General features: G+C 38.9%; 1 protein-coding gene across 2 annotated transcripts; it reads right to left on the reverse strand.

The window, feature by feature from the left end:
* Window positions 1–11,050: 11,050 nt before the first annotated feature.
* WLS (Wnt ligand secretion mediator) lies at window positions 11,051–103,140 on the reverse strand. 2 transcript variants are annotated; one of them, XM_016164532.2, is made up of 13 exons: window positions 102,758–103,113; window positions 66,710–66,982; window positions 42,474–42,598; window positions 37,002–37,163; window positions 35,870–36,006; window positions 32,893–33,061; window positions 31,232–31,329; window positions 30,804–30,867; window positions 28,676–28,819; window positions 27,336–27,419; window positions 21,043–21,196; window positions 17,213–17,276; window positions 11,053–11,991 (listed from the first exon to the last, which is right to left on the reverse strand). In XM_016164532.2, the coding sequence occupies exons 1-13, from the start codon at window positions 102,861–102,863 to the stop codon at window positions 11,988–11,990; spliced, it is 1,584 nt and encodes a 527-aa protein (XP_016020018.1). In that variant the 5' UTR covers window positions 102,864–103,113; the 3' UTR covers window positions 11,053–11,987. The 2 variants fall into 2 exon arrangements, with proteins under 2 accessions (XP_016020017.1, XP_016020018.1); XM_016164531.2 differs by lacking the exon at window positions 17,213–17,276 and having other exon boundaries at window positions 11,051–11,991; window positions 102,758–103,140.
* Between the last annotated feature and the right edge of the window lie 41,039 nt (window positions 103,141–144,179).

A 144,179-nucleotide genomic window follows, 5' to 3' on the forward strand; every position in this document is an offset into this window, starting at 1 on the left:
CCTTGGGGAAGACAGCCCACACCAGGGTGCATAGATCTATGGGAGGAGAGAGAGCTGGATTTCAGTGTTCACCTCCTCCCTTGGCCAGCCACTCGTGCAGGGCATGAGCTGTGCAACTGTGCCTAGTAGCCAGATCCTCTCACTCCCCATCCTTCTGGGGACCCACCCTTGGCTTCACTCTGGAGCCTGTCTCTCTGTGACCACCTCATGGCAACCTAAACCTAAAAGCATATACCTCCCACACTCCAGTTCCAAAGGGATGGATCCAGATGTCCAGCCCCCTTGGCCTGACATTCAAAGCTTTCTACGCTCTGCTTCCAATTTGCTTTACTACCCACTATACCCCCAGACTTCCTTCTAGGCAGACCACCTTAGTCGTTGCCTCTTAAATAATGCTCGTGAAATTTCATCTTTACCCTCTCTCACACTCTTCCCTTATCCTCCCCTGCTATCCAACTACTTGAAGTTTCTAATTATTTTCACTTTTCTGGGAAGTCTTGTGGGATTGCCCCAACTCAGGCATCACTGAAAAGCTCACGCTGCACTTCTCACCTCTCAGTGGCTACATAGCTCATGTTTTAGAGGACTCGCATCTTAAGATTGTAAGTTCCTGGAAGGTAGAAACCTAATTGAAGGAAACTTGGCTCCCAGGCTCCCTTACTTAAGAATTTCACTAAGCAGTTTCCATGGTAACAGATACCTTCTCTTCCTGTTCTCTCAGATCAAAAACAAACAGACAAACATAAACTATTGAAGAACAAGAAATCTGGCTCCCTGCCTGGACTGGCAAGGAGAGCATCAGGACAAGGATGAGGCTAAATCTGTGAACCTGGTTTAGTAAATTGCCCATGAACTTGGCCTGGGATGCTTTGGTGCCATCCGAAAGCCAGGGCTTCATTTTGGAGACACAGATAACCTGTGGCCCACACCCCTGAGTGCCAAGGCAGGAAACACTCTCTCTTCGTGGTTCGCCTGAAGACCACAAGGGCTGAAGCTTCTATAACAAGGAAAAACAAAACACAAACAAAAAAAAACAGCCATGTCTGCACAGGTGAAGCCTTACATATACTTGGCTGAATCCGATTTACAAGTTTAAGAAAGAGGTGCTTTGAATGTTTTTTATAATCTTTGGCGAGTTTGTGGCAGTCCTAGATTACTTAAGGACTCAAATCCGCCACAATTCAACACGGCAAATGTTCAGAAAATGCCTGGAAATGGGCATCTTTGCTGAATTTCCCTAGTAAAGCAGGAGTATATATTGAGCACCTTCATGATCCAGGCACAATTCTGGGTTCTGGATATACGGCTGGGAACAAAACAGGAAGAACTCCCTGCCTGCATGAGCTTCCACTCCAGCTCCATGCCCGTTCCGTTTTTCACTTGATCCGAGCTCTTCGGCAAGCTGTGGCAGGGCTGTCACAGAGCTCCTAGGAGAGGGAACACAGCAGACATACCTTTTAGAAATATCTTCTCAACCTGCAGTGTTCAAAGTGCAGTCTGTGGACTAGCAGCATCAAGACCACCTGGGAGTATGATAGAAATGCAGAATCTTAGGCTAATCCCAAGACCTTCTGACTCAAACTGTGCCTTAGTACGCCCCCTGGGGTGAATCTCGTGTAGGTGAAGGTTTGTAAAGCACTGCTTCAAAATACCAAGTCCCACAAACACAAAAGAGCAGAATGGTCAAATAAGTTTGAGAAAGAGCACATCCGGACTGTCCCTTGCAGACGCAGAGAGCCAGCAAGCGAAAGACAAAGATGTCCTCAGAAAAAAAAAATGTGCTCAAAATGCCAATGCTCCTCAAAGTCATTGGAGAGTCCGACAATGACTCAACAACTGTGAACATTCCATGGAACTAGTGTCTCGTGAAACACACCTTGGGAAAAGCCATGTTGGCACCCCGGCATTCACAGATTCAACTTCCTTGGCTTAAATTGTTCTGGATGGAATGAGCCCATAGTGCAATACCCGGCAGCTTTGCTGAGGCAAAAATTGGAATCATACGCACTGCCTGGCTGGGGCTCTGGGTAGAAGTCTCAGTTCTGGAGGAACAGGGGGATGTAGGGAACCAAAGGACTCCTTCTTCATGTAGCTGGGTTGGTCACGTCCTTTGGAGAAATTCAGAAGCCTTTATAAGCATGCCTTATTTGTCATATAGGGAATTCAAGAAAGTCCTGGGCCATACATACTCCACAGGTGTCAAGAATCCATGATGATTGCTAACATTTACTGAGAATTTCTTACCTGCCAAGTGCTGTCCTAATTCATGCTTTCCTTACGACAACATTTTGAGATAAGGAATGCAATCATTTACACACGAGGAATCTGAGGCACGGAACCTGTTCCTCACTTCAATCCCTTCTATGTTGAATGTGATTTTGTATGAACGAGGGCACACATGATGAAAAAAAAAATTAATAAAAGTCAAGGGCTTCTAAATATCTGAGGACTCCCACATTCCTCCAGTGTTCCAGTGTCCGCCTGTCTCTGTCCTGGCAGCAGTGCCGATGTTTTAGTGAGGTCCTCCCTGGAGACTGGCAGGTCTCCACCTCCGTCATAGGTAGATGCCAGTTCTCCCCGGAGCTGACCTGAAGCCCTCTTGCTGTATGTTGTCCCTTTGCCCCAGAGATCTAGGCCAAGCAGGGAAGAACTTGCAGTTTCATCATTAACTCCCAGGTTGCCTGCCCTGAATGCCGAAGCGGAGAAGCAGGATCACAAGGACCTCGAGACAGGGGCCTGGAGCAGCAGGCCAGATTCAGCCCCTCGGTGGCTTCTTTGACTCTCCCATCTGAGGACCAGTGTGGGGGATGGAGCAGGACAGGGACACACTTGGTAAGGCCCTGCTGTGTGCACGCATGTGCCATGTGTTAATCTTCCCCAGTCTACGTGACGCGAGGGACTGGCTCACTGCCACACAGGGCTGAGACGAATGAGTGGCTGAGCCAAACGAGCAGAGGTGGTGTCTGCCTTCCCACCCGATAATGCTGCTGTCTGTGCAAAATTTGGAGCAGGAAAGGAAGCATGTCTACTAGAGCATGTCAGTAAAGGCAGTACATAGGGTACTTAAGAGCAGGCTTGGAGCCAGACTGAGTTAAGCCAGGCTCAGTTACTTCCCAGCTGTGTGACCTCAAAGAAATGCTACCTCTCTGTGTGTCATTTTCCTCATCTGTGTAATGGGGAATAATCACACCTACCTCTTAGGACCGATATGAGAAATAAAATGAGTTGATAAATATCAAGCTATTAAAATAGTACTTGGCACATATACAGCAAGGAGTCTATAAATGTTTGATATTATAATCGTTGTTGTTATTGAATTAAATCTCATGAAGGTAGGAATCATTATCTGTTTTAGTTCCTGGTCTGTTTTAGAACAGTGCCTGGTACTTAATAGGAGCTCCATAAATACTTACTGTGTAAATATTACAATCAGAAAACTGTCTTAACATGCAGACATTACTTATTTTGGCCAGCAGAGAGCAGCAAATAGCTATGACTGACTAATTCTGGGCAAAGTTGGTTTTAAGTGTCAACTTTAAAGGCTAACAGGGCTATCCTGAGCCAGCCGGTGAGTTGAAAGTTTGCCATTGCACCTGTATGAGCGACTTCCACCCTTCCCATTCACCTTTGCACAGGTTAGAGTGATAAGCAGAAATCCCAGTTCATAGAAAATCTCGGTTCAAGTTTTTCTCACAGACCCAATTTATTGTCAATTTCCTTCCTCCTTTTTTTATTTACTTCTTCATCTCTTTAATTATTCTCTCTCACTGACACAAACTTACTCCTCTGCATTAAGGTAGTATACTATACACACTCCCAATTTTTATCTGTACAACCGCAGCTTGTATTCCAAACCATGAAGTACATATCCTTATGCAGTATTCTTCCCAACCAACTAATGATGCTAAATGTGGTATAATAAAAGAGAACATCTGATTTGATAAAACAAGACCCAGAGGGGTGCTGTAACTTGGCTCAAGACAAACAGCAATTAGTCGTAGAGCTAGAGAACTCTCCATCCCACCAGATCATCAGTTGCTTCCCCTTTTACCCACAAAGGAGGCTCAAGTGGTCCCTGAAAATTGATCCAATCAGCATAACCATCAGCTTCTGGTCCCAGATGTGGTTCCCCTGGGCTCTGACACAGAGGAGCAGACTTCCTTCCAGATCGGCTTCCTGCGAGGTCCGATGACAGTGGACAGAAGGCCGCTATTTGCTCCTCAGCTCGTTGGGCCCCTGCCCACAGCTCTAATGTTTCCTCCGTGACCGAGTGCCAGTTCATCTTCCCTAGCTGGTGTATGTCCTCAATAAGGACAGGCCCACACCAGCAAAATCAAAGGTGAGTTCCCTGGGAGCCCCTGGGCAGCCTCTGGTAACGGAGCCCAAAATGTTCTACTCACTGGCAGCTCCTGGAGTGGTTTCTCGCAGCTGGAGTGGTTCCCCACATCAGCCTCATTCATGGCTGCTCCAAAGTCTCAGCTCACGGGTGGCCCATTGCCATGGCTTCCTTAATTGGCTTAGGATCCTGTCTTTCCCAATTATTATCCAAAAAATCATGAAGGGGCAGCTATTTGGAAAAAAATATATTTAATTGAGAGTCCTACTGAAAAACAAATTCCACATGAATTGATGAGTTAAAGAAAACTAAAATAGGACAATTTTTAAAATGGAAAAAATATGGGTAACCTGTTCTATTATCTTAGGAAGATTTCCTTACACATTCCAGAAAATATAGAAACTCTAAAGGAATAGATTTACAGAGATGATTACATAAAAATTAAAAAGCTCTATGCCCCAGGAAACATCAGAAACAAATTTAAAGGCAAGTAAGAAATTGGGAAAAATTCAGCTGCACATATAATAAAGTATGAATCGCCTAAATCAGAATAACCGAGGAAGCCAGATAAAGATATTGAACTGACAACCTAAAAATATAAACTTATAGGAATATAGAACGTGTTCAATCTCACTGGTCATGAAATACATGCAAACTTCAACTTTTTTTCCCCACTCTCAAAATGGCAAATAGCACTGCATGGTGTCATTGAGGATGTGAAGACACAGATCCTCTTGTTCTGCTGGTGGCACATTTCTGGAGGGCACTTTAAGCTTACAGGTGTCCATGATAAATGCCTTTTTGTATAGTCTTTATTCTTATTGCTGTATTTATTTATTACCTATTTAACCCTCCCTACCTTTCACTACAAGATCAATACATACCTTGGTAACAGGGATGTTGTTTATCGATCCGTCCCAGGCACGAACCTGGCCCATAATAGGATGTTCGACATACACTTAGTGAATGACTGAACTTTGGCCCTAGAACTCTACTCTTAGGAATTGCTTTGAAGGCAACAGTCAGAGATCTACAAAAAGAATTACATCCAAGCGTGTTCATGTCAGCACATGTTGCAATAGTCAAATCATTTAAATGTCCAACAACAGATTAGCAAATTATGATACATCCTTAGAGATTACAATAGTAAAGTCCTTGAAATCATGTCGTGGGTGATATGACATTGATTTACTAGATACAGTGTATTGTGAAAAAGGCAGGATACATAACACTTTTCTAGAGAATTTTTTGAGATTCTCCAGAAATTTTTTTTGTATAGAATACTATCTATATCTATCTATCTATCTATCTATCTATCTATCTATCTATCTATCTATATATATATTTTTACACCAGCTCTGCTCAGACAGTGATGCCAGCACACCTGCCCACAGTGGATAGGATCACTCTACCGCTGTAGGGTGTTTCTGACACAGCTTCCTTCATGATTCTTAGAAACAGAGCTGGTGAGAACTGCAGAATTCACCTAGTTCACAGATGTAGAGGAGAAGTGCAGCTGTCCTGAGGGTCCCAGGGCAAAGATATATATAGAACCAGGAACAGAACTCACTAAAATGCAGTAATTATCATAAAGCAACTACCAATTTCCCAGATTCCAAGGGCTGACTTTTGTCCTGAGCATTTGCTCAGTGATAGCTGTCATTCTCCCTTTGGCCATAAGAGGGCAGACACTTGCCATCTATGGAAGTAGAGAGCAGGTAAGATATTTTTCAGGCTGGGATAACATCTCCCAAAAAGGTCATTCTGTTCTAATGAGAGTTGCAGCTCAAAACAAAATTCTCAACTCTTCTGCTGTAAATATGCCACTTGAAAGACAGAGAGTTTTGAAGACTGAAGTTCTCTTCTTGGTTCCAACTTTATCTCTTCTCTCTGAGCCTCACTTTTTATTATGTGAAGTGGGGACTATGTGACTATGAGGAGGGGATCCTAGGGGGTAAATATGTAAAATTATAAAGTTCCACATTACAAAACACATACTCATAAAAAAAAAGAATTTAACAAAAATCTATATGTGCATACGTGTGTGTGCGCTTGTGTGAGTGTGCATACACAACTGGACAAAGTAGAGAGGTCCAGGCAGAGGGAGGCTTTTCTGATCTCAGGTGAACATATATTTGTAAATTCTCCAGCAATTGGCACCAGTCCATTTTGTACTTGGAAAGGATTTAACAACTTTTACTTGTATTTCAAACTGTGCTTATTTTAAAAGGTAAAGATGGGCTTTACCTATTGAGTCTGTGTGTGAGAAAAGTGAGAGATCACAGGGATACACGTAAAGTCCTATGATTCAGTTGAAAACTATTCCTGAATACAAAGGAAGCTATGAATGATATTAATTTCTAAAACTCTAAGTGTTTGTGTGGTCACCTATGCGGTCCTAAGAAGCAAAAAAAGTGAGATGGAGATGTAAAAATCTAGGGCCGTTTTCTTAGGATGTGAGCCCTCGTAGAAGTGTTATTTTCACACTAATCCCTGACAGCCAGAGCAATACCGTAGTTTGAGTATCATATTTTGGAACATTGAGGAACTGGAACGCAGTTGATAGGCAAGCAGTCATTCATAAGGGGACAGTCCTGAAACCATGGCTGGAGACAAGGTCAAAGAACTGAGCCATGAGCCTGAAGAAGAGCAGCCCTGAGTGGGACAGGATCTGTAGGAAGGAGTTTGGTTAGAACAAGAAGGTCAAAGTCACAAAAGGTCTGGTCTCAGTACTGAATCAACAACCGAAGCTAAGCGTATCATCAGAGAGTCAGGAAGCCCTGGACACTTAGTTCAAGGAGTGCTGGGAAGATCCCTCTGATGTCAGGTGAAAGACACTGCTGAATTGGTCTCAGAAACATTGTTCCTCTACAACGAAATGAGTCATATATCAAAATGTGATGGGCAACGGCAAGCTTGCAGACGTCGGAATGGTTCCAGTAGCGCCATTGGATGAAAGGACCTTGAAATACAGGGGACAAAGGTATAGATTCACGGAAGTCAGACAACTCGCCCTGGTGAGTTAAGCATATCAGCAGCACTAACATATCCTGATGAATGTCAGCAAAAGGAGCAGTCTGCTTGAATAAAAAAAAAAAAAAGGGGATCCCAAAGAATTTATGTTTCCACAGAAGTCAGGCAAAGATTGGAATGAGCTGAGGTGTGTCCACGTGCTGACGCCCTGTTGAATTTCCACACCAGGCTCTGCACTCTTTAGGGAGCTGTATTTTCTTTGGAGGCGCAGGGATGATCCCTCAGGCTCCATCACAGCTGAGATGTTATCTCATTCTTCCAGGTTCTTCTTCTAGGTTCCTCTTTTAGCCTCTGTGGTTACCTTCTGTTCACCTAAAAATAGGAGGACCTTCTGGGATGATAGAACCACAAGATACATGTGTGCTGCTTTGTAAAAGACTGCATGGCAATTGTAGTTTATTGAGATTCCCCAATGAGACCAGTTGGCCTCTCAAAGCCTGATTGATTTCAAAGAGTTGATAAAACAGTTTCTAGAATTGCCAAGATGAGGATGAGACCCAAACCACTCTCCCCTCTGAATTTCCTTCAACTTTCTCAAAAGTACTTGCCAGGGCTCCACTAGTCTGAGAGTTGTGCTGGAGGACTCAGGCATCAGAATCGTTGGGGTGCTTTATTTCAGTTCTGAGAAATGGTTAAAACTACCTGGAGGTCATAGGGGAACCACTTATCATTATTATGGTCATTTTCTTCTCATACAGGGGAAAATGAAGAAATAACAACACCTAGTGCACATCCAACGGGTTGACCAACATAAACTGATTTTTTTTTTCTTTGAAATAGCAATTATATTTTATTTGTTGAATATGTTGCTGAATTTTCTTATTTGTTAAAAGCAGATAATTAGGAAATTTTACATATCTCTTCTACAATAGTCCTCAAAGCTACATGAAAAGATTTAGGATGATTTATAAAACTGGTATACATAGCCAATAATTAATACTTTTGTCTAGGTTAATGATCCTTAATAAATACTGTTTCTCACCTCTTGAAGAGTTTCTTGAACTTTCCAGTGATTAAAAATGGCTATTTTAAACTTGCACTCTTGAAACTGAGAACTTCTTTAGAACTCCAATACTCATTTCACATTTGTGGAGAAGACAGAATACAGAGAGACAGGCTACAATCTCTCTACTTTTGACCTCAAATTTCTCCTCCAATATCCATGTTATTTCTCTCTCATCTCAGGATGAAAGTGTCCCTTTACACTTTCAAAACTAACACAACTGGTCTTCTTGATCCTAAATCTCTGACCTGCCTTGGAGTATTTTCCTTGGGGCTTATGTTACTCATTATCTTGTTGACTTCTTGGCTGGCTGTCACTCTTCAGGTTTACAAATCTGGATTGTTCTCTCCACAAACAAAAATGCAAGACTTTTCCATCTATGCTGGTTCCTCCTGGAGCCAGCACTGTACCTCCTTCCTTCCCATCACTACCACCCACTGACTGCTCCATCTCTAACTTCTGCCCTTGCCACTTGAAAAGGTCTTAGCATTCAAACCACCAAATCTTACTGACTTTATATTCAATCCTTAAACGCTTCTGAATCTCTCAAGATAGCTAACATTTTTTCCTCCATGTATTTGATTCTTTCTTTGGCATATACCTCACATTTTTCTGAGTAATCTACCTCACTTTCTTCCTCTCAGCTGTTGAATGTGGTCACCCCTGGTTTCTGATGCTTTGATGCTCTGCCCAGCTGTACTCCTCATTCTCAATGATAACGGCTGCCAAACCTCCTGCTCTGAGTGGTCTGCTCAATCTGTCATTTCTAATTGTTAGCTTGTCAATTCCTCCAGAAGATGGCTTTTAAAACTCAGCCCAGGCAAATCCAAACCTATCATCTTGCCTATTGTGGTAGATTTTTTTCCAATTGTTTGTTCAAATCAAAATGGATCCTCCATTCTTTGGAAACTTAGCCCAATCCACAAGGGTAAGGTGCTAGCAGCCACTCAATTTGACTTCCTGATCACAGTTGATTGGCACAGGGACAGGCACCTGCCTGAGGCTGAACCACTCATGGACTCTCTCCTAGTCTTGAAGTGGGAGAGACAAGACTTGGACTGGTTGTAGAAAGATCCATGAGTTCCTGGAGCTGAGGTACCTTAAAACTGTCCCTGTTTCCAATCTTCCTGGTTAATTTGACTGCCCTATGGATTCATGGAGATACTCTAGAAAAATTCTAGTAAAGTCCCTCTTTTCGCTAAGCTTGCTAGCATTCGCTTTTACTACTTATAGACCTTTAAGTAATAGAACTACCCACACTTCTCCAGGAATCTCTAATTCTGCCAGGGGCCCTATCATTCCCTCACCATCAAGATCTCAAAATTTGACTCTGCTCTTACTTGAGACCCACATTCGGAATGGTGAAACCGCATCAGTTTTATCTCCAAAACAAGTCCCATCTTCTCCACATTGTCTGCTATTCCTCTGGTTCCGGCTTTTGTGATCTCTTTGTTGGGCTTATCCAGCCTCTCCACATTCCAGTGGTAATTCAGAGCTTAACACTTCTGTCTAAAAGCCTCAGCTGAGTCTTACAGCCTTTACCTTCTCATTCTGGCTCTCAGGGACATGGGGCTTATACTCTGCTACTTCTATTCCTTCTATGTGCCAGCCAAGCCTGATGAACAACCCTATGCAAACATCCTCTTTCTTCACTTCCTCTGATTTTTATACTTCTGTCCCCTTCACCTCTGGCCCTGGTGAAGTCTTACTTCCTCTTTTAGACCTATCTCAGGCCTTTTCCCCATCTTTGGGAGAACCTCTCCCTTTACCATCTGGGACATAAGATCATTTATCAGATTTTACATTCATCTTCCCTTGCACACTGTGAGGCATAAGCTACTTTTAATTCCTGGCACCACAGTGGTTGATTGGAACTCAGTGCTAAGTGAATTGGTTCATATACCATTAGAGGTTCACCGGGATAGGAAAAGGCCTGAGATAACAGCCAAAATCAAATTATTTCCTTCTGGCCTTGCTTACCATGATTTTACCCAAATTCCAAGAAAAGAAAGGATGGGGGGAGCTGAGTGGGTGAATTAAACAGACTGTGACCCAGGCCTTCAGTGTCTGAAAAACAGGATGTTCATAAAATTGTTTTTAGAGCACAGGAAGAACACATTTGTATGGCTTTAGAGTTTAAAATTCATTTCCACATACATTAACTGAATTATTTGGCACAGCAACCCTGTGGAGCAGTTAAAGTTTATGAATGCCAGTTTGCAGGTGAGAGACCAGCCAGGTCAGGTGGCTTCGACAAGTTCACACTAGTAAATGACAGACTTTTGACAGAAAATTACTTTCTAACCTCAGATCAGTGTTCTTTTTTCTCTGCTATACCATGGAAGTTAAAATACAATCAAACAGGCTATTTGTGGCAGTGGGAATAAACTGGGGGGTGGGGGGTGTAGTAATCTGCTTCTAAACCATTAACTCCCCCCACCCACCCACCCTTGTTGCCACAAATGCCAGCCTAAGGAGAGAAACCACCCAGTTCAGAAAATACTACCCTATTTCCAGAAATAGATACTGCCCCCAACACTTTAATCTGATGGCAAAATATTTTAATTTATCATTAAGCTATTTCCCCCACCCGCTCCCCCACTCCACATAACTCAACATGGAAAAGAATCTGTGTGCATGTCTACTGGATGAGCAGGAGGAGGATGTTTGCATATACATATATGCATATACATATGTTTATTTAAATGATCGAATCTACACTTTTTTAGAGGCCGTTTGAAGCATCTTATCAAAAGAAAACACAATTTAAGCAAGAGGTTAAAAAAGCTTTTCAGACCCAAAGGCCATTTAATACAATAAATCCTACTTGGGTAGTTTAGCAAACATTTTTAAAACCCACATCCAACAGACTGGTTAGTATTGAATATACAGATTTGGTTTCAAAGCTGAAATGCCCCTGGTGTAATAGACCCTCTCATGATATCTAGTTATTTTATATTATGCCATAAAAAACAGGGACACATATCTACCGAAACTTAAATATTAACGCAATAGGCTACTTGGTGATATAAATAGGGGGAAAAAAGTGGTCATGAACTAGGAATGAAAAGACTATGACACCAGCCTATCTTGAACTGCAAAGGATGTTAACATCTAACCTAGAATCTAAAACAGGAAAAAGAGTTAAATATTCCACTCCATATAGACCCCATCTGGCCCAAATGATCCCCCAAGGAGTATACCCCCAACACATGAGGTTTACTAACCACCTGCTACAGATGTTACTATGTCACTAATTAACAATGATCACAGAAGATGTGTCACGCCAGAGGTTTTGCTATTATACACAACGCATCGGTGGCTGCAGGAATCTGCCTCATAGAGCTGTGGTTGGAAGGCACACTGACAAAGTCCATGCCGCTGGTCCAAGGAACCACAGCTAAGGGACAGGAACACTCATTTACACCGTAGCTCTCTCTGGCATGCTCCCCACTCCAGTTAGAGGGGCTGAGATGTGGGGGACAGTCCCAGCCAGGTGCTGCAGCCACCTACTCCTGGGCCTCCTTGCGGGTCAACTTGTAGATCTCAGTGGGTGCATCCACATGAGTGATAGTGGTGGTGAGCTGGAGTTCTTCTCCACTGTGGACACCCAGATCACCTGAAACAGAGTTTTTGGTGTTAGACATATTCAAGGAGGAAGGAGAAGAAAGCTGGGGTTCATCTGAGTGACAACCATCGAATGCCAGCAGCCCCCTTTCACGTTCTGACCTTATAGAGAAAACCAGGGCACAAGCACCTAGGGCTCAGTCTCAACCCTTTCACTTGTGCTTTGCAATAATTTCATCCATTTTTGTCTCCCAGACAAGAGATAGTAATGAGAGATGAGTCAGCTTACTGTTTATATAATTTGTAGTAATTACTAACACTTAATGAGACCTTACTTGGTGCCTGACGCTATTCTCGATGCTTTATCTTTGATTATATTTAATCCTCACAAGAGCCTTCCAAGGCGGCACTCTGATCATGCCAACTTTACAGATGAGGAAACTGGGAGGGAAGTAAGGTGACTGCCTCAGATGGTGGAGAAGACACAAGACAGAGCCAGGACCTATGCTGAGGCAGGAAGGCTCCTGCTGTGGGCTAGGCCAGCACAACTCTCCCGCGATAGGAGGGCAGGCACGTACACACTTGCTGTGAACAATTTACAGGGTGGCTATGCCATCTGAAGGCAAACGAGACCTGCCTATTACCAACAGATTTGGCAGGATCTATATATAATGCATTTAGGAACAATTAGGCGTTTTCTCTCCAATGAAAAAGTACCAGAAATGTGTTCTGAAGTTTCTGCTGCCCCCAGGATTCTGTCCACAACACCACTGTTTTGATTATTCCCCACACTGGCCCTGCAGGGTGCTTGGTCAAAGCTAGTTCTGGATTTGCATATCTGGGGGAGCCATCAAAAGTTCAAAGCCAGTTTCGAGATGTGCATGTCTGAGAGTCACCAAAATTTCCCAGACTTGACCACCCTAGTAAACCCATTAGCACCTCTGAGTGCTTACCTAAGGAATCCCTTTCATTGAAGACTTCTTAAGATTTGACACTAGAATGTAATTTTATTCAGGTTTTGAACCAAAGATGCTAATTCTTTAAGCTTAAACTGTAATTGCAATTAGCAGGTCCTAGAAAATGTGTATGATCTTACAGATCATTTGAAGAAACAGCCAAAATTAATTTGGCTTCTTCGTTCTAACGGATATCTACACTATAGTGCTTATCATGTGCCTGACACTATTCTAAGCACTTTACAAATATTAATACATTCAATCCTCATACCAGCCCTTTGACAGAGGTGCTACTGTCATCGTTCCCATTCTGTTAATCGAGGATCTGCGGCACAGAGAGCCTAAACAATGTGCCCAAGACCCAAGCTTGTAAAGAATAATGTGGGATTCACATGAGAGCAATGAGGACCCAGCATCCAGGCTCTCGACTTAGGCTACGTTGGCTCTTTGTAAATGTTCAAATGAGACTGCCAGCAAAGTATAAATCCATATGCAATGCATTAGTCATAAATATATACATACAATAATTGGGATGAATTGTTTAGCATATTAATTTTCATTTTCTATCTGATGAAAGAGAATTTAACATAACATATCAGTGCACTGATAGTAAGGAGAGCTGTTATCTATGAGTATTTCCTCTATGCACTATTAGGATCTTAGCCTGCCTTGTATTTTGTGAAGAAGATGTGAAGACACTGAGGTTCAGAGAGGAAATGAATTTCTCTAATATGATCCAGCTTCCTCCCAGCTGAGCTGGGATGAGGACCTGGATCTGTGGGACTCTGGCTAGCAAAATCTGTGATTCACGTGTGGTTCTACCATAGCTGGAAGGCCAACTTTTTCCCTTCAGGGAATGAATGTGGGAAAATGGCAGTAATGTGGCAGGAATGGGGATCCCTCCGTTTGTCTCCAAATTCCATCGACTTCTGTTCCTGCCAAGGTCTTGCTCCATTTGTTATTCTCCCTCTCTCAGCTCCTGCTGCTCCGGGCACAAACATGCTCAAAGTCTTTCCCCATCCAAGACAAAAACAAAAAACAAACAAACAAACAAAACCCACCCTTCCAAACATGTGGTACATTCCTTACTTAGAGGGGGAGGGGAAGAATAAAAGGAAAACTAGTAGGTTAAGAAAGGAAAAGGGAAAAAAAAATCTTCAGCTTGCATTAAGCCTCTCCGGTTATAATGTCAATTTATCTCAGCTCATTAACAATAAGATGCAGGCTTGTGTCTTTCTAACCATTGCAGAATGAGGCCAATCTCTGGCATCGGATTTAATCTCAAAGGACTATCAATGGATCCATATTTATGGTATTATGGCCACAGGTCTGTAGCTGCTACTTGATTCTAACTGCCTGGAATGCATACTGGGCACCCAAAAAGCAACATACACTTCATAGAGCTGCGTAAGCACAGCTTCTAAAGACCGGCAGCATTTTCATGACCATCGTTTGTATATCTGAGGCAACTTTAGTGAAAAGAAAGAAAATTGTGAAGATAATTCTAAGATTGCTTCACAGAATTTGGGAGAGACCAGCACGTGGTCTTCTAATATTTATAAGGGCTACCTTATTATTTTGTCCTCAAAACCACTAAAGCAGATCAACACCCCGTTACCCAGATATGGAAGCCACACAGGTGCCACACCACGAGTTTATGTTTGTTTCTCAAAGTTATACAAAATATATATTGGAAGCAGCATTCCAAACCATCTGTGTCTACCTCCAAATCTTATGTTCTTTCCGTAACATTCTTGACTTTATCCTTTTCTGTGAATTTTTTTCTAGTCCCACACTGTCCTTCTTCCTGTTCACCTTCAAAGCTAAGCTCAAATATTAACTCCCTGTAACAAAGTCTCTGGTTCATGGCAGAATGAGAAAACCAACAAAGAGTGTGATATTTGTAAAGCGAAATTATTTCCAAGCAAATGACTGTTGTTTAAGATTATATCCTTCCTACATTTTGGGTGTTAATAAAATAGTGGATGGTAGGTTTTAAAATTCTTTTTTTTTTTCTAAAGCATATAAATACTTAGCACAGAATATAAATACTTTAGCGCTCATTAAAATACTTTAGCACTCAAAACTCGTCTGGTGCAGGCTAGTCTAGCTCCTCCTTGCTGTACTCCACACAGCTAGGTCCAGCCCATTGCACCAGTACTGGTTTTCCCCACTGGGGTTTAGGGCCAAACCCTCAGCTAGAAAACAGGTATGCCTTGGGATGACTGGGCTTTGGTGATCTCTTCCAGGGAATAGGGCAAAGTGGCCGTGGTGGGACAGGGTTCAGAAATCCTGAGTCCAGCCATCTCTCAAACCCTTTCAACTATTAAGGTGGTTTATACCAGGCTTGAGATGAGCCATTTCCCACCCCATCTCCATAGTACCTCCAGATACTCAATGCCAGGCAACTGCAAGGAGGAGGGACACAATAAATCTAGAAGTTTTGAGTAAAATCTTAGTGCTCTGGAGTGAATTGTATACCCTCCCACCACCAAAAAAAAAAAAAAATCATTTGTAGAAGTCTTAATTCCCAATACTGCAGAATGTGATTGTATTTGGAGATGGGTAATTAAGTTACATTGAGGTATTGGGAAGGGCCCTAATCCAATATGACCAGTGTCTATAAGAAAAGGAGATTAGGATAAAGACACACAGAGAAAAGACCATGTGAAGACACAGGGAGACAACAGTGGTCTACAAGCCAAAGAGAAAAGCCTTAGAAGAAACCAACCTTGCTGACACCTTGATCTTGAACTGGAACTCTAGCCTCCAAAATTGTGAAAAAAATAAACAAACTTCTGTTGCTTAAGCTACCCTTTCTGTGGTTATTTGTTATAGCAGCCCTACCGAACTAATACCTTTAAGAAGCAGGAAGGCCCTCTCAAGGTGACTGAGGCAAGAGTGGTATCATAGTAATTTTAAAACTCAGAAAATATGATTTTCATTGCCTGAGCAAGAAAAGATTGGGTCACTAGTAGGACAGCAGCCCTGGGAGAGGAAGGAGCAGAGAGTGCCTGACTACGAATAGTAGAGCAGGAGGTGCCAGGCTGGTGATGGCCTGCCGTCTGTTTCCCATCTTCATTAAGGAATAGGTAAAGGCTTTGAGATCCACTTCAGAGTCTGAGTCCAGCCCCGGTCATAAGACCAACTCCACCATTGCTCACAGACATCAAGGAGAAGCCAGTCTGGCCATGCGTGAGTCATCTGACATGAAACCAGGAAAAAGACCTCAATAAAAGGCAAACACTGTCAAAGCCTCCTGACTCAAACCAAACATGTATTGAGGCAACAAAAGCCAAAGACACCTTTCCTGTGAGACAAGCAGCAAGAGACCTTAGAAGCCTCCAGAATTAAAACTGACACAGTATGGAAGCTAAGCTACCAAGATATGAACCCAGGGTTGCTACTGTGTCTTCTGGCGGAATGAGTGTGTCAGACAGGAGACATATAATGTGAATAGAAATAGAAAAGAACCAGTTGGCAATTAGAGTGTCTCCTGTTCTCTGTGTCATAGACATTCAGTCAGGAATTCCGTTTCTTGCTTTTTTCCTAAAACTTTCTGACAAGAATTCTAGAGGAGAAAGAACAGAAAAATAAAAGCTATTATCGAGAATCATCTGACTTTATAAGCAACTCCAACCTTTTTTTCCCATGTCAATTAGTGACTGAGGAGGTTGGGACAGTCTGTCATGTGTACAGGGCATCGATGTCATACCCCTTCACTCCAGACGAAGAGGTAACATCTGCCTACTGCAGTTTGCTTCAGCCTGGGAAGACGTTCAGAATGATTCACAAATTGGTTATGGAAATAGGTAAAAAGAAGAACTTTAATGAAAAGGCAGCAAAAGCAGAGTAGAAAATGTGAATGGTCCTTGAGAGAAAGAGGTCTAAAATATCTTTGCTAAACTAAAACAAAATTATATGTATATTTGTATATGTGTGTATACATACATATACATAAAATGATTACATATAGACCTATACATATATATGTGTGTGTGTATGCATATGAATATATACATATAAATTTATGTGTATATATATCTATGTGTATATAAAATGATTGATGTGAACGTGCTTATACCACCACTGCAGCTATGGTAAATCAACCAACAAGAAGGAAGCCATAGCTCCACACCCCTGTTGCACGAATCAGCTACTGAAAACATGAAAACAGTCCAGGTTGGAGCTGTCTCGTCATATCCCGTTTCAGAAGGCAGCCAAATAAGTAGTATCTCCCAGACCAGGAAACTGGCATCCTGAGAGCAAGGACTATTTCTTTGTCACTCCTTTGGACTTCACATCATTCCATCTTACCAGCCTAGCACAGTGCTTGGTACTGAGCTACTCAGTGGTTCACTTCTAAGGGTCACTTTCCGACCTACACAATAAAAGAGAAACAGAAATACATGAGAAAAAATGCTCTTCAGAAGCCAACCCTCTCTTTGAATCTGCCATCTGCTTTGTTTCTCTTTGTTCATTCCTGGACCAAAATGGAGACACAAAAGTCCATGCTCTCTCTGCTTCCATTTCCTTCCTACCCACTTTCTCTCGACACTTCTTAGCATCTCTCTCCACTTCCCAAGTGAAACTACACTTCTCAATGGTTCTTTCTCTTTCCTTATCCTCTTTGGCCTCTGCTGTATCAGAAACTGTATGCCAAGTTCCTGGAAATGAGCTTTTCCTTTTTTCAGAATCTATCTCACGAAGGCAAGACGCACAACGCACCTGGAATTCATTCTCCATAGCAAGAGACCCAAATTTTTAGATCTGGACCTTACAAGCAAGGAGCAGGGGAAAAAGTCCAAACCATTTTAAAAATAAAAACTTTTCACAAAAAAGGAAAAGGTTTGAAAGGCTGGGAGAGAAGAAGAAATGTCATCAGAGACCCAGAGAATTTGAAAATGCAGTGTATCCCTTTGAGAGTTTATTTTTCTAGGTTTCCTCGTAATATTCTAAACTCTCTCTTTTTAAGGAGCTTCAAAATCTTGGCAAATGTGCCATAATTCCTAGGAAACGTTGTGTGGTCTGGTGGCTGATGAAGAGATGAAAGTGAAAGAGAGTTCAGAAGGAAAATGATCAGAGAACCCAACATGGAAGCGCCCCCTTCCAAATGCACAAGGTCACAGCACCACGCAAGAGCAAGGGCACGACCAGCCGACAAGGGCTCATGGGCTGCTGTGAAATCACAGCTGATCATGTCACCATCACAGAACTGCTAAATCGTGTGACTTTTGTGTTTATGATCAGAAGAGGGTCCCAAAAGGATCTGCCCACTCGACTGCTTGAAGAGTGTTTTTCAACAGGGGCTCTATTGGCATTTGGGGCAGGACAGTTCTTACTACAAAGAGCTGTTTTGCTCATTGTGGGACATTTAGCGTCCCCATAATCTGCCCACTAAATGCGAGTGGCACGTCCCAGTCACAGTGACATTCTAAAACAACCATGAACACTTCCAAACACTACTTAGCAAAATATTCAGGGGACATATGACATCCTGTTGAGAACTAGCTTCTGAACTTTCTGTGAATTGTAGCTCTAGTTGTCTTTGATGAAAAAATAATCTGATGGGGAACGGATTAAGTGCTATTCTCAGTTGCAAGGTTTCAAGCCTAGGAGGGTGGCTGTTGTGCAGGCAAAGTCCTAAATGAAGCTGCCTAACACTTGGCTGCAACTCAAACATCTAGCCCAATAGGGTGGCAGGCAGTCATCTTGCCTCTGCAGGATTGACCACAGCTCTGGAGCTGGACAAATTCTTACCAGTGTCTCGAAACTCCTTACCTGTGACAGAATTACCCCTTGGGCTGGCCACTGTACAACCAGAGGTGCTCTTCTACGCCTTCCTTGCTAACAGGAAGAAAGAATTCCATGCTTCCAAAGACTTTAAGAGATCACTTATAGATGGAAGAAGTGGTACCCAGAAAAATTAAGCAGTTTACCAGTAGTCACATAGCAAAAACAACCAAAATAGTTTATGTACATGAGGTGCCATAGCACAGGTCAGTACTCAATAACTATTACCCATTAAAATGGTCATTCCAACATCCATCCCAGGAAGTCCAGCCATTGCTTTATGTGGTATTTCCCTGAAAGGCAGAAGCTCCACCTTTTGGATTCTTGCTTAATACTCTCAAGTCAAAGACAGGTCCATGTGGTTTCTGTCAGAATCCAACAGGATGATCATGAAATGAATTTGAGATTCTTCTTCATAAGCCCAGATTCTCTTCCTGCTGGTGTTATGGAGGTCCACTGTCAGAGAGGCTACATGCTTCCATTTTCTATGTGCATAGTAAAACCCTGAGTACTAGCAGTGGCAAGTGAAGACTCCTTAGTTCACGAGCTTTCTAGATAGGAAGTCAGTCAAACCGAGCATTGGGCAGCTGGGCAGCTAACCCAAAAGTCTTCTCTCTTTCCCAGGACCCATGGCCAAAGATGGACAGGACAGTGAGTGTGACAAAAAGCAAAGAGTAAAAAGGAAGAGAGGCCTAATGCCAGGATGCTCTTGCACAGAAGTGGCATGTGTAGTACTGGAGACAGATGGTGACACTGAGAACACTCTTCTATTGGTGACCTTGGCACAGATGCCCTCCTCTCTGCTCTATATCTCATGTTATCACCTATCTCCTTTTACTTCTCTCTCAAGATCACTGTCTTATCTGTGAAATATAAAAGCTAATCTAGAACTCTTATTTCTAAAGTGTTAATTCACTCAACATTTTCAAAGCATCCTTAAAATACCAGTGCTTGCTCTTAAGGAGTTACTGTTCCAGCAGGAGAGAAAAGGGACAGGCAAGGTCATCCACATCCACATAGTGAGTACCATGTGAAAAGTGTCGTGTTCCTCTCAGGCACGATCCTTAGAACACTCGCTCCAAACGATACACTGCCTGGAAAAAGGGTTCCAGGGCCACATGATTTTATAATTTGGGGAAATGCTGTTACCCCCGGTCATTTTAAAAGACAATATACTGATGTCTTATAGAAAACACTTCACTAATGTGAGATAAAAACCGAATGATTCTCAAATTCACTTGACTACTAAAACCTATCAATATTCCATGGCAATAGTACTCTATTGAATGCAATTTGCCGAACTCCGACTCACGCGATCAGGAAAAGGTTTCAAGGAGGAAGCATTCTGAATGGGTCCAAAAGATGCATCAGGTTTTATCAGGCCCAGACGGAGGCAGGATATAGATCCATTCATTCGGCACAAGCTCTCAGAGCACTCCCTCTGAGCAAGGCCAACCCTCGGTGCCACGACGGACGGCTGGTCTTAAGGCCCTGGTTTCTGCTGAGGCAGAGTGAAGGGCACTGGCTCCGAAATGAGAAAGAGCATTTTCTATTTGGGGAAGAGTAAGATGTGAAAAAGAGAAGAACGAATAAGGGTGGAGCCAAATAGTGTAGAACTAAGTATGCAAAGAAAAAGGAGCTCTCAGATAAGATGTTTACCAGGCCACCTATCCCAAGTCGACAGCACTTGCCTAGGCAGTTATCTTCATTTCTTTCTGCCATGGCTGATAAGAGAAACCCCAGGCCAGCTCTTCCTTCTTTAGACCTCAGTCTCCTCATATATAAAATGACCAGACTGGCTAAGTTCTCTAAGGCTCCTTGCAGCATCAACATGTAAGACAGCACATACCAGCACTTGAGGAGAAGAAGGCTATGAGGACAGGAGAATAGCTATTGGTTTGGACACATGTCAACAACCTTGCAGAAAAAATGAACAGGAAAAAAATGAAGCCGGCTCTATCTTCAACTCATAGGGCTCATTCCCACTCCACCTGGTATCTTAGGATCACGCTTCTCAAACCAGAAGAATACATATGGTATACTTTCTGAACTGTCAATTTTGCACAGAAAAATTTAAGGAAAGCAAATTCCATTTCTATACTAAAACTGGGACATGCTTTAGACTAGAATGTAATATTCCCAATGTATTTTACAGATTTAGAAACAATAAAGACTTAAAGAATTATCCGTCTCATGCTGGTTTTTTGTCTTATGGCTCCAGAATCCCTAGAGTGATCATTCACACTTGGAGGAAAAGTTTGATTGGGAAACCCAGAGCCTTTGATATTTAAGTCTTGTAGAGACAGAAGCTTACTTATCCAAAATAAAGCTGTAGTAAAGAGAATGAAACTCACCATTGGACTGGTCATCCCCATAGTTCTTATGGGATGGAGCATACAAGAACATCAAAGCAAAGACATACAGGTTCCACATGCCATAGATGCCTGTGAAAAAGGCGCTGTTCACTTGGACTGTGACACCACCCCACTTCCAATGGCCTTCGGTCACCTATGGGGAAGAAAAAAAAAAAACAGTGACACTGAACTGAAGCCAAGAAGAAACACAACACCAACAGAGGAACCAACCGACACAAAAATCAAATCTCTTCTGCATATAGGAAAAGCGAGACTCCATTTTTTAATCTGAATCATACTAGTATGGACAAATTGATTCAGGGCTTACTATATGTGTCAGGCACAGAGTCTGCTGTTCCTCACCTTGGCTGCACATCAGAACCACCTGGGGAATGTCCCTTTCTGAAACAGCAGTATGTGGTTATCTCCGATTTAAAGAAATGGTGTTTGAGGCTTGACACTCATGCATAAGTATAATTCCTCCTCTGTTATTTGTCTTCCCAGCTAGTTGTAAACTCCCTGCAGGCAGAGACCAGCTCTGGTTTGTTTACAGCCCTATCTTCAGCACCTAATGCACTGTAGGGGCTCAGTGAATACAGGTTGATTAAATAAACAAATGAATCCTTAGAGTGAGGAGTCTTCCTTAGTGGGGCAGTTGGGGAAGCAGAAAGACACGGGTTTGAAGTCAGAGACCCGAATTCAAATTCAGGCTCCACACTTATTTCTGTTTAAAGTAAGAGAAGTAAGACTAAGACTCTGAACTTTAGTTTCTTTAAGTATGAAATAAACTTGCAGGTTACTGAGGAGAATTAAATAAAAATATGTCTAGAAATTTCCTGGCATTTATTGAGTAGTAAACACTCAATACATCTTATTTATACCATGTCACTATCTAAGTCACCCACAAAGCTAATTATGAAGCTTTTGTGTGCTTTACAGTTCTGCAAGAATGTTTTGGGGCTGTTTTTGTCTATGCTAATGACTTGGTAACTATTTTGAGGGCTGCCTGATGACATATGGATTACTCCAAGAACTGTCGATAGAACTGTTGAGCTGAGTGACTAATAACTTGTGCCAGGTCTGAGATCAATGAAATGATTCTGACCACTTCTGCCTGCTACCGGAAATCCTATATGGGAATAAAAGAAAGTATTGGACAGATGTTCTTGTGATAGCTTAATGAAGCTGGGTTATATAAACCATCCCTAGGAGCCCTTGCTTCTAGGAGCTAAAGCATAAGATAGCAAGCTATATCTAAATATTAATAACTAACAAACAAGTTGATTTCACCTTCTGTTTATGAGGCAGTGTGTCTAAATTCATTCGGTACCCTCTTTTATAACCCATGGTCCACTGGGGCCTCAGGCATAATATAGCTGCAAGTACAAGTATTTCCTTTGGAGAGACCTGGAGTGTCAATTAACCGGGTTAATTGATTATAAACTTGGCAGTTTTAGTGTAACATTGGTGATACATAATTTTTCATTTTTTTGACTCATAAACTACCACCATGAACTCATATTTATTTTGGAAAATAATTCACTTTATATGACATGCTCAGGAATGTTTTTTGGCAAAGGAAGATTTGTACCCATTACTGTTTTTAGAACGATGCACCAGCATTCAAGCTACTTAGGACTTACTTCTTAGAAATGTCTCCAAATGTCACTCTTCTTACTTTTAAGTATAGAATATCCTAACTTTATAAAAATCACAATACTTAGAATATACTTAAGATGACTTTTTAATGCATTTAATGGAAGGGGAGAGGAAGCTTTAAGATGGTTCCTGGAAACATATGTACCTGCTGTCATTACAAAGGGAACTCTTTTACATGTGATTGAAGAGGGAGGTCATGCTGGGTGAAGTATAAGTAAGACGGAGTAATGTAGTTCTTACTCCGCTCTGTTAAGATGGTAGGCCTGTAAAAGACCCTACCTTCCTGTGATATAAGCTAGGAATACCTCATATTGACAATTTTGCTGAAATTGATTGCTGCTGGGATTGGCATGACCAATCTAAGGAAATGCCCACCTGCATGGCTCTCAACAGACTGATGTCAGTTGAGTGAATATGAACAAAAGTATGTACAGGACAACCAGTGTAGATACATGGAGGTAGAAAGGGGAAATAGAAACAGTCACTCTTAGGAAATATCTGATTGAAAAGTAAAGAAAAATTATTGCAGTTCATAGCAAATCATTATAATTGCACTTAAAAGAGATCAGTGGGTAATAATTATTTCATTTAATTTTTCCTGTCTATTGTATTACTTTATCATCATTTAAAACAAGTAGTTAACACAGATATGGGCAAAGCTAAGATTTTAAAAATAATAACAAGGACAATAACAGTTAACATTTATTCAATGCTAATGGTTTGTCAGGTACTACACTAAGAATTTTACATGGAAGATATTATTTAGTCTACAACTAATCTAATAACTCTATGAGATAGGTAGGTAATATTTCCACTCAACACACGGGTAAACTGTGACACACAGAGGTACAGTATCTTGCCCAAGACTGCTCAGCCAGAAAGTCGTGGCTCTGATCACAAAAGAAGGTGTTCTTACCTATTATACAACACAAGAGTAGGAATGTTATCTCACACAGGGTAAGTGTCTTAAGTTAATATATGAGGGAACCATTCTGTATGGTCAAATGTCTTTTAAAAATTCACTTAACTGACCATAACACACATTATATAGTATATATACAAACAAGTTTTATTTAAATCTTATAGTAATATATATGCACTATGTATCTTAGACATAATAATGGGTGGTAAATAATAAACTGTACATATGCAAAATACAATTTTAGAGTAGAACCACTGAAATGAGATGCTTACACTTTGAGGGAGCCGAGACGGAAGAAATAGCATTTTCATGTCCCCTTCTCAGGTTTGCTCTGAGACACATGCTCGTTGCTTAGAATGGAGTTGGAGAATTACCCATACTACTTAATTGGTAATCTCTAAATGTGTTATTTTCTGCTGAGGGCAGAGTTGAATTTGCATAAATAAACTATATACAGTGTCGCTCTGCTGTTTGAAGACTCAATTGTGTTTTCCCCTCTCCTCTCACAATTATTCATGCCTGAGCCATCCTGAGCTCTGAGCACATTCCCACCAATACACACCACAATAAGCAGCCTCAACAGAGCAGGCCTTGTAAATCCAAAATCTCATTAATACCAAAGCAGAGAGGTGACAGTCACCCCGTTTTAACTTTCAGAGAGAAAAATCAGGTAGCCCCAACCAAAATAAGACAAAAAGAAAAAAGATCATCTCCCCGCTGTATAAGTCTTATTTCTAAAAGTTCCTGTTTTTCCTGATTTAACATTTGAACAATTTACTTTTGTATGAAACCACCCAATTACACCCCTGGAGCCAAGCGAAGGTCAAATCCCTTTACACCCAGTAGTCTTGACAACCAACATTCCACTTAACAACAAGATTTCCAAATCCCAGACACAGGCTCTCTTACTGGAAACATTTCCTCTGTAAGTAACAGAATGAAGTGATCACACGCACACAAAAAAGAGCTGGGGACAGGCTCTCTGGGAGTTTGCTGCTTGTGGCTTGACCTGAATGTCAGACACCTGGGGGTCTCCTTAGCGAAGGTTGGTGACCTTCTCCCCTGCATTGCACTTCTGTTCCCTACTGCTCGTCACCTCTAAATGGAACGCCTCTTTCTTTTCTAGAGGAAAGGGGCTAAAATACCAGACTGTGTGTGATGTGCCATCTCTTGGTTGCTAGGACTGAGGCCATTAAAATGGCAGGCATTAAAAGACTGCACCTCAGTACCCAGCTACAAAGCCTCAAGGTCACTGCATTCCACAGCTTCCCATCGGCCTTTCATTCCTGGCCTCAGAGCTTCAATATCCTGGCGAGATCCCCTCGCATTATATTTCATGGGGCTTAAATGCAAGCTCTCCCAGCAAGCCTGAGAGTATAATGGGAGTTTTAATACATTCCTTTTACCTAAGGCTGGGATCTATTTCAAAAAGTTACCCAATAGGTTTTCTTTCAGGTGAGCTCATTGCTGAGACATTCCAAAATGACATTAAAAAATAAATCCTCTGATGACTATATTAATACAGTACCTGGGACACTGAGAGTTATGCCTGAAAATGTCTTAGATATCTATAAATAAACCTTGAAAAAAAATAACCCAGCAGGAGGAATGTGAGGAGCTAATGGAATCCAAAAGACCTCATTGCTACCCCCTTAGAGTTGAAATCCACTCTAGGCCGACGATTGCAGCAGATATAAAAAGCCAGCCACAGGCTGGAGCTGTGTTAGAAAATACTGGGGCAATGGAATATTAATCTCTTTTCCTCAAAAAAAAAAAAAAAAAGGCCACAAACTCCAGTCCTTGAGAGACTGACCTCCTTTGCTTTAAAAAGGTGCCCTCATTAAACATGTATGAGGTTAAATTCGGACAACATATAACCACCTTAAAGATCGGCCAAATGTCCCTTCTTAACTTCAGGTGGAAGAGACTGCAGAGATAAGAGTGAGTGGGATGGACTGTAGAGAATGACTTCGGCTTTCTAAAGAGGCAGAACACGTGTTAGGACCACAGTACCCCTTTTTATGAACATATCTTGGTATCGCCTTTTCTGCCTCAGCCCAACTTACTTGAGGTTCTGCTTCTCCAAGCGGCGCACCCTGCTTTCTCGGCCTGTCAGAACTGGCTGTATTAAGTGTCACAGTATTACCAAGATACTGGAGGACTGGTAAGCATTTTGGTCATGCAAGGGAATCAGTCAAGGGATAAGTCAGGTCTCAGACACCCTTATTTAAGCCTCAGCTGGTGGAATAAAAAACTCATTCAGAATTTGAAATATTTTTACTGCATTTGGAGTGAAGAATGAAGTGTCCAAGTTTTCGTAAACAAACAGTCTGATACAAATACAGCACTGTTGTAGGTCAAAGCAGACGTGATGAACAGAACTTAGGAAGACATGTATGTATATTTGTTTTATATTTTTCTACATTTGCTTTAGTCTTTAGCAGCAACATTAACACTGATCCATGGGCAAAGCCAACAGGACTCTAGGGGCTCCTAACTTGGGTTAGAGGCACCTTTGGGTGTCTTTGGATAAAATTCAAGGAGTCTATGACCTTGAATAAGAAAAAAATTGTATCTTTATTTTCACCAGGTTGCCCAAAGCATCCATGGTACAAAAAAGCTTTGGGGCCTCTGTAGTACTAGAAGAAAACTTGCTAGCAGAATGGGGCAGGTCTTGTTCTAAGGCGCTATCTGTACTACTAATGTTCTCGGCTTGGGCCAAATACAGGGATGGCAGAGCAGTTGGCAAAAAAGTTAAAAGGACTGACTTCTGATCTCTAACTTATTGTACGTGCTTTGGCACAACACCTGGCCTTCTTGCTACTCATAAGGGCACAGCTATTCAAGCTCACAATGTGCCAGGCATGCTGCAAAGCATTTTGCAAGCATTACTCTGTGTGACTCTTACAGCTGCCTTCTGCGGGTGGTACTATTATTATATTCATTTTACAGATAAGAAAATTAAATCTTACAATTATTAAGAAACCTGTCCACAGTCCCATCCAGCTGGTAAACAGTATAAATGGGAGATGTCTCTAAGGCCATTAGAATTCATACTGCAGCGAACTGGGATAACAATTCCTACCCTATTTATCCATAGGATTTTTGTGAAGCTCAAATGAATGACAGATATGTAATACATTAGATTTAAACAGTACTTTCCACTTTCTAAAATAAGTTACCAATATTTTTAAATTATTAGCATTATTAAGATTTTCAAGTACAGCAAAGTGTTGAGTTTGGGAAATTATCAGCAGAAGGATGATTCTATCAAGAGGCCTTTTAAATTTCATTCCATGTTAAATGGCAATATAATTATTACAAAGAATGACTGATAGACTGTCAAAGGATTTATATTAATGCTAGATAAGGATCAAGTCAAATTAATACTTGCTTGTTGGTGTTCTGCTACAGGGCTTGAAAAGTTTATTCCCTAAGTTAATGAAACAAGCACCGTTCATTCTGGCTGTAGGCTTTTAATTTATTTAGTAATTTCTTCCCCCTGAGGCTGTAGTGAAAGGAAAAATTCAGTCCCTCTCCGGTCAGATAATACAAGTCCCAGAATGGAGCAGCCTAAGAAGACATGGCTTCATCAGCTGCCCAGCATTACAGCTTTCCTGCTCCTTTCTCAGTAGCTCTATAGAATTTTTTGTGTAGAGCGGAGAGACTTCTCCAGGGGCATTCTCACCCTGACCTCTCAGGGCCCACTTACCTGACTAACAATGAAGAAGATGACAGTCATGGCAGCACAGGCCAAGGTGATAAGCATGAGGAACTTGAACCTGAAAATTAGCCCCTGTTAGGTAAGAGAGAAAGACTCATTTAACATGCCAGCAGCTACCATCAATCCTTTTCTCAATATATAAATCTATAAAAAGCTAATTTAAAAAATCTATTACACCAAATCCCTAAGAGTGATGGTAAAATAATTTCACATAGTAGCATTTCTCCTGCAGAGGTGAATGTGGTTGAAAAATGTATCCAGCCAAATATTTCCTATATTCTTATCTCTCATGAAACAGCGATACCAGAGCCTGGGAAATTATATTCACAGCACGTCTTGGGGCTGCTAATTTCCCTGCTAAGCTGGTTATGCTTCTCTGCAAGGGTTCAAAGTTACCAAATCCAAGTTTTCTGCGGTTGTAATAAAATTCTGCTCCAGTGAACAAAAAGAAATATGCATATTAATCAACATGAAGTGGATTTGGTTGAATTTTTTCATGTGTCACTCCAGCTCTAGAGACAAGCAAAGCTGGAGAAAGTGCCCGGCGTTTCCTGAGGGCAGAACTGAAGGGAACCTGTGTTTTGGGGAGGGATGCCTCTTATTCCGGGGCTCTCATCTGCAGATCCACTGCACATAGAAACACTGTGGTTCTGCAGTTTCTGTTTTTCTTCTCACAGAGGAATTAGGCCCATGTCTCTAAGTACAGCCACTTTAGCATGAACCGAAGAGATCCTTCAGAAATTAAGAATGTGTTGCTTGTATTCGAGAGTTAAGGATGTTGAGGGCTTTTCTTGAATCAGGCACATAATGTATGAACAGAGATTACTGAACTCTATCTGAGCACCTGGCTGGATATTTCAAAGGGAGACGTGGGCTCCCGGAGTCTGGAAATCAGATCACCTGGGATGAAGCCCAGTCTTAACACTGCTTCTCTGCAAGGGAACCTTAACTAATGCCTCAACCCAAACCAAATCCCATTTCTACCACACTCAAATCTCCCATCTAGTATGCACCCACATTCCATCCCAAAGCTGAAGAACCTGCTGGGCAAGTTTATTCCTCACTGGGGACAGAAAGACATTTATCCCACAGAAAACTCCAAGATTTAGACAGGCTCGCTAGATGCTTCTCAGAATAGCTTTTTATTTTGACCAGGGACTAGCCTCTTATTTTGCCCAGGGACTCTATAGTGCATGTGAATCTCTCGATCTGTCTTTGAAGTAAAAACTTCCACTCTCCAGGTGCAGGGGTGTGTGTGCATGTGTGTTTACATATCAAGCAGGAGATGCTAAGTACCAGTTCCTGAATGACCCAAGAGATCTGCTTACCTCATAGTGCAGCCGCCGGACTTTGCTCATGGCTGGCAGGCTAGACTGCTTTCCGTTGATGTTTCGAAACACCTGAAATACCATGAAGCACAGAAACAGGAAGTAGAGACAGAGGCAGATCCCAGCCACAATGATGAAGGCCATCTGACGGTGTCCAGTAAAGGAAATGGTAGGCTAGCCAAGGACACAAGCATTGCCAGCTCAGTTGGCAATACTCTTTATCTCCAAATATTTAGGCAATTTTCAGAAGGATAAAAGATGAAAACCTAGCATTTTAATGCTAGTGATAGAGGTTTTCTTTTTTTAACCCCTAGCGATTGAGGTTTTCTGACACAAAAATATCACAGCAAGGAACGTTCAAATTGTTTCTAAGCCAAATAAGAAGAGAAATGAAGATGTGGTTGTTAAAAATGCAGATTCAAGGGCCCGCCCTAGACCTAAAACACAGAATCGGAATCTGCTTTTTAACAAGGTCCTCTGGAGATTCATATGCAGAACAAATTTGAAAAGCACTAAAATACTGGATGTTGTTTGTAAAATAGTGATCAGGGGGAAAGCTGCATTAAAATCACCAGGAGTAAAAATACAGGTGGTCCAGGTCTCTCACCACAGATATATGGAATCAGATTTTCCAAGGGCTAAGAATCCAGTTATAACCATGTTTGGAACCACTGGCTATACCCTGGATTTTTACATAAATATTGAGATAGCCTAGAATCAGAAGGGGTGGGGTGGGGGTGGGGATGGTAGTAGCAGGTGCTAAGGGACACTGGCCATGGGATTGAAGGCCTTGAAGCAAAACCAGGAATGGAGTTCTGTTTGCAATTTTCTGTTCACCACAACAAAAATCTTGTTAAATGGACCAGGGAGCAGAAAGACAGATGGCCAAGGTAGGAGTTGAGGATGGTGGCAATATACTTTGAGACCGATCGGGGTGACTTCGAGACCTATCTTTAAAGCTCAATCTGAGAATCACCAAGGATTTGGGTAGAGTGAGGTGGCTTGGGAGACAGCAGTCCTCATTCCAACTTCTTTCTGCTATAACTCCACCTCAAGCTGCATAGCTTAAAATATTTTAACAAGTGTGAACTCAGCATGCACATCTCATTAAATAACATATTTAATGAAGTTTTTCCTTCTTTCCTAAAATGGACAGTACCTTGGATTGAAGGAAATATAGTTATTTGCTGTAGGAGTTGAAATTTTATTTGCTTCCCTGGACCTCCATCATATCTGTAGAACAAAAGAGTTGGAGTAGACTTAACATAAATATTCCCCATGTGGTGCAGCTGATATTTTTTGGTTGGGGGGATGGGGGATCGGGAAGCTCAACTCTCTTGTCTTTAAGATATAATACTACTGATTTAGTTTGCTCACAACGTTCTTGTGATACTAAGAAGACAATATAAACATCGTGGCCAGACAAAGCGTATTTACCATCACATGACAAGATATTATCCATCAAGAAAGAATACAGCTCAAGCCTTTCTCCCTTCTACAGGGAGAGTCTTTTTCTCCCAAAGCATTTAACATATTATTCAGGAAGATAAAATATTTAAATCCAGCATCCTAAAAGGGATAAGCTAAGACTGTCACTTCTGCTTCATTAAGATGACTCAGACAGGGTTTACGCCAACCAACCAGAAGCCCTGATGACGCCTCTGGAACTAATCACTTTAGCCTTATCTCCACTTGGTCTCGGAAATGAACAGCAGCAGCATGGTATGCCAGCTCACCAGGGTCGCTGTAAGAAGTCTCACACACAGGCGACTTCAGAAACAGTCTCTCCCACAGGGACCCAGAGAGGAACCTCCAGGGCTCCAGGGAAAAGCTAGTCATGCTTCAGTCTGCAGTAAACAAGTGGAGAATAGATAGGGCACAATCAGAACAGCAATTCTGATCCCTCTGCCATGGGGATGTGGTGCAACCTTCTTATTTTTCCTGCTCTCACCCAGGCTTGAAAGCAAGTGTTAATTCCTCTCATTATTTGCTTTAATTGTGCTATTATCACTGGTCTAAGAATCAAAGCTCTGGCTGAGCACATATGGAGAACATCATTAGAAAATGATCTTGGGGACTGGGCAGCTGGGGGAAGAAATCAAACTCTGAGCCCATCCAGAAAGGATACAGCCAGCTCTGTTCCAACATCTGTAGTCCAGATACTGTAGAAGGGATTCGTGAGTTGTACCCCTCTACAAAGAGAAACAAGATGGAAAGGCAAGACACAATTAGTACAGAGGCAATGGGCAACTTTTCTTTTTACATATTGTTAGCTTTTCAGCCAGAGTGGTAGGGGCTGTATTTAGACCAAGAAAAGTCACAGAGGACTTAAAGACAAATGGAGTTTGAAGAATATGATCAGTCCAAATATTTTGTGTCTTTAGAGCTTTGCCTTTGACTTAATCTCAAGCCTTATCTGAGGATATGACCATGTCCAACACTTTTATTCCACAGACCTCTAACCACCCATCTCCCTTTTGAATACTCTTCCTAAAGAGCCAGGAGTGGACATGATGACAGGCATTTCAGCCCAGAGACCCACAGGCATCTGCTCACCTCTCACACATGTCAAATATGAAGAGGCAGAAAGAGCCAACAGCAATTGGTCCAACTTGCTTCCAATACCCTGCTATGTGATTCCGCTCATGCTGATCCTGATGAAAGCCAAATCGAGACATGAAATAAAGACAAGGAGAGCAAAGCAATTCTACAGGTGAGTCAGTAATTCAAACAATCTTTGATGACAACCTATGGTATATCGAGCATCACGTTAGACTCTAGGCATACGAAAATGGGTGAGACCAAAATCTCTGTTCCTAAGAAACTCATGTTTGTTAGCCCATCCTCGAGGGTTCTCATAGTAATAACAACAGGATGCCATGGGAACACAAAGAAAGGCCTTGTAATTTAGTGGGCCACAAAATCATTCATTCAGAATTAAATCCCTATGTGACTTATCACTTGTTTGTTAAGGTGGGGTGGTCCCCAGAAGATAAAGACCGTAAGGCATTAAAATATATCAAGGGTAGGAGGTCTTTTATGGTTAGGAAAACAGATACGTGTTTTCCCTGTTTTTATTAAAAATAAGAATGGTTCTTCTTGATGGATATACAAAGACTCTAAAAGGCAGAAAATGAAGGAACGTTAAGTGAGAAAATGGAGAAAGGCAAAAGACATATGTTAGCATCTGGGCTGGACCAGGTAGGACAGTCCACACCAGACTACTCTGGGCAACCCACCCTGATAGTCTGTCCTGATGCTGTATCTGAGTCCCCTCCACTCTCAGTCCCTGCTGCTGATGGTTCATCTCAGTGTGTCATTGAGGACCCCTCATGCCTACCCTACCCTGGTTGGTCATATGGAGGTTATCTTGGGAAGAAGTATATGGTTCTGTATAATGCCCATTATAATTCAGCTGGGGTGGGGACGAATAATGTAGGTGTGAGGTTTGGGCAAACCCTCCTCCTAACTGGGTTCACTGGGACTTTCTGAGTTTGCAGGCTATACTGATTTAGTTTGTAAAATTTGTGCCACGCAAAGGAGAGTCTCCATACATATTTTGCAGTCTTCAGTTTGAAACTAGATGGTCTCCTCTTTACTTGCCAGCTCTCACTGGTCTCCTGGAAGGGCTGCAGGGCTTCGGAAGCAATGATCAAATGCAAATGAAATTTAAAAACAGTCCACTTGACTATGAAACCCAGGTGCCTGACATGGGGCCCAAGTTCCAGCTGGCTTATCATTCTAGCTACAATGTGATGATGGCACCATTCTTATTTTTAACCATGGTCCCTCTTCAAATATGCTCTGGTGTCTGTGCAAATCAGGAGGTCAGTATTTCAGGGTAATAGGGGTTATTAGGCCACCTGGATAAATTGCCAGCTGGAAAGAACTGGGCCCACATTCTCTGGTGGTTGCCTTGGTCCTGGGGACAGGCAGAACAGAAGCCAAAGGACAAGAAATAATGATTACCATTAACATTTGTGTGTTTACTTTCTGCTATGTTATTCACATTTAAACCTCACAAAAACTCTATTTATAAAACCCATGTTATAGATGGGGAACCCGAGATTCAGAACGATTTAAGTCAGTTGACTATGGCCATACAGCTAGTAAGTGGTGAAGAAGGAACTTGAACTGAGGGTCTGACTCCAGAGCTCAAGCCTGTATCGCTAATTTATTCTGCCTCATCCACTGTCCCTTCCCCGGTGGACTCTTACCATCATGTGCTCGCCACAGAAAATAATCCAGAAGGAGAGAAGCATTGCATAGAAGATACCCTGTCGGATATCACCAAACAACAGCATCCAGGTCCAGTCAAACCCAATGGAAAACCATTCCACTGGGATATTGATAAAAGTCATGGAAATTCCAAGGGCAAAGATGACTCTGATGGTGAGAAAATATCAGGAAAACAACTTTACTCATTTGGGAGGCAGATCTTCAAAAATCAGAAGCCAGTTTTGGGAACTGAGATGTCATTTATTATGGCTGAAGTCATACGATTAGTTTCTTATCCCTCATAATGAGTTTCTACAAAGAAATGCAAAATGTCTTATTCTGTTGGCACCACTGCAGAATAAAGGAGTGTTTCATTAACTTTTCCACATAATCGAACCTAACCTACTTAATCCCTGGGACTTTATTTTGGTACCAACTCAGATTAAGAGCTTCCTACAATGTTTTAGCCTCCTTTGCCTTCTTAATCAGACCTCATTGAATGTAATTATCCTCTCTTACCCTTCCAGGTTATCATTAAGAACACTCACTATTACTATGATATCCTTAGAACTATGAATTACATAGGCACATGCATTTCAATGATAAATGTCTCCAAACAATAAGAAATACAAATTCTTTTAGCTGCTTTCTTAGTTTTTATTATGCTTTTCTGTCACACAATTAATCACCACTTCTCTATCAAACTATCATTCAGTCACTGATTTATTCCTACTTTCGTTCATACCAATGAAATACATGTTTATTAAGCCCAGATCATGTGACTGTCATTTGTCAGGGCTATAGATAAATAAATAGGACCAGTTCTTTTACTCATAGTGATATATTCAGTGGCTGAGCCAGATAAAGTATGATAAGCGATGTGATAAAAGTATACGCAGGCTGCTCCCAGGACATCTAATTTGGACAGAGACAGAAATTAACCTGAGTTGTGAGTCAGGGTTAGGGAGGTGGAAGAGCACTCCAAGCAGAGGGAAAGCATAGATGGAGGCAGAGAAGCTTAGGGCATTTGGGGATCTGCGTGTAACACATATCAGGAAACAATAAGACATGATACCAGAGAAGCGAGAAGGGCTGAGCTCATGAGGGAACCTCAGCAGAGAATTTGCAATTTATCCTGAAAGAACTGAGGATCTAATAAAAAAGATTAAACAATAGAGTGATGTGATTCCTTTATTCATTCAAAAAATTCATATTTAATGAGTTCCTACTACGTGCCAGTCACTATTCTAGATGCCAGGGATATAGTAACAAATAAAACAGACAAGTGAAACTTCATTCAGATGTGGTGAGAGAAAGGGTATGGGAGGGAAGATAATAAATAAAAAGAGTGAGTATTATGAAGAAAAATAAAGTAAGGTAAGAGAATGGAATGTGATGGGATGCTATTTTATATAAGTTGGACAGGGAAAAGCCTCTAAAATAAGAGACTTTTCCCTGAGGAACTGAGCCTCAGAGATAGCTTAGAAAGAACATTTTATAGAATGAACAGCAAGTTCAAAGACCCTGAAGTGAGAGCATGCCACAAAGGGGACTGGTGGGTTAGGTAGAGAGGATAAGGGATGAGATCAGCATTACGAGGGTCCAGAACATCTAGGGCTATAGGCCAGGGCAAAGGAGATGCAAAGCCAATAGACAGTTTTGAGCAGAGGAGTGACATGATCTGATTTACACTTAAAAAGGAACAATCCAGCTGCTCTGTGAATAGATTACAGGGAGGTAAATGGAAGAAGCAAGGAGAGCAGTTGAGAGGCTATCTCCAATAACCCCAGAGAGAAATGATGGTGAGTTAAATTAGGGCCAAAGCAATAAAAATGGTAAGGTTTCTTTGTGCATTGGATGAGAAGGATGAAAAAAAGAGAAGTAAAGGATGATTCCTGCATGTCTAGTCTGATCAGGGGACACATGGAGTTGACATTTCCTAAGATGGGAATGACTAGGAGAGGAGTAAGTTTGAAGTGGTAGGAAATCAAATGTTCTTTGCACATGTTACATTTTTGTGCAAGTGAAGATGTTGAATAAACAGCTGGAGCATTTGGGTTCAGAGTTGGGAAAGGGTGGGGTTGATGATTATAAATTAAGAGTTATCATTTAGATGATTATTCAAATCGTGAGACTAGATATCACCAGAGTAATAAGCATAGAGCAAAGTTCCAAAGATTTAGCCTTGGCTCTAAAGTTTAAGAGCTTAGAAAGTTGGTTGGAAACAGCAATGGAGACTGAGTAATGGTCAGCAAAGAAGGACAACCACAAGAAGGATGGAGGAGGCTCTGAAAAAAAAAGCAAGTTATCAATTATGTCAAATGCTGATGATGAGTCAAGAAAAGTGAGGACGGAGAAATGACCACTGGATTTGGAATGTGAAGGTCACCAGTGATCCTGTCAAGAGCAATTTAATGGAGGGTGAAATGGATTTCAGAAAGAATATATTTCTATATACAGAAAGATATACCGATAAGTTTTTTAAGGACTTGTAAAAAAAAGAAAAAGAAAAAGAAAAATGGTGTGGTAGCTTCAGGGGAAGATTTTATTTAAGAATGGAGGATGGTGTGGAGTGTTTGTACACCAATGGGAATAATCCAGAAGAAAAGGAAAAGTCCATAACATGGAAGAGAAAGGGGACATATCTATAGGAACATCATTTTTCTGGTGGTAATTGAAGTTGGACTTAGAAAAGAGGCAGTTCAAACACTGTGACAGAGATAAATAACTGATTCAGACCATGGGAACAAGGAGCAAGAACATAATAAAGAGCCCAAAGAGATAAAACTGTAGGATTTAATAATAATTTGCATGGGAAAGCTAGAAGAGAAAGAGGAATCCAAAATGACTCATGGTCAAATCAGTAGCCCAATTAACACACTGACCACTTGAACCTGACCCCAGCAAAACCAGGAGCATGGCAGGCAGATCATGCAATGCTGTGTTCCTTCAGAGTGCTCCAAAATCAGCTCTTACTTTTCCAGAAGCACTGGTGGTCGGGACATCATGGTAATCCTCCTCCAATACCACACCATAATGATGAAGATACTGGGTGTAAGGAAAGTCTTCATGGCAAACCACACTTTGGTGAAACCTCCATTTTGGTGGATTCCCTAGAGCAAAACCAACAAAATTTTGAAGGTGAATATATCTTCATATTATTTTCTACCAGCAAATGCATTTTGGAGAGAGGTGAGGGGAGATCTTGTCTGCTAAACTTTCAAGATCAAGAGCTTTCACATTCACAGCACGTATTTTCCCTCAACTGCCCCAGCTCCTTCTCAGGCATTGTAGAAATATAAAAGTCACAAAAATGGACCCACCGTATACTAAGGAAATGATTAAGAACATGACGAAAGATTTTTCTGTAAGGCTTTCATTGAAAAATTGGAGATATCTTAGTTGCCCAAAAGGTTGAGATGGGGAAATGCTAAGTGGTATTGCAAAGTATATATGCATTATATTCACAATAACGACTAAATTTAAAAAATAAAAACAAAAGCCAATAGAGCATGATCCCATTTTTGTAAGTGAAAGTCTATATGTAGAAAAATATCTGGAATCAAAACTTCAACCATGGTTATTTCTCTAAATGGTAGGATTTAAAGGTAATTTTTATGTTCTGTGTGTTTACTTGTGCTTTCTAATTTTCTAAAATAAATATGTATTTCTTGTGTGATTACCTTTAAATTAAAAAAAAATGGTCTTTCTCCATGTTCTAATTTTTTTCCCTGTTCAACAATTAAAATGGAAAGAAGCTAAGACACCACACTGTTCCCTTCAACATTTGTGCTTACAAGTTGAAATATGTAAAAAAAAATTACTTTTATCTTGGTGGTATTCATTATGCAATCGTGATCATTATAATAACATCTTACATGGGCACAATAATTGCATTATTTTCTATTTCTATAATCTCTCACACAAATTTATGCTCTCAGCTGTCATGGGTATGTATTATTATTCCTACTTCTCAGATGAGGCAACTGAGGCATGGAAATACCAAGAATGAGATGCAAGCTCCCTTCAAATATGCATGCTCAGGAACCAGTGTTCTTAGCCGGTGTTCTAGTGCCACAGGCTGCCAAGGTCAATTAGACTCACTTACCACCAACCGAATATCTTTTATCTCTCCGATCCCAACATTGATTTTCTTCTTCTCATTCACAGGCAGCCGGATATTAAGAAGATAGTACTTATGAGCCACAGACCCAATTTCCATGAAAGGAAGAACATCACATTCATAGTAACGGCCCTCATGCTCTGAGGTCTAGAAGAATAACAGAGAGTTTCAGGCAGGGCCACCAATTCCAAGGAAGTCTGAATTATCTTACCTTTGCCTTCTATCGCCAATGCTACATAGCTAATGCTTAAAGGTATACTTTAGAGGTACAGATAATAAGGCACGCTGGAAGCAATGATATCCATTGGGTGCCCCACCCCCTGGCAAAAAAAGAAACACCAGCCAAATTTGAGGTAGAACCAGAAGTGTTAGGTAAAAAGTAGAAATCTCTTCTATCTCTTTACACTTTATACTTCAATCTTCATTTAAGCCTCACATCAGATTAATCTGATTTACCAGGAGTGCAGGCTTGGTATTTGAGGCATATCACTGGAGACCTGTAGGGCTCTAAGGAACAGCCAACTTCTTAAATGTTCAGGAAGAAATCTTTGCTGACGTTCTTCATGGTCTTTGATGATGGCTAATTACTTGCATGCTTTTGGCCAGCAGGATATGTTGCAAGAAGCTACTTTTTATTTATTTGTCAGAAACTGAGCAAGTCCAGGAGCCCTTGGAATTTGGAGAAGACAGAAAGGAATCAAAGGTGATAATGGGATTAGTTTGTTACAGGACACCCTCTTAAAATTTTCTGTCTCCAAAGCTTCTTAACTGCTTAAGAGGCAAGAAGGCAGAGGGAGCAAAAATTTTAATTAAACAAAAATTAATCCCAGTTTCTGAGAAAGCTTCTTGGACTTCCTGGCAAACAATTAAAGAGGTATTGCCCAGAGTATGGCCATGGAGATTGGAGAGTACAGGTACAGGTTGCTTTTGAAAACTAAATTCTGCTCTCCAGTCACCAAGGCTCCTGGCTGTGTGTCCCTGTTAGGGGAGGGTTGGGAGATAAATATGGGCTTGTACAGGCATGAGCTTTAGCAGCCTTTGGCTTTTCCCCAATGAAAGGGTTTATATGCTAGTTTCAATGTTTACTGGGTTTCCACCTTCTAATCAAGTGATAGGGGAGACCTAATTTGTTGTTCCTAAACCTAAAGACTCAGAACTTCTATAATCTTTAACAATCTTCAGAGTAAAAACTCTAGTGTGTGACTGCAAATCTTTACTGCTTCAAAATCATTTCTCCTTCTCCTTGATTCAAACTGGCCTTGGGTTCACTTGCTTCTTTTCTTTCCTTATTCTTCTGTGTTCTGCATGACCACTCCCTTAATCATAAAGCCCTTAAGTCAGCATCAAACAGTTTTAGGAACAAAGCCCCAGGTCAGCTAACCACAGAAACTGAATTTTTCTGTCAAACTAAAGGTAACATATTGCATCTTGCAGCTACACATCCACGAAGGTGGAAAGACCCTACCAGAATCCCCTTAAAACCAGAAAAAACAATGCCGTGACTGACATTGGGACCTGATACAACGATCAACTGCTTTTTACCCTCGCTCTGACCAATCAATAGAGCCCAAGACCCCAATCCCTTCACCTACTAATGAGTTTCCCCCTATATAACCTATCCTTAGAGGCCATTTGGGAGCCAAGTCTTTGAGTGCTAGCTCACCTGTGTCTCTGGGCCTGGCGCCATTTCCCTTAATAAACCTCTCCTTTCTTTGATGCAAACTCCTGTCCATGCCTCTTTCAGCTTTGACATGTGCAGGTCAAATGAACCTCTTGCATTTAGTAACAAATGGAGCAATCAGAAGGAAGATAACAAGGAATCTATATAGTCTAACTACTGTATGAAGGTCTCTGCTTGTTCTATGATCTTGAAGAATTCTTTATTATAAAGTCAGAACTTAAGAGTACAATAAACAGACCTTTGTATAGAGATGAGAGACACGACAAAAGTAGAGGTAGAGCAAGTAAATGTCTGGCTTATGTGTTTCTTCTACTCTTCCATTCCCTACTCACCGCAGACATCACTAACCAATCATGATAGTTTTTTGTCCTCTAAAGTTTGAGGGGCTCTTATAAGGGATGCTGGTTGATTAGAATTGGCTTGTGAGATTGAAAAAAACTCTTCTGTAGAAAGAATCTTGCCTCTTTTCCAAACTTCAGCTGCAGGCGTGCTTGATTCCTCCTGTATGTATAGGTTGCCTTTCTCTCCTCTCTGCTCCTTTCTCTCTTATGCTTACAAATCAGGGCTGATATTAGGCCTCTGAAGAAACTACTGAAAATACATTACAAGCTCTAATTCAGCCTCAGATTAAGCTGTTAAGGAGGCTAATCATGCCTGTAGTAATGGCAAGAAGACAGTTTTCTGATGTTTCTAGTCAGTCTTATTTCTATAAATTGACAATTTAAGGGGGAAGGGAACAAAATCTATTTAGTCTAATGCCACTGACTTAATTACGCCTCTCATCCATGGTCTCAAAAGTACTTAGTAGTATTGGGTTCAGGGCATGAGTCTTCCAAGTCCAGCCTCCAGCTCTGATGGGGAAAAGGATACTTGAATGCAGCAGAAACTACTGTAGTCAGAAATGCATGAAGAGAGGCATTGTTCTGTGATAAGGAGAATACTGAACTTTAAGCCAGGAGACTTAGAGTTCTATCTTGACCTTGCTCCTTGCTGGGTACCTTGCGAAGGTTACCCACCTCATTTGGCCTCACTTTCCTCCTAAGTAAAACAAAAAAGTTAAATAAGATAATCTCCAGGGTTTCTTCTAGTTCCCTGTCACTGGTCTTTGGGTGTCCTCTACTTCCCTTTTCCTATAGAGAGAGTAACATTATCTTAATTTATCTTAAGTTCAACAAATCAGATGCACTGAATTCTGGGGGATCCTAGCCCAGCCTACCTGTCTCAAAGACAAATTCGCTGTATCCTGTTGGGGATTTTTCTTTATGCACTGAAGTTCTGCCTCCGCATATATTTAGAGCACTTAGGGAAAAAGACACTCCTCCACCTCTCTTTGCTTCCTTCCATCTCCCTCATCCCTCCCCCAACTCCAGCATGAGACTGACTAATTAGGACAAATTACAGCAGGTGGCAACTTGACTTTTTTTTTTTTTAACTTCACAATCCACCAGGGACTAAAAAGCTTTAAAGCAATTTCTCATTTAATCTTCAGACTCAAGACTAAATTTTCACTGCAATCAGAAACACAGATTAGATGATTCACTTCCTTCACACTTTTCAAGGTTTAATATCTTTCTTGAAAAGGATCAACACATCCTAAAGATAATTAAAGAACCATCATTAAGGAGCAGTTGCAGGCTTCTCAATGACCTTCCCCTCGCTCGCTTCTCAGTGCCCTCTAAGTGTGTAAGTAAGGTGAGAAACGATTTCTCCCTTTTCTGAGGATGAAATTCCATATCCCAAAGCTTTATATCCTTTAGCTTAGATATCCAAACAGTTTTGCCACAGAAAGATGCAATCAACTTGCAGCGACAGCTGGACAGTTTTAATTTAATTTTCTGTGTTGCATACAAAGATCTGAAAATGTTAGCTACTCCTCTCTCCTGCTACCTCCAGTTTCTCTCTACCATTCATTTTTACTTGCTGATTGCCCCCCTCCAAGAGCTTACCATAAACAATTCCAAATGGCTTTTTTTGTTGAAGAGGGGCTATATTTAACATCCAGCAAAGGGTCTGGGGCAGTGGCTCTCAAACTTTATCCAGCTTAAGAGAAGGAATTGAAATTCTGTTAAACACAGACTCCCTGGCCCTGCACCCTGAGATTTTGATTCAGTAGGTTGAGGTGTGACCTGAACATCTGCCTTTCCTATAAATTCTCAAGTAATGCTGAAGCTTTTGGTCCTTTGGGCACCATACTGTCTGTAGCTCTGGTCTAGGGAACCTGGGAAGGGAGACTTAACACCAGGTGCCCTAATAGGTACTTATGTGTGGGGTGTAAAGTTTGCCCATGAGAGTCCTGGTGGCCCAAAGGTGAACCTCTTCCTTCATTCTCAAACATGTCCCAGACTAGATGTTAAATGATAAGGTCACCCTTATCACTGTCCCAGACCCTTATACTTATGCCTATCATCCCATAAAGACTCCTATGATAGCGATTATTATCCCACTTTGCAGAAGAGAGTGTAGCTCAGCCAGATTAAGTAAGCTTGCCTAAGGTCACACAGAGAGTAGGTGATACAGCCTGGACTTGAAGCCAAGTATGTTTTGCTCCAAATCCACGCTTCGAACTAATGTCAATGCTGCGAATCTTCCCCACCTCATCTGACCTCTCTTCAGGGCAGGATGAAAAGGGCTGGGGCATGGTGCTCAGAGGCTGTTCTTACCATGTCACACGGAACCCCAACTGACAGTTATCGACAAAAGCAAAGTTAGGAAAGGCTAATGCTACGAGAGGAGAGGAAACTAAAGCAAACAATGGAGCGGGTACCACAAAGCTGTCGAGACCCTTCAGGAGCAACTGCTCCGAGGACGTCATGTGACAAACAACATACTTGAGAATGTACTGTGCAGTTTGGCCTCTCATGAGTTTCATACAAAGAAAACAAGACCGTTCCTGTGCCAGAAGGAACGTCAGAGGTCACCTGGCTCATAGCACTCCATGTCACCCCCTGAGAGATGCAAGTAACCACAAGCAGTGAGGATGGCTCCATTTCCCCTTCACAGAGACATCAAGAGTGGGTGGGTAAACAGAAGTTGGGGATAAGAATGTCAGGGAGGCATGTACGATGGCAGCACCTGGCTTTGGAAAAGGGCCCCCAGATAATTCTGACTTGATCCTTGAACCATCGAATCTCACTATGTTCTGAAGGTCACTGAGTCAATCCTTACATTCCCATTTATAAGGAATCTAAAGCTTTTGCCCCAAAGAAAAGGTCTCCCTATTTTCAGTGCAGGACGATAACCTCCCTCCCATGGGTGGCTGAATAAGTCCTCCTAGAAGAATAAGCGAGAGGAGACTCTTAAAGATGGCTTAGAAGACTGAGGCTCCAAAGAAAACTAGATTTTTTCAGGTCTTTTTTTTGTCTGTGGTATCAGCAGGACTTTTAGTTTTTATACCTATACATTAGCTTTAACAACAAAGAGATGGCTAAGAAACAAAGAAGTAGACACCAGCATTGATCTAATGTGAACAGATTGTCGCCCCTAAAAATAACTTAGCAACATTCTTCAGACACATTCATCTATTAACCAAAGAATAGGAGTTTATTTTTAAAGAGGTATTTTAGAGGAACAACTAAATCATTCCCTCTTCCATTTCTTCCCTCTTTTGCAGGTACGTGATCATATCTACATGGCCCTTTTCTCTACTAATACAAAGAACAGTGTGAGTCATGTATGCTGCGAAATAAGGAATATGTCTGTGAATCGTAAAGCCAATCTTCCCACATACCAGGAACCCAAATAAGAACTCCATCAACACTGTCATCAAGGAATCCTACCTTGGGGGATGTAAAGGTACATTTGAGTTTCCGGGGCACTCTCTCATGGGCCATTTCAGTCCATTCGGCAAATGTATCATCACGGTAAGCCAGGGAAACGTCCATCGAAACCTCTGCGTTTTCTCCTGCAAGAGAAAGGACTCCCAGATGAGAAATGGTTTCTGGGACGATACTCTTAGAAACAGTTTAAAAATTCTTATACTCTCCACCGTAGAAAATAACAAGACAAAAGAATAATATTAGTACCTTTCAAACTCCAAAGCTGAAACTCCCAACCTGATGACTTAAAATTTATAAGATAAATGTCTATCTGGATGCTTAGGTCACCTCCTACAACTGCTCTGTCACGGTGTCAAAAACTGTCACTTAAACTCCTGCAGAGGCAGCAGCTCAGATGGTCAGATTCTGGCCCATGGCCAACACTTATCCTTCTATAACTTGCATCACTGGTCCTGGGTCCGACCACAGGAGTCATATGGAAGATGAGGTCTTTCTTCCACAAAAAGTGCTTTAGGTACTGAAACCTATACCTTATCTGCCTGTGTTTTCCCTTCTCTGAGAAATATGACCAGGTTTTTCAACCTCTCTCAGAGACATGATTTAAGTAGTTTTGATGCTCTCTTCTGGACACGCTCTAGTCTGAAGTACCTTTCTTAAAATTATCCCCAAGAAGCTCTCAAATATAGGATCTGCTACCTCTCTAAAACTCAAAACTCCTTCTTCATAAGGTGGGCAATGTAAATCTAAAAGGTTTTTCTCCAAAATTAAAAGACTTATGCACAGATAGAAATATAATAATGTGCGCCTAATTGCACAAGTGAATGTTCACACATTCTTCCATATCGGTAAGGACCACGAACGGGTTTAACTCACCACAGGGCTCATTAAGAAGATAAGGGTAATAAAAAAATGCTTCTATCTATTTGTCTGTTTTATACTATGTTGAACAAGTTCAAAAAAAGAGGGGACCTACTGGGAAATAAAAAAAGCACAGATCACATTTCCATAATGATTGGAGAACCAGCTCCCATTGGAGTTATGAGACTGCACTCAATTCTAGGCTCTGGAACCTAAATGCACACAGGGTACAAGGAGAACAGATAAGGGTAAATGCTGTCTGGAAAATTGGGGCTTTTCTATCCTCTGTCCCAGTGTGGCTTGAAGCTGATTTGACAATGTGGTGAATCCCTGTTTCTGAGGAAATCCAGGAAGAGAAAGACATGATGCACGAAAGAAGGGATCTGAGGCCATTCTGATGTAGACGAAACCTTCAGTGAACACTAGAGTCTGCTACTTTATTAGTATTTAAATCCTCAAACATGGTGACCTGGCAGGCTACTTGTGTTCTCCTCCTCTCCCTCCTGAAACTCTATAAAAAGGTGGAAAAGAAAAACAAAGGTGATTAAATCACGAGGAAAAAAAAAAAAAAACATAGGTAAATGAGCAGACCAGAGATTTCAACAGATTTCTTACAGATGAAAAATAAAGTAGGGTTTCCTGACAGCAACAGAGACAGGCACAGACTAAACTCCTACAGAAGGGATATTTGTAACAGTGAGTCAACATTTCCAAAACCCCTCAAGCCACTCAGAATTGGAAAGCTCCAGGTATTACAGAAGACAGAGGTGAGGCATGGTGCTGACAGCTGGGTGACTGGGTCGAAGTCTGTGCATAGAATCATTGGACCCCATTTCTCTTACATCTTCCCATCTCCACACAGTCCGAGGGGAGACTCTGGACTTGAGAACATTGGGAAGTGCAGTGCAGAGACCCAGGACTGAAAGTGGGGACAAATCTGTATAAGGATCTAAGGGGTGCCCAGCTCGGTAGAAGCAACACTTGGAGTTTGTTTGTATATCCTCTCGGTGAGGGGCCAGGATGGCTACAACTGCTCCTTACTGGGCAGCCTCAGTAGTCAGCAGAAAAACTGGCCAGAGCTCTAGTACTAGGCACTAAGGGAAATCTTTTTTATCTCTAACACTGAGATTAGGAATTGGGACTGTCAACTCTGCTGAAAGGTCACTTGCAGAACCATACAATTCAAGAACACAAATATGTAAAGCTGTAAAATTATCAGTCCTCATATTATGCTCCTAGGAGGACTAGCATTCAGAATAGCACAGACTCAGCCACAGGTAGAAGGGGCTCTTAACATGAGCCCCACAGTTTTAAAGGGTCTCACTCTGTCTGCCCTTTTCCAGCTGTCCCCTTCCTCACAGTGACATGCCCACCCAATTCTTCTCCCAACACCTAGACCATGTTCCAAGAGCTCAGGACCCCAGAATACCCTACCCAGATAACTCTGAGCCTACTTCCATGGCCTGGGGGTGCCTCTTCCCCAGATCTGGCCTCCCCAGGGGAACTACACAAGCACTTGTGTAACCTTTTGCTCAGGAGTAGTCAAAGGCGGCTGTTTGTTAGAGGCTATGAACAGAGATTGGGCTTGGAGGTTGGGGTGTCCAACACAAGCACAAAAGGCTCCACTTCGTATAAGACAAAGCCAGAGATAGGCAGAAATGGCATCTACGATCCATCACAATTTGGCACAGAATTCCAAGGAGTCCAAGAATCTTAAATTCAAACCTGTCCTTCCAGTTCAATATAAAGGTAAATGTGTCAAAATGAGATGATAGAATTTATTTAGCTTAACGATTTGCTGGCCTTATTTATAACTTTTAAATATTTAGACATATGGCAGCCATACCTTCATAGGTGCTATTGCCCTGGGCCCCACAGGTGTTAGGAGTGGGCCTGGTTCAGAGCAAAAGCCTAGGGAACAGAGAAGACAAGATAGGCTGGCCTCCTGGCCACTCCCAGCTTTAAGAGTTATTCCCAACTGTTGGGAATCCCCAAACTGTTTTTAAAATATGCTGTTAAACACAAACAAAAATTTAAAACAGTTTTCATGTATAACTACTCTATATGAAGCCCCTGTGACTTCCAGGCATTCATTCAAATGACCTCATTTAGTTTTCCCAACAGCTCTGTGAAGTGGGCATGGACATTTCCTTTTGAAGGAAGTAAACTAAGGTTCTCAGATACTAAGTAACTTGTCTAAAGTCATATGTTGTTGGTGATATGAGAGAGACAACTTTTTAAAAGACAATCATCTTTTTGGTATTGCTTAAAAAAATGGTTAACTTATGATGAAAGAAGTTCCTCAAAGTAGTCATAAATCATGGAAAAATAAGTTTTTAATAAAAACAAAAGCTCTGTCTTAATATTCTCTCTTTCAGTCCTCACATCCATCCTATGAAGAGGTTCTATAAACTACCCAAGAATAGGTGTCTAAGAATTGAGACACCTACAGTAACTTACTATAGTGTATCCCTACAGTAACACACTATAGTAAGAGAATGCATTAAAATTCGTGGAGCTGGGACTTGGTGGAGCTGAGACTTAAACCTTGGTCTGGATCACTCCAGAGGCCCATTAACCTTAGTTGGTAGAAAACAGCAGAATTCAAAAGACACAACAGTTGAATCAAGCACACTGTATGCAAGAGGCCACTCAATCCTGACCAAACACCCTTTGCAGCTTTCTACAGGACGGAAGTATGCAGCGTTCCTAGGAGGCTGCAAATGTGGCTAATAATATGTATGGAATTTCCTAAGCTTGAGCTTTGATGGTAAGAACTGCTGAAACCTACACAGTACTACTTCAGAAAAACAATTGGAGAAGTGTGATGCGATCCAAACAGTATGGGGCTGGAAGCCGGAGGACATGCGGGTTTGTGTCATGGTTCTGCCCCTGACTATATGTGTGCTCAAGGACAGGCTGGGTGTGGATAGGCGAACAAGCCCCATCTGCTGGAGGCAGATGCTTTAGCTCCAGTACACAGCCATCATGGGGCATTACAGATTGTTCTTACTAGATGTACTTTATTCAAGAGAAGCCAGGAAGTCAGATATTGGTATGAAACATCTCTCAATTTTTAAATGTCAGTAACTAATTCACTAAAAGCAAAAACTAAACTCAAACAAAGCAAAATCTCTATGCAGGTCAGCTAATAAAACACCGCATGGCCTGAGTCACTCTGTGGAGGGGCTATTTACATACTGCCCCCACGCCACCATTCTTTTCTTTCCATTCTACCAGCAAGTAAAATTTCTTCTTAAGCTTTGTCATTGTTCATGCACTTTAGCACATGTTCTGCCTCATCCTCACATATCCCTTCCTTATTTCCTATGTAGTTTGAGGCAGGTATTATCATTCCTGGTTGTAACCTGGAGAAGTCAAGGTAGAAAGCTCCACCCACAGAAAGACCAGACTCAAGCTTCTAGAGCTTCGTGGCCTACAGTCCTATAGTCTTTTGCTGTCTTCTGTGATTACTAAATTGGTTTACTGCATCGAAAATGCTTAGGACAGTGCAGAAAGCATAAAGGATTAGTTATTGCTCTTATCATTTTATTAGGGAAATGTAACGCTCATACCTACCTTTAACTCAAAATAATTGCCCAGTTTCAAGAACACAGAAATTCCCATGATGAGCCCCTATCCAAAGCTGGAGCATTAAACTCAGAAACAGGAAAAGCTCTGGGCAGAGGAACCCAGTACGGCCATGAAGTTAGTCATCTGAATCATTTTCTTTTCTGCCTCCAATGGACTCGGAAATAAAGTTCAGCTTTAATGACTATGTTGCATGTAATAAAACACCTTCATGACTCCTGGGATACTGTGTGGGCAATACTTCCCTTTCCCTATCAGCACCGCTGGAGATAATGAAAGTGAAGAATCCAATTTGAACTCCCTAGGAGAATGGCAGGAAAGCCAAGGCTACCTCTAGCACCTGGTGAACCTTCCCTATAAAACAAGGACACTGGTTATACCAGTTCCATGGGGTAAAGTTGTCTTTTGCGATCACTAAATTAGGTGTCCGCTTAGGGTGTTTCTAGATTCAAAATGCATGATTTTCCATAATACACCAGGCTAGCAGCTTTGCCACCTCATGGGCTGTCCAAGTTTCATGTTTCTCAAGTGACTTGGAGTTAGATTTTGGTTGGGTGAAAAATTCATTTGGAATACTGGGAGGGGAGGTATGGAAAGGCACTGTCATTTTTTACACTTTCTCCTTCCATCCTGTTATGGAGGTTTGCTCCAACATGGGGAAGCCTGTGCTACAGGGGAAGCCTGTGCTCCAGGGTTCTGTAGGAGCAGACCCAGATGGCAGAGTATCACTCCAGGTAGAAAGACCTGTGCCTTTCCATATTAGGAAGCACCAACCAGTCATATCCTTAGGAAGCATTTATCTCTGTACTAGTTAAACTGCCCTGCCCTGCCCTGCCTCAGAAAAGCATTTGCCAATCAATTTTCTGAAGACAAATAGCCAGAGAGGAGAGTGAGTCCTATGAATAAGCCAAAAATGGGGGGGGGGGGGAGGGGACAAATAGCTAGGAAAGAGTCTGAGCACCCTAAAGAACTTAGGGAAGCTCCTTAATGAAAGACTGGCCTCCAGGTGGGGTAGGGGTGAGTGATGAAAGATGAAGCTTCATTGAGGAAGTCAGAATGCGTCTCACTTAAATTTTTGAAACAGGCATTTGCCAGCCAGGATAGGACAGAGTTTGGAGGCCAGAGACACCTGATTTTGATTCCTATCTTTATGTCTTTCTAGTTAAGTGACCTTGAATAAGTCTCAGTTTCCATCTCTGCAAGATAGAAACAGTGGGACCTACTTCCCAAGGCTGTTGACAGGACTTCTTGGCACAGAGGCATTTAAAATACTAGTTCCTGTTCCATCCAGTCCAGAATGGTTAGGTTATATTGTTGATTAACTAACTAGAAGTAAAGGTAAAGAGGAAAAAGGAGAGAGCAAGTCACATTAAGAGGAAATAAAGAATTATTTTATGATTGTCAAAGGTTCCCTGAGAAACCTTGATTTTCCTGGTCTCTTGCCCTGGGAAAAAGTTAAAGAGGTTTCAAAACGCTCTTAGGCATTCCTACGTTCCATAGGGGCGCTGCCAGTCACCAGGTTTGTTTGGGTAACCTCAGAAGGAGGCATGCAGACCAGCCTCCTCCCAGCCTCCAGCAGACATATAATCTGGGGTTATTTATGCCAGCATTCCTTCCCCAATCAAAAACTCTCTGACCTGGCTTGTATTTTCTTGACGCTTTTAATTAAGGAAATAACAAAACCAACCCTGTCCTACATCCATGGTTAGGTCTGGCAAAAATGGACTCAGCTAATTATAAATTTGGCCCTGGATGTTTTCTTAAGATGCCCTACAGGCCTGGGTGTGAGCAGTTATAAAAATGAATGAGTACAATTATTTCGCAAACCAGCCTAACAGTTTAGTTCACATTACCTCGGCTCGTTTTTTCCCCATCACGTCAAGCATTTGCATTGTGAAGAGATTATTTTCCATGTGTAAGAAAACATTTTACTAAGCATCGTCAGAATGGTCCCTGGTGATATTTTCTGAAGCAATATTTTCTACGTGAAGGGAGCTGCATGTAATAAAACAGCAATCTACGAAACACGATTAGGACAAGGGGGAACATTCCTCACATCAGGCCCTTTGTAAAATGACATCTTCTCAGTTAGAAAACATCCAATTATCCCTACTGTACCCTACTGTACTGTTTAAAGGTTATCTATTGGGACAAGTAGCCGGGACAGCAATTGTTTTATGAACAAATGACTCTGAAGTACCACAGAGTATAGAAAAACTATGCCCGTTGGTGTTCACCACGTGTAGAGTAGCCCTCTCCACTTCTAACTCAGCACACTTACCCTGAGGGGTCTTGTCTGCTCCTGGGACGCCAGTCACCTTCTGAAGTTCAAGTTTCCCTCCTGAATTTCAAATCTGCTGCTCATTTCCCACCGGATGTCTCTACTGTACTTCAGTGATTCAGAAAGCCAAACCTCCCAGCTTTGGTCAATTATCTGCTCATCAAATCTTATAGATTTATTCCCCACACTCCTCACTGCCACTACCATCATCCCAGGCCTAGAGGACTCAAACTCATGCCCCATTCCTCTCTGTTTTTCACACTGTAACCAGAGAGATGATTTCTAAAATACTTACAGTGCCTTTATACTGCCCTCAGTCTAAGGTTGAAACTCATCAAATGGCAAAAAAAAAAAAAAAAAGACGTGGCTCCTGCTGCTAACCTGGCTTCTAGGTTTATATCACATGAGCCCTCCTCTCCCTACTCCTGCCACTCAGGCTGGTCACCTTGAATGTAGCCCGTCATCTCACCTCCAGCCATGAAAGATGGGTAAGAGCACAGGCTCTAGAGAGAAGCGGCCTGGGACTGTGGCCCACCTTGGCCATCTGGTGCCTGTGCAACAGGAGGCAAATCACTAAACTTCTCCATCTATAAAATGAAGATAACAGTAATGCTCATCTTCTATGGTTGTGAGGATTAAATGAGATAAAGTGTGAATCATTTAGCACGGCCCCGGCATACAGGAAGCACTCAGTAAATGCTGACAGCTATTTGAAAGCTGCTACTCAAGGTTAGGTTGCCTGTACTTGTTATATTTGGGGTCCCTGCTGGCACACCAAGTTTTTAAAAGGTGCCCACTTTGTGAGGGTGAATCACAAAAGGGTTTCCTTTCCTCTGGACTATAGACAGTACTCTGCAGACAGTGCCTGGCATCCCCACCAGTACCAAACTAACTCCTGCTCATCTTCCGGAATTCCTCAGATTCACTCCCACCTTCCCTCACCTGCTAAAACCTGATGATGTGCCCCTGATCATGCTCCCAAATTAACAAATATCCTTCTTTCTCTAGATACTCCTATGACCCAAAATATCCTCTGTTGCTCCATCACCTGTACACCACACATGTGTGGCCTGTGGTTTGCTCTATTTCGGTGGCATTCGCTTTCCTGCTCTACTACCTGCTTCCCTTTCCCGACCCCCACACATGTGGACATGTGCGCACACACACATACACACACTCCCCTTAAAAAAAAAAAAAAAAAAAGGATATTCCTCAAATTTGGCCCGATGATCCCATCATGAAACAATGTACTGTTTTCCAAGCCTGGGTGTGGGGGGGAACTTTTCAGGGAATCTGAGGGAGACACTGTGTCTTTCTCCTGAATTATATTACGGGGTTGTACCAGTGTTCTGCTTGAGAGGACCAGTGGGTGCAACGAAGGAGACAAAACATACTACAGGGGCTGGAAACCAGAGTTCTGTGACCTGGTCTAGAGTCTAAGGGTTACGCAAAGCAATAAAAGGGTGGGCCTCTGAGGTCTGTATCACGCCTGTCTAAGTCTATAGGGATAAGAGACTAGACGGAACAACTGACAAATTCCAAAGAAAAATTGTGCAGCACTCATTTGGGTATAACATGTCACATCTACTCAAGCCTACTTCCCCGGGACTGGAAAAGAAGCCCATCAGGAACTGAGAAGCCATAATAGCTGGTTCTGGTGCCGAGATGGAATCAATATACCTTGAAAAAAACCTAACAGTGGATGGACCATCCAATCCAGTTCATTTTTACCTCTACCAAATATTTTTAACCACCTATTAGTTTCCATGCACAATAGTGGGGAATAAAGAGACAAACAAGGCAAAGTCATTGCCTTCAACTGTTCACAGTGAAGTGGAGAAGGCAGTCATATACATAAATAAGTATGATCCCACGTGAGTAGTACTACATTAGAAACACATATAAAGTATATTGTCAGCACAAAAATGTCAAGAGTACTAGGTAGAGGGACAAAAAATATAGCACAGAATACATGATCTTCTGAATCACCTCATTCAGAAGAGACGATGTTTAACTGTGGATCACAGGATGAGTAAGAGTTCACTAGGAAATGAAGTAGAACAAGGAATTACAGGCAAAGGATGCCACATGCATAAAAAGTCACGGAAGCACAAAATAGCTAGAGACAAGAAGTAGAAAGAACAGGCAAGGCTGGAGAATGAGAAGGGTCTGATGACAAAGGGAAGAAGTTTGTTCTGACCATTGCAGCATTTTAGTTAGAAGGATGTTTAAACAGGGAAATCTGGGAGCTGTGTGAAAGGCAGACTGGGATTTGGGGTGGGATAACAAGATGTGGAGGAAACTGAGCCCACTGGACTTGCACAGTTTTCCAAGTCTTTAAGATTATTTAATCTCATAGAAAAAAAAAAAAAAACACCAGAAGAATGTTCCTTGCCTGTTTTCCAAGGAATCGGAACTCAACAATGAACCAGTCTTTTCCTAACAGAGATAGAGAAATCAGAACCATTTCAGCTGGCAAGTGTTAAAACACTGGGAAAAAATGTGGCAACAGCTCTTTCCTATTTGACCACAATCAACATAAATGTGGAGGGAAAACAGACTTGACAGCCAAGGGAAAAAAACACTCAGTGGCTTCTTTGCTTTCTCCCCAGGACACGGGTGCACAGAGCTCTTAGAATAGGTAATTTGATAGTTACAAAAATCTACCTGCCTCTCTCTCTGAATGCAATTAGAGAAGAGAGCTTCATTCACACTGAATCTAAAAATAGACGATGGCAGAGTTCACAGACTGACAGCTGCAATCTCATGCAATAAGCAGGAAAAGAAAGGGATGGCTAATTTAACTTAACAACTTCCAAAACAAACAGTGCAGAAGAAGTCCAGGATAAAGAGAAAACACAAAGGTCACTTCTGCAAACCGCTGGGAAAAGAATGGGGTCCCTCTGTGGCAGTTTATTACTCCTCCCAAAATCCTGATGAAACAGGATAAGTATTTTGCCCAGATCTGCCCAGAGTCCTTCAGACAAGAGTTCTAGTAAATGAAGCTGCTAGAGAATCCAAGCAAGGTCAGACAGATGGGCCAGGACTTGCCTTTGTAACTACTTCATATATCACCTGGATACCCCCAAGCTAAGAAAGTCACTACATTTTCCAGATAAGATAAATGAGTACTTCTCCCCCACCCCCACCCCCACCCCTTCACCACATCCAAATTACATTCTGCCTAGCCTGGGGCAGGAAAAAAAAAAAAGTATTCAGAAAATAAACATGGATCATTAAGGGAGAGAAATCAGGTGTCTGAAAGGACTGAACCATTTCTTTCCCTCCCCTGTATGCCCTGCCCAGTGAGGGGATTATGGTTGGGCTTCAAAAGAAACAAGGGAATGCTTGTGGACAGGAAGCAGATCCTCTCGGCCGCTCTCCCACAGATCTGTGTAGGCTCTCAGGGCTGCTGCCAGCCAGCTAAATGTCAGATCACTGCAGCCCAGCATTCCCGCGCTACACTACCTCCATTGCCCTGGTGACTAAGCTGTTTCAACAGCTGTGTTATTGCTGGAGTCAAGCCAGTGTTACTCACACAGAGTATTTGTTTCTTAGGGCTCATGTGGGGAATTATTGCACTTGGGGTTTGGGGTTCTATTTGCAGATCGGGTCCTCCCATTGATCAATCAGCCAGGGCAATCCCTGAACCCAAGCTCTGGGCAGCAATGGGGATGATATTGGGCTCCCTCCCAGGTTCCTAAAAGATGGACATATTCATAGCATCACAGAGTGTGGAGAAGGCATGTGTGTCTGTGTGAGAACAAGAAGGAAGCATAATTGAAAACCCCGACCCTCTGTTGAACCCCTGGAAGCCCTCCACTGCCCCTCCCCCAATACAAGCTACCCACACTAAGAGGAGTGTTAAGCTGGTCCCCTTTTCCACTCTTTCTCTCCAGCCATCTCCCTCCTTGAAATAATTTATCTTTCCTTGCAGTAGTATTGGCACCCCCTTTGCCTCTGTTGGTCTCTCTATGCATTTCTCCACAAACTTGCCGCTGAACACAAAGTCTGGGCAGCTTCTTCCTGTTTGTTCCTCCCTCAGCCCCTGGCTGTCCCCTCTGCCATCACATCACTTGTGATCATATATGTTCCTGTCACTTCTGAGGCAAGATGGGCCTCTTGGGTTGTTCTTCTTCCCCAACACCCCATATCCCCACATCTCTAATCTCTTGATCAACATGGTAGATACTCCATTACTAACTGTTGAACAACCCAGCCAAATTCCTTACAAGAGAAGGAAAAGGCACTACACTTGTGATCATCATTTCCTGTGGGTGGGGCCAGTTTCTACTTCTAGTCCATTCTAGGCTGCATCCACCTAAGAGCCCTATGAGCCTGCTCTCCCTCCTAAATTCTTACCGAAGGTAATTGGATTATATTTTCTGATATTGAAGAGATCACAGAAATGTGAGCTTTCTATATATATAGTCTTGTGTTTTAAAAAGAAATAAAACAATGATTTTTAAAAGCTCACATTTTTGAGTGCCTGCTATGTGCAGATATTTTTACCCAAAAACATAGATGCCAGCCAGGTATCAACGATCATCTACAATCTCAAAATGAGAGAACTGAGGCCCATGGTTATACCACTAGTATGGGAGAGAGGCAAAATATGAACTCGGGAACTCGGGTTTGCCTAATTCTACAGCTCAAGTTTTTTCCCTCATGTCAAAAGTAAAGAGAGTGAAGAGACCTGTTTCTTGCTCTAGGAAAACTACTAATTAGCTGTACAATTTGAGTAAGTCATTTTACATATTATATTCTTTCTTTAAATACTGAGGTTGAATCAGATGTTGACTAAGGTCCTTCTAGTTCTAACATTTCATGAATGTAGAAATCTAAAACACCACCAGCTGCTTATTAACTGCCTTCTACATTTGAGACATTATGGCAAAAACAAAGAACAATAAAACAATTCCTGCCCTCAGGGCACTTATAATAGTGTCGGAGTGACAAGGGATAAAAACTTGAGTTTGACGAATGTAAGAGTTAAACAGTAACAAATACAAAAATACCAGAATACTTGGCAGTACATGAGAAAAAATCGTCATAATTATAAAAGGACAATAGTGCATTTCAACAATGGTTTTCTCCCCCTTCCCCGCAAAATATCTTTGTGCTGCCACAGGAAAAGCCAGCTACCAGAAGGGATCACATCTGTTTCACAGGAAAGCTTTGTTTCTGACAAGTTTCGTAAAGGAAAAAGTAGGCTAGAACAAGCTTTTTATTTCCATCCCACCTTTTCTTCGTTCCCATGAATGAGGAGGGGATACAAATGAGAGAAGGCAGCCAGGGAGAAAAATAATATGGCTGGTGGTTCCTGACCTCCTGGATTCCTGCCGTCAGAGAAGCCCGAGAGGCAACATTTAATTGTGGAAAAACCAGCCTTGCTAGCCTCTTATCTTTTTCCTCTGTGACTTAAACCCACAATTACTGGCAACCCCTAGATTTCGAGTCACTCAGCTGGTGGCAGCAGCGATGGCTGTGTCTGTAGCTGAAAAGCAAAAGGGGAGTCACATTTTACCTGCCTCCGAAGCCAGCCTTGTGCGAACACAGCCCTAACCCAGCTTTACGACTTCTCCCATTAAAAAGTTCACAGATGCCCTCCCGTCGGGAATACCACCATGCGAGAAGTCCAGATGGAAATAAAGAGAGAGAAATGTGATTTCCAGCTGCTGTATAATTCAAAGGACAAGCTGAGTCTCAAATCCTGAATTCCACATTTCATTTCAGCACTAGATATGTGATTTTCAATTCTTTTTCTTAAGGATCAAACTCCATATTTCTTTGCCTGGTCATCAAGGCAACTCACCAACTGGCCCATCTGTCTTTCAACGGCTTATCTTTTCTCTCCACTATGGAATTCTTCTACAGCCTAACAAATAGGCTTACAGGGCTTTGCATACAACATGTTGTTTCATATCTTTTCATGGTAGAAAAATACAGGTGTTAGTCCTGAATTTCTCACCTGCAAACCAGATGACCTTGGAGAAGTCACTTAACTTCTATAATTTCAGTTTCGGAGCTTCAAGAGGTATATCCTCTGCTCGCATCCTGACTTATTATTCTAGTTCTAAATACCTTAATTTATACATTAATATGTTTATAGTCAAATATAATTAAATCATGCCTTATGAGCATATTCTCCTAAGGATGCTGAAAATTTCCCACATCTTCTATTTTAAAAGGGTATTCTTTACCCATTTCAAGTGTTGATCAACATATCTGGCACTCATGGGGTCTACCCATACTGTGAAGTTGGAGCTCTTACCTTGAGATTTCACAAACCTCTCAATTCCATGGATGACTTTCAGGGTTTCAAAAGAAATATGAAGACAATATGTGTGAATGGGGCCTCAGCACATTTTTCTCCCAAGGTTAAGATCCTTGGTCCAAGGTTAACAACCACTGTCCTGAAGTAATGAAAGGCCTGTGGCCAGCATCCACCTGGGCCCTTGTTTTGAATACTCGGTCTTGCTGCCTCCCTTTCTGGGCTTCTACATTCTCTTTAGAACTTACATTCCTCCTCTCCGGTCAAGTCAGAATAATAAATAACTCACCTTTATCAATCTTTTACTATGTAAAAGCCTCATATGTATTTTTCTAGTTTAATCCTTAAAACAATCCTACAAGGGTGGCACTACTATTATCTTTATTTTAGAGATGAAAAAAATGAAGTATAAGGAAGTTCAGAAACTTACCAAAACTCACATAATTTTTAAGTGGTAGGTCGAGGATTTAGCCCAAACACTCTGGCTTCCCATAACAAAATAAGGCTGCCCTTGAACTTGTTTCTTTGCCATCAGATAGTAGATAGTCATAAATTCCACCATCTCCTTTAAGAGTCTACCCATAAAGACTGTATTAACAAATTACTACCTTCTTGGTGAGTTAACCATTTCCCTGTCTGTGTTTATGGAATACTTTGGGTACTTAGCAGTGGACATTGGTGTCATTTTTGTTTCTTTCTCTCTGAACTAGACTGTGAGCTCTCAACTGATTATTTTGAGTACGACTCGAGTCTTCACTATGCCTGGGGCTCTGCTAAGTATGGGGATGCAAAGATGAGTAAGATACAGTCCTTGCCCTCAAAATTTAGTCTTGTAAGGTAGAGAGAAATAAACATAGAAGGGCCATGAGGTTTTCTGAAACCGTATCATGAAGGACTTATCTCTGTATCTGAAATCCTAAGTAAGAAAACACCAACACACAATAGACACCCTATAATGACTACGGAATGAATGAATGAAGGAAGTTGGGAAGGAGGGCTCAGAAGCTAGACTGTTAAATTAAAAGATCTGCTATCCCTCTATGAAAACTCTTTGGTTATTTATACACTGACTCACCTAAAAACTGCTTCCTGTGTTGGTGTCTATGATACATTTTTTAATGTCAGACTAAAAATACATTTCCAGTACACCAACCCTGTCTGCCTACCCGAGGACTAGAAATGAACACACGGTAACAAGTAACAAAATTAAATACAAGAAAACGCACTCATTTCAACATTAAGCTCACCCACTAACAAAGAGGCATCCGTACTAACTGGGAGCCATCTTCTAAAATGGTTCACACATGAGGGTCTCTGAAGTCACCTATTTAAGAAGTTGAAGGGTTACTCCTAAGATTTTTACAAAGAATCTTAAGTGAGTCATAAATTCTCATCAAAGGAGAGTTGGAGTAAATAGACCCTCAGGAGTCATCTAGTATAATTTCCACTCAGAACAGGGAGCCACTCCACAGAATTATCCACAGACTCACGGTGGGATCCAGGCAATGGAGCCACAAGATCATTCTCACTTATAACCCCTCTATTTCCCAGCTGGGAGACTTTAAATCATTTAATCTCTATCATGCTAAGTTTCCTCATTCTGCCAGGGAGAATTACTGAGATGATCAGATGAAATAAAGAAAAAGTTGTCTTAATCAGAGATGATTTGGTTCCAAGTAATAGGATTTCACCAATACTGGCTTAAATAGAAATCAGCTAGAAGGATACAAGAGTATCTCAAGGAACTCATGGACAGAAAGTGCTGACAAGCTTGAAGGACTGGAACAAGGAAGAGAAAGCTGTCAGGAAGAAAGTCATCACTTATAGTTGATCGTAATTACACCCCACAGTCCTTCATCTCCACTTTCTCTTTGCGTCCGGTTTTCCCACTTGGCCAATCATCCTTCTCTGCTTCTCCACGCATGTGGTGAATGATGGCTCCCCAGATAGTCCTCAGGACTTTTCAATTTAAGTGCCAGTGAAGATGGGCCTAGAAATAGTGAATCTCAATTTTCGAAAAAAGAGAATCTGATTTCCCACCTTGGCTCAAGGGCCCATTCTAACCCAATTATCTGTGGCAAGGGGACTGATCGTGTGGCCAGCTGCCCATTCGATGAGCATGGTAGAAACCCACTCTGAGAGTGAAGAGATAGGCAAATTCAACAAGGAAATGGTATGAGGCCAAAGCAAGTGGTTGGCAACAGAGACAACGGCCAGCATCTCTGTTACAAAAAGACTCGATCAAGAAATCACCACCCAATGTAAGCTATCACTGTGGTCATCATCTTTATAATATGCACCCCTGTCAAACAGCTTCTCCTTGATTACTACCAGTGAATAGGCTCCTTGATTACTACCAGTGAAGATACAGCCTTTTCATTACTAAATGACTTCGATTATTAGAACTCTTTTCTATGTGACAGCAACTATTTTTTTTAAGATAGTAAATTTAAATATTTTCACTCTTCCCCAAATTTTACCTTTAAAAAAGACATAATTTTGCTTGTTAGGTTGGGCTTGGGATTTCCTTTGTGATCATAATATGAAGAACTGGTAAGGCAAGAAAGATATGATTTATTGGACAATTATTTTAGGAAACAACCTAGATCAGAACAATTAAAAAACCAGAACCTCTTCTTCCCTTAAAGAATTACTACTTCCTCATCTAATAACACCAGTAACACTAACTTACTAAAGCCAAAGAGGAACTCGAACCATTTCTTGCAGGTAGATGTTCAGAGAAATGTTTTTTCCAGTGTAGAGTCCCTGGCACTTTTGAAAGTAGAATTCTGCCTTGCTTAACAAAGGATTTTCCTTCTCCCATCTTTCTTTTGCTTTGGAAAGCATAAACCAGAAAATAATTTTACTTCATATTTTCTTAGGCTGCCCAAAATAAAGGTATGATTCCCCATAAAAATAACCTCACATTAGCTATGTGATGACTGACTGGCATTTAAATAGTGACAAGAAATCCAAAGTTAGAAGAGAAGGTAAAAACACTAAAACACCTTATATATTGTGAGTACCATCTAGGAATCTGCTGCTGCTGGGTGCTTTGTAGTTCACATTTTTCATTGACGTCACCAGGTTTTTATTTTAGTAACCAGGATATACTTGTTATGGATGCAAAGAAAATCTCATTTATATTCTAAACTCAGAGCAGGAAATGAGACACGTGGGTGATCTGCAGCTGTGGCACTATAAACAGGACCTGCCTACCTCTTAGTCTAGATTCAAGACTATACTACTTACCCTGAACTACAGATTGCGAGATTTTTTTTTTTTAAAAAAGAAACAAACAAATGAAAGAAAGAAAAACGCAGCATTTTAGAAAGACCAGTGTAACTTTTGTCCAAGAATATTAGAGGCTGCTGTTTAGTACAAGGCTCACTAACCTGTAGAGGGGTAGTGTACTTGTTGCCATGTACTACCCACCTACCTATGTGGTTGATATGCAACAAAGAGATCCTGCTCTGTCTCCAGCCAGCTGTGCTACAGAGGGCAAGTATTCTTTGTTGTAAGGTTTCTTCATCTCATAAATTAAAAAAACAGACTCCAACATTTTGAGGTCAAGCCCCTATGTAAAAACCTGGCAAAAGCTACACACCCTCTTAAGCTAAAAATTCATATAAGTAAATATGGCTAGAATTTTACAAAGCATTAGCAGGGGGCTCACTTGGTCCTTGAACTCTACCTATAAACTGTTGGTTGAAGATTATAAGACCATCATTTCTCTAACATTCCTTCCAGTACTCAAAGTCTGTAATCACATAACTGATGTGTAGTAATTACTGTAAATTGTTCGGCACCATAGATGAGTGTTTTGTTAAGAATAGGAACCAATCCACTATGATCTACTTTCAGTGTTAAATTGACCAATAAGCCAATGGACAACAGAAGGAAGTGGGAGGGAATGGACATAGTAAACTATAACATTCCTTTTAAAATCTTGGAAAGGTTTTAGAGGAGCCCAATTCTGTTTCTTGGTTGGATTTTTTTTTCATTTGGAAATATATAACACAAAACCATTGAGCCAGATAGACAGATACAGACAGCTTCATAGCGATGCTATGCAAGTATGGGATACCAATCATCACACCCAAATAAAACAAAGCCAAAGGTTCCCACACTCCTGCCAATGTCAACATGCTCATAGTGGGTAATTCCAAAGTCGTGCCTGAAGATTCCCTCAAAGGGAAAGACAATCCATGAATGAGAGGGAACAAACACGATGTCCCTAATCTTCACTGCCCTGGGTTAATCATCAAAATACAATCTTCTCCCATGACTTTAGTTTCTTTCTATTTCAAGCCAGTAGGTAAGACTGATTCATATTAGTAAATTCTAGGTTCTAGCCTTGTTTTGAAGCGGGGAACGCATGACTCCGTAAGAAAGAGGACTGGCCATGTAAACTCATCTTGAATACTGACAACCTCCCTATCTTTAACCACCACAACAAACCCCTCTCCATTTAAGTCTCCTGGATTTTTTCTGGTATATTTTGAGCCTTTTCAGCTTATCTTGTTGTTTGTTTGCTTGTTTGTTTGTTTGTTTAAGAAGGAGAAGCAAGAGGGTAGAGAGAAATTCTGAAGTTTCTGTTTCTGCTCACATTGACTCTGATTAAGGTAGGTAAAGAAATTTAAGAGGTAACTGAAAATCTTGGTGACTCTAGCCTGCAATTAAAAAAATAACTAATCAGAAATGTTTTTCTTATAAACACAGACTATAATATAGTCATGAATCAAAGAAGGTCTCTTTTTGTGGGGAATGGAAGGGTAGAATTCACTTTCTTAGTAGTTGCTTCAACATATTTTGTTAAAGAGGATTATCTGATGAAACATGAAATTCCAGTTGTGTGAATACCATATTACCAATGTTCTGTTCCATCACAACAGTTGTAGTTTTATGGTATATGGAATCCTCTGCCCTATTCAATTCTCTTTGTGGACCCCTTCCCAAGAAGTATCTGAAAACGTTATTAAGAACCACAATTCCAGCTGATGGTCAACAATAAGTTCATAGAAGGACTCCTCGAATTTCTGCCTTCTATAAATTTACCCCTAATCATTGTGGCTAACCTGAAAGTTTATTTTTTACAGTTAGCAGGCTGTTCCTCTATTCTAATTGTTTTCATGTAGTGTCTACCTAATACTCCATAACAGATGCACAAATAGAAGAACACGATCACTTCATACAAAGGCAATATTTTCCCAGGACACTCGGTGATCTAACCTGAAAACTGACTAGGTAATACTATCATTCTGATTTTTTTTCCCCTTAACCAGAAATATGTTTTCCAGAAATGTTTTCAATTTTGGAAAAGAAAAATCAGTTGTCAGTCATAGAAATAGGTAATTCCATCATTTCATGTAGTCATTTGCTATATTGAAACAAGCAAGTAAGACTTAACACTCACCTACGGAATACAGCATAGGATTCAAGGCACAATAGAACAACTTCATTACCTAAGAACAAACTAGACACCCTGGCTTTCCCCAGCATGTACCACTTACCAATATTTCTTCAGCCTAAGGAATTTTTCAACCCCTGAAAATCCCCAGTTTACTACTCAAGACAGAACAATCCATCTTGAGGCTTCCTGCCAATGACTCTTGGTGCTTCTATTTCAGCAGCCTATAGCTTTGAAAGCTGAGTAGAGACATGTCAAAAATAAAACTCTCCTTCTTTGATCTCTGCACCCAAGTTCCTCAAAAGAAGCCCCATGAAGAGTGAGAGTTTACGCTAAGTATGTGACTTGCAGGTATAATCAGTAAAGTGATATTCCATTACAAACGGGCACTATGTTAGCCAACCCAAGCTTACATTTCACAAATATATACATAAATTGAGTGACTGACAATACACTTTAAAAAGAATAAGATACACACACTCTAGAGGATATTTTCAAATAACAGAATTTGATGTTACAGAAAAATCTAAACCCATCACATAGGTAAGCACTCATTTTTTCCAATGATTAACCATACAACCAGATGCCAAATATTTAGGCTGACACTGTGTAACTGTACACAGACTTCATTTCTTTAAGATAGCTTTTTCTCTGCTTCAAGCAGGTTTTGCCTAGTATAATGGCATCTGCCTAGTATAACGACTCACTTGCTTTTTCCACCCTTATCCTTCCACTTTTGTATGACTTACTCCCTTAATTATTAAGCCTTAAGACATAAGGTTCCAGCTGGTGTTAAATCTTTTAAGAATAAAGCCTCAGGTCTATCGATCATGAAGATCATGAAGAGAATAAGTTTCAGTTAAACCAAGGATAACATCTTGGCTTAAGGTGTGTTTCATCCCCAGACCCAGGAAAGTGCAACAGCCCCACAGACCACATGACCAAACAGGATTAGGCTGTGGCTGATTCCAGAACCTGACACAATGATCAATTACCCCAGCCCTATCCAATTAGTACCACCCATGACCCCAACTCCCCTAGTTTCCATAGCTAATGATTTTCCCTATACAATCTATCCCTTCAAGACACTTAGGAGGTCCAGGTCTTTGAGCAGTAGCTCGCTTGTGTCTCCAGGACTTGCAATTCTCTAAAATAAACCTTTACTTTCTTTGCTGTAAAACCTGTACATCTCTCATTGGACTTAGACCGTTCAGGTAGACAGAACTTTTTGCTCCAGTGACAATTTTTCTGACACCCTTTTCAGTCTAATCACACTCCCTTCATTTCCTAACTGTTTAGAGTAAAAACAAGTCTTGTATCCCTTATAATTCTACAGAAATACCACATCTGTGTCTTGACAAACTGGTTAATTTCATGCCTCTGAAATGTTCAGGAAAAAGTCAGCACTGACCCGATAGTGGATTTCCAGATAGATCTGCTCAGAATTTGTAATTGGTGTTCACTGAAAGGTCAGTTATTTCTGTTTCCAAGTATCTCTCAGTCTCTGGATTCTCTTCAGTTGGCCTTTGTTCCCCTATCTTATAGACTATTATTTTAAAACTATCGCCATTTAACAGTTGAAGTGGCTACTACTGTTTACACTTATCATCAAATGACAATTGTGTTTAAAATGTTTATGTTTAAAAGATTTTCTGTTTAAGGTTATTTCTCAAATGTAAGTTACTTCTTTTCATAATATGAATGGAATATCATCTTTCTCAATAATCAAATATACACAGTCTCTAACCACTTTTGTTACTATAAATTACCCTAATATCATCATCCCCTCCCCTCACTTAAGGATCAGCCTGATTAAATCTTGGAATTGATGAAACAATGACAAGCTTTTAAAGTGTTAAGTCAATGCTTTTCCAGTTCTAAGGTTTTAACAAGATCTCAAATCCTGCCTAAAACCTGTATTACCTTAAAAAGCTTAACAGGAATAAACATTTAACTGCAAATAATTTAAAGTCATTTAAAATATATAGTCCTTAGATTATTTTATCTGCTTAAAGACTCTTTAAAGATAGGTGAAAACTCTGACCATTTATATGTATTAGAAACCCCAACTTTAATTTCATAGTACAAATGTTAAATCTCTTTCCATTTTTTGGAATCTGAAACTCATTTCATAGATTGTCTAGAAAAGCTTAAAGAAAAAATAAGATTGGTCCTGACTTTTCCTTACATTTGAGGTAATATTGTTACGGCGGAATCTTTGATAAACAGGAAGTCATCCACATATAATAGGGTCTTGTTTATCACACTCTCTTTTCTCCTGTCCCATTTATTACCGCCAGAAAGGTATCCTACCAATGATAAAATGTAAAAAGTGGACAGACAGTATCATGCATCCCTAATATAAGGATCACAGAAAAGTCTAATGTGTCTTATAAATATTTTATAATTGAAATACATATATGTATATATCTGTATCAATGAGCACAGACATGCCATCACTCTTTAATTGATGCTTTCTTCCTTGCCCAGCACGTGGAAGTATTCTGGTATAGAGAATAAATTTAAGGGAAAAACAACATTCCCACTTTCTCTTATTAAAGTCAACAGCGTCCACCCACTGCTACTGCTCAAAAAAAGTATTTTTTGATTTGGTTTTCTTGATGTGTCTATGGTTTCAGCTATTTTATACATTTATTGAAGGAACTGTTAGTTATCTATCTTGTTAAATTTTTGTGTGCCCTTAGTAATTACAAGAAATTTAAGGATTTTTTAAAAGATAAGAATCTTCAGTACAGTCTTTTTCTAAATAAAGATAAAATATATTTTGGAGCCTGAGTATACATTCACACTTCATTTACATATAGAAATGTTTCAGCTAAAGCCTCACCAACATAAGCATTTTTGATGTTTAGATTAACATTTGCTGGGAAGTAATTCATCTGTGAAGTTATTAAGATATATAAGTAATAAGTTCTCACCACCAATTAGGATGTGTGTGTGGTGGGGGGTTTCCCACACATTCAATGATTCTCGGACACCATCAGGGTGTCCTACCATTCTATTCAATTCTGACACTATCTACCTGGAGATAGCATCAGATTTTAGATTAAGAAATCAGTTCTACAAGACCCACCCTCTACTTCAGATGGCAATGACAAGCCCAGGTTGTCACCTGTGCTTCTGACTGGCTATAAATCAGAGGTTCCCACAACCTGCTCACTGGGTTCAACTCATTTACTAGAGCAGCTCACAGTACTCAGAAAACCCATCTACTCACTAGATTGTCAATTTATTACAAAGGATATGAAACAAAAGCTAGATGAAGAGAAACATAGGGCAGGGTCCCAAACAAAGGAGTCTCTGGCTTCTTGGAGTTGGGGCCCAGCACGTGGAAGTATTCTGGTTCTCCAACCTAAAAGCTCTCCAAATCCTTTCCTTTGGGGTTTTTATGGAGGTTCCATTAAATAGGGATGACTGATTAAAGCATTGGCCATTGATGGCTGATTCGACCTCCAGCCCTTGTCTCCTCCCCAGAAATCAGTGCGGGGACTGACAGTTTCCTTGGAAACCTGCCCCTACCCTTAGGTACTTTTCAAAAGTTACCTCACTAACGTAAGCCCAGTTGTGGTGGAAAGGGGCTTTTTATGAAAACAAACACCCATTTCGTCTTTAGGGCTCTGAAGTATTTTCAGAAACTGAGGACAAGAGACCAAATATAACAAAAGATGGTCCCAGTACTTTCATAGCTCAGGAAACTCCAAGGGTTTTGGGAGCTGTGCCCCAGGAACTGTGGACAAAGACCAAATATCTATTTCTTATAAATCACAATATTACAGCATTGCATATTCCTCTCATTATGGCATATGTTTTTCTTTTTGGTAGGGTTCAAGTATCTGTTTTCCAACCATCATCTTCCCTAACCCCTTACAAGAACATTTTTTGTTCAGTCTTATACCCTCAGTACCTGGGGCTTTACACACAGTAGGGACTTAATAAAGCTTGAATGAATGAATAAATAAATGTGTTACACAGCCAATGAATAAGTCAATAGGCAAGAGAATGGGACATGAGAACTACCCTTCGAATGCATCAAGCTGTTGTGCAAATACAGATCTTCATATCAGCCGTTCCCTGTTTCCTCTATAAAGAGAGCTCTTCTATTTCCCTCACCCTCACCACCAACTCCTTGTCAGAGTTTTCGCTCTTTAACACTCACTTCAAATATCTCTTTGCTCACCTCTACACTGTACTACACTACATTACACTACATTACACAACACACATACACCAAGGTAGCCTTTCCCTGTTCTAATGCCTATTCTTTATGCTCCTACAGCCTGCTGGGCATACCTTGGCTGCAGCACCTAGCACACCATACTGAAATGAATGGTTATTTCCCATTCATTTCCACTTGACCCTAAGCCCCTTGAAGGGCAGAGTCTTCATCTGTATCCGCATGTCCAGCTATGAGTATACTGCCTGGCATGGGCACTCAAAAACATTCTGAGGTAAAGGGTAAAAGATTAAATAAATGGTGGGGGTCTGCATTCTGGAAAATTATCTCAGCATAATCTGTTTGATAAGATGTCAGTTAGGTGCATATACTGCAATAACTCCTAAATAGAGTAAAATTAATATAATTGTATATCTCAATTATTGCTGATACAGAAAAATTATAATTAGGAAAAGTGCTTTGATCCATGGACAAGCCCCAGGCAGAGTTGTCTTTTTTCTCTCTCTCACCCTGATCCTGCTTTAACAAAAAACAATTTTTTCTTCCTCAACCTAGGATTCCTTATAGTATCCCCAGATGCCACATGTAGATGTCCCCCAGAAATCATTCAATAATCTCTTCCTCACAAAATGCTTATATGCCTGTGCCCACAGAGTCTTGAATCATTAACCAACAAGCTAAAAAATATAACCTGGTTTTGTGGAAAAGTGGGGCTCATGGGTTCACATTCCCATTTTGACAGGGATCTTCTTCTAAGATGATGGCTTTACTCAAAGCCCAGTGGTAAAAGACTTTTTGAAACATGGGACCTTCCAGAAATCCTTAAATCACTCCACTGGAGTAAGCTCCTTCACAGCATTGGAGACATAAAGGGAATTAGAATAGGCTACCTCAAAATGTGTCCCTTTGACATGTGGATTATTTTGAGCTGAAGGCAATCAAGACCCAGCAGACTCAAGAAAAATTTAACCTCTCATTTAACTGCCTGAAAGAATTTGGATAGGGGTCCTAGCACAGAAAGAAAGCTATTACCAGAGATAACCTTTTATCTGCAAGACTTACCTGCATGGCAGGGCAAACTTCTAATTACCAAACATCTGCTTTCTTATCATCCTGTGAATTACCCTCCTCCTCTTTGAAGCCCCAGGCCTCTATCCCATTCTTTAGCTCAGGATGACATGTAAGAGTCAATTACTCAATTGGCCCTCTAGTCTCATATCTCTGGGGTTCCAGGAGGTACAAAAAAAAATTTTTTTTCTCTTGCTAATTTGTCTTATGTCATTTTAAACCTTAAGCCGACCAAGGGAAGAAAGGAATATTTTTCATCCCTACAGAGGTGAGAAAGCTTGGTGGTTAGGGCAGAGTTCTGAAGCCAGGCTGCCTGGATTTGAGTCCACTCTCTGACCACAGACAACCTCACCTATGAAATAGAGCACCTAGAAATAGGTGGGAAAATGAAATGGGTTAATATAGGTAGAGTACTCAGAAAAGTACCTATAAGTGGTAAGTTGTCAATAATTACCTACCATTGATATTATCATTTTACCATTATTAAAACCAGCTCTACCAGAACTTGAAGAAAGAAATTCCCCAAGGTAGGAGAGGAAAGAGAGGAGAATGCACTTACTGATTTGGTTGTTCAACTTGAATGCGATGTCCAGCTGCAGAATGAACAGCATGAATTGGAACCAAGGACTCATCTCCATGTGGGGGAGAGGAATGTGGACAGAAAACACAATGTCATTGGCTTCTATTTCCCTTGGGATTGCTTCCTCGATGTCCCGGATCTTGTCGCACTGGTTAGCTCCCCAAGGCATTAACCATTTTGTTTTGTGATGGTTTTTACGCACATCTACGCACTTCACTGACATGTAGGACACTGCCGCCGTGGGCCCTGGAGCTGAAAAGAGAATGTTTTTCTGTTTTAGAAAAATCATCCACTGACGTGCTCATGTCTGGCTAACATTCTTTTTACTATCGTCTTCTCTCCATTTTTTCTTTTTTCTTTAATATACATTCTATAATTTACGATCAGTAATACCTGGGGATCTCCTAACTCTGGGTGAGGATCCTTCAGTGACCTCCAGAGGTGTCATAAAGTAAATCCAAGAGTCTTCCCATTGTGCTTCAATCAGTGTTATTGAAAGGCTATATTTGTAACCCATTGCGATCGGTTACCTCCTCACACAAAACTGCTGTCAAGAAAATGCACAGAGCTCCAGTTCCCACCTGAGGACTTGCAGGACTCTCCTGCTCCACAAAGCACAGCATGTGAAGTCAGAAGACCTGGGTCTGAAGTCTAGTTGAATAACTGACTCCCAGTTAATTTGGGGCAAGTCAGTTAAATCTATAGTAGCTTCAGGACCCTCATGTGAGAAAAAAAATGGTTGGTTTCTAAGATTCAACCAAGAGAGCTGGCTTCTGAGATTCTTCTTAACTCTAAGACTTTGCAACACTGTTTTTGATTGAGAGAAAGAACTTTGTTAATCTCCGACCTCTGCTTAGAGTGTACCTATCAGAGAGTGGAAACTCAAACACTGACTGATCTTTCAAAGGTGTACTAAAGTATAACCCACGCCTGTCAAGAAAGAACATCACATTTGCACTATATAACATTTAAAAAGCACTATTTTGTGATCGTAAAATGTTTATATGGTTATAACAAAAAAATCTGCAAAACACAGAAATTTTAAAGTTCAAAACAAAACTTACCCAGAATCCCACTAGAGGGAAATAACTACTGTTGGAAAAATATCAAAATATTACCTGTCTTTTTTATGTGTATAATTAGAAAAAATTTATAAATGAATTAAATTGCGTGGCTTTAAAATATATGCTAATATTAAAACATACTTTTACAAAATAGGATACTAGCAGACATAGGTTTGTAGCTTTTCCTTTTTCTTCACTTAGAGAAGCAGAGTAGTACAGTAGTAAATAACACCACCACTGGAGCCAACTTGCCTGATGTCAAATCTTGGCTCTCTCATTTCTAGTTGTGTCACCACTAATCCATGGTAGGAAAGTTTTGGATGAATTACTAAATCTGTCTGTATATTGGTTTTATCATCTTTTAAATGTCAATAATAATAGTACCTACCTCTCTGAGTCACTGTATACATTAAACAAGTTAACATATGAAAAGTATTCAGAATAGTGCTTGGGCACATAAAAAGTATAAAATTAATATTAGCTATTATAAATATTTTCTACATAATTAAAAATTTTCAACTAGTGGTTGCAAAATAATCAATCACATGATATACTAAATTTAATTTACCTACATACCCCTTAATTATAAAAGTTGTCTATAAATAAGAAATATTCTTGGCTTAATATTTTTTGTTAGTGATTTATCTCAACTTTTCCATCTGCTGTCTAAATTTGTTTACAGCATATTTTAACTAGAGAAGTTCCAGGTTTCATAGAGAATTTCTCTTTTCCTTTGCTTTTTTTCCCATGCTTTATTCTTAGAGAGACCTTATTTATCTTCAAATTCAATAAACAGACATCTTTATCAACTTCTAGTAAGTTTTAATGATTTCATTTAAAAATATTTAAATAGCTAATCCATCTGTTATTTGTTTTGCTATAAGAGATAAGTTGGTTGCGGTTCTAGCTTTTTTTTTTCCCTAAATATTTATACTATTGTTTACAGAAGAGACTCTCCTTTCTCATTTGACTTATGATATCATCTTCATCTTACGTGTAACAGTAACTATTTCTGGACAATCTGTTCTATTTCATGTATTGGACTGTTAATTCATGGCCCAATACAATATTGTTTTGAATCCTGTAAATTCATGGTTTGTATCAATATCTGACAGGGTAAATCCACTCCCTCCAATTCATTTCAAATTTATATTGAATTGCTTGGATTTTCACTGAAATTCCATACATTAAATTCTGTGCATATGATATTTGCATACTGTGCTTTAAGAACTTTTATGAGCAGAAATCATCTCATTTAGTAAAGACCAGTTAGCAACTAGAGAAATATGTAAGGTAAAGGAAAGTCACATAGGAAGCAAAAGTGTGTATTATTGATATTTTTCCCTATTTCTAATCCTCAGATAAACATCTTTTCTATCCCTAAGTATCTATCCTGATAGTAAATTTTGAGTAGTAAGATGTTATGTTTGCAGAAAGTTAGTACACAATGCTTACTAAAATGTACCCGGAAACAGAGCACTCCTAAACTCTAGCTGAAAGTTCTTCAGGTGTACAGTCTTGCGTACTGCAACATGGAGACTCCGCTAATCCATGCCAGGGAAGTTATTCTTTAAAACTCAAAACTGTAGCACAGACACTTTAGATCTAATCCATCTATAATCAGACATCTAGCTTATTATTAGAATATGAATCAATCAAATGTTGGTTATCCTGACTCAGCTAAATAGCCCACTGACATTAAAAAGACCAAATGGCACACTTCACTGAGTCCTTTTTAATGTGGTTGGAGAAATAAACAGGGAGACAAAAGTCATGAATTCTATTTTTGGCTAACATGCTCAAACTGACTATTTGCGGCAGAAAATAGTTACTACATTTTAAAACTTCTATTCTTCCAAAATGAACCTAACCTTTCTTCATTTCTTTTTTTTCCCCCCTTTTGAAAAACAAGTCTCTCCCTCTTTAGACCAAAATGAAAAATAACTAGTGAGTTTTTCAGCTCAGTTCCAAAACCACATTCCAAACTTAATAACAGAGAAGCTGAACACTTTACGGGTACAAAGGCTGCATTTTTAATGGACACAGTGAACGCCTGCCTTTGTAGCGGCCTGAATTATTTTCATTCTTTCATTAGTCCAGTGTTTCTTGCATAAAGAAAAAAATCCCAAGAACACTAATATTTTCAGAAAGATCATGGCAATGAACTTGGAGAAGGCTCAAATGTATCTCAAGCTATACTTTGAAAAACACAAATATTTTTCTTCACTTGAATTAGTCCTCTAGTCTCGGAAACCTTTGCATAACTTAAAAACCTGAAGATAATTCAATATTTTCAATTTTTCTAGTAGTGCTCAAAAGGCAAAATAGTTGTATTATTTGAGAAAGTAAACATTCTGATATTCAAAAACAGACAGTAAATGTATTTACAGCTCTAGACAACTTCCTACTTCAGTGATTTTCCAGGCGTTTCTATAGGTAAAACTCCTAACAAAGTAAACTAAAAATAAAGCTTATAGCTAATAGCTGGTTAGAAGGTGTTTTTATTATTAAGTCGTAGCCAAAATTGTGACTACATGTATCACAAAACAGTGTCTAAAATCAAAGGAAGTTTGGTTTTTGTTATTAAATTTTTAATAAGTGTGAGGGATTTTACTGTAAGAGAAAAGAGTGAAATGGAAGAAGCTGAAATTATCTGCAACCTCTGAAAAAGACATAGTCAACTAACAGGTATGTGAAATGAAGGCCTTACTTAGAAACCAGTGTTGGTTATAGGGATTAATAGAGTTTGTGTATTTAAGAAGAGGCTGGATGGATTCAGGTCAACAAACTGAGTCATGTTTGCTCAGGTGAAAGCTAAAAATAAGCACTCTCAGTATTCCTAGGATAGCAATGCAATATCACCCAGCTGCCTCAGCATACTTCATAAATGTCCCCTCTACCCATTCACAGGATTTAGTTGAAACAAAGTAGGCCAAAAGCTACTTCTACATGAGTACAATTTATTAGACAGAGCAAGCAAGCCAAAAATGAGTATGTCCAGGCACCGTGGACTGGTTAACTTATGGTTGGTTAAGACAGTATTTAGAGTATGCAGAGAAGTCATGAAACCACAAGCTACTCATTGAAAACTCTGGCCCATTTTGAGTTCAGTTCTCTTTGCTTTGTCAAACATAGGCTACTTTTTCTTATCTGTATTTCAACATCAGTTCTCTGTCCACCTCTCCACTACAGTACAAGAATTGTGAAATGTGATACTACACAACATTTAATTTAAAAGTGCTATAAAATCAAAAACTTATAATTCAAGGTTGTGAAAAACAGCACAAACACAACTTGAAGCCTCTTTGAAAATTCAGTGGCCCCTCAATGACATGCATTATAACAGCTCATACTACATTTACAAAGTGTGTCTTGAGTACCTACCATGTGCTAGGTACTGTTAGGGACTAAAGTGAACCTAACAGACACCAGCCACGTGGAATGTACAAATAATAAGGAAAACAGACAAAAAATGATTATAGGAAAAAGTAATTATAATTGTGGTGAATGCTACATTTATCCTGACATTACCCAAGAAAGGGCAACGGTCAGATATTTGTGAAGTAGAATTCACTAGAATGAGGCAAAAATTCCAGTCATCATAATAATGTAACCTTTAATAAAAATGTAAGTGAACAATGACTAAACCTGTCCTTCTTTTGGAAGAATATTCATTGACTCCAGTCAGCTTCCTGTTATGGCATCTCAAATGGCTGTGCAGTTTACAAATTACTATCTAGCCAACCACTACCGCTATCATGCTCAAAGGTGAGTCAACATCAAATCATTAGCCCCTACTCCCTCCAGAACCTGTAATTAAAGAGTTGGACACAGATGCAAGACTTGGTTGCCTCCTAGAAAAGTTAAAATTAAAACAACATGCTGACATGACACATGGTTCTCCATTTAGGCCAACACAGACTATTTATTTCTTTGCTTTATTCAAGTAAAAACAATTCCTTTAGCAATTATCTAGGAGTATTACTACTATGCAAGCACTGTACTAACTTAAGATAGAGACAATGACAGTCCCAGACCCTGAGTTGCTCACGGTCTAGTGTGGGAGGCTGAGAAGTTGGCAGAGAAGTACATCCTGATTGAAACTCGCTCTGAGAGAAGTTTGTTCAGGATCTATTAGTTGAAGACTGTGGGTTGGGGGCTGCTTGCAGAAGGCCTGGACTTAGCCTTGAAAGAGCAGGTGTTTGCTAGCCAAGGAAGAAAAGGGGGACAGCCAAGTGGAAAAGGCACTGAAAAAGACCATGTACTGGGTCATAGGATACCTAGAAAATCACAGTATGTTCTACAGATGTCTGTGTTTGAGTATTAATATTTTTAAAAAGATCATTTAACAGGTGAAAATGCAGCATCACCCCTAACTGTTTCAGCCCTTTGCTTTTTCTAGCCACTGGCATCATTCTACTGAGCGGTCTTGGGCTTCTGCTCCTAATAGTCTTAGTTCCACTCTATAGAGCAACGTGAATAAGTAATAATAAAGAGACCTACAAATAACAAAGAATTTTTATTTGGGAGATCTTTTCATCTAAGATATCTTTCTCTGTCCTGTAGGTTTCCACAAGGCTAGACATGAGCTGTCCTGGAAGATGAAGAAGCAAGATAGTGGTGGGGAGGGAATGGAGAAGCCCCACCTCCTATTCTGGCAATTGGGCCTCAGAAGAGCCTTTGAAGTCTAGATCATCAGGTAATAAGCTTCACCTAAATATGAGGAAGAATGTCTGCCTTGCAACAAGGATGATATTTAAAGATTAATCTGCTTTGGGCTACAAAGAGAAGGAATGTGGAGAACAGATCAGTTAAAAGGGTAATTCATGTTTATAAGCATTAATAATCTTCCTAACAATTGCTAGCAGATACTTTTTTTCTACTGACTCAAGAGGGAAGTTGATTTAATTCTTAAAACCTAGTCTCAGTTTAAAAGCTGCTGTCATGATCTCTGCATATGAATGCTTAGCTTATTAATCTATTTTTTAATAATGTCGTTTAGTTATTCTCTACTTTGTTCCCTAAAAGATTTTTGTTACTAGAAAGTAAACATTAAACTTTATTTTTTTTTTAATTGAGGTAAATGTCAAACTTTATTTTTTTTAATTGAGACTGATTTTAAAAGATAGAATTAATGTTTGAGAGCTAAGAATTACTTGGCCTATGTGTATATCTACAAAAGTAGAGAACAAAAGCAATAGCTGGATAACGTAAGTCTCCACAACTTTCTCCTGAATTATAAAGCTAAGTGACTCAATGTCCACCTCACTTTGTAATGTATGGAAAACTTCCATTGCCTGGCTATGAATGGTGTTTGAGATTAAATACAATAATTCCCTTACCTATAGGGGATATATAGTCCAAGACCCCCAGCGGATGCCCACAACTACTCATAGTACCAAATCCTACATATACTATGTTTCTTTCCAATGTAGGCATATCTTTTCATCCAAAGGAAGCATTTTATGGCTTCTCTTTGGAATATGCCAATTGCCACCATTACTACTCTTGTACTTTGGGGGCCATTATTAAGTAAAATAAAGGTTATTTGAACACAGGTTCGAGTTACTTGAACACTATTATACTGAGATGGTCTACCTGATCACTGAGACAGCCACTAAGTGACTAATGGAGCATATACGACATGGACACCCTGGACAAAGGGATGATTTGGGTCATAGGCAGGATGGAGCAAGACCATGTGAGATTTCATCACACTACTCAGAATGGCACACAATTTAAACTTATGAATTGTTTATTTCTGGAATTTTCCAGGTAATATTTTCAGACCATGGCTGACTGCAAGTAACTGATACCATGGATAATGGGAGATTATTATACTCAGCTTGGTTCTAAATGTTGCCTAAATGAGAATGTATATGAAATGTATTGGGCATTTAGGCCCTTGGATAATTCTAGGGTTTGCTTAGGATTTTTTGATGTGCCTCAAGGAGGAGAGGGAGGAGAAGAGGGGAAGAGGAACACAAGTGGCAGAAATTAAGTAGACCAGATGAACTACAATTTTTATTCAAAGACCCCCCCCCATACAAGTACTTATTTAACATAAACGGATCTTCAGCTAAATTTAGAAATTAGTTTTTAAATGTGTAAATTGAGTTCCCTCAAAAATTCTGTCTGCCTTTCTCAAGCACAAAAGCCTCCTACTTTAATTCTTGTTAAAAGGAAACATGTAGGATATACTGTACAACTAATAGAGCCAGATCATATTATCTGGTTGAACTGTGAGGTTTTAGACAATCAGCAATTCCTTCAGCCAATTCTGCTTACAGTTCCCACTAGGTCAGTTCCTAAAAAGATTTCTTAGTATCTGCCACAGCATGTGCCACAGCAAGTTTTAGGATATCTCATTATAATGACTACTTCAAATTTTTTCAGCTTGAGAAAGTATAAATACTTGTGTTAAAATGACTTACTGCTTCAGAATTAACTGACTCGGTCTGTTAATTCCTTTACTGAAACTGCTCTGAAGTTATAATGGTCAGACACTCACGCTACCTCAAAGATTAAATTCTCCTAGATTTCAACTATACCAATTAAATCTTACTAGGGTACTAAATGAAATATTATTTCACAATTTAATCTCCATTACTGGAGAACTGAAAGTGGATCTGTAGGGCCAAGACCTGGAGAAGTGATTTTTCGAATTATCTTAGTTTTGCCCTAGTGTGTACAATACGGTGCACTAAGTGAAATTCATTCTTACCAGTAATTTTCAATAAGTAGTTAATTATGTTAACATCTGTTCTAGGGAAGCTAAATTTTTAAACACGGCAGAACATTCCTCTATACCAAACTACTACCACCAAAACACAAAAATTCACACACCACACAACAGAGTTGAAAACAAAATAATTTGTTTCAAAAGTTGCAAGCACTTATTTAAAAATAGTTCCCAACAACATAAACATGAATAAATGACATGGACATTTTAACATCAAAGTCTCAGAAATTGTAGCGAACACTTGTATAATTCATTCTGACTTAAAAAAATACTGAAAAATACTATATGTTTATATCTGAGGCTGTTGAGAGTTTTAAATGCTTGGCCTGAAACCTCAATTGTTCTGGAGCCAAAGATGTAACAGCTTTGAAGAATAGAAGAATTACTCTATATTTGTCAGAATCTATGCAGCAAACAAGCAGCACCACTTGGCTTCCATTACTTGCCTGGCTTGGATCCCATGGAATTGAGGAGCGTTGGAAGCAAGAGGAAAAAAATTAGAGTGCTTTGGGACACTGAGCCAAACTCTTACATAGTATTTGAAATGCTGTGGTAAACATGAAATTACTTTAGGCTCGAGACTGGTGCCAGTTTTTTTTTTTTTTTCTCTCTCTCTTTTTGAAAAAATAATAAAATGCACATAAAGGGAGTTAGCACATCAAATCTGCCAACCATTAGATGTGCTAATTGGGGGAGCAATCCTGAATCCTGAATTCTGATTAAAAGAAGTGACCTTCACCTTTGGTGTGCAGCAGCAAAGAGATATTAAATCAAGAAGCTCAACAGAAATACAGCAGATCACTAACTCTAACCTCTATCCGTGAAAAATACCAGCAATTACTGTTTCTCCGTCACTCCAGAAATACTCAAAACAGTAAAAATTAAATACTCGTGAAGTGAACACAAAAGACCTCCATAGAAAAAAACAAATGGCTCATCTGTTGATGCTATTGCTCACTGCTCGGCAAACCAGTCATCTGGGCTGAATTTTTGACTTTGTGCCAGTGCTTCAGAATCAGCCACCTTTCAGCCAAAAGGCTATGGAATGCATCCAAGACCACCTATGGAAAGTGAATTACAGCACCTTATAATTTACTACCTTGGCTATGATCTTTCATAAACCCAGCATGGAGGGCAAACCAGTTCTTGTGTGGGAAATCTCTCTGAGCCCTCCTGGAGACCCCAAAGCTGCTCTGGCAGAGCTGATGGGGTGAAGGCTACAGAAAGGTGGATAACTGGTTCTATTTTGTGAGCAAGCTTGCTACCAGCGCATTTTTGTATTAAAATTTTAGAGTTAGGAAACCCCAAACTTTTTCTAGAAGGAACAGTCAGATACTTTGTTCTGAAGTACTCATTACACTATAAATTTCACACATTTGTTTCATTTATTATTATCACTTATTAGTTATAAATTATAGGTATCTACTTTTATCAATATTATTAATGAACAAATGCTAATATGTCTGTTGCACATTACATTTTACAAAGCACTTTCACACACACTTGCATCGTCTAATCCTCACAGTAAACAAGTAAGTCATTATAATGACCCCCCCAGTGCACATGAAGAAGGATGATTTTTGTCCCACCAGTAAATGGCAGAGTTGGTATTAGAACCCAAGTCTGATTTCCAGTGCTCTTTTCAATACACCACACTGCTTCTCAATTGTCCATTTCTTTATTAACTCTCTCGAAGTACCTGAGAGGTAATGTGTGGAGCACAGGGATGGATGAAGCAGATCGAATGGAGCCATCAGGAACTTGCTGAAGCTCCAGAGATAGGCACTACCCAGCACGGGGCTGGTAGCCACACAAACAAAACCAGCAAGGTGGCTTCCCTGGGAAACTTAGTCAGCTACAGAGTAGCTCCACAGAGTTTCAGAAAGGGATGCTGGAATAACAGGTTCCTGAAAATGTACTGAACTCACTTGAAACTAATGTTTACTCTCCCATAATTTATTAGTTTGGGTTGTAACTTCAAATTCTGGGCTGGCAGCCTGGGATGTTAACCCACAGAAGATCCGATTTAGGAACACATGATATTGCTGCCATGGAAGAGACAATGCCAGATCTCGTGGACATAATCACATCAGAGGCCGGCTGACCTCAGAGCTCCCTAAGGAAGAATTCACTGACAACTCAGGTAGATGAACCACGGCACAAGCCTACTCAGGAAATGGCAAGTTCCCTTTTCACAGGAACATTCAGGAAGTAACCAAATAGATTAAGAGCCTGAACTAAGTAAGTTTTTCTCAGAGACGCCAAAATGATAAAGTCTCGTGTTCACACATGTGGGATACTAAGGAATGGAGACTGTAAGGCTCAATAAAGAGCTTTATGCAGTTTACTGGCTTATTTTTTTCCAGATTCTGATCCATCTCAGGAAAACAGAAAAAAGCAATTAAAGGAACAAAAGTCCAGGACATTCTGAAGGGCCAAAACTTTAGTGTTGGACAGTGCCAGGAATAATCATATCCCTTTTCTAATTATTCAAAGAAAAGGTAGGACCTTATAGTTTCCAAATTCCCTAGAATTGGATGGAGGTAGAGGTAAAATTTAAGAATAAACTGCAGTTTCAACAGTCACATTCTTAGAAATGATTAGTTTTTTTTTTTAAAGCACTATAATAAAGTAAAATCACTATGTCATTGTTAAACATTTTAATATTTCCACCAGTTCTGGGTTCTAGCTCAAGTGCTACCTCTTTCATTCAGTTTGTTAAATGCCTATAATGTGCCAGCATCTATGAGGTATTTGCCAATTTTCCTTAAATAACAAATGATCCCTTTAATGCCGATATCACCTGTTCTATGTCTTCATCACAGCATTTGACTTTATTTGTAAACATAGCTTCTAAACCGCACAAAGTTACAAGCTCCTGAGAAGAGAGACCATGTCTTGTTCCTCCTTATGTCACCGAGCACAGATTTGAAGATGCAGACCCCCCAAAACTAAATTGAACTACTGATATTAAAGGGTCTTTATGTCATAATAAACACAGTAATGTTATGTTTGATTTGTCTAATAAACTTTATCGAACATTTATTAAATGGCACCATTAAGAAAATATCATAGTGGATTAGATCCATGGCCTGTCTATAGGAAAGTACAATTAAGACTGGCATTCAGAGAGTTTGGGAAGAAGCCATGACCACTTTCCTAGATACTGATCCCCTATGGTACATATGTGCCCCAATTGAGGCTCATTTCCATTTATGATGGTTCTTACAGATCTTTGTCAACCTACACATATATAGCATGAATACCGAATTTTGAGGATCAAAATAAACTTCCCCTACTGAAACACTACCATCCCAATTCACAGGAAAACAGTCAATTTGCACATCAAAAGAATGTGTATGAGACAGACAACAGGCAAGCAAAAATATGGTAATTTCTGAATTTCTCCCAAAAGGGTTTGTAGCTAATATTAAAATGTGGGAGTGTGTTTAGATAATTATTCTTCAGCCTAATTCCTGGAAATAGAGGTTCTCGATGGTAGGACTTAGATTTATTTATCCTAGTCTAGCACTGCCCTGAGGGGATCAAGGCCTGCATGATAGAAATAAAATAAGAGAAAAAATAAGATAAAATGTCCATTTCTTAGCCTGAAATGCATATAATTAGTGGCAGCATATTTGAAGATTTTATGACAAAATCTATATTCTTGAGAACACACAGAGGGAAAATTTGGGCCATTTCATTAACGTCTTCAAACAAGTCCTACTAGAGAGAAAAAGCAAACACGCCTTCTAAAAGGCATCAAATCCTGCTTTTGAAACCTTATCTCCAAAACAGGCTCAGACAGAAACCTGGGCAAATGGGCAAATGAATCTTCTGCTACATGTATGTTCCATTTACCCAACAGTATTCAATCAGTTTTTCTCTCTGGTCCAATTAATTACATAGAAAATTCTCAAAAAAACTAGTAGAAAAAAGCAATGTAAGATTTCTGGTATTGAAGGAACAGTGGAGCATAGATAGGATGGGTATCAGGAATCTTAAGATGACACATAAAGCTTCTAAAGGGTGACAGGTAGATGCAAATGTGACTGGAGGGAAATGCTATTTAGGAAGTATTTGCAGGCTCTGTTGATTCATGTGGATTAAGTGAGGAAGAGAAGTTAAGAATGTCTCCAAGTTTCTTGCACAGGCAGCAGACAGATGGTAATGTCATTTTGCTAAGAGCGAAACCAAAGGAAATCGAGTGATATGGCATATTACAAGAGGATATGTAGAAGTGGGAGGTGTATGGCTTGTTAAAAGAAAAAGCTCAGTTTGCATCGATGGGGGGATAAAAGGTCAAACATATGAATGACTAAGATTTGAAAGAGGAACTAGATTTGGAAGAGGAACTAATTATTCTAAGTAGCCCCAATGTTGCAAATTTTAAGAAAGGAAATCTGACGGTCCAAAGTTGCAAATTCTAAGAAAGGAAATCTGACAGTTCAAAGTTATCCTGACCAGTTGCAGACAATGAGCTGCCCACACCTACGTGAGTAGAGATGCTCCTGCGGGTAACGCTTGGTGAATACAGAGTGCAGAGGACACCTGAGCACAGGGCTGGGATGGAAAGGTGGCCTTTAGGGCTTTCTTCATAATTAACATTTTGTGAGGGCTCTTCATACATTTAGAGTTTCAATTCTGGTCCATGGTCTGCTATTCCTGATCTACTGCAAACCTGAGAAACTTGGTGAAATGAGTTATCTCAGGAATCAGGACTGCTGCGTTCTAGTACTGGATATGCCACAAACCAGGCAAATTATTCCACAATCTTGGGCCCTAGTTCTCTCAACTGTAAAGGTAGCATTTTAACTGTTAAAGACTTGTAACTTAGAAATTCTATGACTCTATAAGGGAAGTTATATATTTAATGGTATGGTGAAAATCATTCTTTTAAGGTTAAAAGAATATCATTTTAAATTAGGGTCAATTTATATGCCAAGAACAGAGACTGGCAAGCCTTGTTTGTCTAGGTCCCTTCTCCCCTCATTTTCCTTGTATTTTCAACATCTGTTTGAGGAAGAGACCTCAATTATCCCACTCTATTCTCTTGCTGCTAGGGATCAGAATAGGCTCTGGGTATTTTCTATCTTCCAACAACTGGTGAGACCAACAAGCTGTTTCTAAAAGGAAAGGCAAGCCACAGACAACTATAAAACTTCATACCAATGATTTCAGCAGGATGAAATATACCTCCATAACATGTACTATGGAAAAATGAGTCTAAACTGATCAAAATGAAAACATTTTGGGGGTGGGGGTGGGGGTGGGGGGACTCCATTCCAGCTTCCAGACAATGGCCCATGCACTCACAGTATAATACAACACAAAGACATTCCAATACAATGAAATAATGTGGAGCATGTCCAACATCTATTTTTCAGGATGACAGAAATAAGCTCAACAGAGCTGTTTATTACTATTCAGAAGAAATGGAAGTCGTGGCATACAGTGGCCTAAGCCAAAAGATGACTGACAAAATTTGCTAATGAGACATCGCTTCATAACATTCATTCAGATTTTCTTTTAAACTGTAGGGTTCTTACTATATTTCAAATTTTACACCCTCTACTGAAAAATATTCCATAACAAAAAAATGATTACAGTGCAGAGTACAGCTTTCACAGGAAAAAGGCTCTTTATATTGCCATAGAATATGAAAAATTTAAAGAAAGGGCTCTAGACTCAGAAATACTTGGATTCAAATCCCAGCTCTGCTACTTACTAGAGGTTTAGTTGGGCAATTTTCTTAGCCTTACAGAATGTGAGTTTCCTCTTTGTAAAAATTTATTAAGAGCAGCCTTCTCACAGGTTGATTGTGTAGATAAAATAATTAATAGAAAAGGCTGATTACAGCACCTTGCACATAGTGAGGCCCAAAGAAATGTTAACTACTAATAACAATGATGCTGTCAGCAAATGAAGAAGAAGAATCTGGTGGGAGATGGTGACATAATTCCTGCTCCCTATCCTGTCTTCTTTTACCTACGATGTGTTAATCTCATGGTCTAGATCTTGGGTCATTAAAAGTAGGCGTTCTCCTTGTTTCTTGGTTAACAGTCCCAATAATCAGAGACGATTCTATAAAAATTTTAACTTGAACATCTAAGATGTCTCCCCCTGAGAAACAGCCCAAGGATGCCCTAGTCAGCCTATTGTTTAAGGGAACATAGAATTAGCCCCTGTTTTCTCCTCAGTGAAATGGGATTATAACCTCTTTTTTCACTATTATTTGTACAAATTATAAAATAATTATAGCCAAAAGTATTAACATGGCTCTTCCCTACTCCTTCCCTCCTCTCTTCAGATAAAAAGAATGCTGTTTTGCCTGTTCCACGGCATGTCCTCACGTGTCCTCCAATGAGTGTTCAACTATTGCTAGATGGTTTCATTGGGTTCAAGAGAAAGGGGATAGGTAGAAGAGATGGAATTGGCTAGGAAAGGCCAGTCATGTCTTTAATAGAAGCAACGTAGGAAAATATGGTAACAGGTGCAAAAGCTTCATATAAACCTTTGGCAGGATTTATTTAATTAGCATGTGACACTGTAAAGATGAAAAGGATTGACATCTTAGATAAAGCACATTAGGATTATAGGGCTAGACTATATGAAGTTAGGGCCACAGCTACACTAGATCGTCATCTTATTTCAGTATTTTGTCCAAAGTCTGGGCTCCTCACATCAGAGAGCTATACTTGCTAACTCCCCGTTAGCACTCCTGGCTGCCTGTCCCATTCCTCTACCTCAGGGTTTCTCAACATTGGCACTCTTCACATTTAGGGCTGGATAACTGTTGTGAGGGCTATCTCATGAATTATAGGATGTTCAGCAGTGGCCCTGACTTCTGCCCCGTAATTGCTAGTAGCACCTTCCCTCCTTCTCCAGAAAGTTATGAAAATCAAAAATGTCTCCAGACATTGCCAAATATCCCCTGGGGGCCAAAACTGTTCCTGGCTTAGAAATCCTACTTTTTTCTAACAGTTCATCTTAGAAGAAAAATTCATACCCCACTAAGCCATTCTGTATGTGACACTCCCTTTTCAGAGTTTGCAACTACAGGGATTCCAAATTCTCAACAATCCATAACCATTACAACTGTCTGCCTGCTGGACTGGCTGTATCAGGCTGTCATCTACACATTATAAATGATTATAACAGATACCATTTGTTGGATATTTGTTATGTGCTAGGCATTGGGCTAGGGGATTTAACTAGATTGTTATTCATTCTTATACAACAGCGAGTTGTAGATAATATTATCTACACATAGAGGTGAGTAAAATGAGGCCTTGAAAATGTAAATAACTCACCCAAGGTCAACGAATGGATAAACTGAGGTTTGAACCTGAATCTGTCTGAGCCCAGAATCTCTCTTTGTCTTAGGCCACACTATTTCTCTTACTGAGAAAAAATAATGCAGCTATATATGGGAAATACTTTTGGCTTAAGTTATATGAGTTAAAATGTTAAGGCAGTGCACAGACTGTTCTAGAACTCAGTACTTTCTGAATAAGCTGACAACCAGCAATATAGATGTTCTCGTTCTAAGGACACTAACAAGTTGATTTTTGAATTATGGATATTCTACTGAAAACAGGAAAATGGTGGTTTCCTGTACATAGAAAAAAGAAGCAGTAGCTGGTTGCCATGGTAGCAGAGGTAAACTTAATCTTGACTGGGAATACAATCACCAAGACAGAGACAGCAAGTATGGTAAGGAGTTTAAACCAGCAAGGGGTGTTTTTCAACTAGAAAACAGAAAGTCAAAAGAAATGACAGCCATCCTCGATTATTTGAAAGGCCACCGTTTAACAGAAGGAAAGTACATGATCTAGATTATTCCAAAAGGATTTGTGAGTGGAAATTACATCATGGTAATGGAAGCCAGTTTTCCACTGAATGATAAGAACATTTAACCATCACAGTATTTCAATTGGATTGAAATTAAACAAGCTGGCTAGACAGCAACTCGTCACTGGGTTAGAAAGGTGATGGCAGGGTGGTCTTCTCTGTTGGGGGACCACAGTGTGGATAAGGTTGGACTAGAAAAATTCACAGGCCTCTTATGAAATAAGAATCTGTTTCTTTAAAGAACTGGGAGTTCCTGTTAAAAACAGACAAATGGAAGGTGGGAGGAGTGGAGGTCTCCACTGGGTATAGAGCACCAGCAGTAGCTCATCACCTTAACAGGAGTGGTAAATTCGAATCTTGTCTGGGAGTAAAATATCATTTAGGTGAGACTAGACATAAGAGATAAAGACCTTGGGGGTAATTTTTTCCTTCTTTCTAAATAGATGACCAAAGGATATGGCAATGGGAAGTGGGCAGAAGGAGGGGGTGGGGGAGGGAACAGGAAAGAGGAGGAGATGGAGAAGAAGACAAAGACAAAGTAGAAAGACAAGAATCAGCCAGCTCTTTTCTTCTGTCTTCCAACCCTAAGAAACTGTGATGCCTCTTTCTTGGATTTTACAGCTACCTTTCACTATTTTGACTTCAAAACTCCATTTAATTCTTAAAAGAAAATACACAAACATGCTGCTGGGGGATAGCTACAGTAATAGTTGATTAGCTCTCTCCTAAACACTAATATTGCTTTTGGTTTCACTACCCTTGATTTACCTTCAACCAATAATTCATTTGAAACATTTTACCATTAGATTGACTGAATGGAGAGAGGATAAGACTACCCTCAAAGCTTCCTCTCAGAAAACCAACCACATTGTAAACTTGCAGGACCTATCTTGGAAAACAAAACTATTACCAAGTCAACCTCTGCTAAGGCACACAACCTCTTTTTGCTGACAGCATAACAGGTTTCACAAAACAAACAAAAAGAAAGAAAGAAAGAAAGAAAGAAAGAAAGAAAGAAAGAAAGAAAGAAAGGCTATACCGATTCATTTTTCCAAATTAAATATGAATAATACTTAAGAGAAATTTCCCTATCTCTTCATCTCCAGGACACTCAAATCATTTATAGTCTCATTATTTTACACAATACCTGTTAAGTGGGTACCAGAGATTATTATTCTCCTTTGGTTTCTAAGAAGGCAACTGTAGAAAAATTAAGTGGTAAGTTGTCCAAGGTTGCTCACTAAATTAAAATGCTTGGAGTTTTCCATTCAGTGTTTATTTTAGTGTCTTGGTACAAAGTGACTGAACCTTGTAAGCTCATCAAAACCCCTAAGTCTTACTCATCTCATCCCCATTTCTCACAAATACATTTTTATCATCTAAGCACAAATCTACCACCATGTAAATCTTGGACAAGGATACCCTTCCAGACTAGCACCATGTCTACAGTAAGCCTGGTACCTCACCTAATTTGGTTTTCCAATCAGAACTGAACCTTTCCTTTATCAAGTAAAGTTAGCTGATTCTGCCTGACTGTGTCTGGGAAATTTTTAACCCCTCGATTAGCTGTTAACAATTGATTTAATTCAGACGAGACAGAGGACAAAATAATAGCGGTTGAAAAAAATGCCTCCACCATTCTGATTACAAAAGGGACATGATTAACGAAGTTCCCTTTGTGTCCAAGCTCCACTCTGAAAGCCAAAGAAAGAGATTTCCACTTTCCTTTTTTGATTCCTGAGTCTTTTCCTACTTGTCTTATCACCCACACAATCTGTTCATAGCCCAAAGAGACAATCCAGCCAGTCTGTGGAGAGTTCCTAAAACATTTAGGTCGTGAAAACAGACAGGATGAACAGGACCTCATCTGTACAAAGGATGATGGGACATTCAGCAGAAGAGTTCACAAAGGGAAATACAGACTGAAAGCCCTGGGCTGAATGGATTTGCCCACAATGTCTAATACAATGGCCATCCTTATGGGTATTTGTAAACCCAGTCAATTTATAGCCACCTCCAGGTTTTGTCCCCCAAATTCCATTGCTTTTAGAACAGAGTTTTTTTTTAAGAAATACAATTAACAAATTAAGGAAGTCCAAATCACTGCTTTAAGGATCTTTCAGTCTCTTAAGACTTTTAAATATGAAAACAGAGAGTGAGACAAAGATTCTATTTCCAACTCAATCACCGTACAGGTTGAGATAATGCATAACACTTAGCACATTGCCTGGCACATTAAATTCTCAATTAATATTACCTAATATATTATCACATTCTGCTCTGTTTTAGTAATGATATTCTAATATATGTCCTACCTATCTACTCAGCTAAAACGGTGCCACCTATTTGCCTTTGGTGCATTACAAAAGGTAACTGCCTTCATGTAAATCATCTTATTTAAGCCTACAGATCTGTGGTAGGCTATTGATGAGATATTACAAGCAAACAGTTTCATAGTTGGCAAGTGGTAGATGCCCCGAGAACTCAACTTGTAATTTCAGATCCAGTGCTTTCTTTCCATAACACCACAGCTGAGCAGATTATCATGTCTTCTGCCTATTCATATTCCCCAGAATTTAACCAAGTGCTAAGATGTAGATTAATCACCATTTAAACAAATTTCTCTTCTGTAGGTAACCTAAAGATTCAGGATTTACCTTAGCCCCTTTAACAACAACAAAAAAGAAATGGTTGGAAAATGCCAACATATTTGGCTTAGAGAAAGACATGACTGTTTCTGTTTGCCAAAGGAAAGTATTACCATGTTTACTTAGCAAATAATACAGCAAGAAGCAGCATGAGGGATTGAATGGTATGTCTAAGGAGGCAAATGGCAGTAGAGCTAGGTCTCCTGATACTCCACTCATGGCTTTTTTACTAAGCTCATTTTTAATTCAATATTTTAAATAAGGTGAATCTTGGATTATGCACATCAAATTGTACTTCAAGTGATCACCCCAAACGTCAAAGGCCCAGGTCAAATCCCTTAATTCTTCAAAAGAATATTTTTATCTGATCTAAAAAATGCTTAGAACACTTAAGCCATTTCACCGAACTTTGACCTTAACAACAAACTCTTAGTGATCTTATCTCTCCAATTAAGTTGCTTGAAGGCAAGACCTGTCTGTGCATTCCTTCAGTAGTAGCCCCTGACTAACCCAGGTCGGGGATGGTCATAACTTGTGCTGGCTCATTCCTTGTTCCGCCTCACAGAGTCCCAGACATCCCAAAGAAAACTTGAGCCACTGTAACATCTAGTCCAAGTTTCCCAACCATACCCAGAAATATTGCTCTGGTTAGGCAATTATTAAAGCTTCTCCTGTGCCTTCAAGAACTTCATTTTAACTGCTGGGAGGGACATCCTGTTGCCATCCATTTCATATAGACATCCATCTCAGCAGGAGTATGTAGTACAATGAGCTCGACTTCAAAGTTAGCAGCCTGGCCTCTTTCCAGGAATTACCACAACAGTGGTACCACACACACACACACAACAACAACAACAACAACAACATTTCAACTAGTGCTCTAGTTGGAAGAACTGTGCCTAACAAAGGTGATGCCATACCTGATTTTATATTTTAATTGCTACAGAAGTCATATCTCATCCAACAGAAGCAACCTCTCCAAATGTACCTTTTGCAATATAAAGTGGTCTCCATCAACCTATGTTTAAACCAAAGACATAGTAATAAGTACATCAGTCAGGGGTCCCTTGGTTGCAAGGGAAAGTAAACCATGTTCAAAGTTACTTGAGCAAACATCAAGTTAATTAATCATTTAGTAAGAGAAAACTGAAAAAAGTCCACAGACAGAATAGTCCTTAGATAATGGTTGTTTTCAGAAATCGAATTATGTCAACAGATCTCATTTCTGTACAGTCACTGAATTCTACCTTGCATTTTATTAGATTCATCATCAGGCTTCATTGGTAAGCCGCCAGTAGTTCCAGGCACATACCATCAGGGTTCAAGTTCAGTAAGAAAAAGAGAGGACATCTCTTACTGGTAGCCTCCACACAAGGCTCAGAATTTACTCTGATTAGACTAACTGAAGCCACGTGTCCACTGTGGTTTGGTCACAGGCCCATCACTGGAATCAGAAATAAGGATTCCCTTAAACCACATGGACTGAGAGTGGGTAAGGGGAAGTGCCACAGGGGAAATTCCATATTCCATTGTATATATGTACCGCGTCTTTATCCATTCATCCGTTGATGGACACCCAAGTTGCCTCCATATCTTGGCCATTGTAAATAATGCTGCAATGAACATATAGATTCACATGTCCCTTCAAAGTAGTGTCTTGGGTTTCTTTGAATAAATACCCAAGGTTCTAAAGACCTAGCTTCTGCCCAGGGAAAGATCAAAACATACGGACACCCTCAGCAGGCTAAAATTTGTTGTTCCTTCAAACAGATATTCTTTATATATTTAACAATTGTTTATGGGGGGAAGGTGAACAAAATGGACCACAGGTGGAACTTTTTTTGTCTTAGAAGAGAGCTCAAAAAGTAATTTGTAGTTAATATACAGTGACTTCTATAGTAAATAATACCATATATATATATAAAAAAAAAAAACTAAGTTTTTTTTCTGATCTTCAGCCTATCACATAGAGATTAATCTTCAAATCCCCAGAGTAATTCCTATCACAAACAAAATCAACTACCTTCTCCAACAACCTCACCATAAACATAGTTCTTTTCCTTCCCAATTTCCATAACTTTAAAATATGAATGTCCCTAGTAGACTGGCCTATCTTAGTGTTGTCGGTAACATCAAATGAGATGATTTCTATGAAAGTGCTCTGAAGGAGGGTAAAAGCACAAGATAAGTGTGAGGAATCAGGAGTAAGAATTCATCACCTAGATTTAACATACACTCAACTAAGCATTTGAGAGTCTCTGTCAAACCTTTGGCTTCACCACATAACCAGCTATTGGTCTGTAAAGTTTCCCTTTAACAAAGGACAGGCCCAACTAGGCCAAAGAGTGCTTATAAAAAAGCATGGTGTTTCTAGCTGTTGAAACTTAGGTGTTAATAAGGGGAAATGCCAAATATAATCAAAAAAGCAGACAGACATAGTATAGGCTACTATAGACTGAAGCCAGCTAGAAATAGAGAAGGGCAGCAGCACGAACAAGTAGAGAGGTTAATGGTTTTCATATCATTTCATTCAAGCCAAGCCACGGCAATTAAAAATCCTAGAAGATGTAAACTTCTGAGAGTGAGAATTCTTTTAGAATTAGCACCCAGTACTACTATTAGCAATATTTTATAGCACTTCGATTATCTTCCCAAAGGAAATCACTGCTTAAAAAAAAAGTTGTTTCTTGGTAGGGTTGTGACTCTATACTATAGACTTATATTGTGTTTCTTATACAGTCTCTCATTTTGAAGAATGGTAAAGTTTAAATAAAATATAGATGGGTTAATAATAAGTATACTTAAGTTCTTAAATGCCCTTCTTTAACCCCCACCCCAATTACATCCTTCCCTTGAGGATATTTACAAACCTCTATGACACATGCTCTGTACCTTCTTGGTTCAAGGAAAACACACCTACAGCATTTCAAATTAACTACTGACCCTTACTCTCACACTATAAACAAACTCTTTTCAAAATCTCAATTGCATTGTGTCCACATTGATTAAAGCTTGAAGCCTGGTGACCTCATGTGGTGTTAACTTCTCCCATGCACCAACAGCATTCTGCCTTTCTACTCAATTACCCCCTTTGGTGCCAGAGGATCGCTACCCAATGAACATACACAATGGATTTCTGCTTCATTACACTAACCAACAGCAGGATAGAAATAAGCAGAAGAGGAATAAACAAGCTAATTTATCATGAGGACAGAGCAAGCTTTCACCAGTCTCGCCATGGAAAACTTCAGTAGTTAACGGGAATATCAATAGTCTGGGGGTAATGTTTATGATCTTACAGATTACAGACAGAGCCACAACAGAACTTCAGTAATTAAAGAATTTTGCAGATTAGCAGGTGCGAACAACGTGCACACAAAAACCTATGTCGTAAGAATCTGGGGTCCTACATAAAACCTACTGAATAATTATTTTGGGAAGCACATCCCAAGGCTTTGGATAATGTGGGCTGACACCCTGGTAATTTGCCCCAAGTGTTCAACCTAACTGTGGGGCCCCTCTTATTCATCTTTGACAAGGTGGTCAGGAGAGCCCCGGCCTCTTTGTAAGAAGGACCTGGATGCCCCCCTTCATTAGGCATGGCAAGGGCACAGCGGCTGATTGAATTAACAACTTTGGAGGGCTTCAGTCCCAGTTCCCAGACATTAGCACCATCATCCAGAACAAATTAAAAGTCTCACAGCAATTAAGCAGATTTTGAAAATGAATTTCCCATGGTTCAATGGTTCAACAAGCAATCTTGGGTTAAGTATTAAAGAAGAGTTTAGAAGGAGGAGTGGAGGAACTGACTATTGAATTTCCAAAGTAAACATACAATTGGTAGAGGCATAAACAATAAACTTCAGAGCCTCTGCTAATTAGGCTTTTACATTTCTTTTATATAAAATTGAAAATATTCAGTCACAGAAGGTGAAAGAATAAAATATTAACATGGAATTGTTGTAAATAAATGGTGGATTTCAGGATTTTTTCCCTTTGTTTTTAATTCCTTTAACATCACAGTATTTTTGTTCCAAAACGTAAATAAAAATCGGGAGCAGGAAAATGCATGTTTCTAGTTACAAGATTTTAAATTTACAGAACCAATCTAAGCTTAACTCTAGAATCGTCTACATTTCTCTGAACCAGTATGTCAGATTCAGAGAAGACAGAAAACCTCTTATGTCAGCCTCCCAAAAGACACTGGGTGTTTTAACTCCCAAAACTCATTTCTGGGTTAAAAGAATAAAACTAATAATAAAATAGTACCTAGGCTATTCTGTTTACTATTTGTCAGGCACTGTACACGTATTATCTCATCTAATCTTTTCACATATTATGTAATTTAATCCTCACAGTAATGTCATGAGCATTATTACTACCATTTTACCCATTTGAGAGTCGAGGAAACTCAAAGCTCTGAGAATAAGTAATTTGTTCAAAGCCAAACAGCCAGCAAGTGGTAGAGTAAGGATCTGTATCCAGTCCTTCTGACCACAAAGCTCTCGCTTACATTTAGAATAGAAAACTCCCATTTCTAGTGGAGTTTTATCTAGGCTTTTAAACAATGGTCGGGTCCATACCAAAAGAGAGAGAGAGAGAGAGAGAGAGAGAGAGAGAGAGAGAGAGAGAGACAGAGAGAGAGAGAGAGAGAGACAGAGAGAGAGACAGAGAGAGAGAGAGAGAGAGAGAGAGAGAGAGAGAGAGAGAGAGAGAGAGAGAGTGAGTCATGACTTTAGAGGGAGTTCATGATGACGTGATGATCCAGCTGAGGAGAAATTCCTGTCATCTTTCTTTCAAGCCCCTACTTTTTCTCCATCACCCCCACCTCCCTCTCCCCTTACTCTATCCCAGCTCTGTGCCCGCTTCTCCAAAACCTCCCACCTCTAGCTGGAAAGCCTGGCTAAGACAAGTCCAAGTCCAGGTTTTGTGTGACTGTCTCCTTGGCTTTTGCTTCCTTCCCTTTCAGCTTACAGCTGCTTCTTAAATCTCTGTTCCAGCTTCTCCACCTGGCTCCACTTGAAAGTTGATGGGCCCAGGTTCTTCTTTGCCTGCGGGCACACATTCAGCACAGCATGTTTAGTACCATTCAGGAACCTGGAAGAATGTGTGGATGAATTCATTCCCACCCACCAGATGCATAAGCTGAGCACAATGGGATGTTTTCTTGTCAGAGGAAGTTATAAAAGCTGACATCATAAATATATCATTGATCTCTAAGAAGAACTGGAAATACGTATACAAAATTCTTAGAAAGGAAACTTTGAAAGATAAATTTTCCATCTTTAAAAATTTATAGAAAATCATATGCTCTTTAAAAACCTTGAAAAAGACAGCCCATGTGGAACAAAAGAAACACTTTTATTTCTTAAAGACAATATATCATAAAATTTCCATCATCAATCAACATTCTCATTTGAATATTCTAAATTTGGAAATACATATACTAGTGTATATCCCCTTCCTCCTAGCCAGTATGGACAACCAGTCACAATGAATTCTCTGCCTTTTTGGCTAAGTAAAGACCAAATATATATGACATAATAGTAATCAGAGGAATAGCAGGCGTAGGTAATGAAATACTCCATTAGCTGTCAGGAAACTTGATTCAGATCTTACTCTTTTACTGTGACTTCGCTGGGCCTTCATTTCTATAATATAATAGAAGAAGGTCCCTTTCTCAAACTCCAAAAAGGATACGCTTTTACAAACCTAAGCATGTAAACCCTAAAGGAGACAATCTTTTAAGTTCAAGTGAATAAGAAACCTCCCCTCATTTAAATTATAGAAGAATGGCCCAGGATAAAATATTATAAATCTTAGGGCAGACCTTGAAGTTGAAGTATTTTAGCTACCTCTGCAATAGGTCTAAAATGTAAGGCATTTATCTATTTATTGCTCCAATAAGCATTCCTAGGCATCTCTACTGTACTACCTTGTGGTAACCACTGGAGATAAAGGTGAGCATCCTTGCTCTCAGGTAGTTTACAGTTTTATAAGGGTTATATTTTCATTTTTCATTTATAAATTCCTACAATAGAGCACTATAATTATAGCTGATATTTCAGAAGTAGTTAATATTTTATAAGAAAAAGATCATTATTTTTTCCTTGAAGTTTGACTTTCAAAGGTCTTTGTCATTTACATTATATCTAGAAGCAAAAAAAAAAATTCTCAATGGATGATGACTTCAATTTTATATCATAAAACAGAACAACTGGGATTCACTCTGTAGCATGCATGGATGGAATATCTCTCTTCCACGAACTGATATCCATTTAAAAGTCTTGCTACGTGGGTTTATCTATGCTATAAAAAGCCAAGAATATTTGTCTGGCATTTTAAATGGCAAAATTTAACATTCAAATTAAACCTTGGTAAAAACTATCATTAACACAAAAAAGTCAGTTAGTTGCTCTAATTCGCCAAATGTGTAAATGACATGCTTCTTGAACTATTGGCTAGCATGGATTACACCTAAGACTATCAAGCAGGGTTGCTGAGTTTCTAATTTCATAATACACTAAGAGGCAGATATAACCTGTCATGGGCCTAACTAGATATATAAAATGACTAAAAAACAAAAACAAAAACAAAAACCCTTTAAAAAGTTAATAAGTGAAAACTTCTAATTCAGGAAAATGGCTAATATATATTGATTGATCTAACATGTATATGCAGATAACTTACATTCTCTCATTTAAACCCAACAACATCCCTGTGAGGAATAAATATTTAGATGAGGAAACTGAGGTTCAAAGTGTGTAAGCAGTTTGTCCAGGTTAAAAAGCAAGTTTGATAACAAACCACATCACACCTACTGATCAACCATAAAACTGCATGCCATCAGTTAGAAATCTGATTGCTTTGGAAGAAAGGTTCAGTGAATTTATCATTGAACTGATACACCATATGGACAATCTTAAGCTAGCACCATGTTGTTTACCAGAATGACCATTTCCTAGAAATCCTATGAGAAGCCCAAGCCATCAAAGGTAACTTTCAAAACTATTGTAGCAATTCTGCTTAGCGAAGAGAATTACTCTAAAGTGAGATGCTGGAAGAATTAATGGACAGAGCTAGTCTCAGGTACTAACCCAAGTCCTCAAATTAATGTTCTTCTTGTTTAAATTCCAAACATACTGCTTATTCTTCTCCCAAACTATATTTTATCTTTCTTTTTTAACAGGTGAGTGGGGTAGAGAAGAAGGGGAAGTCTGCTATCTGTAAAAAAAGGAAACAAATGCTAATTGAAAGGTAACTTTAGTTTCCTCTTAGTTTAAAAATCTTGGGTGTCTATAAATTAGCCTGTTTCTCTTTCTTTTTATCAACTGTTATCCAGAAATACTATGTTCTCTTATAGCAAAACTCTGTTCTGTTTGGGCATGTTCAAAGAATGGTGCCAGGGATTTAATACCAGGTCTCTCATGAATCTGCAAATTTTGTAAAATTAGGAGGAAGGGTAACTAAAAGGATGTCTAGGGTCCCAGAGATGCCGGTCAGAGCCAATTCTCCCCATCCTACCCCACCTCACCTCACAATTCTGAAAAAGCTGATCTTTGCTAAGTAGAAGTGTGTTCTATAAATGATAGCAAGCAGGGGCTAAAGTTGAAGCCTGTTTCACACAAGCCAGAACTAGCTCAAGAGAACAGAAGAAAAAAAAAAAAAAAAGGAATGTGGGGACATGTCTCGTCTACATTGGAGGTATTCCATTCTCAGGCAAGTTACAACCAGCTGAGAGAAGGTAAAATATATAAGAACCCAGAGCAAAAGGAAGAGGGCCTCAAAAAGACCTGATCTGCCTTGAGAGAGGGCTGAATTTAATACATATGGAACCCAGCTTTTTGGTTATGATCACCTGATGGCAAGCATGTTAAACAAAGACTTAAAAGCCAAGATTCATTATGGCCAAATCAGAGGATGCAGAAAAACATAGTGCTCTGTGACTCTGCTTAGTTTCAACAAAAAGAAAGACAGAGGAGCAAGAATTTACAGTGTAATATTTGCACCTCTGGAAGCATAAAAGTATGCCTGTCAGCTACTATGGCTTGGAGTCCTCAACATTTTAAGCTCTATTTTGGCAATCTGAATTTTCTGTTTGCAATTATCATTAAAGCTAAGAAATTGTAGAGAAGAAAGATGAGCAATTTTGTTGTTTTTGTATGTAAATCAGACCAAAAAATATAGGGCAAGCTACTTCTGCTAAACTCACTACAACTTCAGAATTACGCATGCCACAAACATCCCCTAAAAGCACAAAAGTTAAGTCTCAGAATTTTAGTCAAAGGAGCCTGATTGGCGCAGTCTTAAAACTAAACACAAGGATTGTTCTTTGGTTGGTTTAATAAGGACCATAGTCATGGGATTTTTTTTTTTTTTTTTTAGTTTTAAATTTACAACACTTTGTCATGCAAGAGAAAAGGGAATGTACCATGCCCAAGGCAAGCAAAGAAGGAATCTAGTTTAATTTTTCAATTTTGCAGTATCCTTTAAAATTCACATAGAATAGCTTAACACTGTATATAATTCTATTGTTTCATAAGAGATTAAGAATATTAAGTATACAAAGGCGAGAAGGAGAAGCCATTAAAGTTATTGCTATTTTATTTTCAAGTACAGAAAAGTCAACAGAGCTATATGAACTACATGTGGAGAATTTTCTGCACATTAACTCTATGGCTTTATACAGGAATCAAATAATTTTCATGCTGAAACTCGGAGATATATGTTTAGAGTGCTGACTGGCATTAGAACCTGAGTCCATGCCACAGTTCTGCCTCTAATTCTGTAAACTTGAGTCCCTTCCCTTTCCTAGGACTCTGATTCTTCCTTAAAGGAGGTAGGACAAGATAGTCTCAAAGGCCCTTTCATCTTTACAATTTAATAGCGACAAGCTCCAAGGTTTTCATTCAGGCCAAACAACAAACACCAAAGTGTATGGATACAGTGGACCCAAAAAACCACACTAGTGGCAGGCAAAAAAAAGATCACACAGCTTTAGAGTAGAATCAATTATCACATCCTACAGTGATGCTGCCAAGGGGGCTAGTGAGGTATGAAACGCCCTGCTCATATCACAGACACCTCAGAATCCTGGGCATTCTTCCCTTTCTCTTCTTTTGTCTTCACATCACCCACCACGCTCCTACATCTCTCTGCTGCCAGAGTTTCTGTGGAAATCACCCCAAATGTTGTAGACTTAGAAATGGCATAACTGAGCTCTATTAAAAGTGCGTATAAAGCAAAAATAATAGATCTTGAGTAAAAGCATGAGGTATTCTCTTGGGAGTAAAAAGTGCCTGCTTTCGGAGAATGATTTAGACTTATGTCCTTATTTACTTGTTTTCCACAACAATATCTACCATTTAGGGAAGGCTCATTATGAGATATTCAGTTACAGAATGGGGATTAACATTATTAGGAAGAAGGATGGGATGAAGTCTTTGGTACTTTCAAACCCAAACTTAGTAATGCTTTTGGTCATGCCCATTTCTTCGGCCTCAATAGATCCGTTCATCTGGAGGTATTTGACAAAGTGGTAGTGACTCGAGGAAGAGAAAGAATATAAAATAGACAATATCATGGTTCTCTCTAGATTTAAAAACAGAGAGGGACAGAGAAAGAAAAACAGGAGATGAATATGGGGTTAAACAGATAGTTTCAGAGAAGAGTCCTCTGGGAATCACATCTCTGGTGGGTCTGGTTCAACGAGACACCCTAATGGGTACCATGTCCTCAAGACAGCGAATTCCTTGCAACGATCATCGATGACCTAGGAGGACTCTGTCCCACATCACAGTTGAGGGCGGGAGCCAAGGAGCTTTTGTGACTTATTTGAGATCACTGAGACAAGTCATCTGCAGAGTTTGAGCCAAGTTTCTCTCCACTACAGGATGCTGCCAGGAGGTCTCTCTTTGGGATGGGCTAAGCCAGGACTAAGACAACAGTTAACTGGCCCCGACCAGCTCTCATGAGCTTAGCCTTATTAACCTGGGGCTTGAAAAAAACTGACCCAATCATTTACAGACCCATTACCTTTGTTCTACAGAGAAATCATAATGCCTTGCCAAAACAAATGTAATAACTTGGCCTCTTCTTTCAATTACCTCTGCTTTTTTGGAAATGTATTTTGTGGATAAAGCCTCTGAGTTAACACAGGGAATTAACCAGAAGTTTAAGAAGGCCCTATAATTCCTGTGGGCCAGTGAAGAAAGAACACCCTTTTATTAGGGAGCATTAAAAGAATGAAGTGGGAAGGAAAAAGAGAAAGAAGAAGGCCCAGGATTTAAAGAGGCACAGCAGATAGAAACACTTGGTCAGTTTGGGGACTGGCGGGTAGATGGCACCAGAAGTAGGTTTTGGAAATCCAGGTAAAAGCTGTGTCCCAAAGAGAGAGTCTCATGTTTACAAACGCCTTAGTTTCCCTTTCTTGGGTCCATATTCTACTCCCATTGCCTTTCACACCCACATACCCCTCTCTGATTTTCAATAGCTATATTCAGGCCCTGCTGTGAGTGCCAAGTCCAGGCAGCATTCAGAAGATCAGTTATTTTGACATGTTTCAATTACAACTCCCAGTTACTCTTCTTCTATAATAATTTCTTTTGATGGGTATCTGGGGTATAATTTTCTCAGGTTCTGCCCTCCCCAGCATGGCCTGCAAGCACTGGTCAACATAATGATGGCTAGAATAAGGGGTTAATATGTATTTGGAATTGGGATCATCTGTTTAGGAATTAACTAGATTAATGATTAGTACCCATGCAGTGATGAGAGCCATGTGGCTTGAGAAAAGGATTGAAACAGAAAAAGGGGAGACTGAGTTTTCATCTATAAAATCTGTGCAGAATCAATACACCCTATTCTTCGTTAACCATGGTAATTGAATGGACAATAGGAGAAGAATGGCATTAGACCTAAGACCATGGCTTAAGTTGAGAATAATGGGCTTGGGTGCCAGAACCTCTTATTTACTATCTCTGTAATCTCTGAAAAGTTCCTTAAATGAGCTTTGGATTCATCTGAAAACTGGAGAAAGTACCTGCTTCTCTAAGTTGTTATCATTAAATGAATCAATACACATAAAATGCTTCCCACAGTCAATGAATTCTCAAACACCAACAAATCATAATAAGCCAAATTTCTTACTACTTCTCAGATGACAATTTGACTATAGCTTTTGCTTATCTACAATATTTAATTAGGGGTGTGGAGAGGGTAGGAGAGAGAGACAGTAGTAAAAAGCTAAAGAACCTTAGTGTTTTTGTATTCTAAAACGCATGAGTTGCTCTGTTACTTAGCAATCCTTTTAGATTAGCCTTATTATGAAAAAGAAAATTGCAAAACATTTCATCATCACATTTGGGAACTTCAACGCCTCAAGCACCTCTTCTCCAGTCCCAATCTCCAACCCCGTTCAGGTACTTTCTCTGAGAACTGTCCTTATCTGGCTCATTTGTCTATTAGGCCACCATTACACCTCAGAGAAGTCATAAAACTAAATGGAATAGACATAATCATTTCATCCTCCCCATCTGCCACCATCTCTTAAGAATCTCTATTAAAATGGAGGGCAACAAATCTTTCAGTAGAGAAACTCTATCCCAAGGAACAAAATATACCTATTCGTGGTGTCAACATGGAACCCTTTAGCTTGAAATGCCCTTATGACTATGTATGGGTGTGTATATACACAAAACTTATCCTTTGGGGAATAGAATTTTCAGTTTTCTGTAGGAGGCTCTTCTTTCAATTGCTCTACCATTACTGCCAATTCGCACCCTCTAAAATCTTCTCCAACCTCAGTTGACTCCTCTCTCCTTCCTTTGAAAGAGTCCAGACTTACATAACTATATAAATATGTTAAAACCACTAACTAGAGAAAACGAAATCAAGTAATCTTCCTTAGAGTAGCAGAACTCAAACACATTATGGTTAACGAAATTGGCTGCTCAGCCAGTTGAGTGATTCATACAATTACGGAGACTGGTTAGCACTTGTAAGAAATTGGTTGGACCGGCCTATGCAGACAGATCAAAAGGTGTCCTCCCTTAGCCTTGGCAAGGCACTGCTTTGCTATGTACAATAGGACTCCATTTCATTTATCGTAATATTTGATATCCTTACCTTTTTATATGTTACCCAATGATGAAAAATGAGAAATTAATTGCTTTTGTAGTGTTATGTCTTTCTGCATCAAAACCATTTTTATTCAGTGCTTATAGTCAAGGCTTTGGAAGCTCGGGGCAGGATAATCTAATGGTTGAGAATTCTGGCTCTATTGTCAGACTGACTGGAGCTTTGACCCTGACTAGCTAGGTAATCATGAGCAATTTTACTAGACCCTTCTGCACCTCAGTTTACATACAGGTAAATTGAGTACAACAGTACCAATCTGGCAAGGCTTCGCATGGATTAAATTAGATAACGTCTGGCACATTGTGTGCATTTAACACAGGTCTAACATTATTTATATTATATTATTTCATTAATATATTTATTTTGAAATGAAATGTTAATATAATTTGATGGTATAATTAACATTGTTTCACATGTTCTCAAATTCCCAATAAATGAGTAAGAATTATCCTAATGACAGAAAACTCATAGTAGGGACTCTTTTGCTGGTGAACTTGGATTAAAAGGGATTCTTTTCTACCTCAGGCTTTCCTAGGTTACTCAGGCTTCAAGTCTCCTCTTTCCTAACTTCCAGTCAACACTGCAGCCCTATCCTGAGCATACAGTAGGCTCTCTAATAATTACTTTTCACATTCAGCACATAAGCTCAAAGCTAAGGACCTACATAAGCTCAAAGCTAAGGACCTACATACAATCTCAAATTCTAAATCTCCATAGAAACACCTTTATGAGGAAGATAAGGTAAGAATCTTTCCTCAATCTATCTGGATTTTTTTTTTTTTTAATTTAAAAACCAAGTTACAGCAAAATGTCAACTAGGTAGGAAAGACTTTGAGTCTAGACATGGGTTCCAGGCAGGGACTTGAAAACCTTACAAAGGCACATATCTTAAGGAAATATTTCTCACTTTTAACAGAGGACAGGGAAAGTTGCAATAGAAGGCCAGACAGGCTGTACTGAACAATTACATGAAAGCATGAGAGTCAAATAATGTAGTTTCAATTATAAAAAGTTCTACAAAAATTTTTGAGGTTGTATAGTACTCCTACGAACCATGTTAGACACTCTAGTAGTTAACAAAAAGAAAAAAAAATGACATGGTTTAATCAGATATAAAATTTTACGAAATAAAAAGGAGACTGAAATACAGAAAAATATGGGCTAACATTAACCAAAAGCCAATTAATTATTTCTTTTCAAGATTCTCACCAGATATCCAAACGCTGCAGAATTACAAGTATTGTATTATTAACATATGCTAAAATAAAGACTACAACAAACTTAAAGCTTAACGTATTGGGAAACAAAGCCTTATATACCCTGCATAACTGTAATTGTATTTAATTTCTTAAAATCTTGCCACTTCTAAATAAATGATAGTAGCAGAAATAAAAACTCGCTTGGGTGAACCACAATCAAGACCACATTTAAATAGTAACAATGCAATAGTATGGGCAACGTCACCGAAAGGCAGTATATAAATCCATGAAAAATAGAGAAAACTGGTTATATATGTATGTAAATGGTTAATACACACACAAATATTCTCAGCATTAAAAAAAGACTGCTCACATAGGGAGCTTTTGAAAGAAAGAGCAATCTTTCCTAAAGAAATAATAATGGGTAATTTGTTGATACTTATTTGTAGTTTAAGTTTGAAATATTAGCATTAATTAGTATGCTTAAAACAATGCAATAATTTTCTATTCACCCAGTCCTCATCTTCATATTCTTAACAGTTTTAGAACAGGTGGGTACAGTGACCTGCTTTTTCAACCATTTTATCCCCCAGACATGACTAATTTGAAGCTGAGCAAATTGCACATAATGGGCCAGGGATTCAAGTTCATGATTTTTAGTCAGCTGCATGGTTTCCACCCCCTCCTTCCTGCACCCCTGCAGCTGCCTCTGCATGAACTAAATTCACCAAACATAAAATCAAAAGAAATTTATTTTAAAAAAATTTTCGGCAGGCTCATTTTTAAGGAGGATAAAGATTAAGTTACATCTTTAAAAAATGTTCTTTTCCTTTGGGAGTTCTTAAATTTTTTAAATGATTCTAAATATTAAGAGAAGCTAGCCACTTCAGAAACCCTGTCAATACATAAGAAAACAATCAGATTCAAGATTTTATAATGGCTCAAAGTTTTTACAAAACCATGGCATAATTCGGTGAAATTTTAAATACCTCAAATTCTAGCATGTAGGATACTGCTTTCCATAGTTTTTTTTTTTTCCTCAAAATCCCATCAGCGATTTAGCATTATATAGACACTGGCACAAGGAAAACAAACAAAAGTGCGCGCGCACACACACACACACACTTTGGTTCTAAGAAGGCAATTGGGGCAGGCAGTATTTAAGCTGGCTAACCAAAACCCAGTCCCTCCCATTTGCTTTTGTATCTATGTTTAAAATTTCCCCATCAATTCTAGAAGGCTGCAACCAAACACAAGTCTAAATGTCATATAAAATTTTCTAAGTACTGAAAATTTTATGCAATTTTATAACTGAAAGGAACCTTAAACTCAGTCTACCAATGGAGAAACAGAAGCCTGTTGGTTAACTGTTTGGGGTGCATGATTTGTCATTACTGTTTGGGGGTAGTTGCCTGTGTTTGTTTTGTACATATGTTTGTGTAGTACTTATACTCTTGTAATCAGGAGCTTTGCCATTCAGATGCTCCTAGGCTGCCATGTTTCCTTTCATCCAGGACAACGGTGATCAAAAAGAAACATATATTATAACCAATTTAAAATAAAGATTTCACTTTCTCCCTTGATGTCTTACAGATGTATTAGAAAGACACTTTCCACTCAGGACACCTGACTTCTAACATATCAGTGGAAGTGAGCAGTGAAGGAATTCCGTTCTCACTGGGGAGAATGGAGAAGAGGTTTCCGAACTTTATACTTCAACTTTCCAGCCTGCAAACAGCCTTCAACTACCGATTACCCCAGACCACTTTGTTGAAGGTCTATTCTTTGCTCAATTTCATCTGCTTTCTAATTTAGGGAAGTATGGTAGAAAAATATCAGCTACCTTTTTTTGATATTTATTTCCCATATTTAGGTCTCATAGCATACCCAAGTTCCTAGATTTATTTAATAGCAAAAAATTAAAAAAAAAAAAAACCTCTTAAGTGGACTAGATAAAGGCTAACTCACTGTTCAAAGTGTTTAATGTGGACTGGATCTGATCTTTTCAGTCTTCCAGCCAGAACCGGGGACAAAGCTGTGACAGTTGAGGAAAGAGGGGAGCTAAGTAGTAAATTTACACAATTTTCCCCAAGAAGTGTTATGCACAGACATTTTCTTTTTCAAAGAAAGTTGGAAATAAAGCAGTTAATTCATTGAAGGGAATGTAATTACAGTTGCAACCTATCACTAACTTTTTGAGAGTGTTACCAAGTATGGTTAGTAACCAAGTTCTCTGGGAAAAACCACCCTTGGCAACAGTTACACCAGACAAACCCCTCTTTGAACACAGAACTGTTTTGATCCTCCAGCAACTTTAACATCCAGCAGCTACTCACCAGTGCCCTTGGACCGTCTCCCCAGTACTAAAATTACAGAAATTATACTAATTCCAGAAGTGCCCTAAGACATCTACAACACTGGATGATGGGTTCTTCAAGGCTAAGAGATCGGCTTTAGAAAAAGAAAAAGAAACATACACCAACAAACACCAGGGAACTATGTGTAATGGTTCGCTGCTTGTGCAAAAACCTCAAAGAGGATGAAGGTCAGACAGGGATAATAGGCCAATTTAATTCTGAAAGCACAAGGTGCAAGAAATTTTAATTATGGTCTGCCACTGAAATCACACAAGATCCAATGGCATCTAACTGCAACTGCTCATCAAGGGAGACAAGAGGTGTAATTGTAACCGCTGCATAATCACTGTGAGGGCACAGGGAAGGCTGCCTTTGGCTCCCAGCAGAGAATGTATTAAAATCCAATACAAGGAAACATGGAGATAACACGTAGCCAAACCGGAGCTAACAGGAAAGCTCAACCCTGTGTGTGTGTGTGTGTGTGTGTGTGTGTGTGTGTGTGTGTGTGTGTTGGGGGTGAGGACGGTTCAGGAATAAAAATATTAAGCCGTTTGGTCCAAATTGAGAATATGAACTTGGAAAACTCTGATTCTCTTTCTGCCTTGTGGATACATACACGAAGAAAGCTATATCTCCAGAAATTTCTCTCCTCGGTGAAGCTTCGCGCACTCTCCTTTGTTTAAACAATTAGCCTGGATGTTACAGTGGTTTGCAGAACCAGACTCCCTTTAATTTGTTGCCATCTAACCCAAGTCTGGAGACAAAACGCCACGCACACGACTTGAGGTGCCCAAGCTCCCATCCCTACGACTACGACGCCCGCGCCGCGCGGACTCTCGAAAAGGGTAGCACGTAGGGAGTCCGTGGGCTTCCTAGTTCTCAAAGTTTTACAAATTCCAGAAGTAAAGAAGAAAAACCACCCATCCGCTCAGGTTGCAAAGTTGGCGCTGAAGTTTGTGCCGGGATGTCCTATATCTCGAGGGGAAAGGGACCGCGACTGTGCGGAGTGGCGGGAGGATGGATGAAGATGGAGAGACAGCGAGATGGAGTGTTTCGAGTGGAAGGTCCACGAGACCACCTTCTTCACCCGGGAGGCTGTTGGGCTCCAAGAGGTCCGGGTGGTGCACACCAGGGGAGGTCTCCCTAGGCGGGCGCCGTCGCCGGGGCCGGGGGAGCTGTCACCTGCGCGGGGCTGTGGCGGAGGCGGGGGGAGCTCTCCAAGACACCAAGGGAGGACCAGGGGCCCCATACCACCCGCTCTCGGGGCTCTAGGAAATGGGGGAGGGGAGATTCGAGAGAGGGCAGGAGGCCAAATCAACACCTTTCGGATACGCCGTTCCCCTCCGACCTCTCCAACTTCCCGCAGCGCCAGACAAGCACTTTCCCCCACCGCACCCCATCCCATCCCGCCTCCTGGCCCTCGGCTCGGACCTGTGGTCAGCCAAGGCGAGGGTTGGGTGGGGGTGCGGCGAGCAAGAGGAGGCGCGAAGGTCAGGACCCAAAATACAAATCGCCCCCTGGCTGAGACGACCAAATGCGTTTACACATGCAAGGAGCACAGCCCGGTAACAGGGCTACGTACGGGTTTGCGCCGGGCGCAGTTACCGACTCTTCTGTTTTTCCTAATAAAGTCGATTACGTTGCCCTCCGGAGCCGATTGGGAGGGAACGGAAAGGAAAAGGGGGGAATGCGGGGAAAGCGGGGGTGAGCAGCAATCAACTTTGTAACCAGCGCTTCCTCGCGCGATCCGTCGCCATGCTTAAGATTCCCACCCCCGCCACCCCCCTCCTTCCTTTCAAGTGGATACTGAAACTAGGCCAAAACTTTTTCCTCTCCTTTTCTCTTAGCCACTAGACTGGATTGTGCCCCACGGAGCCCCATGGAGCTCTGCTTTCTTAAGCACAATAGCCGGACTAATTAGATCATAGAAGCAAGGCAGCGATACTGTAACAAGTAGCCCGAGAGGCAAAGAGGGAAGGGGCCCGAAAAGAGAAAGGGGGAAAAGTTTGCAGCTCTCGCACTTACCAATCAAGCCTCCCACCAGAAAGGCGATGATTTGGAACACGAGCAGAATCCCACCAACAATGCATAGCTTCTTGGTGCTCATGTTTTCTATAATTGCCCCAGCCATTTTTCGCCCCCCTTTTTCTTTTCTCTTGGAAATAAATGTTTAAGGGTGTGCTTTTGCTCCCTTCTCCTCTCACGCTCCCTCCTCCCCCGCCTCTTTTCTGGGCGCTGCAAAACTTCAGGGGTGCGGGAGCCGGGCAAGGATGGGACCAGGACCGAAGGCGCCCGCACGGATTCCCCCGGCGCAGCCCGCTCGGGTTCCCCCAATGCCCGGAGCTGTGATTGTGGCCGCTCCGCCGGCTGTGGACGCTTAAAGGAGCAGGGAAGCGGATCACATGACGCCGCCTCCCTCCCTTTCTTCCTCCCTCCCTCTCGCGCTTCCTCCCTCCCTCTCTACCTCCCTCTCTTCCTCTCCCCCTTGCCCGCCTGTGCGGGGCTCGGAGCTCCGGCGGGTGCTGGCGTCCCGCTCCCGGGCCTGGCAGGCAGCGTGTCCCGCCAGGGGCTGGTGTTGTTTCGAGGTCGATGTTGTTTGTTAAGTGGGTTCCCCCTACCCTGCCTCTCACACGTTTCCTTTTCTGGTGCGAGACAGAAATCACCCGTGGACAGCTTTGCAGACCTTTAACTTATGCGCTGACTTTAGGAAATGATCCCCACCCCCAATTGCTAGAACTCTCTTTAGGAACGAGAATTTTTTAAAGGGACCCAAAGATGCTAAGTCAAAGACTAGAGATGCGGAATAAAGTCTCGGCTTGGCTTCCTTCTACCTGATCCCAGCCTGGGTGGTGGACATATACCCAGCGAAATCCCTCCCCCCACCCCCACTGCACCCCTTAAGGAATCCGGCGCTCCAGCGAAATCAAACCACTGTTCATTACCACATTATCTTCCATTCCATGTGTTTCCGGAGCCTTGACCCTGGCACTTGCCCTAAAAATATTTGTTTTTACTCCATCAGAGTTTTAAACCTCATTTAAGAACCAAATCGTCTTCTAAAACTTGCTAATTTTCCAAACCACCTCCGCGTAATACCTACGGGAACTGAGGCCGTACAGTTCCTGTGTTTACATTCTTAGCTTCTATTGTAAAGATCTGAGTGTACACGTTTGTCTCCACCATAGAGCAGAAAACTGCTGGGGGATAGAGACCAAGTTTACTCATCTTTATACCACCTCTCCTCCGCCGTGTGCCTAACAGAATTCTATCTAGCTCTGACAGGTCCTCCACAAACTTTTGTGGACTGAATAAATATGTGAAGGGGAAAGCAAGCCCATTTCAAAAGCCTAAAAGAGACATTTGATTTAGATGGTACACATTAAGCTGCAATGTTTGTTGTCTTCTTGCAAGGATATATTTATATTTACACTTAACTTCCAAGGGGGAAAAGAGAGTGGGATTTAAGAGATTTCCTGCTCTATTAAGCCTAAATTCCCAGGCCTGGATTTTTCATATTTCATAAACTGGTCACTTGGCCAGCACAAAACACAGTCCAATAGATAGCCTCTGACCCTGGTAACTGTCCCAATTCCCACACATAATATGGTTTCCACCACCCACCATCCCTAACACACCTGGTTTCCTGCTCATCCCTTCCATCGACACTCTCTGATACCAAGGGAATATCCCAAGCCCTGTCTCCTCCTCTACTCTGTTCCTGAACTTACAGTGCCATTATAGAAGATGCCCTGGAGGTTACACTTCATAGAATAGAGGTGATCCTTTCTAGCATCCAACTAGACTAGACACTTCTTAAGGACTGGTACCAAATTCTATGTAGATACAACTCTGTCTCCTTGGTGTCTAACAATTCTTAATGATTCTGGGGATATAGTGGCTCTTTATTCTTTCCTTAAACCCTTTAACCAGCAGTCACTTATTGATCCCTTAACCTGTTCCAGGCTTTGTTGTATAAGCATTGGAGGACACTTGCCCCTGTCTGGACTCCTCCTTTCTAGCTGTTATTTTCTGAATAGTGACTGACAATCTTTTCTTTGGAGAATACCAGATTGGGGGGTGGGGGAAGAAGCCAAAATAATTCTTGTCAAAAGCAGTGGTCTGAAGCGTTTTACTGTTACCCAAATGTAAATAGACCAATGCTTTCCTTCTTTACCTTTTCAGAAGCTTCCTTCATTTTTTTTTTCCCCCTGACTGGAGTAGGTTCCAGGGCATCATAAAAAGAGTTAAGAATGACCTTCTCACCTCTCTTACTAGTTAACTCTACATTCTGTGTTCTCATCTCAGCAAGCTGCCAACTTCCATATATTTAAATAATAATGATGCCTTAGGGTTAGAATTCCTTCTTTTTAGTACTAGAGAAGTTTTTAAAGTAAGGTTTAGAATTCTACATCAAGATTTACTCTCTATTCGAAACTACTTTTCACTAGGAATAAAGAAATGGTGTTCCATGATCTTCAAATATGAATTTGATGCATAAGAAATTCTTGGCTAGTTGAATTAATTTATTTGTTTAAGATTAGTGAGCTCCTCAACTCATTTTTCTATCACTGCTACAACACACCCCATCCCCTTGGCTCCCAAATGTATATCTTCAAAGTAACTAGCCGAACTCTTCAGATTTCAGTGTCATATCTAGAAATGAGAGGCTTGGATTAAAATACTAGTTCCCCAGCATGGTGATCCCCTATTTTGAAAAGGTATTTGTTATATAACAATTTAAATTAAAAAGAAATATTTCTCATTGCTAACCAGTACTTCTAACTGGCTTGAGATTACTAATACCGCCAAGCTGAGTGCGGGGCAAACACATGCAGCATTCATCACCATGAGGCGCTTAAAAATAAATTACAATTTTTAGTATGTCTTTTTAAATATTAAAAGTGACTGTTGGATTCTGATTTCCCAAGGGAATAGCACAGTTGAGTAGAAAAGAGCATGAGTGAGTAAGCTAGACAGGCTAGATTTGGGATGGAGTCTAGCTCCCAGTTCTGCTTCTAACTATGTATGGTCACAGGCCATTACACAATCACCTACCCACTCTGCTGCTCATTGTTTTCATCTGTAAGATGTAGATAATAATAGTACCTAGCTCATGGTGTTCTTGCAAAGTATTATTATTAATTATTATAATTAGAAACCCTTAAAGGAAATCAATAATCTTGTGTAAAAAAAAAAAAAAACTAGTAAATCTGATCATAATTGGTTCTTTCTCAGCTCTAAAATTTTATCATGTTATATTTATTTTTTGAAATATATTTTAGGAGCAATCTGGCTGGTTAATTCCAACTAATGTGCTAATAAGACCAACATCTGGTATTGCACTCTGAACGACAGTCAGTGAACTATAAACATAGAAACATTCCATCCTAAAAATTTCTTCCAGTCACTAATAAAATCCTTGTTCTGGGTCACCAGGTAGATTGTCCTAGAGACAGATAATCCAACTCTGACAACAGAAATTGATCATTCTAACTCAATTTCACTCGACTTTAAGTTAGGGATCCTGATTTATCCATCCTTTTATTTGAAGGGTTTGGCATATGGAAGGTTGTAATGATGCTCAATGCATATTTATTGAATGGACAAATGAATAAATGAATATCTAACTGAAGGTGAATTAAATGCAACTCCAACCCCTTCCCCACATTCCTTATAGCATTTATTGACTAATGACTATCTGGCACATATATACAGGGTTGTAGTTTGTACCTGTATCTATATATGTGCCGTATTGTCACCCCTGGCTTGCGAGCTTCTTAAGACCAAAAAGAGTGTGACCTGAGCCTTTGTCTCTCTCACAGCCCCAGCATAGCATCTTGCACAGAGGAGGGCTCAGTTCCTAGAGGTGAGAAAGCCCCCTTTGGAAACCAAAGGCAGCATATCATTATTGGCACTGCAGTTAATGTAATGCAGAGATCTAAAAGAATTGCATATACCCCCTCAAATACCTAATTTACTTCCCAGAGGGACCTAACAAGAGTAATAATCTCACTCTTAGGCTTCTCATTCTCATAAATAGCTTTTATCCATAAATGGCACCCTGTGGCTCCTCCGTTGTTGATATTTTCTCTTAGTGCCTGTGAATGCAAGCAGGCACTTTGGGTTCACATTCTACTATTCAGTGTTACTTCTCTCTCTCTCTCTCTCTCTCTCTCTCTCTCCACACACACACACACACACACACACACACACACACAGCTTTTTTAATGCTTATTTTTTTTTTCCCCAGACAAAACCACCCTTTACTTCTCTCTTTATGAGCCCCATTGTCTTGTTTTGTTTGTAAATACAAGACCTTTCCTAGCATCTCCTTTTGCACACTAATCTTGGGTAGGAGCTGTTCAGAACCCAGGGCTGAGAAGACCACTACTTCAACCTGATCTTTAGATGAAATTGTTTCATAAATACTTTACTGTTCCTTCCCATTTTACATATCTGCGCCCACCCTAAATAAACTCCATTTTACCTTTCTTTAACACTCCATGTACATTTAACACATTAGGCTTATTCAGTCAGAGCTTTATGTCTTACTAGTTGTATATATAAATCTGAAAAAATTGCTTATTTTTTGAGACTTACTTTTCTTATTTTTTTTAAGATGCTAATATCAACTTCATAAATTATGGTGAGCATTAAAAAAATGTTATGAAGTACCTAACATAGAACCCGACACAAAGTGGTCACTGGACAAATATGTTACATGTTATGAGGGAAGTTTCTGTTCCCAAATAGCAAAACAAAACAAAACAAAGAACTATAAAACCCTAATAATTGTTTCTTATGAAATTGCTTTTTTGAATCCAGGCAACTTTGAAGGGGCAGGTAAAAAAACTTTATAGGTTTCCAGAGGCCTCTGGTGGAAGGCAGCTGACACCCTGAACTAGCCAGTCAGCTTCCTGTTGTTTCCCAGGCTTGAAAGAGGCTGCAGCAGAGAGCTGGGATGCTTCCAGTGTTTAAACCCTCTGAGATACCATGTGCTCAGTTTCTGGGGCAGAGGTGGAGGGAAAGGGCCTTTTCTCTCTTCCAGTTTCCATACCATAAGCCTAACTGAGTCTGAGCTGACTGCTCCCGGCCCCCCATGACCGCTCTCACAACAGCTCTCCCTCCCAATCTCACCCTGTATTTTGTCAAGCTCATAAGCTCCTCTCCATCTGCTCCTCCCTATGGAGAGTGGCAGGAGGAAGAGAACCTGGATAGGCCAACACACATCTGCCCCAGACAAGGATTTTGTGGTATGTAGACAACATCCAACACCATAGCTCAGAGTCGGCACATAAATTTTATTGCATGAATGAATGATGAATGAACACATTCCAGTCCTTGGCTGTCCAGGATTTCAGGATGGTCCCCCACAGATGGCCAATGGCAGGAAGAGGGACTCAGACTTAACCTCAGCCCTCGACCATCTGGGGTGAGAATGGGCCCTGACTTGAGGCAAAGCCCAATCCTTACCCCATGCTAATTGTAAATTAGCTCAGAATCATCACTAAGTATCTCAGCATGAAGGATAATCTCCAATAAAAACAGCTTCGGGCTTCTATATGTAATGTGGGAAAGTAAAGTTTGCATGAGGATAAAATACATGAAAGTCAAGGACCTTTAATATGCCTACTTTGCATTAGATAAAGGAAATCGAGATGTGTAGGAGTGAGGGAGGGCAGGTAATTCCCCAAATGTCAGATCTAACGGCAGCTAATAGCCCCTAATAATAATTATTATTATAACAGTAACAAGAACAAGAACTTATACTGATTGCATCCTATGTACCAAGCACTATGCTAAATGCTTTACATACATCATCATCATTAATACACACGACAGTCCTATGAGGTAGATACTATTTCGATCATTTTGAAAAGAGAAAAGACAGTTCAGAGAAGTTAAGGAATATTCCCTTAACTTCTCTTAGTAAACTGGGAAGTTCGGGTTCTAAAGCAGATGCAACACACCATTTATTCAACCACCAAATATCGATTGAGCCCCTGTGAGTGCCAGGAACTGATCTAGATGCTGGGGAAGAGCAGTGGGCCCAACAAAGGCCTTGCCCTCATGGAGCCTACATTAGAAAGTCTACTTCAGAGCCTCGGTTCTTATCTCCTTTATGTCAGCTGTGCCCTTTGAACTCAACAAAGAAAGAAACCTGCAGGGCTGTGGAAATGAATAGAAATCACCTCCTTGGTATGCCAAGGGACCTCACTCCTGCTTTCCCCATGAGCTCTCAGGAAACATTTATTTAGAATCCCCTTTTCCTGCCAGTTCTAGACAGGCACCATTTTAGTGTTTTTCGGCTGCCCCTTTGTTCATGCAGTCAACTCTGTTTTCTTCTTGTGCACCTTACTCCCAGTCAGATCAAACTCCCTCCAATTCGGCCTTAAATCTTTGCAAGTCTCCTTTTCAGGTTTTTGCCACGAAGGCTTTTCCGAGTTGAAGATCAATTTTCAAGTCTAATGATTCATGAAAGTCATTGTTAAGCACAATTTCAGAGTGTTTTGAGGACATTCCTGAAGAATATATGTTAGCAGAAGACATTCGGTGCACAAAATTAATTTTGGCTTCATTAACCTGCAAATTGATTCCAAATATTTTTGTTTATTTTGTCATCCTGATATGAATTCCTAATAAAGAACCTCTTTACCAAAGATTTCAAGTTGCTTTATCAATACTATTCATTTTAATATAAAAATTTATGAGGGCAAAATTTCCCAATTTCTAATATATGTTTTATCTTTCTAAAAAATCTAATTTGGGAAACCTGTATGGTTATATGGTACTTTCTTTCATTTACTTTATAAATATTTATTATGTGTTTACCATAAGCCATGTATCGCAAATACAAAAAAGACAGATATGCTCTTACTTTCATAAAATTTATCTCAGGTATGTAAAAGGGTCTTGGTGATGCCATGGCTCTCTTAGCCAAGACAGTAAGTCCTAAAGAATCACATGTCTAAGAGGCATGGAAGAGACTCCAGATCTGAGGAAGGAACAGGACAGGGGGTGCTCTCCCTGGCTGGGTGCACAGGTACCCGATGCTCTGGCTACATTTGATCTTCACAGGGTCAGCGTTGTGTAGCAGTGAAGAGCCTGGGCTCTGGAGCCAAACTGGCTGGGGTCTGAATCTGAATCTGGTTTTGCTATTTATTAGTTGTATGCTTGGGTTAGTTAGGGTGATTGTTTTGTCACTCGGTGACTTCATCTATAAAATGGGAATAATAATACTCTCCTCAAATATGTATGTTATGAAGATTAAATGAGATAATTTGTATCAAGTATTTAAAATAGTGCCTGAAGTATTAAGTTACTCAAAAACAAAACCAGAAACAAAAATAACCAGAGTTTTTCCTCTTCTGCTACTGCCACAAGGATATATAGGGTTCTGTTCACTTAAAACATCTTAAGAAAATCCCCAAAGCACCACATGTTGTTGTACATATATTCATTAGTAATTATTATTATCCATTATTAATTTATTAAGCATCTCCTATGAGCCAGATGCTATTACATAATTATGTGAGGCAATATGAGAAGCAAGGATTTAGCTTAGCCAGATCTAGGCGAAATTCAGGGACCTTAAGCAAGTAACTTGACCTCTCAGAACTTCAGAGAAGTTGCCTGTAAGATGGAGATCATGGTATCTTCATGAAAGCTGTGGGAAGATCGAATACACTCAGTGTATAAAGAGTTTAGCAGAGTGCCAGACATTCGATAAGCATTCAAAATTAAGGAGGAACTAGAGGAAGAGGAAGAGGATCAATGTAGAGGTGACAGGCATTATTTGGTTAGAAAACTAAGGTTCAATTCCGCCAACCCTTGCCCTCCCATTCAGCACTGTTCAGGGACCCTATTTCTTGTTTGCCAGGTTCCCCTCAACTTGTTTGCCTATAATTCTTGTTGACAACTCTTTCTCATTGAATGACCCTACTCTTAGCAAGCTCTGGATCTGTGAGTTGGAGCTGATTATCTTTCAAGTATATTTTTTTGATCCTTCTCCCTCCTAAGCAGATACGGTATCTTCCTTGGGTGAACCCTTATATAGCTATATCTATTGTGTCCCTTCACACATGCTACTTGATATTGCAGTTATCTGGGCACTTATCATATCTGCTCTAGTAATCACAGTTTTGTTCTGTTTTTTTTTTAAGATAAAAGAGCTATGTATGCTTGGAAGTCTTTTTATTTAATTCTAGTAGAATTTCAGTCTCTGTAGTGATTCTCCCAGATAGTTGCCTCTTCATCTCCCCCTGAAAATAAATATTTTGTTTTACTGGGGATGTTAGGAAAAGGAGCATCAGACATTACCACTCTCAACCTCAAAACTGATGATTTTCCTATGCCTAATCTCAAAAGGAGCAATGAACTACCTTTTAGGCAAAGCATACCTCTTTACTTATCCACATACTGCTATATAACTTTACTTACGCTCTATTTTAGAGAGCTGGCCACCATAGCCTCAGGTGAATAGCATGTGCTCTGTTTAGCCCTTGCCTCCAGGGTAAGAGTAAGAATTAAATCAGTTAGCCTATGAAAGGGACTTAATAGGTAGAGTACTTAGCACATTGTATACACTCAGTAAATGTTAGCTATTATTATTACCTCTATCACCTTCTATGGCTTGGTTCTTCAATAATCTCCTTTCATCCCTTTCCTCAATCTTATTCTCAAGTCTTCCCAATTTAACAATACCTTTCTCAACCTTGTATTCTACATAATTTATTACACTCACTAGATTCTTTCCTTGACTATAAATCAAACTTCTGGGATAACAGGTCACATTTGCTAGTTTTATAACTTGTCTTCTCATTCCCTCTCTGACCCCCTGTAGGCAATCTAGATTCCAGACCCAATATTCCACTGCCTCTGGTCTGACAAAGGCCACCAGTGACCTCTTTGGTGCTCATCCTACTTGATGTCTTTGAAATGTAACACTTCTACTTTTGAAAAACTCTCTCCCCACTTTACTCTTGGTCTCCCTACTATTTCTGTATTATCCCCTTCTCTCTTTTTCACTGGCTCCATTTCCTTTGCTCACTCCTGAATGTTAGTATTCCCAAGTATCCTCTCCTATACTTTATCTCTTCTCATACGGTTAATGGAAAAATCTGTATCTTCAGATCTGATTTCTTGGCTGAACTTTTAGACTTATAGAGCCAATTGCTTCCTAGACATTTCTGTCTAGACAAACCACATGCACCTCAAAATCAACCAGACGTCTTCCCTATCTCATGTAATGGCTCAACTTTCCAACCATTCGCCCAAGTTATATATTTCAAGGCCATTCTTGTTTCATTACCCACAAATCCAATCAGCCAGATCAGGTTCTACCTCCCTTACTCATAATGAGTTAGCCTCTCCTCTTCATCCTCCCACCTCTCTGTAAGTCCAGCTTGGATTGTTTGTTGAAGACCTTCCGTATCAGGTCTCCAATCTCTCTCTCGCGCGCGCGCGCTCTCTCTCTCTCTCTCTCTCTCTCTCTCTCTCTCTCTCTCTCTATATATATATATATTTTTTTTTTTTTTTCTATAGATAATCTAGTCTGTACATCGTTTCCAAAGTGTGGTCATTATAAAATACACATCAGTCTTCTTCTCTTTCTGAATATAACTTTACAATATCTTCCCATTGCCTACAAATAAAGCTTATTTTTTAAAGCCCATATCTAGAGAAGTTCACTGAGTTTTCCAAAATCTAAATGCTGTGACTGCCCTTTGACTCTAGACTCACCAAGGCATTCCTTTGTACCTCACTGTGCATAATTCACAGCTTAGCTCATGTCTTTCTCCTTGTAACATGATCATCGGGTTGCCTGATGGACTTAGGAGACCAGTCTTCTCCTAAAGTGGTGTCACCAAACTATAATTCCACGATATTCCTGCTCATGTATTACCTATTTCAAAGTGTCGGCTATCCAAAGACACAAATGGAAACTGGAAATCATCCTAGACATATCCTTTATAAATGTAGTCAACAGATGTTGAGAATATTATCTGCCGGACATCACAAATAATATACCATCATACTAACACTGAACACATAGTTACTATGTGAAAGGCCCTGTTTGGAGTCAGATAAAGATAGATATATTATATGTATTATATAAGATATAACACTTAGAGTTAAAAGTTTAATAAAAGTATGTACCTCAAATGGTTGTGGTGAGGATTAAACGTTTTAAATGTACTCTTGTGTATGTGACTGAGAACATTTAATCCTCACCACAGCCATATAAGATACATACTATTATTCTATTTTAGACACTGGGAGAAACTTTGGTTTAGAGAGGATTAGTAATTTACTCAAGATCACACAGCTAATAAATATTGGAGCTGGGCTTTGAACCCAATGTAGCGCCAAAGTCCATGCACTTAAGAGTTGTTCTTTTCTGCTATTGATTGAAATAGCAGTAATAGTAACATCCCTTCAGGTTTTCTATGTACGAAGCACTGCTTTGAATATATTGCATGTATTACTTCATTCAATCCCCACCACACCCTTTATGAGATAGGTGCTATTTTTTCCCTTGATTGCTGATGCAAATGAACTTGGCTTAAAGAAAACCAAATAAAAATTCAAACTGAAAACCCAGACAATCCGGAAGTGAACATTCACTTCAAAAGAGCATGCATTTCCTCTTCTAAAAGGTTTACTTCAGAATTCTTTAGAATTTTAGATTTCTCATATCATATATCACAAACTTTCAGATACTCTTCTACTATGAAAGGAAGGGTCTCTTTATTCATCCCACCATCTATCTATTAGCAAGCATTTATTGAGCACCCGCTGTATGCAAGACATTATATACTTCAGAGAATGTTTCCTCTCTCAAAAACAAAAAAACAAAAAAATAAATATCCATAAAATGAAAAGAACATTATAAATAATGAGTACAATGAAGTGTGACAGGTAGAATTGCAGAGGTTAAGAGAACAATTTCTAGATGCAGACAGACTGTTCAAAGCTTGGCTTCGTCACTTCCTGTACGTCCTTAGAAAATTCATTTAAACGATTTATGAGTCATTTTTTTTCATAGTACCTATGTCATGTGATTCCTGTCAAGATTTTAAGTTTTGATAAATATAAAGAACTTTGATCAGGGCCTGGAATGTGGTAACACTAAGTAAAGGGCAGCTACAGTCAGTAGTAGTCATGGTATTACCAAAATGGTACACTGGCCTTGGAAAGCAGGAATAAAAGAGAGTGCTTACTTTACATTAGAGAAAAGAAAGGAGTTCAGATGAGTCTTTGGAGTGAAAGATAACTCTAGATGAGTGTTAAAGGATAAGAAGGAATTCCCCTGATAGACGAAAAGGAAAAATATAGATGGGCAAGGTTAAAATCAGGAAACAGGAACTCTTAAAGTTCATACATCTAGCTGAGAAGTTGGCATAATATGTCTTTGTTTCTCCAATATATTGCTTTGGAGACCTATAGCCATGGGAGATAGGAACATCACAAGGGTGGAGAAGTGATGTTCTCCTTATGATTACAGATCTTTGAAAGCTATCATTTAAAACTATGTTTATTACTGGACTGAGAATAATAACACCTTCTCCTGTGTTTGTATAGCAGCAATTCTGTACAATTTTAAGATAATATCTAAGTAATCTTCACAACTTTGGAGGTCTGGCCAATTATAATTATCTCCATTTTCCATATGGAAAAGCAAGAGTACAAGGAGGAGAAGCCAGAAATCCAGGGTTGCTCAAAAAGTTACTGGTGAATCTAGAAATAGGACTCTAATTTGCAGCTCACTGAAGTGTCCAAAATAACAAGTTTGTACTAATTCCACACCCTCTTCCTGTTTCCTTGTCTTGGAAAAATAGATCAAATATTGTAGCTAAAAATGCTAGGGTGGAGTTAATAGATAATAAGAAATAGCAAAGGGACATGCAGAAAATTTTGTATGAACTATGAGAGAAGTTTGTCACGAAGACTAGATTGGATGAGTTGAAGATAGGTTGGGCTGTCTGTCGAGAAGAAACTTACTTCTTTTTCTCTTTCTTTTCTTTTCTTTTCTTTTCTTTTCGTTTCGTTTCTTTTTTTTCTTCCTTCCTTCCTTCCTTCCTTCCTTCCTTCCTTCCTTCCTTCCTTCCTTCCTTCCTTCCAAATGATACATAACTTACATACAGTAAACTATATAAATCATAAGCACACACATTGATAAATTTCTACAAATAAATGCTCTAGTGTTTGCTGGAAATGCCACAGCAAAATATCACAGACTGTGTGGCTTAAACAACGGAAATTTATTTTCTCACAGTTCCGAAGGCTAGAAGTATAACACCAAGGTTCTGGCAGGGTTGGGTTCTTCTGAGGCCTCTCTCATGGCTTGCTGATGGCCACTCTTACTGCCTGTTTATATGGTTTTTGTTTTGTGTACTAGCACCCCTGATGTCTGTCTCCGCAGTCTTGTTGGATTAGTGCATCTACCTAATGCCCTATTTTAACTTAATTACCTCTTTAAAAATCTTATCTCCGAATACAGTTACATTCTGAGGTACTGGGGGTTGGGACTTTAATATATGTATTTGAGGGGAGGAGCACAATTCAGATATAACAAATGCATATATAAGATATAGAATCACCTGGATCAAGATACGGAATATATTCATCATCTCAAAAGGCTCTTCTCGGCTCTCTTGTAGTCAGTTAATCCTCCAGTGATAATCTCTTTTCACCTTTATCAAGACTAATACATTTTTTCCCTGTTTTAGAACTTCACATTTTTTTTTTTTTTTGGACTGGTGTTCTCCTTCCCTCAACATAATGTCTGCATGCTATTTCATCTAGTAGTATTTTATTTTATATTTTTTTGTGCAAATATATTATAATTTATATGATATTTAAGTTGTTTCTAGTTTTTGGCTGTTATGAATAAAGCTGCTATATGCATTCTTGTATGTGTCTTTGGTAGACATAATCATTTCTTTCTGTTAGTTATATATGCAAAAGTAAAATTTCTGGGTTAAAGATGCATAAGCGTATTTAATATTAATAGATACTTTAGAACAATTTTCCAAAGTAAGTGTACCAACACACGTTCACACTTTCAGTTATTCAATATCTTCACTAATACTTAGCATTATCAGTCTTTTTAATTTTAGGCATTCTGTTGGCAATGTATGGGTATATCACCGGAGTTTTCATTTGTATTTCTCTGATAACTAATGCTGTCAACTTTTGACCACTTGATATCCTTTTTGGTGAAATGACTGTTAAACAATTTTTCCCATTTTAAAATTGGTTGACTTTTTTTTCTTATTTATTTACAGAAGTTACATATATATTCTGGATTTAACCTGTTTTTCAGGATTTGTATTGCAGATATCTATTTCTTGGTGGCTTGTTTTCTTCTCTCTTTTAATGGTGTCTTTTCATGAACAAACATCCTTAATATTAATTAAATCCAATATATCAAACTTTTATTTTTATGGTTTGTGTTGATATTCCATTTAAGAAATCTTTTCTTACTCCAAAGTCATGGAGATAGTCTGTTTTCATCTAGAAGCTTGATTGCTTAACTTCACATAAAATATTATAATTTATCTTAAATTAGCTTTTCTATATATCTAGACAAATAACCCACACACTTTCTTTCTTACTGAATTTCAGTGGTGGCTATGCAAAAAATCAGGTGACCATATTTCTACAGGTCTTCTGAGATCTCCATTCTATTTCACTTGTCTACTTCTCTCTACTTGTGGTAACACCAGACTGTTTTAATTATTGAAGCTTTATATTAAGGCTTGATATACAAAAAGCCTACCAGATTTGTTCTTTTTCAAAATTCCCTTGGCTCCTATAGGTTCTCTGAATTTCAAATAAGTTTAGAATCGTCTTGTCAATTTCCATGAAAATAATTTTGTTGAGTTTTGACCAGGATTGCATTGGATCATTTGGCAAGAACTGACATCTTAATGTATTGAGATTTACAATCAAGAAACATAAGATCTCATCTTTTTATTTTGATCTTCATTAGTTTCTTTCAGACATATTTAAAAATTTTTAAGGACAAGGTCTTATACTTCTTTTGCTAGATTTATTCCTGAATATTTGGATTTTTTAGGTGCTATTATAAATGGTAATTTAAAATTTTTATTTTCTAGTTTGGTACTAATATATGTAAACATAATTGATTTTTTATATTGACTTTCTATCCAGTGGCTTTGCAAAATTAATTTGTTATTATAATTTATTTGTAGATTCTTTTAATTTTTTACATGAATTATCATGTCATATGTGAATCATGATAATTTTACTTCTTCCCTTCCTTTCCAAACTTTATAGTTTTTTTTTGTTTGTTTTCTTGCTTTGTTACAATGAATATTGCCTCCAGTATAATGTAGAAATGAAAAGTCACCACTATTATTTGATATTTGTTTTGGAAATGCTAGCTAGTGCAATTGGACAAGAGAATAAAAAGAGAAGCAATAGGGAAGCAAACTTATAATTATTTATAGTTGATATAATTATAAACCTAAAAAAGACAAACCAAAGTTATTTTAAGCAATGAAAGGATTCATTAATATAGTTTATCACAAATTTAATATGAAGTTTATTACTTTACTTTAGAATAACAATTATCTGTCAGAAAGTAGAATGGAAGAAAATGTCTCATTCAGAATTACTATAAAAAGTTGAAATTCTAAGAATAAACATAATAAGAAAGTATAGAAATTTGAATTTCCTCTGAGGTACATAAAAAAAGAGCTAAATAGCCATTAATTTGGATAGAGAAGGCAATATTTTAAAAGACATTAGTTATCCTTAAATCAATCAAAATATGAACAAGACTTTTTTGGAAATGAATTAAATGATTCTAAAATTTATATGAAGAATGTACAAATAAGAAATAATTCTATAAGGGAAGAACCATAAAGGGAGTAACAAATAAGGTATTTGAAACTGTGTTTCTCTGACCTCAGATTAGACCAACTGATCAACAAGACAGATGAGAGAATCTATAAATAATCCTGAATAATTATCATAATTTAATAAATAATAACAATCTCACTTATTAAATAAGAAAATATGAGTTATTGAATAATGTTCATAAGCCTGGACAAACATTTGAAGAACATAATACGGAGTTTTCCTCTTATTCTTTCTGCACTAAAATGTGAAAAAAGAAACTTAAAAGTGATTAATAAAAAAAGAAAAAGACACCATAGGGGATAATGTCCAAAACATATAAAAAACTCATACAACTCAACAACAACAAAAAATCAAACCATCTGATTAAAAACTGGGCAGAGGACGTGAACAGACACTTTTCCAATGAAGGAATACAGATGGTCAGTAGAGTTATGAGAAGTTCAACATTACTAGTTATAAGGTAAATGCAAATCATAACGAGATATTGCTTCACATCTGTAAGAATAGATATTATCAACAAGACAAAAAATAACAAGTGTTAGAGAGGATGTGGAGAAGAGGGAATCCTCATACATGCTAGTGGGAATGTAAATTGGTGCAGCCACTATGGAAAACAGTATGGAGGTTACTCAAAAAATTAAGAATAGAGTTATCATATGATCCAGTAATCCTTCTGGGGATGAACCTGAAAATTTTGAAAACACTTATATATATGTTCATTGTTCATTGCAGCATTATTCACAGTATGTTCATTGCAGCATTTTCACAATAGCCAAGATAAGGAAACAACCTCTATGTCTTGGGACGGATGATTAGATAAAGAAGTTGTATATACATAATGGAATATTACTACTCCATAAAAAAGATAAAATATTGTCATTTGTGACAATATGGTTGAATTTTAAGAGTATCATGCTAAGTGAAAAAGTCAGATACAAAAGGACAAGAACCATGTGATTTCACTGATATATGGGATATAAAACAAAAGGCAACAGATAAACAAACAAAACAAATGTACATATTAATAGATACAGACAACAGAATGGTGGTTACCAAAGGGTAAAGAGGGTGGAGGAAGGATGAAGAGAGTAAAGAGGATCAAATATCAGTGGTGGTGGAAAACCAGACTTAGGGTGTGGTATGCACACAATGATGTATTATAAAGATAGATGCTGTATTATAAAGTTGTATACCTGAAATTTATAAAATGTTATTAACCAATGTTACTCCAATAAATTTAATTTAAAAACAATGTAAAATATCTGAAGAGAACATGGGATAATAGTAATTCAAAAATAATTTTGACATAGGAAAAGCCATTGCAAGTATTTTCAGAGCACTTAATCTATACAAGAAAAGATAATATACAAATTTATATCTTAATATTGCACATTTTTTTATCAATTATAAAACTTTGTGCATTAAAAAGTACAAAAAAGAGAGCTGACTAAAAAAAATACTTGCAATACATATGACAAAGCATCCTTAATATACAAAAAAATTCTCATAAATAAGCAAATAAAAAATAAATAATCCATTAGAAAAACTGGACAAGAGAAGTCATGGAAAAATATTAGTAGACAATTAACATGTGAAAAGACACTAAACCACATTCATATTTTACAGTATACAAATTAAAACAAAAATAATCATTTTTTTCTATCCAATTAAAAAAATGGAAAGGTTAGGTAAGCCCAAGGCTAAAGGGAAATAGGTATATCTATGTATTGTTGATAGTATAAATTATTATAAACTTTTTATAAGAAATTTATCAACATTTTTCCAAATTACTAATTAGCATATCCTTTGACCTCCATCTTGAAATTTATCCTACTCATATACCTGGAAAAGTTTTCAGAGATATAGGTATAAGAATGCCAATTTTGTTGTAGCATTACTATTAATTGTGTTATGGGATAAATTGTGTCTCCCCAAAATTCATATGTTGTAGCTTTAGTGCCCAGTATCCCAAAATGTGACTGTATTTGGAGATAGAGCTTCTAAAGAAGTGACTAAATTTAGATGAGGCTGTTAGTTTGAGTGGTAATCCTGTTTGACCATGTCCCAGTAAAGAGAGGAGATTAGAACACAGAAAAATGCACAGAGGAAGACTGTGTGAAGAAAGGGAAGAAACAGCCATCTACAACATATGGAAAGGCCTCAAAAGAAATTAACACCACTGACACCTTGATCTCAAACTTTCAGAACTATTTGAAATGAATTTTTATTGTTTATATCACCCAGACTCTGGTATTTTGTTATGGTAACACTAGCAAACTAATATGAATAATAAAAGTAAAATCTTTTAGATGACCATAAAAGGAATAAAATGTTACCAGAGGTTACGTCTAAAATGTAAGGAGGCCAGAAGATTAAGACATTTTACGTTTTACCTTATACTTTTCTATTCTATTAATTTTTAAAGTATTGAACCTATATTACTGCAGCAATAAAATAAACTAATTTTTTAAAGCAATGGAGAATTTGTGTCAATTTTGTGTGTATGTATGTGTCAATTTTTAAAGTCCCAGAAAAATGTCTAGAAATCTCCTTTGAGATTGTAAAATGTTTCTCTTGTTTTATTTATCTTTGATTTGCTATTTCTCATGATCTAGCCTTAAAAACAGATGCAATTTATTTTTATTCTTTTTTCAGTTCAATTGCTAGTAATTAGCAATATTGTTTTCTATTGTTTTTCTTTCATAATTACTTGGAATTTATTTCTTCTTCCAAAATTTGAGAAATCATAATTTTGTGTACTCAAGAATTACACTGAGATTTTTTAAAAAAATTCCTCAGCTTAAAGTTTAGTTCTTTATTTTCAAGAAGACATCAACCAGTCTACTGTAACATGAAATAAGTAATAATCATACAGTTTTAATAACCCTCTTTTAATTATAATCTAGGCCAGAAGGGCTAGGGATAAATATATAGTAGACAGCACTGTTATTGGGCAATATTGCACTTTAAATACAAGTCAACAGCCATATTTCAAATCTTAGAAACTGATTCTCAGATAGCCAAGGGATTAGGAAAATGATATAGTCACTATTTACTAGTTGACCTTAGATGTTAGTATAACTCGAATAAAAACATTTTTTAATTTATTTTAGGAAAATATTAATGAAGTCTAAGTAACTATCTCACTCTAGTTTAAAACATGGTGGTATAAATTAGTTAATAAATGGAGACCGTAAAGTTTAATTAATACTTGCAAATTGTTCAGATGTTCTTTAAGCAGAGAGATTAGAGAGTAAGAGTGGACGAGATGCACTAACTGAATGGATGGAATGTCCCCGGAGCTTAACTCCTCAAGCCTTCTCACAGTTGGCTTGCCTGGAGTCTACACTTCACTGACATTATAATCCAATTGAATAAGCATTTCTTTTCTGGGCTTCCTATGGATCTGAAGCTTCTGTTAGGTCCTGTGAGGGCAACAAAAGAAGTGAATGAAATTTGGAACAGCCATGACACAGAGGAGAACTTTAAGAATCTGGTACCAGAGGTAGCTTTTTGCCTGTCTTGAGCTGAGGGGAGGACATCTTTACTGCAGCACTTAGACTCAGGAGTAAAAATTGAAGAGTAAATGGACAAGAGAGAAAAATACCACGTGATCTGATGGAGATTTTACAAACTGTTGCCAAACTATACCTAAAGGCCCATGTTTAGAATGCATTATTATTTATGTATAGCTCATTTGGTCATTCATTTTGTTGAACAAATATTTGTTTGGTACCTATTATAGCCAGGCATTGTGCTAGACACTTGGAATATAATGCTATCTCACATGGCCTTCTTGATTTTCAAGACCTCACAGATAAATGGCATTTACGAAAAGTAAGCTAATGACTAGATTTTCCAAATCTTAAAAGATAGTTGGAGAAGTCCTAGATTTTTGAGTAAACAGGGATTCCCCTCACCCCGCCCCCTTTCTCCCCTCCCCATCCCACCAATGGATTTTGGGTTCAATGTTGTGAAGTTATGAACTTCCTTGCGTTTACAAAATGGTTAGCACAAGGTTAAGAAAAACAAGAAAAGAGTAGGGGTCCCCTGGATTTGAATGCCAATTCTGCAACTACCTGGGTATGTGAAGATGAATAAAGTTTTAAAACATCTTTGCTTCATTTCTTTATCAGAGATATCAAATGGAGGATAACAACAGTGCCTAACTCACAGAGTAGTTATTAGGATTAAATTAGGTATACATGTGAAGTTTAATTGTGTCTGACTCATAGTAAGCACTATTTTATTTTCATTTATGTATTTCAGAATTAAAGAAATGTTACTGGCTTCAACATTCAAAAAGTAAACAAAATAAATGAACTAAAATTAATAAATATTTATTATAAATAAATATTATAATCTAGAATTATGTCATCTACTCATTTGTAGTTTAATTTCATTCATATACTCAAGAGGAGATAGAGATGCATTTTAATATGCTTGCCATGACATGGGTTAAAGCTTTTAACAAGTTAAAAGTCTCTAGGTACTATAAAGATTATAAAAGATCCTTGAGCACAGAAAAAGACTTATCAGGCATTATGCTAAGTGTTTTGCCTACATTATTGACCCACAATGTCTGTCTATAAATGCAAAATCCAGAAAGTTCTGAAAACCAAACTATCATGAGGTTGTTTATAATCTGTATTTATCCCACTTAACATGAATATACTCATTTATGTTTTACTGAAGAAATGTTACTATGTATAATAGATTCAAGTATTTTACAGAAATAATTCACTTCCTTCTTCCTGAAATATATTTCCCTAACTTTGGTCTTGGTTATCTGACTGGCTAGTGAAACATGAGTGGAGGTGATCTGAACAAGGGCTTTAAATGTGCTTATTAGAAAGTCTGCCCCAGGTAATCACTGATCCTAAAAGAATGAGAACTGCAGAACGGCTTCCTTAAACTACAGTCTGGAGCAAACCCAGCCAGGCTTAACTGAGCCCAGGATGACCTGTGACCTGAAGCAGTCACCCCAGTTGACCCACAGACCTATAAATAAGAAGAAAAACACTTGATTATTTTTGTTACCACTGAGTTTTGGAGTGTTTTGTTATGAGGAATTATTGAGGCAATAGCAGACTAATACAATGTAATTGATTTTAGAGTACTGCTCCAGACTCTGTTGGGGGTGTTACATAATATAGAGTATAGTCACCATATTCCCTCTGTGAACATGCTACCTAAATTTTGAAATATATTTGGCCTTTGGGTTTTGGATTAGAAACTGTAGTTCTGTATTTTATGTAATGATTACAATACTCCAATGAGATATTTCCATTTTTACAAAAAAGGAAACTGAGTCTTTGATGGGTTATGTAACTTGTCCAAGGTTTCACCACTAGTATTGGTAGAGCCAAGATTTGATTACAGGATTCTGACACAGAACTGTATTCTTAAACATTAGGCTATTCTGCTTTTTATTGACAGTATTAAGTAATTTCTAGTAAAAATATGCAACACACATGCAAACCATGATTTCATTGCAGTCATGCCTATTATTGTTACATAAAAAAATTTTGTTAAATGACTTTTATCCTCAATTCTTGGAGAAAAATTATAAACAATTTGCATTTGTTGGGATAGGCAATAGAGGCTTTTCTTCTAAGATAATGAAACATTAGGAGGAATTGTTAGTTTGAAATAACCATTTTAATGGTGGAAAAAAGTTAAATCCCTGAAAGTAACATGTTTTAACTGTTCCTTGTCTAATGTTGGTTTGAATTAACTGCTAATATTCAGAGCTCACAATAAACCACTCGTCTTTGCCACGGGGGCAAATTTTGATTTCAATCTCATTCATTTATTTTATAAATTAAACTAAGAAAGATTGTTGTGATATTTCCATATGAAAATTTTTGTTGACTATTAGAGACCCTGTGTATAATGTTGGTCAATCTTTTTTAAAAGTTATCTTGTTGTTAAATATTAAAAGTAACAAATTATATTAATGGTTATATTAATGTCAGAGATTCAAAACTTTACTCATTTAAGGAAAATGTGCTTAAGTCTTTGTTTCGTTTCCTGGTCAGAATCAGGTATCCCACTCCTTTTTAAGTGTAATTATACTCTATAAAATCGTCATAAGACAAAATTAAACAAAATTATGACTTTTAACTTCCATTAGAGGTGATTCAGTCTCTTTCTACGTTAAATAATTTGGCTCTTATTATCTCCCTGAGACTTACTGCATAAGAGAAATATTCAGTTTTATGAAAGTATGCTGACTTCAGAATTATGGTATCTTGCCAACAAAGATTCCATCAAAAAGTTCTAAGATGAATTATATTGAACAGTAGAGGACAACAGCAAAGTCAGCTGTTAATTATTACATTTCACATGTCTTTGAAACTTTATAAAGCAGTAGAATTTTAACAGATAAATGAGCATTCTAATGATAAAAATTATAATATTTTATTTTTCTAATTAAAAAAATACCTATTTTTGTAGTATATATGAGTCAAAATGTTTTTGAAGTAAAAGAAAAGTAGTCGATCACAATCTTACATTTAAAATATAACAAGCGAATGTTTCAGTGTATTGTAGAAAAGATCCATAGGAGAAAAACCTGATAGTTTAGAGTAATTCAAACTTATTTATTCTTCATTTATTTAAGCTATGCCTAGCCTTGGAAGATATAATGGCTTAAATAATTTGTTGTTTTGATTCAATCATGATAGAAACAATTGAGTTCTTTGAATTTCTTGCTTTCCTCATAATTTGGTTTCTATGTATCTATATACCTTATTTCTATATGTTTAAGTGACAGAGAAATAATTCATGAATTAACCAATTTCCCCATGTTGTCTTTTCTTCCTGCACTATAAATTGAAGGAAAATTATCAGAGGCCAGGAAATGGGCAGGGTTTCTAATGTTTGGTTAAAAAAGCTGGAAAATCTTAGTTTTGTTAGTCATTAGCTTTAAATGTTTCAAATATCAAAAAAGAAAACTAGTATGTCAATTCACAAATTACTTTCTTCAAACACTTTGGAGTCAATATATATGTTTCATTTCTGTTTAGAATTTTTCAAATCTAAATAAAAAATGTAGATTCAGAATAACTTCAAGAGAATAGAAAAGATTAGGTGTATGTACCTGTTTGTATGCTTGGTTGAAAATGGTCTTGGGAAGAGAGACATATATGCAGCCTGTGTTTATGAGTGACTTGGACTAGTGCATTAACGACACCCACTGGTTTTGTTTGTTCGGTTTCATTGCAGGAAGGGGAGCAGTAGGAGAAGGTGATTCTTTTTATTTATTTTTTTAAATTTTATAAGCAAGCTCAAACTATGTTTACAACAGCACCAAAACTCAGGGGCCAGCCTATGCAACTTAGTAAATTTGTAAGTGACATTTATTTGGGGAATCAAAAAACGTATCTGTCTTTGATTTAAAACTATCTACCAAAATAAAATGAAGACGTTTTAAGCTTATCCTATTCTCCTCAACAATGAGTTGGTTTTTGAACTGACATTTGCTTTTTTAATGCGAAGTTCCCTGTTAGCACTGGTATAGGTATTGATCATTCAGAAGAGAGGCCAGTCTTAAACCACTACTTTAGACTAAATTAATTGTATCTCCTGACTATCAGCTCTACCTGTTAGGCTTCCTCAATCTATTTCTCTTTTTGCCAACATAGTAATGGACCAGAGAATCTTCATATTAAATTTAGAACTATATAGAAATAATAAAATAAAAGTCATAATGAAACCAAAAAAGAAAAGAAAAAGAAAGGATTAGCTCCTCTGAACTGCACCTGAGATCAAGAATAATGTTAGAGAATTAGTGCCTCTTCATTAAAAAAAAATCCTCTTATTATTAATGTTAAAACTATCCAGGGAACTTCAAGTCTATAACCTGAAACCTACCAAGTCCTTAAAGGATTATGAATATTTGGTTTTGGACTAATATTTTTTTTTGTCCTCATTTCTCAAAATCTTTTCATAAGTCAGAATTTAAGGGTTTGTCCATTCTAATATCAATGGTGTATGAGTTTATTTACTCTTTGATGCAAGTTGACTAAATAATGCCCACAGGCTCTCCTTAACCATTGACAGAATAAATCATTATTTCTATGTGTGGCATGGTTGCTAGTAGTTTCTTGGTGTCCACTCTCTTCGCCTTTTTCCAGAATTCCCAGCTACAAAAAATATTCTCCAGCTTCTCCTGTAGTCAATGAGATATGAGCTGAAGTGATGTTGCCACTTCAGGATTGCATTTTAAAAGCAAAAAGTGTGTCTTTCCCTTGACCCTTTCCCCCGTTCTGCTTGCTGAAATGCTGACCAATGAGGTGTATTGGCAATTTACCTTCACCTACAAGGAGAGGGCAACATCATTGGAAATACCAGAGAGAGAAGGAACTTGGGCCCTTGATGCTATGAAGTTGCCGTGTTATCCCTTATTCCTTATTGTTAGAATGTTCTAAGAAATATACTTTGATCTCATTTAAGCTACTTTTGATAACTTGGGCTTTTGTTTTACCACTTAAATTTGGACTTTGGAATTGCAGAGGAAAAGCAGATTTATTCTACTTTTCTCAATTAGGTTTCAATTGGCCTTTCTTTAATTCCCTAGTTCAGCTGTGTCTGCTCTTTTTAGTAGCACTGATTCTCTACAGATTTAAAGAAACATGTGGTCCCACAGTAGGAAATCACAATCATAAACTCTAAGCATATCCTAGTTATGATAATAGCTGGCTTTTATGGTTCGTTGGTGACCAGGTAATTATTTGTGTACATGTTTTATCAAACACACAGGACTTCCAGTCCTTTGAGTGAAGGAACTGCTCATCTTTTTATACATCATGGCATCCTGCACAGAGCCTGACATATTGCAAATATATAATGAATAAATGCATGGTCTTCATATGAGGGAGGCCAAGGGAGGACATGGAAATATCTCTGCCAACAAAGGCACACAGAGAGGGGAGACAGTGGAACCCAGACTATATCCTGGATAATGTTGAACTCTAACCCGTTGTACATCCCACTCTCAAAAGTACAGGATTAGAGTTATAGTGCCTGATTGCTCAGTTCTCTAGTCATTTCTCCACATTACTTTTATTACATAAAATACTTGGAACAAGCTCATTATCAAAGGTAATCTGCAACTATTTTTTGCAATCATAGAGTCTTACTAATACAATTAATGTTCTCTACTTCTACCTAAGAAATAAGACATATTAAAATATGTAGTATTGAGTAATTATATAACGCATATACATACATGTGTATCTATATATGGAAAGAAAGAAAAAAAGGAAAGAAGGAAGGAAGGAAGGAAGGAAGGAAGGCAGGAAAGAAATATGATGGGTATTATCTAGACTTAGTTATATATTCTTTAGGTTACCCAGGTAGTACTGGTTAACCCCTGTTGTCCTGGCATAATTAACAATGAACCTTTCAATCTCAGAAGTGTTCCAATATGGTCACTTGAATTCAATTAGATGCAAAACAGATCTTATACAAGACAGAAGATAATTAAATGTCAAAATGGAGTAGGGATACTAGAAAAGGTTATGCCACTTTCTTTGCTGGAAGCTTCTAAAATTTATTATTCAACTGAATGTTCTAAGAAAATATGTCATATCCAAGGGGCTGAACAAAGAATTTTGTTATGATCTTTCAGAAACACACAAACTTTAAAGTATGTCCTGAATAAATTGATGGTCCTAGAGATATAAATTCATGTTATATTTGTCTAGAAGTTCCTAATTTATGCTTGGATTATATGAATATTCAGCTTAACATTTTAATTATCTTAGTTATGTTCTTGATTTTCATTTACATTTATTTTCTTGAAACATAGACAGATGTCAAGAGTCCACTCTGTGTCTCTAAAATAGTCTGAGTCATTCCCAGTTATCTGTCATATTGTCAGTACTCCCCGAGAACAAGTCACAGAGGACATGCAAGCAAAGCATGCCAGGGATGGAAAACTGAAAATGAAATGCTATCAATGTCTCTTGACTTATGATTCAATAGCTTTTTGCTAAAGTCCTCTTTACAGATTTCAGAGTAATATCTAGCTTATACATCCTACTTCTTGGTGTTTCATCTCATTGCTATCGCTTAATTATAAGCACCGGCCTCCTTAGTTTTTGTGGTACAGACTGCTAACTGATTCCCAATGTCCATTTTCTCTTTTCCTATGGTAATAATGTTTTTTTTTTTTTTTTTTTTTTTTGCCTGTAACACGCTGCCAGCTAGAGACTAAGCACATGTGCCAGCCCCCTAGGTGTCAGGCATGGCCATCTGACTGTTTTTGAATTTCGAATGTGAGCAGAAAGTGTGTATATTATTTCTGTATTATTTGCCTGAAGGAACTAGTCTTTCCTGAGAACTAGTCTTGAGATAGATAGGTCAGTTACCAGCTTTGACCATGCAGATAATGACAGTACTCTAGGTTCTTGGACTAGCAGCATCGGCATCATTGGATGCTTTTTAGAAATACAGAATCTTGGGCTACATTCTAGGTCCACTGAAACAGAATCTGCATTTTAGCCAAGATGCACAGGTGGTTTGAATGCACATTAACATTTGAGAAGTACTGCCTTAGGAGAGGATGATGGATCAACAGGATGGAAGGACTCTAGGTCTCACTTATTCTGTTGAGCAGAGCTGTCTGCCAGCCTGGTCTGCTTACTGTAGACTATTATGAGACAGCACAATAAAATTATCTTTTTTAAGCCATTGAATTATGGGGTGTTTTTTTTTGTCTTTGTAATAACAAACCTGTTTTTTAAATCTCTGCCAGAGTATTACGAAGAAAGAGATGAGAAAGGATATTTCCTTTCCAAATATTCTAGAGTACTCCCTCCACCCTTTAGGAGAGCACCTAAATTTAACTCAATCAATGTTGATTTATCTGGGACTGGGCAAGTGGGGAGTGCTCTTACCCGATTCTCCTGAGTATCATTCTGTACATTCCAATGATAATTTTTGGTCTCCTTGAAGATGCTGAGTTAAGAAGCTGGATATAAATATTAAATGAAGTGAATGTACAATGTCTCCGGAGATGGTTTCGTCATTTTTTTCCAGAAGATCCAAATCCTAACTATCACCATTAATCAAATAGACCACATTTATTTAAAAGTACATTACAGCATGCATGCTCTCCTTTTAATATATAAACTCTCATCAGCTATTTGATTTAACAACCACCATTTCTTCTTCTTCCTTTCCATCTCTAGTTTGGTAAATGTGTTCTCTAGACTTGCAATTCCCTTGCTTCAATCCAACAAATATTTACTTAATGCCTCTGAAGTGCTACGCATTATATTATATGCTAGAAAAATATAGTAGAGAATAAATTAAAGCAGATTTGGCCATATATAGCTTACAGTCTAGTTGGGCAGAAGGTGGATAAACAAATAATTACACAGCTGAAGAATGTTAGGAAGCAGAAAAGACTTAAAATGCTTGCAAAAATGTTTGTTGACTGAATAAATAAAAAAATAAACTAATCATTAACACTTTCTCTTTAAGCTGTTGTGGAGATAAAGAGCACAATTCCTTTATTTTCTCTTTCTTGCCTTCCTCATTGGTTTGGGTTTATATTGGTCTTTGTGTCTGTGCAAGAGAAGTTGGATAATCAACCAGCTAAAAATAGGGGTTCACAGTTAATACACATAGAAAATGACTGGAAAGGAACTTAGCAAAATGAAAATACTTGCATATTGTGGTAAGATTGTGGTTTATTTTATTCTTTTCCTTGTCCTTAAAATATTGATTGTACAATACATTAAAATTGGAAATAAAAAGGGCATATTTGTGTGTTAATCTTTTTGAAGTAAGGTTGCATTTCCTGTGCAATACCAATATTTCATTGGAGTCCACTGGAACTGACTCATGTCATTTTCTTTCTTTCTTGTCTAATGCAAACAAACTACTGCAGCATTTACTTTCTGGTATTTGCTCTATAGAGGTTCCTGATTCCCATTTCTATATTGCCAAACAACTAAGTTTTATTAAATATTATCTTTACCTACTGCTCACATCTGGTAGTCTTCTCTGAGACAACAGTCAAAGGTCAAGGCCTTTTTGCAAGATCATTGATCTTCTTTGAAAATCCGTAGATAGTGAATAGGTCCGACAATAGAGTTGTAATTGATGAAATAGAGAGGAAGTTGCTCAGGAAAGGAGATAAAAGGTGAGACAAACAAAACAAACTGCTTTTGGATAGGGCACTTCTGAAGCTGGAGTTCTGCCCAGAGAAAACCATACCGTTACCATATTGCTGCAAAAGGAACCATTTCCCAAATTAGTGACTTGAAACAACAAGAACCATGTTTGTCCGCAATTCCTCAATTTGGGTAGGGCTTGGTGGGGGCAGCTCGTCTCTGCTCTATATGGTGTTGGCTGGGGTGGCTCACCTGAGTTGGAGGATCTCAGATGGCTTCACTCACATGTCTGAAACTCCAGCTGGGGTGGCTAAAATGTCTAGGGATGGCAAGGCCTCTTTCTCCCCATGTGGCTTCTCTATCTACCAGGGAAAATGGACTCTTACATGGCATCTCAGGGCTCCCAAGAGAGAAAAAAAAAGTTTCAGAGTTTCACAAAGCTTGGTGCCATGTTACTTCTGTCCCATTCTATTGGTCAAAGCAAGTCGCAGGGTCACCCTAGAATTAAGAGAAAGGAAAATAGATCCCACTTCAAGATGAGAAGCCCAGCAGATGTATAGGAATAAGAGTTTTTAGTGGCTGTCTCTGCACATAATCTATCACACATTGTTTGTCCCCCTCAAATACCCACTGACAACCCACTGAGCATCCACAACCATCATGAAGGTTAGAGTGGAGAGGGAAGATTAATGCCACGAATGACATCTAGGTAGGAAACATAAAATAATCTTATCCATCTATGAGATTATGATTACAACAACTGCTACAACTAAGAGGTCTAAAATGTGTTAACCTTAACAAATTAATGTCACATTAAATCATTTGATACTCATATTAATCTGCAAGATTAGTGCCATTTCTTAACTTACAACTGAAAAACCTGAGGCTCTTTTCTTTATCATATTCTCTCATTTATCCTATATTATTCTTGTAAGCTGTGGTAAGTCTGTGAGGTGTATACATAGATAAATAGTTTGATACATAAATATGTTACTATGTGTGTATATCTTAAATCAGTTTCAGGGAGGTTTAGTAACTTGATCAATATTATCCACTTAATGCAAGACGCAACCTAACCTAGTACTTAACTTTTCTGGACTCGGCGGAGCTAAAAATATAAAATCTTAATTGTATTCTCCATTTTAGATTTTCTTAAACTCCTGAGTTATAGAAGGCTCACATGATTATTAAACACCAAGAAAACTGAATATAGCAAATAATTTTATAAAGTAATATCTTATTTCAACTAGTTTACTTGAGTTAAATTCAGTAAATATTTATTAATTGATTACCATGCCAGGTACTGATTTGTATGCTTGGAGCACATAAGTGAAAAAATAAAAACAGATATTCCTGCCTATGAAGAACTTACTTTCTAAAAATGGCATCTTGTATCAGAAAAAAGAAACAAATTATTTCATTGTAGGAGAAAGGATTTGTAAATGTGATTTTGCAGAAGATTGACCAGATATTTATAATGATGATTTTTATGGTATCGTTTTTTTTTTTTTTTTTTTTGAATTTTTGTAAAAGGAAATTGAACTCTGGCATTCTCTACTTGAGTGAGGAATCTGAGCTTTACCCCTGGCAACACCCCTCTCAGCCTTGAACTCCTCTGGGCATTTGAATCATAGCAATGTTTTTTACACAGATTCACAATTCATAATCTAAAGATTTCTTCATGTCTCCTACCACCACTCCTCTCCTTTTAGGCAGAGTCAGAAAATAGACTCCAGATGTTCCACGTGTGACCTTTCATTTTATTCTTACCCTTCAATGTTGAACACAGATATAGACTAAAGTCCAAAAAACATCCACAGGCTATATATAGATCAGCCATTTAGGGGATATCTTCTATCATCGTACAGTTTTATTTATTACTTTTTTTTTGTTGTTGGTGTTACTGTTTTCCACTTATAAAATTAAAAGAGCAAACGCAATAAACTATTCATATAATAGAACAAACCAAAAGTGTTGCCATCCTGGCAAGAGGCAACAATTTGAGGATTCAAATACTTGCTCATTGGGTGATATGTAGAAGTCTACGTTTAGCTTAGAACTTTCTTTTTGAGTGTCAAGGTGCAATGTATACAATTTCATGCCTTAAAAAAAATACAAATATGAAAACTCGAGGACCACCTTTATGAAAATGGCTTGTGATCCCAATGTTCTTACAATTCAGCCAAGAAGGCCAGACAGATATTGTGAAACGAGCAATAACAATGCAGGAGGGCATAGGACAAAAGCTAAATAAATGACATGAGGACTAAACTGATACATGGAGTGGGAGGTTCTGATGCAGAGGCTGTACTAGGTAGTTGATAACAGTCTCATTTAATCCTCCCTACAACACGATTTTACTGATTAGAATAAATATGGATGAAACACAGGACCCGTAAGAAACTTGTTTATTGACAAGTGATCAGAAAGAAAGAAATTTGTCTAACTTTAAAGTCCAAATAATTAACATTTGAACTGGTAATACTGAATTCGATTGAATTGAAAATTTTCAGGTCTTTCCAGCTTTTTCATAAGGCGTTGAAAGTACCACAAAGAAACATACTTGAAATTAGAAATACCTGAGTTTGATTCCTGACTCTGAATTTCCTACTGGCAGCACTTGCAGCAGGTCACTTTTCATATCTTTAAAATAGAAAGGATGATACCTACCCCATGTGGAGCCTTTGGCCTTAAACTAGACATCTCTGTGAGCAGGACACAAAGTAGCTGGTAGGGAAAAGTCCCCGAGTAGATGAATACAAAGTGAACATGGCATGATTGTTATTCCCACTCCATCTGAAGCTGGAAACAACAGAAGAAAATGAACAGTTATCCCAGGCTGTTTCTCACAGGTTCACAGGCTCAAAGAAAGAGCTTGAAATAGTTTCCTAAATGAGGTCTGGGAATTCTTTGTGGATTTCAATTACCCATCCTATTGCTGGACCTCATTAGCACACATAATTGAAAACTGACTCTGTATAATAAGGACAACTGGAATCTTCAGCTTGAAGGCAGTTACTTTGTTACTCATCCCTCATTCTCTCAAAACCTACCAGCAGTCATCCCTCAAATATACAACTTCAGAAACTGGGGAGAAAGACAGGAAATTCTTCCATTACTATATTTCCTGTGATCTCTGCCTACATGAGAGCTTTAGTTTCATACCATATTTTTATAATATGTGGATAAACAATGGCAATATAAAAGGTCTTTCAGAAATCTGCGATACTGGCTTTCTTAGAACATGCGTTCTTAGCAGGGCACACTATTATGTGCAAGGAGGTGAAAATCAGTTCTTAGAGGGTGAGAAAAAACAGACACTACAATGGTTTGTGATCCTTAAAGTACTAGATATATATAATAACTACATATACAATATATCTGTGGTATTCTAAGTTCATGAAGAGGGGGCAATTAGGAGGAAAAAAAAAGAATGTCTTAAAAAGGCTCTTTTAAGAGAGGTGATAATGAAAAAAAAAGTTGGAAAACACTGTCTTCGAGAGAATATAAACTTCTCCAGCTGTTTTTGACTCCAGAAAGACAGGAGACAGGATTATTTTTGTTGCACCATTGTATAATGGCAAGTTTGGTGGTTCCAATTCATCGCGTTAGTGGTTAAAGAGAAGGGCTCTGACGACAGATTGCTTGGTCTGAAGCCCAGTTCAGCCATATACATCAGTGTGATCTTGGGCTGGTTAACTAACCTCTCTGTGCCTCTTTTTTTTTTTTTTTTTTGGTAAAATAAATATTGTAATACCTGACACTTAAGGTTGTTGTGAAGGATATACGATCTGGCCTACATTTCAAAAAAGAGCCACTTGTGGCTTTGTAAAGAGTTCTAGTGCCCTTTAATTCATATCCTCTTGGTGACCAAATTCAGGCAACAAACTTTTTTTTGAACTTGGGGAATTATGAAAAATATAGAATATATTGAAATAGAATATAAAAAAGAACATATAAAAAAATATTCCCACGATAAGAAAAGTTAATTTATGTTAGCATTTTGTCTTTCTGCTTTACTTTTTTTATGTAAAATTTTTCAATTACATGGTAATATATTTATACATACTTCCTTTTGTCCTTTCTATACCTCCAGCCTTACCACTGTGAAGCAAACTTTTTAAAAGCACCTGCTTCCTGCCAGGTCTAATTCCTTAGAGGTTTTCTTTATGAATGGAGCCTGAGAGAATAGCCATCCTACAAAGCAAAATTCTCTATCCAGACGAGGGTAAATGTCATCATTCAGGTTAAGACCCAAATAACATCTCCATTTATTGAAACAATATTTTTTTCTGTGAGGGAGATATTTTTGTACCGAGCGCAGAACTGTAGCACCAGGTATAAAAGTCAGCTCTTCAAAATGAAAATCCAAGTAGCTGATATGAGTGAGTTAAATCTATTACCAGGCTTGATGTGGCATTCCAAATGTTTCTCACAAATGCTAATAAATAACCCACTTTCCCTATCAATAACAAATCCAATGGTGGCCCTTGCAGATGACTCAGTCCTTTTGTCTTCAGAGTGTAGATCTCAGCAAAAGAAGTTGCGATCAGTCTTGGAAACCACACTGGTTTGCACATTGGCCAAGCATCCTGGTAGTGGAGAATTCAGTGGTGGATCAACGCCTAGTAGGCAAAGGAGTGAAAGAAAGTCAAGTCCTGTGTGAGGCAGCCCTTGGAAGCTCTGGGTTCCTCAGGCACTAGGCTGTGACTCCAGGGACTGGAATTCTGTAGACAGCAGACCGTCCTCAGGTGTGGTTATCTACTCATCCAAGGGAGCCAAGGAGACAGTTGGTTCAGATAATAGAGGTTGCAAGATAATGGCCCCAGCCTGGAATGGCATGTTCGCTCCGAGGGGTAGCTCTTACATCTCAGAATTGGGCTAAGAGAAAGAAACTTCTTGCAGAGGTCTGGAAAACAGAGCAGTGGAGTGCCTCGCACGTTTTCAATTATGGCCTGAACGTTTTTCTTTCTGTCTGTCTCTTTTTACTTTAGAAGCAAAAATAAATGTTTTACATGTTTTGGTACTTGTTATCCACTAAGCTGTAATTGTTGATATTAATAATGATAATAACAACAATGTCTATCATGTTTAAGTGTTTCTTGAGGGCCGGGTCCAGTATCAGGCTACTCACAACAGAATCAGAAAGACAAATTTCCACTTTACAAATGAAACCTAGTTTCACTCACTCACTCACTCACTTGCTCACTCACTCGCTCACTTACCCAACATTAAAAGAACTTTTACTGAGCCTTTTCTACATGCTAGTGATGCAGGACAGGGTGAATCCCCACCAGTGGGAACTCAAGTTTTGCACTGACAGAGAGTTGGTGAAAGTTCTTGACTGTGCACAGAGTTAGAGACAAAGAAAGTTTATTAGAGAAAGAATAATGTCCCACAGACAGAAACGTAGTGGTCACCTCTCAAAGAAAGAGAATGAGAGAGACCAAAGGAAAGTTTATTAGAGATGGAATAACACTCTGTAGATGGGGCTTGGTTTCCTCTCAGAGACAGAATGAGAGGCTCCCTGACTGTTCAAGGAATTGAATTGAAATCTGTTTTTCCTTGCAGGTATAGATATGCAGCTTTATAGGCATGAGGAAGTAGTTGCTGGTAATCTCAGCAGGAATCTTCCTGGAGGTTCCCTGTTGCCTGGCTATGTGCGATGATCAACCAGGTTCCCGTGTCAGGCAGCACGTAGCAAGCTCTGAATACAATTTGATTTTACATTTAACTCTCATGCCTCCTTTCTATATCGTTAGGCCCTGTGCTGCTACCTCAGAGTTAACAATCTACCACAACTAACGAGGGGAAATGCTGTAACTAAATGTAACATTTTTATTTTGCTCACTTGGAATTGGTGGAGGAAAAAAGTGGCCCCTAAACCAGAGAGGAAATGCTATGTAGTACTGGCTTTTCAACACATGACAAAAGGAAAAAAAAAGTCTCATTAACTTTGTTTCTATTTCCAAACAAACTCCTGGGGTGGGGAGAAGATAGGACAGAGAATATATGAAACTAAATGTACTTGTAGAACCAGCAAAGGAGAAAAGAAACCCAGCTTAATTCTTCTTTCCCTTTTTCCAGCATTTTTTCCTCTATTTCCTAGCACTTCCTGCTAGCCTATTATAGAACCTCATTTGTAAAGCACTTACTTGTCTTTAACAGACTGTAAATAAATTGTATCAGACTCCTTATAGGTGAAGGGTATCTTATTTATCTTTTTCCCCTCTAGTGCTCAGACCATTTTTAAAAGGTTATTTACTTTGATTAAAATGAGCAGATGAATGAACCTATAGCCAACGGATTTTTCTTGGGCGATTCTCCTGAACATGTAAGCATGAACACACAGAGTCAGAGGACAAAAATCACAAAAATTCATACTTCGTCCCAGAGAGACGAGGACACTGTTCTTATCACTGAGCCCAACCATCTTATGTGGCCACCTTTTCCATCCCTCTTCCTCTTTCAAGCCCAATTCCATCAGGTTAATCCCACCACAATCACCATTCAAACTTCCCTCTCCCGGGAGACACAGGGGACACTAAGCTTACTGACCACCTAATCTAACAGTATACCTAGAACAAGACCAGCTTTCAGAAGTCTTAACGTTTTGACTTTATGTGCCATTGGAAGAAATTTTGCTTAGCATTTTTCATCTATTAGGAGAAACTCTTATTTGGGGGAATTTTTCACCTGGGCAGGAGAGAGGATGGCAGCCTCCTGAAAGAGAAACTTAGATAGGATTCAAATGTGAAGACCTCTGAGTTTCCTCAGTGTTCTGGTAGGTGTGAAGGAACAGAGGAACTGCCACCCATTACAGTGTGTCTTTGATGTCCTAGACATTTTGCTAGATGTTTAAATGAAGTAGCTCATCTAATCACCATGAAAATTAGTTTCCACATAGGTGCTGTTATTTTCTTTTTGCAAATGAGGAAGCTAAGGCTGAGAATGGAAAAGGATTTTTCCAAGGCCAATAGTTAGGAACTGGCTGCCTTTGGAACATCAGATTCATAATGCTGGAACCATTAGTTAAGTCTTCATTCTTCCTACCCAATATCTATCATGTACATAAAATACTGTCCTTAGTATTACTGGGAATCCAAAGACAGGGTAGTCCAATCTTTGCTTTAAAAACACGTATATTAGAATATGAGGGGTAATATAAGTGCATGCATCATTACGATATTTACAGAAATTTTCTAAAAGGACAGTTCAGTTGACTCTTGAAAAACATCTGGGTTAGGAGTACTTAACTCTGAGTAGCTGGAAGTCTGTGAATGACATTTGACTCTGCAATGAGCCTTTCGCATCCGCAGATTCAATCGAAAATACTGTTTTTGATTCGCGGTTGGGAAACTGTGGCTGGGAATGTGTGGTTGGGAAACTGCGGTTGGGAATGCAAAAATACTGTTTTTGATCTGTGGTTGGTTGGATATGCAGCTGCAAAACCCCAGGATAGGAAGGGCTGACTGAATTTATTGAAAAAAATCCAAATATAAGTGGACCCATACAGTTCAAATCCATGTTGTTCAAGGGTCAACTGTATAAGTAATTTCTTGAAAAGTCAGAAGGAAGAAACACTTCCCGATGAAGGAAATTTGCAGCGTTTGTGCTGGGCCTTAAACGGTGAGTATTATATCCCTAGGCAGCAATGATACTGTCAGAGCGGAAGAACTTTTCTCCTGCCCTCTATGTTCAGTAATTGGAACCCTGTGAATTAAATTGACAAAAGTTAGATTAACATGAGAAATAACAGATTTTTATTCACATTGGTGTATACGAGAGTTGGAAGGGAAATGTAACTCAAGAAGTTGGTTAGAATTTGTAGCTTATATACTAACTTAATAGGGGAAGGCGGGAGATGGGCCTCATTGGAAAACATGTCTTTTGCAAATGATAAATGGGCCCTTAGGATAATGGATAGAAGATATGATTTTGTGATGATGTCTATTTAGGTGTGGTGCTGATTTCTATTTGCCAGTGATGAGTCAAACTTCTCTGGTTGTTTCTGGGGAGGGGATTTATGACAACTGAGTTCTCTTGAGTTCTTTTTGGAGGCTCTGCTTTTAAGCAGATAAGGGAGTTAGGGAAAAAAGTCTTCTCAAATGCCTTCGGCTCAACATAATTTTTATGCCACGGTAGAGTATTCTGAGCCCCATCAATGAAGAGAAAGGTGACAATGTCTTAATACTTATTACTGCTTTATGAAAAATATGCAAGGAATATATCTTACTTTAAATGAAAGAGGGTATTTTGACAAGCTACTTTTGACTCCCTGGCATCTGGAGACTTGAAAAAGCTGACCATTAAGTTTATAGCTTCTTCTTCTTCCTCTATTTATCATCACCTTGCTCACTCTTCCCTGAGACCAAGGTCAGAGGTGAGCTGAGTGTGAGGAACAGGCACGAAGGTCAGCAATGGGATTGCAAATGATTGGCACATTAGTTGATTTTTATATTAAAAATCTAAAAGCTTAGTTTTTTTTAAAGTTATAAAATAGGAGTAAGTACTTAATGTCTGTGGCATTAAAAATATTTATGCACTTATAGGCTATAGGGAAATGTCTTTTTGTCATTTAGGGATCCTGACCTAAATATAACATGCCCAAGCAGGATAACAGGGCCATTTAAAATAAAATTCCTGGAGAGATTAATTTAAGGTTTATTACCTAGATAGGTTTATAAGATACAAATAGGTTGTTTGATCTAAGAGAGAATCTCTGAGTTCTCATATCCAGGAACCATGGTCCTGGCTTGCAAATCTCAGGCTCCAAAGTAGAATGATGAATTTTCTAAGAGGAAACACAAGTTTAGGTTTAATTATTGGAAAATGAGGGCAGAAATACATCAAAAGGGGACCCCCTGGAGTGAGAAGCATTAAAAATAAATTTTTTCTGTTAGAGCCTTGGATTTTGACATGTTCTGTAACTGACACTCAATGAGCCTTAGGGTATAGAAACAGTACCTTTAAAAATATATCTTAGATGAATTTGGGGAAAAGAAAAAGGTAAATTATTACATTAAACTTTTTTTTAGATTTAATAAACTCCAAATAACCTAGCCTAGTAAACATTTTTAAAATTCTTTCTTCACAAAAAAATAATAACCATTATAAGTATGATTATTAATATTTTCATGACTTCTGGAAAGCCTTTACACGGATATTTTATTTGAAAATAAAAATATCAACTTAATATATCCACTGATGATTTCTAAATTGGCTAGTCTAAAGAAATAGGCCAGTGCTTGAAAACAGGTTTTGCGAATTAATTGTTTTCCCCCATGACAGTGTTTAAACATGAATTTATAATGCGTATCCTTTCTTGTAATAGTGCAAAGTGAAAAAAAAAACAACAAAGATATTTTACAATAAGGCGAAAATTAAAAATAAAATAAAAATACACAGTAGGACCACTGCTAGCCTCTAAAGAGAATTTGTGGAAATTTGAAGAAAGCTCTCTTTCTTTAAGATGTCCATAGCAAGGCCACACAGCATACAGTAGCTTGACAAGAAAAGCATAGAATGAGTTTCAACCTCCTAGCCCTTTCTACTGGACACCCTTGTATAAGGCGCAACGTCCCCTACACTATGTGGCCATCCTGTAGAAAAACATGGAAATATGCTGCCTTTTGTACACATACACATGTGCACACACACACACACACACACACGCTTACGTATATGCGTAGACTATCTTTGAAAAGGTACACAAAGAATCGCTAGCATTGGGTGCTTCTGGGGAGAACTGGGTAAGGAAAGTAACAAGTAGACATATTTTCTTGAATATCCTTTGGTGCTTTCTGAATTGTATAATTAGTGTATATATTCACTACTTATTAAAAATAAATTAAAAATGTAAAAGGTTTTTAAATTTGAAATAGAAGATAAAGCAAATATACAAATGAACCTTTGAAAACACAGTGTACTGTATAGAATATAGAGAAGAGTGGATACCTCTGGAAGGATCAAGAAAGGTTTTCTAGGGGAAGTAGCATTGGTCACCTTTGGAGACACTGAATAGGATTTCAGTTAACAGACAGTGGGGAGCCTGAAGGAGGCATTTCAAGGGCAAAGGAGATGGCGAGAGCAAAGACTCTGGAGAACTCAGTAGGCCTGTTTGTGGCATAAGGGATGTGCACAGGAAGGGGTGGTGTATAAAGCTGGCAGGAGTCTGGAGTCACAATGTGGAAGAACTTGGTTTCTAGGCTAAGTAATATCAAGTTTGCACAGTAGATTGAAAAATTGAAAGATATAGCTAGAGATGACAGATCTTTAACAAGTTTATATATTATAGTTTTTCTTGAAAAAAAAAGCACAAAAATGGAATTCCTTATTAGATTAGCAAATGCTGGCAATATTATATCAATTATTTGAGGTTGTATTCTTAAAAAGAAACGTCTTTATTTTTTAATTTCCTACACTAAGTAGAAACCTGATTTATTAATTAAATTATTATTGAGTTTTTAACTAGCCCCTAAAAGGCTTTAATCTTAAATCTGCTAAGTAAGAAAACTGCAATGTAGTAATAAATAAGATCAAGGAAGTGGTGGTGACAGAGATTAATAATTACTGAGAAAATTAAAATCAGAAAACATGATTCTCTATTTTACAGGTTAGGTTTTGTATGAGTATGAGACAAATGAAAATAGACTTCTAATTTTGGATTATGAATTTCTCTGTTGTAGAAGTTTCTCTTTTTAAGCCTTTAAACATATTAATTTAAAATTTTGTGTGCATAGATGCTTTTCATAGTTTATTTTCAGTAAATGAACTGTGGATATCATATACAGATTCTTGAGGAATGGAAAATGTATTTAAATTAAAATTAGAAGCTTAAATTGGATAGATGTGAATGAAATGCTTCATAGAAGGTATCCATAGAAACCACTTAAAATAAAAAGAAATGTTAATTCTCTTTGTAAATCGAGTTCCCAGAACCAAAATGAGAATGAGACATTTAGTGTAGGTGTGAATACACTTTGGCCTTATCTACATGAAACACACTAATTGACAATTATATTTTTTTGGCCATGGTTTCAGTTGATAGTCACAATCAATTTATGGCCATATAGTTGATAGGATTCAGCTAGTAGAATAGCTAAGAAACAGTGGCCCAACCTGTTGATTTAATCAAGTGTGTGATCAGAGAAAGAAGCCTATAGTATTTCAACCTTTGAACAGTTTCTTGACCACAAAAAAATTCACCTTTAAGGACCACTTTATAGTGATTTTATAAGCAATTTGGGAATACCATTAAAAATAATTTGTAAAAGAATACATTTTCTTACATGAGCTTCCAAAGAAAAATCTCTACTTTCTATATTCCATTCTAGGCCTGTGTAGAAGCAGAGATTTTTTATGTTGTTGCAGACAAAATATTTGGAATGCAATGTTTATATATACATATATATATATATATATAATGCAAACATTTCCTAGTTACATTTCTTAATTTCTAAATTTTCCTTTGTCACAATCACAAATGATATCACTGAGTGGATGATCACTTCAGAAATGCTAACTGTTCATTACTACTAACGATAATAATTAATTATTGCTAACCTCATTATCTTCTTCCTACTCCTCCCCTTTATAGGTCATTCTATAATGAACTATTTTTGACTTCAATTGCTTTATAGTCCAGCTGATGTACTCTAGACCTGCTATTCATAGTGGCCTCAGACATTCTCAAACATTTTGGCTACAAAACATCTTTATACTCTTAACAATTATTGAAGATCCAAAGAGCTTTTGTTTATATGGATTATATTTCCCAATATTTATAATATTGGAAGTTAAACTGAAACTTTTTAGAACTGTTTTAAAATAATGCATTCATTATATGTTAACATAAATAACTTATTTTTTATAAAAAATAACTATATTTTCGCAAATAAAAAACTTTTAGTGAAAAGAGTAGCATTCTTTAACTTTTTAACCATCTTCTTAATGTCTTTGTCCTTTGTCAATGGAAGACAGCTGGATTCTCCTATCTACTTCTGCATTCCATCTGTTGCAGTGTCTCACTTCATGTAGCCTCAGGAAAACAGTAAAAATGGCAGGAACATCTCAGTCTTATCGTCAAAATAGTTTTGACCTGAGAGGGTACCAGGGGCTTCAACTACACTTTGAACTCACTGGTGCAGCCATGGCAAATATGCAAAATTAGTACATGGCCGTAGGGTAACATGAATTGCAGTCCTCAAAGACACTTCCCAGAGAAGAGTCTTGATTTATTTTGCTATTCAAAGAAATTGATAACAGTGATTGTTTATTGCCAACGTCTCTTTCGACCGCACTTTCTCTGCAGGTCAGAAAATACATGATAGGTGCTAGTGAATTAAGTTTCAAATTTAATAGAAAAGTCAAGGCATAGAGAAAATTGACTTGCTTGAGGTGGGCACATTCTCAACCCAGAGCTCCTTCTACTCCAGCATAAGGAGTGCTAATATCTAACATTTAAGATTTCAGCCATAGGGCCTGTCCCTGAAGCCAGATGAATCCAGGTTAGACCAATGCACTAGCTGTGTAACCTTGGTGAGACTGCTTAGCTTTTATTGCCTCAGTTTCTTCACTTATGAAGTAGACATAATCCCTATTTTATCTTAATATTTTGCCAATATTAAATGAGATAACATTTTAAATGGTTAAAATGGCTGCTGGCACTCAATAGACAGAGCTATTTTTATTAGCTGAAGTTTCTCTTGGTGAACTGCAGAGCATTTGGAGCAAAGACTCTTCTTAGCCAGGGCTTGGCTCCAGTGTGTGTGAACTGCATCTGCCACTTGGATCCTGATTTAATTAAAGGCTGGAAATCATTGCATGTCTCTGGAGGAGGCTAACATGCCTATGGTTGCAGGGAACGAAGGTAAAAAGTGTTAACTGGGAAACTTATGCAAGCAAGGGTTAAAATAGCCTTGAAGTGAAAGCCAAAGAAGAATTCTGGCCTCTAGCTTGTGATGCAAAGCCAAGTGTGTTTGCCTTTGTGAGCCCAGGAATGCTTCTGGTGAGCCTTGTTTGTTGTGGAAACTGACATGATCAAAGTGGGGAGAATTAAAACGATCCATCAGAATAATAGTCAAGGCCTGTAGATGAACTCCCCAGAGGAATCTTGAACCTGAAGTCTCCCACTAAGGACAGAGAAGCCAGCTGATAGTAGCTGGGAAAAAAAAAAAAAGTATCTCTATAGGCAGACGTGTGCAGCTGGGAGATAAAGACTCTCTGGGTGGGAAACTCTAGATGAGAGTTCAGATTTGATGAGAGGCAATGGTGAAATGGAATGCTGACCTTGAGTGCATTAGGATTCTTGCAACACCAAGGTGGTTTTCAGGTGTCAGTTTTTAGAGAGGAGTTGCTAAGTGAGTGAAGCAGGCACTTTTAGTATTAAAGGGTTTGGGGGTGGGGAAACTGTGCTAATTGCAATGGAGATCCTGTGCCAATTGCACTGGAGTGTTCTAAGGCATGATGTCATACTTCTCCCCATATTAATTTCCAAATGTTAAGAAAATTCTCATTACTATTAAGTGAAATTATGGATCCCTAAGTAGCTGGCATGATTTTTGATTGTTTGCTCACTTAGTCCTTTATCCCAGGATGAGGATTAGTAAAATTGTTTGATATTTTTGTCAAATATGAAATGACCTTGAAGCCACAACTGTTGCTAAGTTAGGATGCCTAACCTTGACATCCAAGGAATCATAGAACAAAAGGGTTGGATAAGATCTTGAAGAAGTCCAGCTCTATTCTTTTTTTTTTTTTGAGATGGGGAAACTGAAGCTGGAAGAGGGGAAATGACTTGCTCAATCAATATTGGTCTTCTGCTTTTCAGGCCACTGCTTGCCTGTTGCCATGCCAAAGAACCCACAGTAAATAGACAGTTGGCCTAGAAGGATGGACATACCAGGTAGGGTCACCTTCTAGGAATCTGTAATTTGAAATACTGCAGGGAAATTACTCTGTTTTTATTTTTTTTAATGTTAACAATTCTGCTTTTTGTTTCATTTTTTTCCTTGTGTGTCTTGGCTTACCTTTTTTTTTTTTTTTTAGCATTTTATTTAATTTTACTATTAGTTTCAAGGATGCAGCACATTGGTTAGACATTTTTATAATTTATGAAATGATCTTCCTTGGTTTATCTTTTTATCTCTGCCCCTTCCAAAGCACATTTTAGCTGAACTTTCCAGAACAGCAGCAGATAAATGCAGAATTAGGTTTTTATAAAGATTACTATCATATCCAATACCATATCCAATGAGAAAACTTAATACTCATAATATCTTACATTGAGTGCTTTACAAATCACAAAGCCTATCAGCAAAATACCATTGTAGCCAATTAATGTCAATAGGAATCCTTATTCTGGGGCACAGAAAATGGAGACACTTAATTCAGGTAAATAGTTTGCAAACTGCTGAAATACA

This window comes from Rousettus aegyptiacus, unplaced genomic scaffold (genome assembly GCF_014176215.1).
Source record: "Rousettus aegyptiacus isolate mRouAeg1 unplaced genomic scaffold, mRouAeg1.p scaffold_m13_p_1, whole genome shotgun sequence".
In the NCBI taxonomy this organism is placed as follows: domain Eukaryota; kingdom Metazoa; phylum Chordata; class Mammalia; order Chiroptera; family Pteropodidae; genus Rousettus; species Rousettus aegyptiacus.

Coding starts and splice junctions, on each gene's coding strand:
- WLS (XM_016164531.2), bottom strand. CDS start 102,863: ATGGCTGGGGCAATTATAGAAAACATGAGCACCAAGAAGCTATGCATT. Junction 36,007..37,001: donor TAAAAGATATTCGGTTGGTG/GTAAGTGAGTCT, acceptor GTTTTGCTCTAG/GGAATCCACCAAAATGGAGG. Junction 21,197..27,335: donor TCTTCTTCATTGTTAGTCAG/GTAAGTGGGCCC, acceptor TCTTCCCCATAG/GTGACCGAAGGCCATTGGAA.